Source organism: Macaca mulatta, chromosome 18 (genome assembly GCF_049350105.2).
Source record: "Macaca mulatta isolate MMU2019108-1 chromosome 18, T2T-MMU8v2.0, whole genome shotgun sequence".
Taxonomy (NCBI): domain Eukaryota; kingdom Metazoa; phylum Chordata; class Mammalia; order Primates; family Cercopithecidae; genus Macaca; species Macaca mulatta.
Window position 1 is genome coordinate 762,789 of NC_133423.1, and position 128,497 is coordinate 891,285.

Consider the following 128,497-nt stretch of genomic DNA (forward strand, 5'->3'; position numbering starts at 1 on the left):
CGCAGAGAGGGGCGGGACATCAGTAATCTGAAAAGCTGGGCTCGGGTGCTCTCTGCTTGCAGCCGCGCACTACAGGGCCCTCTTGCTCACGGTGCTGTGCCAGTGCGCCCCCTGCTGTTGACTAGAGCAACTGCAGGGGCCTCTTTCTTACAGTGGTGGCCAGCGCTCCGTGCTGTCGTCGGGGACCTGCAGGGCCCTCTTGCTTGCAGTATAGTGATGGCCCGCCGCCTGCTGGCAGTTGGGGACGTTGCAGGGCTCTCTGGGTCACAGTGTAGTAGCAGCACTCCCGATGCTGGCAGCATAGTAGCAGCAGTCCCGATGCTGGCAGCTGGGGACACTGCCCGGCCCTCTTGCTCCAACTGAAGTGGCGGCTGGCTCCCCAGCTGGCAGCTGGGGACAGTGCCGGGCCCTCTTGCTTGCCTTGTAGTGGGGGCACGCCCCCTTCTGGCCGCTGGGGGCACTACAGGATCCTCTTGCTCACAGTGGAGTGGCAGCACGCCCCCTGCTGCCAGCCAGGACACTGCAGGGTCCTCTTGCTCATGGTGTGGTGCCCGTGCGCCACCTGCTGGCAGCTGAGGACACTGCAGGATCCTCTTGTTCACAGTATACTCGTCGTACGCCCCCTGCTGGCAACAGGGGACACTGCCGGGCCCTCTTGCTGGCAGTGTCGTCGCAGCACAACACCTGCAGGCACACGGGGACTATGCAGGGCCCTCTTGCTCCAGGTGTGATGGCTGGCGCCCCCTACTGGCCACCTTCTGCACCACTTAACGTTGGAGCGCCAGTTATTAAGCGCCATCAGTTCTGGAAATTCAAACTGAAACGGAGCTATTACTGGGGAGAGCTGATGTCTCAGTTCTTGTCTAACTTGGAAGAAGGATTTTCACCAAGAGGCAATACAAAGATGGCAGATAACTTCATTGAAAAAAATACAGTGTGAAGAGCTTATTGTAGAAAAATAGGGAGCAGTAGACTGATTGTGCAGGAAAGCAGCAAGAGTCCTGTGCAGGGAATTTTATTTTGGACTTCTTTACATTCCTGCCTTTGTCTCCAGTCTCTGCCTGTTTTCTTTGATTTTCCTGCTACTGCCTTAGGTCCCCAACTTGCCCCAAGTAGGCTTGTGGGACCTCCTCACTGTTGGTTGAGGCACATGTGTGGTGATCAATCCGAACCCACTCTGGAAACAGGCTCCTTCCCACCATCCCAGGCAGGCTGACAGCGGTCACATTTGTACCTACTGCACCTATCTCTTTTGAATGTCCTTCTCTGCCCTAATCTGTACTTATGGTGCCAGGTTTCTTTTAAGAATGTCCCCTTTGTCCTTATCAGCATGTAACTAGCAGTATTGTGACATTATTACTGCAGAGTGAATGATGACTGGGGCATCTTAAGAGGAGTTCTAGGGTGTTTCTGCATAGCTACCTCTTCTCCCTCCAACCCACAATTGACAAGTGCCCATCCACTCCAGCATTAGAGATGCCACTAATATGTGAATTTTTGGTGGTCCCTCTAGGTGAGTCTTCCTGGACTTTCCCTTTTCCAGGAGCTCCCCCTCCTGTTCATGTCTAGCCATCTATCTGCTCTAACAAAGCCCACTATCCTGTGTCTTTCCCAAAAATAGTGAGGGAACGATTAATGGGAAACCATAGGAAATGATATGCATGTAGATGAAAACTTTACAACTTACACAAATAATCACTCAAAATCATCCTTACACTAAAAATGCAAAACTATACAATTTCTAGAAGAAACTATGGAAGAAAAGCTATGTGACTTTGGGTTTGGTAATGGATTTTAACAAATGACACAAAAGGTTGGTAGACACAGAAGAAATGACAATGTGGATTTCTTAATATTTAAAGTTTATACTCTGGAAAAGACCTTGTTAAGGGAACAAAACGACAAGCCACATATTGAAAAAAAAATTCCAAAATACAGATCTGAGAAAGAATTTGTATTCAAAATACATACAAAATTCTCAAAACTAAACAATAAGTTAAACAGCCCTATTAAAAATGCACACAGATCTGAACAGACATCTCACCAAAGACGATCTACAGATGGCAAGTAAACATACAAAAAGATGCTCAACATAGTAGATAACTGAAAACCACAGTGAGACAGCACAGCTGGTCTGTATCTGTTAGAACTGCTAAACTCTAAAAAAATGACAAATTGCTGGAGGAAAAACAAGAACTCTTTTCATTGCTGGTGAAAGACAGTTTGTAAGACCAGAATATGCCACCCCAAAATATGTCCCTTTTGGCATAAGAATTATTCTGAGCTGATTACTTTGAAAAAACGCTAAAACAGGAAGTTCTGAAAACAGAGTAGAAGTTACCCTTGTGTAAGGAAAATTTACATCTATAAATGAAATCCCCATTTAAAAGATCTCTGTCTCTCTCTCTCTCTCTCTCTCTCTCTCTCTCTCTCTCTCTCTCTCTCTCGACACCAACCAAGAAGAGAAGGATGACTAAATCACTAAAGAGTCTTATCAATGGAGAACGCATGGAGTTAAGTCTGTATAAGAAAACTTACCCTTGTCTACTGTGCTTTTGCTTGTTACCTCCCCACTACTGAGCCTCAAATCTTCTTTCTTTAAGTTGAAGATAGCATTTACACTTGAATTGAAAGCCACCTGTTGGGGATTTACTCATTTTTCCCTGAGTATCTGCCATGTATCCAGAAGGTATACATGTTTTTAAACTTGTCTACTTTTTTCTCATTTTAATCTGTAATTTGTTACAGAGGATCCCATTTAAGAATTCCATAAAGGTAGAGAGAAAATTATTTTTCCTCCCCTATTACAAGTTGGGCACTTTTTCCCAAAGCCAAGCAAGCCTCACCTTACAATCCAAAAATCACATTTGTAAGTATTTTGACAGCTACTTTGATATTATTTCCAAACAAAAGCTACCATGCAATTATGTACAGAAGCCCTATTCAGAATGACCAAAGGAAGAAAATGAATCAGAAAGTCTTACAACAGATGACTGTGTGGGAACCCACTCAGACATCAAGAGTTGTTATAGGGGCCAGGCACAGTGGCTCACTCCTGTAATCCCAGCACTTTGGGAAGCTGAGGCAGGTGGATCACGACGTCAGGAGATCAAGACCATACTGGCTAACACTGTGGAATCCTGTTTCTACTAAAAAAATACCAAAAAAAATTAGCCGCATGTGCTGGCAAGCACCTGTAGCCCCAGTTACTCGGGAGGCTGAGGCAGGAGAATGGCATAAACCTGGGAGGCAGAGCTTGCAGTGAGCCAAGATCGCACCACTGCACTCCAGCCTGGGTGACAGAGAGAGACTACATCTCAAGAAAAAAAAAAAGAAACTTGTTTGTTTTATATTTAATAGTGATAACTCTGCAGACATAGTTGTTTTATTACACAAAAAATATTAAATTTATCTTATTTAACTAAGTTTTACCCAAATCACATTAACCTGAAAAACATTTGGAGTGGTTCCTATATTTCTAGGAGTTTGGGGAATATTTATTTATAATTGATTTTTTTTTTCCAAGCCAAGTTAGAATAGAGCACTTTTAGAGGATTTTATAAATGAATTTTGCAGTGCTATCCAGAGTTAAGAAAAATCAAATATACAGAAAATACATTAATAGACATACAAACACAAATAAGGATCTCATAGCTTTCATCCTGAAATTTTAGCCACGAATCAGGTATAAATATTCTGATGGCTAATTTTAGACATCTGCTTGAATGGATTAAGAGATACTAACATAGCTGGTAAAGCAGTTTCTGGGCATAAGTGTGAGGGTGTTTCTGGAAGACACTGAGATAAGGAAGATCCACTCTGACCCAATGTGGATGGGCACTGATACAGTTTGACTGTGTCCCCACCCAGATCTCATCTTGAATTGTAGTTCCTATGATCCCTACATGTTGTGGGAGGGACCCAGTGGGGGACTATTGAATCATGGTGGTGATTACTGCCATGCTGTTCTCATGATCTGATGGTTTTATAAGGGGCTTTTCCCCTTTGGCTTAGCACTTCTTGCTGCTGCCATGTGAAGAAAGACATCTTTGCTTCCCCTTCCGTCATGATTGTGAGGCCCCTCCAGCCATGTGGAACTGTCAGCCCATTAAACCTCTTTGTTCTTTATAAATTGCTCAGAGTCAGGTACTTCTTCATAGCAGTATAAAAATGGACTAATATAGGCACCATCCAATTGTGTGAGAGCCCAGATAGAACAAAAAGGAAGAGGAAAGGTGAATTATCTTCTTCTGAAACTGAAACATCTTTCTCTTGTCTTTGACATCGGAACTTCAGGGTCTCAGGCCTTTGGCCTCAGAATGAGAGTTACACCATTGGCTTAACTAATTCTGAGTCCTTTGGTCATGGACTGAGCAATGCTACCAGCTTTCCTGGTTCCCCAACTTGGAGACAGCCTATTGTGGACTTCCTCAGCCTCCATAATTATGTGAACCAGTTTCCCCAATGAATCTTCTCTCATCTGTCTATCTACATAAATCCTAAGGATTGTGCCTTTCTGGGGAACCGTGACTAATGTAATTACAATAATACAAAATTCACCAGTTTAAATAGAGGACTTGGTTTTTGTCTTTACCCCATTTTATATTTGTATTATAACTGTGTTTCCAGAAAATGGAAAAAGTTTTTATCTTCTTCATATGAGGGCTAAAGCTTTTTTCTAACCAATATTTTTGGAGATTTTTAAGATTTTCAAGATTTTCTTTTGACCCTAACCCTAACTCCTAACCCTAACCCTAACCCCTACCACTAAACCCTAACCCTAACCCTAATCCTAAACCCTAACCCTAAACCCCAACCCAAACCCTAACTCCAACCCCAACCACAACCACAACCCTAACGCTAACACTAACCCCAACCCCAACTCTAAAACCATAACCCTAAAATCCTAACAACCCTAAATCTAACAACCCTAACCCTAACAACACTAACAAACCTAATGTTAGCAACCCTAAACCTAACAACCCTAAACCTAACAACTATAACCCTGACCCCTGTCCCTAACCCTTTGTATAAATATCAAGTGATCTTGAATAGCCAAAATACTTCTGAAAACCAAAAGCCCACTTAGAGGTTCACATTTCTCATTGTCAAATATTACTGCAAAGGAATAGTAATCAAGACAACATAATACTGGCATAAGGAGACAAATATAAATCAATGGAACTGAATGTCCAGTCCAGAAATAAAACCATACCTCTACGGCCAACTGATTTTTGACATGAGCCAAGACCATTAAATTCAACAAATGCTGCTAGCATCTGACTACCTACAGTCAGAGGTAACAAACTGTGCCATGACTGTACACTTACCTCACAACACAGAAAAAGTAACTCAGGCTGGGCGCGGTGGCTCACGCCTGTAATCCCAGCACTTTGAGAGGCCAAGGCAGGTGGATCACAAGGTCAGGAGATCAAGCCCATGGTGAAACCTCGTCTCTACTAAAAGTACAAAAAAAATTGGCCGGGCGCGGTGGCTCACGCCTGTAATCCCAGCACTTTGGGAGGCCGAGGCGGGCGGATCACAAGGTCAGGAGATCGAGACCACGGTGAAACCCCATCTCTACTAAAAATACAGAAAATTAGCCGGGCGCGGTTGTGGGCTCCTGTAGTCCCAGCTACTCGGGAGGCTGAGGCAGGAGAATGGCATGAACCCGGGAGGCGGAGCTTGCAGTGAGCCGAGATCGCGCCACTGCACTCCAGCCTGGGCGACAGAGCGAGACTCCATCTCAAAAAAAAAAAAAAAATTAGCCCGGCACGGTGGCGGGCACCTGTAGTCTCAGCTACTTGGGAGGCTGAGGCAGGAGAATGGCGTGAACCTGGGAGGCGGAGCTTGCAGTGAGCCGAGATCGCGCCACTGCACTCTAGCCTGGGGGTCAGAGTGAGACTCCGTCTCAAAAAAAAAAAAAAAAAAAAAAAAAAAGTAACTCAAAATGGTTCAAAGCCCTACATATAAGAGTTACAAATAGAAACTCTAGAAGAAAACAGGGATATATCTTCATGACCTTGGATTTGGAAAGGTGTTACAGATCTGAAACCAAAAGCACTAGCCACAAAAGAAATAATTTCCTCAAAATTAAAAACTTTTATGCATCAGAAGACACTATCAAGTAAGTTGGCTGTGCACTGTGGTTCATGCCTGCAATCCCAGCACTTTGGGAGGCAGAGGCAGGAGGATCACTTGAGTCCAGGAGTTCAAGACCAGCCAGGATGACAGAGCAAAACCCCATCTCTACTAATAACACACAAATTAGCCAGGAATGGTTGCACACAGCTGCAGTCCCAGCTACTAGGGAGACTGAGGCGGGAGGACTGCTTGAGCCCAGAACATAGAGGTTGTAGTAAGCTGAGATCGCACCACTACACTTCAACCTGGGCAACAGTGCAAGACCCTGTCTTTAAAAAAAAAATGTGTATGATGGCTCACGCCTATAATCCCAGCAATTTGAGAGACTGAGGCAGACGGAACACTTGAGGTCAGGAGTTGGAGACCAGCCTGGCCAACATGGCAAAACCTTGTCTCTACTAAAAATACAAAAATTAGGGCCGGGAGCGGTGGCTCACGCCTGTAATTCCAGCTCTTCTGGAGGCTGAGGCAGAAGGATTAACTGAGGATGGGAGTTCAAGACCAGCCTGACTAAGAGAAACAAACCCCATCTCGACTAAAAATACAAAATTAGCTGGGCGTAGTGACACATGCCTGTAATCCCAGCTACTCAGGAGGCTGAGGCAGAAGAATCACTTGAACCCAGGAGGCAGAGGCTGTGGTGAGCCAAGAGTGCACCACTGCAGTCCAGCCTGGGGAACAGAGCAGGACTCGGTCTCCAAAAAAAAAAAGAGAAAGTGAAAAGACAACCCACAGAAAACAAGAAAATATCTGCGCATTATATATCCAACAAGTCTGTTGACTACAATATATAAAAAATTTGTATAACTCAACCACAAGAATAACCAAATTACAAATGGAGAAAGAGCTGAACACACACTTCGCCAAAAAGATATGCAAATGAAAAACAAGCACATGAAAAGATGATCAATATCATTATCATTATGGCCATCCAAACTGAAACCACAACCAAATACTCTTTCACACACACTAGAAAGGCTACAATCCAACAAATGTAAAGTAACGAGTGTTGGCAAGGTTGGAGAGAAATCACAACCATTAAATACTGTATGTGGAATATAAAATGGTGCAGCCTATTTGTAACATAGTTGGATATTTCCTCACAAAGTTAAAAACACGATGGGCATGGTGGCTCATGCCTGTAATCCTAGCACTTTGGGAGGCTGAAGCAGGCAGATCACTTGAGTACAGGAGTTCAAGACCAGTCAGAAGGACATAGCAAAACCCTATCTCTACTAAAAATACAAAAATTAGCCAGGCATGGTGCCACACACCTGTAGTCCCAGCTACTAGGGAGGGTGAGGCAGGAGGACCACTTGAGCCCAGAATGTGGAGGTTGCAGTAAGCCGAGACTGCACCACTATACTCCAATACTCCATCCTAGGTGACAGTGCAAGACCATGTCTAAAAAAAAAAAAAAAAAAAAAAAAAAGACCAGGCATGGTAGCTCACGCCTGTAATCCCAGCACCCCAGCACTTTGGGAGGCCGAGGCAGGTAGATCAATTGAGTCCAGGAGTTCAAGACCAGCCAGAAGGACATAGCAAAAGCCCATATCTACTAAAACTACAAAAATTAGTCGGGCACGGTGTCACACACCTGTAGTCCCAGCTACTAGGGAGGATGAGGAAGGAGGACTACTTGAGCACAGAATGTGAAGGGTGCAGCAAGCAGAGATGGCAGCACCGCACTCCAGCCTTGGGCAAGAGTGCAAGACACAGCCTCAAAAATAAATAAATACATAAATAAAAACTGGCCAGGCGTGGTGGCTCACACCTGTAATCCCAGCACTTTGGGAGGTAGAGGCAGGCGTATCACCTGCCGTCAGGAGTTCAACACAGTCTGACCAACATGGAGAAATCCGGTCTCTACTAAAAATACAAAAAATTAGCTGGGCGTGGTGGCCCATGCCTGTAATCCCAGCTACTAGGGAGGCTGAGGCACGAGAATCGCTTGAATCCAGGAGGCAGAGGTTGCGGTGAGCCAAGATCCTGCCACTGCACTCCAGCCTGGGCAACAGAGCAAGACTCCATCTCAAAAAAAAAAAAAAAAAAAAAGAAAGTGAAAAGACAACCCACAGAAAGGAAGAAAATATTCGCTTGCACATTATATAACAACAGTCTGTTAACTACAATATACAAAGAATTTGTATAACTCAACAACAAAAACAACCAAATTACAAATGGAGAAAGATTTGAACACACACTGCCAAAAAACATGCAAATGGAAAATAAGCACATGAGAAGGTGATCAATATCATTATCATTATGGCCATCCAAACTGAAACCACAATCAAATACTCCTTCATACACACTAGAAAGGCTATAATCCAACAAACGTAAAATAACAAGTGTTGGCAAGGTCAGAGAGAAATCACATCCCTTAAATACTGTAAGTGGAAAATAAACAGTGCAGACTATTTGTAACATAGTTTGGTATTTCCTCAAAAAGTTAAAAACACGACGGGCACAGTGGCTCATGCCTGTAATCCTAGCACTTTGGGAGGCAGAGGCAGGTGGATCACTTGAGTCCAGGAGCTCAAGACCAGCAAGAACAACATAGCAAAACCCTGTCTCTACTAAAAATACAAAAATTAGCCGAGCATGGTGCCACACACCTGTAGTCCCAACTACTAAGGAGGCTGAGGCAGGAGGATGGCTTGAGCCCAGAATATGGAGGTTGCAGTAAGCCAAGGTCGTACCACTGCACTCCAGCCTGGCTGACAGCACAAGACCTTGTCTCAAAACAAACAAACAAACAAACAAACAAACAAGACCTGCCATGGTGGCTCAGGCCTATAATCCCATCCAGCACTTTGGGAGGCCGAGGCAGGCGGATCACTTGAGTCCAGGAGTTCAAGAACAGCCAGGACGACATAGCAAAACCACGTCTCTACTAAAAATACAAAAATTAGCCAGGCATGGTGCCACACACCTGTAGTCCCAGCTACTAGGGAGGCTGAGATGGGAGGACTACTTGAGCCCAGAATGTGGAGGTTGCAGTAAGCCGAGATGGCACCACTACTCCAACCTGGGCAACAGCACAAGACCCTGTCTCAAAAATTAAATAAATAAATAAATAAATAAAGGCCGGGCATGGTGGCTCAATCCTGTAATCCCAGCACTTTGGGAGGCAGAGGCAGGCGAATCATCTGAGATCATGAGTTTGAGACCAGTATGACCAACATGGAGAAACCCCATCTCCACCAAAAATACAAAAAATTAGCCAGGCATGGTGTCCCATGCCTGTAATCGCAGCTACTCGCATGAACCCAGGAGGCAGAGGTTGTGATGAGCCAAGAGCACACTACTGCACTCCAGCCTGGGAAACAGAGCAAGACTTAGTCTCCTAAAAAAAAAAAAAAGAGAGAGAGAGAAAGAGAAAAGACAACCCACAGAAAAGAAGAAAATATTTGCGCATTATATATCCAACAACGGTCTGTTAACTACAATATATATAAAATTTGTATAAGTCAACAACAAGAACAACCAAATTACAAATGGACAAAGAGTTGAACACACACTCTGCCAAAAAGACATGCAAATGGCAAACAAGCACATGAAAACATGATCAATATCATTATCATTATGACCATCCAAACTTGAAACCACAACCAGATACTCCTTCACACACACTAGAAAGGCTATAATCCAACAAATGTAAAATAACAAGGGTTGGCAAGGTCGGAGAAAAATCACAACCATTAAATACTGTATGCGGAATATAAAAGGGTGAAGCCTATTTGTAACAGAGTTTGGTATTTCATCAAAAAGTTAAAAATAGGCCGGGCAAGGTAGCTCATACCTGTAATCACACCACTTTGGGAGGCTGAAGCAGGTGGATCACTTGAGTCCAGGAATTCAAGACCAGCCAGGACGACATAGCAAAACCCCACCTCTACTAATACAAAAATTAGCTGGACATGGTGGCACACAGCTGCAGTCCCAGGTACTAGGGAGGCTGAGGTGGGAGGATTGCTTGAGCCCAGAATGTGGAGGTTGCAGTAAGCTGAGATCGCACCACTACACTCCAGCCTGAGCAACAGTGCAAGACCCTGTCTCAAAAAAGAAATAAAAATAAAAAGGGCCAGGTATGATGGCTCATACCTGTAATCCCAGCACTTTGGGTAGCTAAGGCAGAAGGATTACTTGAGGTCAGGAGTTGGAGACCAGCCTGGCCAACATGGCGAAACCTTTTCTCTAGTAAAAATACAAAAATTAGCGCCAGGCTCTGTGGCTCACACCTGTAATCCCAGCACTTTGGGTGGCTGAGGCAGGCAGATCACTTGAGGTTGGGAGTTCGAGAGTAGCCTGACCAACATGGACTAACCCCATCTCTACTAAAAATACAAAATTGGCTGGGCTTGGTGGCGCATGCCTGTAATCTCAGCTACTCGGGAGGCCTAGGCAGGAGAATCGCTTGAACCTGGGAAGCAGAGGTTGCGGTGAGCTGAGATCGCACCATCACACTCTAGCCTTGGCAACAAAAGCAAAATTCTGCCTCCAAAAACAAAATATATATATATACAAAAATTAGCCAGTGTGGTGGCACACACCTGTAATCCCAGCTACTCAGGAGGCTTAGGCAGGAGAATTGCTTGAACCCGGGTGACGGAGGTTGCAGTGAGCCGATATCAGGCCACTTCACTCCAGCCTTGGTGACAGAGCAAGACTCGTCTCAAAAAAAAAAAAAGAAAAGAAAAAGAAAATGCATGGGAGGAAATGGTATATCCTGAAATGAGGACTTTCATTCTGGACTAGGGTTTCCAATGAAGGTGTCAGTTTATCCTTCGGTCTCCACAGGCCAAGAATTTGCCATCCAGCAAGAGGCAACAGAGGAAGCCCCCCAAGTCCCATGCCAGAACTATGACATAATTACATTCCATGTCAATACTTAAATATTAATAATTCATCTGCTTAAATATCTACACTTACTTTACCAATTTTCCATTATATTGATGAAGAGGTTTCCAAATTTCATATAGGTTGTCATGATGTGGATAGGACTTTTTGATAGTTAACTATACCGAATGACTATATAAAATATAAGTGTTAAGGCTGGGCGCGGTGGCTCACGCCTGTAATCCCAGCACTTTGGGAGGCCGAGGTGGGCAGATCATGAGGTCAGGAGATCGAGACCATCCTGGCAAACACAGTGAAACCCTGTCTCTACTAAAAATACAAAAAAATTAGCCGGACGTGGTGGCGGACGCCTGTAGTTCCAGCTTCTTGGGAGGCTGAGGCAGGAGAATGGCGTGAACCAAGGAGGCGGCAGAGCTTGCAGTGAGTGGAAATCGCGCCACTGCACTCCAGCCTGGATGACAGAGTGAGACTCTGTCTCAAAAAAAAAAATGTTTAAACCTAAAATACCTTGCAACTGCTAACACAGGGCTAGAGAATATAGCAAGGTAATAGTCTGTCCAGTAAATTCTTCTGAAATTTCTTTTTTTTTTTTTTTTTGAAAGAGTCTCACTCTGTCACCCAGGCTGGAGTGCAGTGGCACAATCTCGGCTCAATACAACCTCCACCTCCCGGGTTCAAGCGATTCTCCTGCCTCAGCCTCCCAAGTAGCTGGGACTACAGGGGCGTGCCACCAGACCAGGCTAATTTTTGTATTTTTAGTAGAGACAGGATTTCACCATCTTGTCCAGGCTGGTCTCGAACTCCTGACCTCAGGTGATCTGCCTGCCTCAGCCTCCCAAAGTGCTGGGATTACAGGAGTAAGCCACTGCGCCCAGTCTTCTTCTGCAGTTTCAACAATCAACTGCAATTTGCCTTTCCTTCAGCACCGAAATTTTATTTTTCTTTCCTAATTATTTCAAATATGAACTTTGGTTCCAGGGAACTAGTATTTTCTTGATTTATAAATTGAGGGTGGCTGGGCATGGTGGCTCATGCCTGTAATCCCAGCACTTTAGGAGGCCAAGGCAGGCAGATCACTGGAGGTCAGGAGTTCAAGACAAGCCTTGCCAACATGATGAAACCCCGTCTCCACTATAGATGCAAAAATTAGCCAGCCGTGGTGGCGGGTGCGTATAGTCCCAGCTACTAAGGAGACTGAGGCATGAGAATCATTTGAACCCGGGAGGTGGAGGTTGTGGTGAGCCAAGATCATGCCACTGCACTCCAGCCTGGGTAACACAGGGAGACTCCATCTCCAAAAAAAAAAAAAAAAAAAAAAAACAATTGAGGGTCATCTCACAGATGATATAATAAATAATGATTTGTCTTTAGAAATTCACATTATTAACTTTTCTACTTTTAGATATCATGACTGCTGTGACTTGAAGGACTTATCTAAACAAAGCCTTAAAAAACTAGGGTGGGCAGTGAGTGAATGGGTTGGGGGTACCCACATAAAATCCCCAAGACACCTGGGAGCCCATGTCCCCGTGAGTAGGACTGCAGGCAGCTGTAGCAGACTGGATGGGAGAGGACAGCAGGCAGGAGAACTCAGGGTCTGGAGGCCATGGTTCTAAGGCCAGAGGAAATCATCGGCAAACTTAAATCCAGAGCTTGACAGGATGAAATTTGTGATTGTAAATGAATATTTGCCATTACCAAGTGAGATCACCAGTGGTGGTAGGATGGTTAGGTGCTCCTCCAGGTGGGCCGCAGTGAGGACAGCGCAGCATCAGGCCAAGGTGTTCATACCAGGAACGCAGGCTCTGCACCTGTTTAGGAGGAAACACTGGGCAGACCCAGCTTGGAGTCATCTCGCTCTTTACATCTGTCAAGGCTGTGAAAACTGAGAGTCGCCTGGATGCGGTGGTTCACACCTGTAATCCCAGCACTCTGGGATGCTGAGGCGAGTGGATCACCTGAGGTCAGGAGTTAAAGACCAGCCTGGCCAACATGATGAAATCCCATCTCTACTAAAAATACAAAAAATTAGCCAGGCGTGGTGGTAGGTGCCTGTAATTACAGCTACTCCGGAAGCTGAGGCAGGAGAATCTCTTGGAACACGGGAGGCAGAGGTTGCAATGAGCCAAGATGGCACCACTGCACTCCAGCCTGGATGACAGAGCAAGTCTCCGTCTTAAAAAACAAAAACAAAACCAAAAACAAAAAACAGAAAACTGAGTCCCATGAACAGTTCCCGAAAAAGAAATTGGGCCAACATGGAAACAGACATTTTCTCCCAGCTAGCAATGAAGTGAAATTGGTCTGCAGACTGGACTTTCACATGGAAACCATGTATTTACTAATTTAGGGGTTATGTGGGGATCACCTGGAGGACTGTTCCTGCTTTTGGTCAAACACAGGGAGGTATTCTTTGTGAAGCTGCAAACCCAAACCCTAACCCTGACCCGAACCCTAACCCTAAACCCGAACCCTAACCCTAACCCAAACCCTAACCCTAACCCTTAACCCTTAACCCTAACCTTAACCCTTAACCCTTAACCCTTAACCCTAACCCTAACCCACAGTTAGGGTGATTGTGGTGGACAATCAGGTATTTTTTTTTTGGAAACTGTCCCCCATTTTTCCCTGCCCATTATGGGCACTCTGGGATAAATCCTGGGGATCCCTAAGGGCCCTAGCAATGGAAAATGCTCTGCTGAACCATCGGACCTGGGAAGCTTATTAACATCTTCCACCTATGAGCCCTCAGCTCTAAATGAATGCACTAATACCCCATATACTTCAAGGGATTTGTGTGTATGTGTCAGATGAATTTATGCATATGAGAGCACTTTGTAACCTTAAAACTCTTGGAGAAACGGAAGAAGTTACGACTCTAACTCCCCTCCTTTTCTATTCTAGTGGAAAAGGGCTATGTCACAATTCCCTCACCCCAGTCCCACTCCCCTCAGGCACATAAACCCAAATAAACACAATCTAAGCAACTGCAATGTGCTTGCTGCATAAATGCAGTCTTAATACAAATCCCACCTAATTACCACTGAACACCTGTGCTATATAGAACTTGAGTCATTACAGCCTTTGCTGCCCTGAACATTGAAGGTTCTACAACCTCCAGTCTGTTCTCTGTAAATCTTTTCTTTCCAGAGGCATACCCATGGGGAACTTGAGAACACACGTGGCTTCAGTTACTAGTTTTGGATACAGAACAACTAAAATGAAGCAGCTGAAAGCTCCAAACACACTCACTGTCCAGGCTGAAAGAATGCTCCATGGCTGACAGGACCACTCTGCCATCCCTAACCCACAGCTTCCTGCCCAGGGCCAAGGATCCACTGCTTGCCAATCCTAGACCAACAGGCAGTGGCAAGGTGGGGTGGTGGGTAACGGGTAGATCATCATTTCCACTTAGGTTCATTGGCCAGAGCTTGCTTGGGTGGTAACACCTAGCTGTAAGGGAGGCTGTGAAATGGACCTTGCTAAAATTGAGGAAGATGGAGATACTCCATTTCTAAAAAGGGGAAAAATGGGTATCAGTGTAGGGTCCAGTCCCACTGAGTCAGTGGGTTTTTCTCCTTGTGTGCGGAGACGAGAGATTGTAGAAATAAAGACACAAGACAAAGAGATAAAAGAAAAGACAGTTGGGCCTGGGGGACCACTACCATCAAGACACGGAGACTGGCAGTGGCCCCGAATGCCAGGTTGCACTGATATTTATTGGATACCAGACAAAGGGGCAGGGTAAGGAGTGAGAGCCATCTCCAATGATAGGTAAGGTCACATGGGTCACGTGTCCACTGGACAGAGGGCCCTTCCCTGCCTGGCAGCCGAGGCAGAGAGAAAGATAGGAGAGAGAGGGAGACAGCTTACACTATTATTTCTGCATATCACAGACTTTTAGTACTTTCACTAATTTGCTACTGCTATCTAAAAGGCAGAGCCAGGTGTACAGGATGGAACATGAAAGCGGACTAGGAGTGTGGCCGCTGAAGCACAGCATCACAGGGAGACGGTTAGGCCTCCGGATAACTGCAGGTGGGCCTGACCTCCACAAGAGGTGAAGGAGTGGAGTCCTCTCTGAACTCCTCCGGGGAAAGGGAGACTCCCTTTCCCGGTCTGCTAAGTAGCGGGTGACGCTACCGCTAGACCACAGTCCACTTGGCAACGGGCATCTTCCCAGACGCTGGCATTACTGCTAGACCAAGGCGCCCTCTGGTGGCCCTGCCCAGGCATTACAGAAGGCTCGCATTCTTGTCTTCTGGTCACTTCTTACTATGTCCCCTCAGCTCCCGTCTCTGTATGGCCTGGTTTTTCCTAGGTTATAATTGTAGAGCGAGGATTATTATACTATTGGAATAAAGAGTAATTGCTACAAAGTAATGATTAATGATATTCATATATAATCATTTCTATTATCTATATCTATTATAACTATTCTTATTTTATATATTTTATTAGACTGGAATAGCTCGTGCCCTCGATCTCTTGCCTTGACACCTGGGTGGCTTGTCACCCACATATCAGGGGAAAAGCATAGTATCCAACATACCACTCTAATCAGGAAAATTCTATTTGCAGGTGTCTCTGAACACTGCCTCCCTCAAGGTCTTGAGACAGGCCCAGGAGAGCTGGACCCAGATCAATCCCCATCCTGCACCTCACAGTGAGTGGCATAGAGAAGCCTTCGATAGACTTTGTGAATACCTCCTACAGGTAAAGGCCCTTCATCCACAGAGGTCCCCACTACCCACATCTGCCGACCCTATCTCACACGAGGCGCCAGCCAGCCAGAGCAAGTTCCTGCTTTCCTACTCATGTCTCACTAATTTCAAAGGGGGCCAGGTCCGATGCCCACGCCCCACCCTCCACCCCCCTGCTCTGCACTCACATAACCTCCTTCAAAAGACCCTTCAGACCTGGTTACCCCAGACAGTGACCCTATCCTTCCAACAACCTCACATACGTGAAGGTATGCGGGGCAAACATCACCCAGTCATCAAACACACTCACAGAGCCCTCCTGTCCAGGGCACAGCTGGTGCTCTTGCTGCCTGGCGACCCCCATGCCTCTCCCTTCAGCTCCCACTCATGTTCTTCCCTCAGAGCATCACTCTCCTGAGACAGCTCGGTGACCTCACTGTGAGAGACAGTGCTGCCACTTCACAGGATGAGGGCCGAAGGAGGAGACAGGGTTTTAACAGCTGAGTGAGTAGTCAGCCAGCAAGTTTCTCCACACTTTCCTGAGCAGGACAGCAGGACACAACCAATACCTGGGGCAGAGGTTAGACCATGCCCACAGGGAGGCCACACCCACAGAAGACAGACCACGCCCACAGAGAGGCCACATCCACGGCGAGGCCACGCCCATAGACACGCCCCTATCTCCATCCCCACCCCCACCCCACCCCAAGTGGGGCTATCAGTCACATCAAGGAGGGGTGCCTGGGTTCCCCCATTCCTGCTAGTGGGAGTACAGCTTAGAACAATGTTTTTGAAGGCAATTCAGTGGTACTTTCAGAAATCAATGTGCCTTCTTTGTGATCCACTAATGCCACTTATAGGGGTTTATTCTATGGAAACAAAGAGGGATGTCTATAAAGATTCTGAGAAATACAAAAGTAAGAAACCTGGATGAATATCCCTTAAAAAGAAAAATCAGGGATACAGAGATTAAATGCTAAACCTCTGTCCTCAAGTTGCCATCCAGTAGAGAAGACAAAAAGTAAGCCAAGTCCCCCTCCGCAGTGTGAGAATGCAATGGTAGAGGCACACAGAGAGGAGCAGTCCTTGGATGGAAGCCCCAGGCCTGCCAGAGGAGGAGGAGTTAGCTGGGCAGAAAAGGGGACCAGAGGTCCAGCCAAAGTAGCTGCCTGCTCAAAGACGGGCCCTTGAGACGACCACACACAGAAAGGCTCACGGGTCACTGGAAGGATTGGGGCCAGGCTGCAGACAGGAACAGGCAAGTGCAGGGCTTCACAGACCACAGGGGACCAGCAGCCCTGACACATCCCTGGAAGAGAGGGTCCACCCAAGGGACTGGGTGACCACTGGGCTGCCTGAGGTGGGACTGGAGACAGGCAGTCCAGCAGGAAGACCGTCCGGAACGACCTTTCCTGGTGGAGGTGACTGCGCGATGATGTTTATGAAGGTGGAGACAGACGCTTCCCGAGAAGCTTGGGGAGACAGGAGCAAGGTCAGAAGCGATGAGCTCCGTCTGCATTGCACACATTGAGTCTCGGTGACCAGTGACCCAAAGAGTGCTTGAGACCATGTCTGAGAATCTGTGGATATGTGTAGGCAGAAAGGGAAGAAGAGGACCTGGAATTCTAGGACTTTGTCACCCCTGGAGGCCACAGGGATGTTAGTGTTTAGCAGGGAGTGAAAGTCCAGGCAGTTACTCTTGGCAGTAAAGTTGGGAGATCCAAATCAACAACCAGAAGATATCAGAAGGGCATGCAGAGGTGCAGAGACTGGGACATGAACCAGAAGACTGAGAGACTGGATCAAGGTCATCTGAGGGAGCCCAGAGGGTTTCCCAGTTTGTCCTTGGGCCGGGTAGCATTATTTGGGGTTTCTGTGGGATGCTCTAGAACAATTACATTTGGCACGTTTTGAGGACAGAGGAGACTACATATCAAGCTGGGTACTGTCTGAATCCAAACCCTTGTCTTCCTTTGGGGATAAGGATGGCTCCAGAAAGTTGCTTGTTCACTGCCTTCTGTGTGATGCTGTTGGTTTTACAACTTGAGTGATCAAGCAGCAGATTCTGGGACAATTTCCCCACAGATCTAAGAATAAGGAGTTGATGCATATCCTTTTAGAGTGAATGAACTCTTCACGCCTGGCTTCGGGATTCTTGCTTTGGCTAGGACCCCAAGGCTAGAAGACATGAGTACTTCCTTAATGTTTGTATTGCCAGGGCCCAGCACAGGCCAGCACCATGGCAGAATTTGATGAATCAGAGACATTATCTTGGAGATGAACATAAACTGGGCCACCAAGAAACCATGTTGAAATAAACAAGAGGAAAAGCATGCATTTTCTTCTCGTAGGAAATCCAGCAGGGCCTGCAACTACTTCGAACCTCTGAAATTCTTTGGGAGTGTGCACCAGGAGATGAATCATGCTGATGAATGGATGCTGTGTGGCTGAAAACTGACCACGCTTTTCTGCCATAAAATCACATTCTGATATATTCACCAAGTCAGTGAAAAGCTTTATGGATTGACTCTTTTTAAAACAGATCCTGAGACTCTAATCTATGCTTAGTGTAATAGTTGGAACAAAGACTGTGCTTCACGTTCTAGGTGCTTTTATTTGTATTTTGAAAAAGTGTCCCAGAGTTTTAATGCAAAGTCAGAGATAGCTGGGTAAGGTTTCCTGCCTTTTGTCTTCCACTTTGGGATGGACATGCAGGTCACACTGCAAGCTGGTTGAGGAGGGAGCCCTTTGTACCAATCTAGGGGGCGCAACCAGGGTCACTTTGTAGGATGTGGGCAGATGCGAGCAATGACATCCATATGGCTCTGGAATGCAGGGAATTCATTCTGTTCTGCCTCACAGTGCCATCTGCTGAAAGAGCTACTGGAAAGTCAGTTTAGGCATGAAGCTTCCATTGAGAGTCAAGATATTACTTCATCAAAAAGGCAGAAGAGACCAGGCACGGTGGCTCACACCTGTAATCCCAGCACTTTGGGAGGCCGAGGTGAGTGGATCACCTGAGGTCAGGGGTTTGAGATCAGCCTGGACAACATGGTGAAACCCTGTCTCTACTAAAAATACAAAATTAGCCGGGCATGGTGGTGCATGCCTATAGTCCTAGCTATTTGGGAGGCTGAGGCAGGAGAATCGCTTGAACTCGGAAGGCGGAGGTTGCAGTGGGCCAAGATCACACCATTGCACCCCAGCCTGGGCAATAAGAATGAAACTCCATCTCAAAAAATGAAAGAGAAAAAAAGGCAGAAGAGGCCTCTTTGAGCAGGGGAAGAGTAAAGGGTAAAAAGAAGGGATGCCTTTAGATGAGAATCAGGTGATGATGAGGCATAACTACTCTGCCATTTCCTTATTTCAATCAAATATCAGTTCTTCTCCTGCCTCATCCGAAAATATATTAGAATGCATTGCAAATGCAACAGCCTGCTGGTTCAAATGTTACAGTGATGCTTTCCTATTACCCAACAGAATTATCTTAGAGAATGTTTTCTTAGGACATACGTATCAGTAACAAATGTTCAATCATAAAAGAGCCTGCCCTCATTTTTTTCTTCAACAGGGTCTTGCTCTGCTATGCCCTGGGGTGCAGCAGCATAATCACAGTTCACCACACACTCGACCTTCCAGTCTCAAGTAATCCTCCCACCTCGGCCTCCCCAGTCTCCAACTCCTGGGCTCAAACAATCTGCCCCTCTCGGCCTTCCAAAGTGCTAGGATTACAGGCGTGAGCCACTGCACCCGGTCAAGGAGTACATTTTACTGGGTCCACAACATACTTCCTTTTTGCTCCTGATGGCTCAGTTATTAGATGGGTTCTTAGAAGCCGTGATTTGAGGAAGATTTAACCCCCTACCCATTCCTATTTTCTCTCTCATTTTCTGTCCGAAAACAGTCAGCTCCTTAGAGGCTCCCATGACCCCCTGGTTGTGTGAAAAGGCAGGCTATCAGGCCAGGATCTGTGGAGTCTTTTCTCTTTCTCTCTCTCTCTCCTTTTGTTTTCTTTCTCTCTCTTTCTTCTTTTCCTTTTCCTCCCTCCCTTCCTTCTTTTTGTCTAGATGAGGTCTCTCTCTGTCACCCAGGCTGGAGTGCAGTAGCACAATCATAGCCCACTGCAGCCTCAACCTCCTGGGCTCAAGCGATTCTCCCACCTTGGCCAGCTAATTTTTTTATTTTTTGGAGAGACAGAGTTTCACCAGTTGCCTAGGCTAGTCTCAAACTCCTGGCCTCAAGCAATCCTCCAGCCTCAGCCTCCCAATGTGTTGGGTTTACAGGTGTGAGCCACTGTGTCTGGCAGGAGAGGGCTTTTGTTTTTTCCAATCTTGCTGTTGTGTAAAAGCCTTTCCAGCTGAAGGCTCAGATAATTTTTTTTTTTTTCTATACCCGACTCAACTAAGAGCTCAAAGCCCTAGCGAATCCAGTTCAAGTCTCAGCTGGAAACTCAGGCTCCACATGCAACCGCAAGCTTTCCCACCCTTTTCTCCTGCTTTTGCCTGAAGATCGTGCCAATCAAGAACTGTGGAGCAACAGATGATTAAGATAAAGAAGCAGCACCTCTCACACTTCAGTGTGGACATGAATCACCTGGGGATCTTGTTTAAGCGCAGATTCTGATTCAGTGGGTCTGGGGTGGGGTGTTGCTGACAAGTGCCAGGTGTTGCAGATTTTGGGCCTTACACCACACTCTGAGCCAGAGGCATTGACGAAATGATCTCACTGTCATCAACCCGGTCCAGAAGCCAAGTCTAGGGCTGCTTGAAATTCTGTAGCCTTCCAGCCTTTCCTTTAAAAGGTGTCTTCCCACTCCAAAGCCCCGAGCTTGCTGGGCGGACCCCACCCCCACCTTCGTTCCCTATAATGCTGTTCATTTCTCCACACAGTCCTTTGTCCCTCCATTTCTTAAAATGTGTCAGTTGGAGTTTCTCCCTCAGGATATTACTGAGCCTCTTCGAAACACAAAGCACTGAGCCTGTGACTTTTCCCAAGTCCAAAGATTTGCATTCAGTTTAGGAAATTTCCCTTGAAAGAATGTCAGCACCTCTGTCCACAGTCTGCTTGCCAAGTGTGTGTCTCTTGGCATTTTTTCTTTGCTTGCTTATTTGCTGCACACGTGCCTTGTTTTGGAACTCTGTTTACATATCCAGTCCTCTGGTCAGCCTAGCATTTCTCTAAAGGGCAGTAATTATAACTCAGTGCCTTTGTAATGGTTCTCACTGGCACTAAGTCCCAGCATGCAACAGGGTAAAACTTAGCAAAACTAAAGGAAAATCAGATTTCTACGGAAGTAATTTGTATTAAAGGCTTTAGAGGTGTGTACTTTGTGGCCTAGTAGTTCTAATTTTAGAAGTCAATTTAAAACATCAAATATAAGCAAATTTTAAAAACACAGTATGATATAAAAGCCAAACATTGGAAACATCTTAAATACCCAACAATAATGAAATGATTATAAATTATGCCTATATTCATATAAGCACCTTTTAGAAAACATCTTCCCTAAGAACATTTGATAAAACTGTTCTGGCCAAGTGTAGTGACTCACATCTGGGAGGCAGAGGGGGGAGAATTGCTTGAGGCCAGGAGTTTGAGACAAGCCTGGACAACATAGAGACCCCCGTCTTTACAAAAACAAAAATAAAAATAGAATTAGTCTGTGTGGTGGCACAAACCTGTGGTCCCAGCTACGCAAGAGGCTGAGGTGGAAGGGTTGCTTGAGCCAAGGAGTTTGGGGCTGCAGTGAGCTGTGGTTGTGGCATTGCACACTCCAGCATGGGTGACATAGCAAGATCCTGTTTTTAGAGGGAAACAAAGTTCATTATATAGCATAAGGCGAAAGGAGCAAGTTGTAAAACTAGATAAACAGCATAGTTACAATTCTGTAAAATATACAAACATATGTGCAGAAAACTAAGTGAAAATAAAATACACCAAAGGTTAATACAGTTGATTGCTGAGTAGCATGACTACAGGTAATTTTTACAGGTTTTTTCACTTTGCATTCTGCAGGTTTCTTTTGCAATGAATGTACGGTGAGATTTATAATTATATAGCTTATAAATTACAACAATTCATAGTATACTTTACAATGATTTTTTAAAAACTGTCTTGTCTTCTGAACTTCATCACAAATTCCTCAAGGGCAAGGACTGTTTCTTTGGTGTCAGCAAGCCCCTGTTTCAGAGGCCTCTTGATTGGTAAGTATTCATTGATGCCGCTAGTAATTGATTCTTTGTCTTAACAGGTTCTCTTTTTCCAGCTGCCTTAGAAAAAGTCTCCTTTCGTATCAGGCAGGTCTACAGTTGCTTCTGATCCTCTCCCTAGAGATAGGCTATCTGATAAAGCCCTCTAAGCCTTTATTTTTATTTTTTGAGACGGAGTATCGCTCTGTCTCCCAGGCTGGAGTGCAGTGACGCGATCTCGGCTCACTGCAGCCTCCGCCTCCCGAGTTCAAGCGATTCTCCTGTCTCAGCCTCCCCAGTAGCTGGGATTACAGGCACCCACCACCACACCCGGCTAATTTTGTATTTTTAGTAGAGATGGGGTTTCACAGTATTGGCCAGGCTGCTCTAAGCCTATTTGATAAAACCCTTCTCCCAGGCCATCAACAACTTGACAATTAGTAGTGACAGGTGATGCCTTTTGGGATCAGGTCTCTAGCGGTTCTCTTAGCATCCTTCTCTTGACTATCACCCAAAACAACGGCAAAAATCAGCCCCTATCCTAGGTTGCTCCGTGGAGGCCATCAAAACGAGACGCCCTGGCTGGCTGCGACGCTCCTTCCCCCAGGCTCTGGGATTGTGGAGAAGATAGCGCGCACCCACTGGCGATCCGCCGCGGAGCTGCAGCGTGGGGGCGTGGCGTGGCGCGGCCGGTCCTCCGAAGCGCGGGGCGGGGATATGGGCGGGTCCTCCGGGGCTCGGGGGCGGGGCGCGGGGAGGTGGGGCGGCGCGCGCCGGCGTCCCCCGCGCTCCTCCCGCGCGCGGCCCCTGGAGTCCCTGAGGCGCGCGGCCAGCCCAGCTCGGGCCCGCAGCACCGGTAGCAGCCCGGCGGCCAAGCGAGCGCGGGCCGGGGCTGGGGCCGGGGCCTGGGGGCGCCGCCCCCGGGAGTCTTTCTGCGGCCCCTGAGGAGCGAGGGCGACGGCGAGGCTGACCGGGGCCGAAACCATGAACCGGAGTTTTCACAAGTCTCAGACCTTGCGATTCTACGACTGCAGCGCGGTGGAAGTCAAGAGCAAGGTGAGCCCCCCGCCCGCGCCGGCGACCCTGCGCCCAGTCTCCCGGCTAATGAATGGGGCGCCCCGCGGAGGGGGACTGGGGCGGCGTGGAGGCGACAGGCGCCGGCGACAACTTTCGAGTTCGGGCGCCGCGCGCCGCTCCGCGGGACGCGCACTGGGGACCCCGGCCGTCCTTCCCGCCCCCCGCGCGGACACAAAGCCCGGCAGCCGCGGCGCTCAGAGGGCCGAGGGCCATCGGACAGTCCGTGCAGACTCTGGACCCGCTCCGCGGGAGCTGCTCTTTTGTTCCACGAGCGAGAGGCGATCGGGGCGCGCCACACATTGGAGGGGAGGGCGGCCTTTCCAGGGCGAATTGAGGGCCAGGGGCTGCTCGGATTCGGGGCCGTGGAGGGGCTCTGGGGCCCCGGACCGTGGGATGGCCCTGGCCAAGGCGCCTTCCAGGCTGCAAAGGAGGCTTGTTACCGGCCAGGAGGAGACTTGCCGCCGGCTCCGAGCCGGGCGTCCCCCGCCCGCTCGGTACCGAACATCCAGGCACCAGGCGCGCTCCCCGGCGCAGACCCAGAGCACGCACCGGGCTCTCCCCCTGCCCAGACCCAGACCACGCCTCCCCGGGCGCGTCCCCGGGCCAGACACCCCACCCCGCCCCCACCCCAGACTCCCCAAGCTCCGGACGTGCCCCCGCCCCAGACCCAGCCCACTCCCCGGGGCGCGCCCCCGGCTCAGACCCAGACCCCTCCCGAGCGCGCCCCCGGATCAGACCCAGACCCAGACCACCCCCACGGGCGTGCCCGGCCCCTCCCGCAGCCTGCGCCCGGGCGGAGCGTGCCTGAACTTGCGGGTCGCGGTGCGCGTCTGGGTAATTGGCTGATAGGATCTGGCGCTTCTGCCCTTTGCGGGGGCGGTTCCTTCGCCACAGATGCTGTTTGTGAGGGTCTCGTTGGTGGACCCCGCGGACTGAGGAGGAGCTGCAGTGGTTCGGGGTCCTGCGGGAGGGGGTCCCTCGAGTCTTTCGCTGGCTACTCTCTGGGAGTTGAGCGGCCCTTTCGCCCTTTCTTCGCACCCCGGTTTTCAGAGTTGTAGGAAAGGCTCCTAACGGCGGAGTGGAGCCCGCACCCCCAACTCTGTGCCTATCTTGGGCGCAGGGTGGGTGTTCCCTCCCCGGTCTCTGGGGAAGCAAGTCTAACAGCCTTCTCTCCCTGTGCTGCTCTGACGTTTGGTGTAGGATTTCCAGGGTGTCGGCAGAGGATTGAGGGGGTTGTCCCAGCAACAGCGTGGCCGCCTCTCCAGCCTGCTACAGTGATTTGCAGGATCCTTGTCTACTTAGGGGTACACGGTCTTTTAACGAATCCCTCATTTATCATAAGATCCTGTCCTTACCCTTGCCCCATGACCTCGGCCCCACACCCATCTTCTCTGGAGCACAGGAGTGCCCCCAACTCCCCCAAATCAAGTGTGCCAGCTGTGGGTTAGGTGAAGGGAAGAGCCCACAAGCATGGGTGGGAGGTTTCTTTAGCTCAGTGGGAACACGGCTGTCTGGAGCTGCACTATCTAGTACAGTAGCCAGTAAGCACGTGTGGTATGTTATCTTATTTAACTTTTTATTTTGAGGTTATTGTACATTCACAAGTAACTGTGAGAGAGGTCTATATTCTCAGCCTCTCAGCCTTTGCTCAGCCTCCCTGATGGTGACATCTCGTGTGACTAGCACACTGTCCTATCCTAGACCTTATCGGGTGTCAGCAGCGTTACACACTCACTCGTGTATGCCTAGGTCTGTGCGGTTGTGTGACCACCAACTCAATCAAGGTGCAGAACAGTTTCTCCCTTTCATCCTAGGATCCTTCCTATTGCCCTTCACAGCAGCTGTTTAACCAGGGAGGACTGATTGGTTAACATGAACGTTAAAGATTCAGTTCTGTGCTCATTGGCCCTCTGCAGAGGGTGGCTGCCTCCTCACACACACAGCTCCAGAGAATCAGAGGCCTCAACAAGGCCCAAGGTAGGTCTGGAGGACAGGCCCTCACCAGGCCTCATCCTGCAGTCCTGGGCTGCTGGCACTATAGAGGCTGCCTCTGCCTTCCCTGGGATGTCAGCCTGCCTGTCTCTGCTGGCTACACTTGGCAAAGAAGGGGTGCTGCCTCACACCCCAAGCATGGATTCAAGTTCAGATGCAGCAGATGCTTGTCTGGAGGTGAGTGGCAGAGCTAGAGTTTTGGTTGAACTTGGAAGGGCCACACTGACCTGGGCCTTACTGAACTTGCTGTTGTGCCCTCCCCACCATGATGGGGCTGAACTTACTTGTCCAGAGGGTCCCTGTGGCTCTTCCTTCTGTGCACGGCCTCCCACTTACCCACTTTATGGTTAATGTTTGTTACTATGGCATCTATCTCTATAGGGAGACGCTGTTGTCAAAATACAGCAAAGCCTTACGACAGCCTAAATGTAGCACCATAACACCATGGTTTGGTTTGTGGGGAAAATGGCGTCTGGGGAGCTAAGTCCAGCCTCACTTCTGCCACCTACTGCGTTTGTGAGCTTTTGGGCAAGTCATTTACCTTTTCCAAGCATCAGTTATGTCATCTGTAAAATGGGCATGATACCTTTTCTGCTTACTTCTCAAGATGAAATGCATTGAATACAAGAGCACTTTGAGTTAAATACTGCAGGTCAGAATTCTTTGGCATTTTAAGATATTGGGTCGGAAAACTGCCTTAGGTTCTCTCAGAATTTTTGCCATTAACCATTTGCCACAGATGGTCAGTCCCCAGTGCTTAGGGACAGGATCCTGGTGTGTGTGTGCAAGGGGGCATATGATCTTGATTTTGACTTGGTGGCTCTTCCCCATTTTGCAGCCCCTTATACTTCTCCAAACATTTTTACCTTAATTCTAGAGGTTCATCTGTTCCTCACCACACCAGCAGCAGTATGTACTTGCGATTGCCTAGTTCTGTTTGTGGGATCACCTTTTTTCCCACTTAGCTTTGACTTTTGCCTCTCCTTCCACAGGAGCTGCAGTGGGGGAGGGAGGAACTATGCAGATGTTTAGGGTGTTTCAGGTGGGGGAAAGCAAGAGTCCTTGGCCACCTTAGAATGTAGCAGAAAAGCCAGTGCTGGGATTGGAAGGGTTTTACAGGGGGCAGCAAACAGAGATGAATTTTCATATGAGGAGAAGACAGCAAGCACCACGGTGCCACTATGAACTTAGCAACGCCTTTAACTATATTAGTATTTTGTCCATTCCCATGTTGTCTGCGTAAGCTTGAAAAATCCAGAGAAACACAGCTTGTCCCCTCCCAGCAGTGTGCTCAGCCTAGAGCCCTGAGTTCCTTTGGACTCAAGCATAGATGGCCCACTGCTCATGGCCTTGGCCCATGCTTTCTTTGGCCTGCGTATCCCTAGTTTGTGGCTTCCCCTACCTGAAATGCTTTCTCTGAGAATCTGCCCTATCCTGAGGACCTTCTTAGACAGCTCCCTCTTCTGCAAAGTCATTCTGGATGCCTGTGCCCGACCAAGCTTTCTCTGTCCGACCCCTTATTGGTATTTCTGGTCAGCTTATTGGCACTTGTCATGATGCTGGTGCCACAGTTATGTTCGGCACAGATTGTCTGTCGTGTTGATGATCTGAGGGAGACGGTTTTCATCCCATTTGTGCTTTCTTATTAAATGATGTTGGGGCTTATTTGGATTCTAAGCAAACACAGTGCCATCGTGTCACCGTAGGAAATTTAGAGACCACAGCCAAGCACAAAGGAGGACAAACACCACTGGTAGCTCTCCTGTCCAAAGTTGAGCCACTGTTAAATGTTGCCTCTGGCCTTCTGGTCTTTTGTGTGCATGTATGATGCACGCAATTTTGTGTTACAGAATTTGGGTCAAATAGGCATGTCATGGTGTAGCCAGCTTCCGCCTCCAACTTATGTACTGCAAATGTTTTTCACGTCATTAATATTTTTAGAAAACAAAGAAATGACTGCATTGTATTCCGCTCCTGTCTAAACCATGACTAACCAGTATCTTAAGTTAATCCCAAGTTTTTCCATAGTAAACAGTGCTGTAAATAGTATCTTTAAGTCTTTAAATAAAGATTATATATAGAATATACACATATAAAATATGTAAAGGTTATTGATTATATTAAACCACTGCAAAATTCTTACTGATCTTTAGAACAAATTCCTAGAAGTGACATTACTTGGGAAAAGTATGTACTTTTAAAGGCTTTGAGTACGTATTTCTACTTTTCTTCTGGAAAGTTTATTTTACCAATTTATAGATGCTGTTTCATATCTATTCATTCATCTGTCTCTTTCTCCCCATCCCTTTCTTCTTTCCTCCTCCTAGCACTGGACATTTTCTCATTCTTTCCCAATTAGATAAGTGAAATGGTATCCCATTGTTTTAATTTGTATCTCTTAAGTTATTAGTGAGTTAAAAATTTCATATTTATTGGCTATTTGTATATTTATTTTTAACTGCCTGGTTTTGTCCTGAATCCTTTTTCTCTGTTAGTTTTCTTGGGAGTTAATAAATATGGGAGCTTCTTGTTCACAGTGTTTCCAATCCGTGCAGATGGTGCTGAGGGTGACTGGCTCTGAGAGTGCTGTGACCTCGCCCCCAGGCATTAAACTTGGGCCCTCCAGGATGACAAGGGTATGAGGAGCCTGTTGGTGGGCTGGCCGATGCACTGGCTGGCCAGGTTCTGCTGGGGACAGCCAGGCGGGCAGTGTTTTATGTTAGTATATCTCCTCTGGTCCCCAAGATCTTATTGCTGGCTGAGGCCGTTGGCTGCCATGGTGCTGCAGGAACTTGCCCTTCCAGCTGTGTGATGTGCGACAGCCGGTGGGATGGAGCTGAGGCCAGGCCTCCCCATTGGGTGGCTGACACTTGCCTCCTGTGGGCCAGTTGAGAACTGCCTGGACATGGTTTGACTCACCTGTGTGTGTCAGCTACGCCCTTTTAAGACTTTAGTTTTGTTGTATTTGTGCATGTCTGTGCTTAAACAGGTTCGGTGACTTGATTTGGGAAGTCACATCTTGGGGAGACTTACCAGGGACCCAAGTGCGGAGTCAGCTTGGGGGGCACTGATGGCGTCACTGCCCCCGGGGAGGCTGCCCATTTCTTGTAGGTCTGTGGCCTGTGAGAAGCAAAATTCTCTGATGGCCTTCCAGGAGGTAGAGCCCTTTCCTAGGACCCATGGCATTTCAGATAGAAGGCCCTAATTTTAGGGAAGTGAGGCAGTATCAGGGAATGGGAGATGCAGCCATTCAAGGCCTTAGAAGCTCTGGCGTTTGTGAATCATGTCCAGAACTAGTACAAAGAGGAGAGGCATCCTGATCCTTTCCTATAAAGGGGTCTCCATGACCTTTAGAAGCAGCAAGAAGGGAGCCTGGCATGACAGCAGCAGACCCTCCCAGGTGGTTAGACTTGTTCACTTGGCTGCTTACATGTCAAATCCACTTCCTCTGGGCAAATTTCTACTGCACCATGACCCTGGGGAACCATGGGAGGCACATGGTCCTGTGTAGCCCCCAGCCTCTTCCCAGCATGCACCTGCAGGCCTGCTCTGAGGCCCCCAGGCCAGACGTTGCCTGCTGTGCAGAGGTTGTGTTCTGAAGTAGTATTAATAACATTTACTTAATGCCCCTACAATATATGTGTATATATGTGCCAGGGACCGTTCTAAATACATTGCAATTGCAGATAGTTCACTAATGCCCATCACCATCCTGTAACGTGGGTTCCTTTGTCACACCCATTATACAAATGAAGAGGAAACTGACTCACAGGGCGCTTCACTGACCTGCCCAAGGTCATAAAGCTCGTAAGAGGGGTCGGAACCCAGACAGTCTAGCTCCAAAGTCTAGAATGGGAACCACAGTTGTCCATGGCTGCTGGAAGAGGGCTCATGCCCCTCTCAGAATCCAACAAGCTATGAAATCCAAAGTAGGACACGGGTACACACATTCCCAGCTCACCATGCGTAGGATGAGAGACCCCCTCAGCTACCTGAATCTGGAGCTTGCAAGAAACAGCTGGGAGGGTTAGTCTTGTGTTTTGTGGGAAGAAGTCTTATTTTTCTTGCATCACTGTAGAAGGTTCTTGCTGCATGGCCTCAAGGGAAGTCCTCTCTATTCAGTAGCTGTTCTTTCAAAGTCTGATTTCATCCATGCATTTGTCTACTCATTTACGGAGCAACTATTGTGTGTCAGGCATAGGGCTTGTGCTGGGGTAAAACTTACAACATCCCTGCCTTAAAAACACCAGTGAAGGTTCAGTCAGGTAAGTGGGCAGATTTGGGTGGAGTGTCCTTTGTCTTGATAATCAAATATCACCGAATCCACAGCTTCACATCTCCTTGAAATCAGAGGTTTCCGGTACAGCCCAGTCATCCCAGCACCCAGCTCTGATAGTCTCTGCATCGGCAACAGTGATGCCTGTGTGAGGTGGTTTGAGATTCTAGGTCTCGGTAGCTCCTAGAGGCAGGTGGGGTCCAGTCCCCACTTGTCCTTATTTGGGGTTCTTTAATCCTCCCCACATGTTTTTCGAGGCCAGTTCAGAACCCTAGCCACATTTCTCAGTGGCGTGCTGTGTAAGGAAGAGGGGAGCATTGGAGGTGGGAAGAGCAGTGCTTTGTTTGTGGTAGGGACACAATCAGTGTTCCTTGGGTTCAATTCAGATGAAAAACAAGTGGGTTTTCCTGACAGCTACTGGTTCAGAAATGGTCTGTTAAGCAAATTTAGAAAATAACTACTTTTTGAGGAAAGGGACAACTACTTGTACTTTTGAGTTGGTGCTGGAGCAAGTTAGGACTTTTGGGGACTATCGAGAAGGGATGATTAAATTTTGCAGTGTAATAAGGACATGAGATTTGGGGGGACAGGGAGAATGTTATAGCTTGGATATTTGACCATCCAGACCTCATGTTGAAATTTGGTCCCCAATGTTGGAGGTACAGCCTAAATGGAAATATCTGGGTCATGGTGGTGGATCCCTCATGAATGGCTTGGTGCCATCCTCGTGGTAATGAGTGAGTTCTTGCTCTGTGAGTTCTAGCAAGAGCTGGTTGTTAACGAGAGCTTGGCTCCTCCCCCGTTGCCTCCTCTCTTGCCACATGATCTCTGCACAGGCCGGCTCTTCTTCCACCTTCTACTGTGAGTAGAAGCAGCCAGACGCCCTCCCCAGAAGCAGATACTGGCACCACGCTTCTTGTACAGTCTGCAGAACTGTGAGCCAGATAAGCTTTTCTTTAGCAGTTAAAATATATTGATACATTGATTTGCCAGTTGGCTTATTGCCGGGGCATCCCTGAGAGGCGTTGGTGGCCTTGCCCTCTCCATCGCTGTGAAGGTAAGTGGCGCTAGTGCTGTAGGTGGGGGGAGAAGGTGAGGTACTTTGGAAATGAAGAGCCCCCATAGCTATTTCTGTTGCTGTTGGCACCTCCTGAGTTTCTCAGTGCTCAGAGATAGATCAGGAACCTGCTTGTTGCTCCGCAGCTCCTGGGGTGCTTGTGCCCTTTCCTTGTAGACCAGACTTGTCCAATCCGTGGCCTGTGGGCCACATGTGGACCAGGATGGCTTTGAATAATGTGGCCCAACACAAATTCATAAACTTTCCTAAAACTTTATGAGATTTTTTTTTAAGCTCATCACCTGTCATTGGTGCATTTTATGTGTGGCCCAAGATGATTCTTCCGCTTCCATTGTGGCCCCGGGTGCCCCTGTTGTAGACCATCAGCCCTACACGCTTGCGCTTGCAGAGCTGCCTGGGCACACTCAGGTGCTCCAAGGACCAGCCCGCTGGGAATGGGGTGGCTGGACCAGGGCGCTTCTGGTACAGCTGTGTCATCAGGTACCTTTGACCCCCTCTTCTCCCTGCTGCTCCCATGTTCCTAGGGTCTGAGGACGTGCTCTCCTGCATCCTGGCCCCTGCCCAACCTCTCCCTTATTCTCCCTTCACATCAGTCACCCATCCCGTGCTTCATAGACAGCGGCAGAGGAGTCTAAGAGGGTACGTACGGCTCCACTCCCCAGCCCCAGCCAAAGCAGATCTGCTTTGTTTTGAGGTACATGTGTAGCATTTTACTTGGCGGGGGAAGAAGGCTTTCGCTGCTTAAAAAGTTTGAAAACCACCATAGTGCAGGATGCTTTCAGCCTGGGCACCGAGGCCCTCCCATATGGCCCATGTGAAACTACTAGTTTGTCTGTCACCTCCCACCTCCCCCTGCCCCTCCCCCCATTCTGTGACCTCCCAGCAAACTGATCCTGTCCTACTTTGGCCAGTGGAAGTTCAACCTTGCCTCCCTGCCTCAGGGCTCAAATCACTGCCTGTTCAGGAAGCTGTCGCAGACCCCCTTAACCCAACGACAGTGTCTGCTGGGTTCGGTGAGCGTATTACAGTGAAGTACTCTCATCTTAGGTGTACGGCTTGGTGATCCAGATGCGGAACCCTTCATGCCCTCTTCTAGTGGGTACCTACCCCCGAGGTAACCACTATTAGGTCTCGATCACCAGACCAGTTTTTTATCATTAGGTTGAGCACTGTCTGTCTTCTCTAGTTCAGTGTCATATCTGCACGATCCATCTGTGTTTATGTATCAGTAGACCTTATTTTTGATGGAGATTTAGTATTCCATTGTGTGAATGAGCTTAGGTGTGTCCTGCTGATGAGGTGGGGGCTGTTCCCAGCAGATGTTCTAACCCATGTCCTCTAGTGGCCACATGCACATGCTTCTCTTGAGCACATAACATGCTTGCTGTTTTGACTACTCACACGGACACTCGTGCTAATGATCTTTAGCCACTTAGGATGACGGCCTTATTTATGAGATGGGTCTTGTTCTGTTGCCCAAGCTGGAGTGCAGTGAAGCAATCATGGCTCACGGCAGCCTCGACCACCTGGGCTTCAGTGATCCTCCTGTCTCAGCCTCCTGAGTAGCTGGGACTACAGGTGCACACCACCGTGCCCCACTAATACTGGCTTTCAGTGATGCAAGTCTGCCCTCTGGGGGTGATCTCGGTCATTGATCTTACCTATGACTCAGCATTGGGGTTGTTCCTGGTTCTGGTGTACACGGAGACTGTGACCCCTGTGTGGATTTGGGGTGAGGCAATTGTAGGTCCTGTAGGCCTTGAGCCACGACTTATTAGCTATTTGTTGATTAATCAAAATCAGAAAAGATCCTTTATCTTACAGAATTTAAGGTCCCCACTGCTGATGTGTGAAGGGCTTTCACAGCCCTTCTTCTAATTCTGTGGTTTGATTGGCTGCTCTTAAGCATTTCCTGGCTTTTCTTGAGTTCACACCAGCTGACCAATCTCTGGGGCCCCTCTGGTGGGCAGGATGTTGTGGGAGAAGCTGGGACCTGCGATGAGAACAGGCCTGGCACTGTGCCAGAGGTCCCAGGACGTCTCTGTGCCGGGGCTCTCTGTGTACAATGAAAGTTGGACAATCTTTCTTGGAAAACGTGCCTGAGCTTCACGTGTGGAATGAAGACCTCACAGCAGCTTCCCTCGTGGTGGGCTGTGGACACGCGTAGGGCCAAGAGCTTCCACTTCCCCCTTCAGCCTGGGAGGTGTGCCTGGCTGGCAGCTCATCCCTTCTGCACTCACAGGAGGGTGTTCGTGAAGCCTTTGTCTTGAGGGCCGTCAGGGCACTGTGTGAATTTCTCTGCTCCTCCTAAAAGCCCGCCTGCTGAGTGGGTGCATTTATTTTCTGTCTTATCACATCAGTACAAGCGTACTTTTGACAGGTACGCTTGTCAAAAGCTGGATTATAAATCAGTCAGTTCTGTGGTGTCAGATCTCTCTTTTTGCCTTGGCTTCTGAGACAGGATGGACCGTATACCTATGCGTGAGCCCTCAAGAAGCCTCTTTCTGGGGACCTGAGCTCGGGTGTGAGGCCCCTGAGGTGCCTGGTTAAGGCGTGAAAGAGGAGTTTGGGGCTGTTACAGCTGTCATTTTTAGGTGGTCAACTGTTCCAGAGGATTTGGAAACAAAAGCAATGTTAGCACCTGTGTCCCATGGCTCAGGGGCCTCCATGACTGGCTTTCCACCCACAGTCCTGACCTCATGCCTTGCTGGTGTCTGCAATAATACGGGGTGTTTCCTTGGGACAAAATAAACTTCTCTGCCTTCAAAGTGGTCCCTCATGAGGGGGAGGAAGTGGCACTGACCCCCGTGGCCTGCAGTCACCTTGGGCCCATCAGCACCTGTACTGGTGCAGGGATGAGAGGGAGTGCAGGCCCAGCTGTGGGGGCAGGCCTCCTGGGCCCTGTGTGAGCCCCGCCTGTTCTAGTCACCGGGCTGTGCGGTGGTGCATGAGTGATTGGTGCTGAATGTTAAATCCTGTACCTCCTCAGGTGGCTTTGTTTTGTTTACAAACTTTGCATGAATGTTCTCCTTTGTCAGAGGTGGGATAGTTTGCCTGGAAGGTGACACTGTGTGTCTGCATGGACAGGAGCAGCAGACATCAGAGAGATGCAATTGAGATAAATGGTATGTTGACTAAGCCCCACTCCACTCCTCAGGATATGAGCAGCTGGGGTCCCTGCATGCATGGAGGTCTGTCCCTTGAGGGTCTCACTGTTGAGGAGGCCCCACTTCCCTACTCTGGAGATGAGCAGCCCCAGGTCCCTGTGTTCATGGAGGTCTGTCCCTCAGGAGGGTTTCAGCCCCAGGTCCCTGTGTGCATGGAGGTCTGTCCCTCAGGAGGGTTTCCCTGTGAGCCCACACTCACCTGTCCTGCACCGCGAGCTGGTAGCAGTTCCCCAGGGATGTGGCCCGACGGGTTGTAGGAAGGACGCCACTCAGGGATGAGCTGCTTCCTAAATGCCCTCATGCATCCTAGACCCTCTCCTCAGCAGCCTGAGCCTCTGATCCTGCCCATGAATGCTGGTGTGGGCATGTTTGACCCTGTGTCCAGTCTGTCTGGTGGAGACGGGGCAGGTGCAGTGATATAGTTTGGCTGTGTCCTCACCCAAATCTCATCTTGAATTGTACTCTCATAATTCCCACATGTTGTGGGAGGGACCTGGTGGGAGATAATTTGAATCATGGGGGTGGTTCCCCCCACACTGTTCTCATGGTAGTGAATCAGCCTCAGGAGATCTGATGGTTTTATCAGGGGTTTCCACTTTCACATCTTCCTTATTTTCTCTTGCGGTCGCCATGTAAGAAGTGTCTTTCGCCTCCCACCGTGATTCTGAGGCCTCCCCAGCCATGTGGAACTGTAAGTCCAATTAAACCTCTTTTTCTTCCCAGTCTTGGGTATGTCTTTATCAGCCATGTGAAAATGGACTAATACAGTAAATTGGTACCAACATAGTGGGGTGTTGAAAGATACCTGAAAAGATACCTGAAACTGTGGAAGTGACATTGGAACTGGGTAACAGGCAGAGATTGGAACAGTTTGGAGGGCTGAGAAGAAGACAAGAAAATGTGGGGAAGTTTGGAACTTCCTAGAGACTTGTTGAATGGCTTTGACCAAAGCCTGTTAATGATGTACACAATAAGGTCCAGGCTGAGGTGGTCTCCGATGGAGATGAGGAACTTGTTGGAAACTGGAACAAAGGGTTAGGGTTAGGGTTTCGCAAAGAGACTGGTGGCATTCTGCCCCTGCGCTAGAGATTTGTGGAACTTTGAACTTGAGAGGGATGATTTAGGGAATCTGGTGGAAGAAATTTCTAAGCAGCAAAGCATTCAAGAGGTGACTTGGGTGCCATTAAAGGCATTAATTTTTTTTTTTTTTTTTTTGGACAAAGTCTCGCTCTTGTCCCCCAGGCTGGAGTGCAGTGGCGCGATCTTTGTTCACTACAACCTCCGCCTCCTGGGTTCAAGCGATTCTCCTGCCTCAGACTCCCGAGAAGCTGGGATTACAGGTGCCTACCACCATGCCCGGCTAATTTTTGTATTTTTAGTAGAGACGGGGTTTCACCATGTTGGCCAGGCTGGTCTTGAACTCCTGACCTCAGGTGATCTGCCCGCCTTGGCCTTCCAAAGTGCTGGGATTACAGGCGTGAGCCACCGCGCCTGGCCAGGCATTCAGTTTTATAAGGGAAGCACAGCGTTAAAGTTTGGAAAATTTGCAGCTTGACAGTGTTATAGAAAAGAAAAACCCAATTTCTGAGGAAAAATTATTGCCGGCTGCAGAAATTTGCATAAGCAAGGAGGAGCCAAATGTTAATCCCCAAGACATTGGGAAAATGTCTCCAGGGCATGTCAGGGACCTTCATGGCAGCCCCTCCCATCATAGGCCCAGAGGCCTAAGGAAAATGGTGGTGTTGGCCGGGCCCAGGGTCCCTGAGCTGTGTGCTGCCTAGGGACTTGGTGCCCTGCGTCCCAGCTGCCCCAGCCATGGCTGAAAGGCGCCAATGGAGAGCTTGGGCCGTGGCTTCAGAGGGTGCAAGCCCCAAGCCTTGGCAGCTTCCATGTGGTGTTGAGCCTGAGGGTGCAAAGAAGTCAAGACTGGGGGTTTGGGAACCTCTGCCTAGATTTCAGATGTGTGGAAATGCCTGAATGTCCAGTCAGAAGTCTGCTGCAGGGGCTGGATGCTCATGGAGAACCTCTGCTAGGGCAGTGCTGAAGGGAAATGTGGGGTTGGAGCCCCCACACAGAGTTCCTACTGGGGCACTGCCTAGTGGAGCTGTGAGAAGACCCAAAGTCCTCCAGACCCCAGAACGGTGGATCCACCGACAGCTTGCACTGTTCACCTGGAAAAGCTACAGACCCTCAATGCCAGCCTGTGAAAGCAGCTGGGAGGGAGGCTGTACCCTGCAAAACCACAGGGACACGGAGCTGCCCAAGGCTATGGGAACCCACCTGTTACATCAGTGTGACTGGATGTGAGACCTGAAGTCAAAGGAGATCATTTTAGAGCTTTAAAATTTGACTGCCCCGCTGGATTTCGGACTTGCATGGGCCCTGTAACCCCTTTGTTTTGGCCAGTTTCTCCTATTTGGAATGGCTGTACTTACCCAATACCTGTACCCCCATTGTATCTAGGAAGTGACTAGCTTGCTTTTGATTTTACAGGCTAATAAGTGGAAGGGACTTGCCTTGTTTCAGGTGAGACTTTGGACTGTGGACTTTTGGGTTAATGCTGAAATGAATTCAGACTTTGGGGGACTGTTGGGAAGGCATGATTGGTTTTGAAATGTGAGGACATGAGATTTGGAGGGGCTGGGGGAGGAATGATATGGCTTGGCTCTGTGTCCCCACCCAAATCTTATCCTAAATTGTACTCCCATAATTTCCATGTATTGTGGGAGGGACCTGATGGGACATAATTTGAATCATGGGGGCGGTTTCCCCCACACTGCTCTCGTGGCAGTGAATGAGTCTCACAGGATCTGATGGTTTTATCAGGGGTTTCTGCTTTTGCATCTTCCTATTTCTCTTGCCACCACCACGTGGGAAGTGCCTTTCACCTCCCACCATGATTCTGAGGCCTCCCCAGCCATGTGGAAATGTAAGTCCCATTAAACCTCTTTTTCTTCCCAGTCTCAGATATGTCTTTATCAGCAGCATGAAAACAGACTAATCATGCAGGGAGCACAGGCCCAGGACTGCAGGCCTGGCCACCTCGTCTACTTCCGTCAGCAGCCCTGCAGTAGGCTTTCTGCAGTAGAGGTCAGAGGACTCCTCCTAGTGACCCACCCCACCCACCCTCGTCCCTGGTGTGGACATCACCTAGCAGAGGCCCGTTGAATGGTGTGGCTTGGGGGGCAGGGGCAGAACCTACCACTGTTTATCTCCACCCAGAGCTGCGGGCTCTGGTCACACTCAACACAGCTTTTCGCTCATGGAATTATTAAAAGATTATTTCATTTTTTAAAAATGCCCTGAAAAACAGCCACCTGCCAGCAGTGAAGGGACAGGCCTAGGAAAGCAGTGGCTTCTACTCAGAGATGAGGGCTTGTGGTTCAGCTGCGGGAAGGCTGAATCTGCCAGCAGCTCAGGCCCACAGTGTGAGCCCAAAACAGGTTTACTATTCTGCACTATTATAATTCCATACATGCCAGAGGTCTCCCTTTACTGTGCTTGCAACTTTGGGTTTTTGAGAAGGGCTCAGCAGCCATCCCTGTGGATGGCTGTGAGATGCTGAACCCATCTCTAGGCCTGGGGGAGAACAAACAGCTTGGTGAGCAAGTTGAGCGCGTGAATTTCTCCCATTGGCTGGGGTCTTATTCTCTCACCAGGGCCTGTGTTGAGCATAGAACATGTATTCGTATTAGATTCACACCACTACTCTGGGATGAATGTTTTTATCCATTTTACAAAGGGGAAACAGGATCAGAGAAGTTAAATAAATTATCCAAAGTTACACAGCCAATACAGGTGAGGATTGGAGCCCAGGAGTGTCCACTCAGAGCCTGGCTCTTTGCAGCTTTGCTGTGTTTTCTGTCTGTATTTGTACAACTCCAGTGACCCAGTCTGCATCCCCTCAGCCACTGCCAGTGGGCAGCACAGCTCGGATGCAGAACTGCCTAATTCATCCATGTATCATGAGCTAAAATGGGAATGGGACCCCACTTTCTTCCACAGGCTGGAGTTCCAGGCATCTGCCTAAGTGAATTAACCTTTCAGGAAAGTCTTGTGAAGTCAGGGACAGATGAACAGCCTGTGCTCGTGCCTCACACACTTGGGCCCAGGCCAACTCCCTAGCACCCCTCCCCTGGCCCCACTTCTCAGCACTAGAGTCTCCTGAGCCCTCACTTGTTTCTGGAGTGGCCCTGGCCTGTTCATCCTGCTCCCTTGCTGATGGGCCATCCTTGTCCATTCCCTCCGTGAGGGGCATCTCCTCCCACCTGGGGTGTTCCTTCCCACAAAGGGCACCCCTTGTACCTGACCTTCCATTTGGAATTCTCTCTCCCATCATTGTCGCCCTTTAGGTCTTTTCAAAATTGCCTTCTTGAATTCAGCCTCAGCTCCTCATTTACTAGCCTTGTGACTATGGGCAGGTTATTAAACCCCTCTAGGTTTCAGTCTCCTCATTTGTAAAGTGGGAACAATGACACCTCCCTAGGGTGGCCATCAGGATTAGAGACAGCATGCACACAAAGCTTGGCACAGACTCTGTCTTCTCTCCTGTATGATAAATCCCTTCTGGACAGAGACCATGTTCATAGACCTCCGTGTTCTCCACTCCTACCCCTCCCCAACTCCTACATTTAGCAGGGCTGGGTGCGTCGGTGGAGAACACATGCATGAACCAGTGGCAGGCCCTCTGCAGGGACTGCCTCTGCTCAGAGGGGACCACAGGGTACAGTGGGTTTAGCTATCATCCTGGGCAGTCTGACACGATGCTCGTCTGGGCAGTTCTGCGAGTGCCAACGGCTGGGCCATCATCACTCTGGATCTTGGGTGGACAGCACCTGGGCGGGCGCCAGGCTCCACCTCATCTGACTCATAGGTGTGTGGCCCGATTTTAAACCGTCCCAACGTGTCAGCCCAGGAAGTCATTCCGTAGCAAACAATGCCGAGTCCCACGCTCTCGCAGGTTCCTCATTAGGATGTCCGCCTGTATTTCTTTTAAGACCCGTTGCACTCTCTTTTCCTACATGGAGTTCTTTCTGTGTTTCTTAGTTTCCTACAGGACACAGATGTGCACATGTGCTCCCTGGCCTGAGGGTCTGACTTGGCTCATGTTTGCCATGCACACGCGCGAGCTCCTTTACAGCTGGAATGTGCCTGGGCTTGGATGGTAGGCCAGCATCGCCATCCCCTCCCATCAGACCCTGCTCTAGGCCAGGGGCTCTGACAGTCTAAGCGAGTCTCAGCCCCTGCCAGTGAGTGGTTTAGAGCTGCGCGTGTGACCCCACCCTGACAGTGAGACTTGAGGGTCTTCTTCCTCCGATGTGGTGATACTGTGACCCTATGACCCACCTGGATGCGTGGGGAAATGTGGGAGACACCTGAAGGCCCCCAGCACGTCCTGGAGCCAACTCCCGTGTCAGCGTTTCCCTGGAGCATCTCAGACACACACAAGGTCCTGCTTGCCTAGCCGCCCACACTGCCCTTCTTGTTCCTGGGGCTGTCCAGGCTACTTTGGTTGTGCCATGGGGTGAAATGCTCTCTGTCCTCACGCTTCACCCAGTTATTTCCACTCCTTGTACACGCAGTTTAAATTAGGGCCTGTGTTTTACAGTTTTTGTTTGCATATCTCAGAGTTTGCAATTACGTATTTACGTGTGTGATTATTGTCTAACTTCCGGCTCGAGCAAACCATCAGCCACATGAAGATAGGTCAGTTGTGCAACCTTTAATATGCACGTGAGCCCTGACTCTCGTGAGCATGCAGATTTGGACTCCGGGTCTGGTGTAGAGCATCTCCAGCTGGCTCCAGGGAATGCTTCTGGTTGAAGGAACGTCCTGGAGGAGCAGGAGATTGAACTTTCTGAAATGACCTTGCCTGGGCCCAGCCCAGAGGTGCTGATTCCTTGGCCCGAGGGGGCTCCTGGCTCAGACAGGACTCCCAGCCCAGGGGCCTTGCCCATCTGCGCTGTGTTGTGCCAAAGTAATTTCTGACCTAATTGTCCCAGATTTGGCGTTGTGTTCTTATGTGTGTGTTTTTAAATTTACTATATTGTAAAGGCTTCCTTGAGCCCTTAAACCCTTTTAAAATATCACTTCTGGCCAGGCATGGTGGCTCACACCTGTAATTCCAGCACTTTGGGAGGCCGAGGTGGGAAGATCACGAGGTCAGCAGTTTGAGGTCAGGAGTTCAAGACCAGCCTGGCCAACACGGTGAAACCACATCTCTGCTAAAAATACAAAAATTAGCCAGGTGTGGTGGCGTGCACCTGTAATCCCAGCTACTCGGGAGGCTGAGGCAGGAGAATTGCTTGAACCCAGGAGGTGGAGGTTATGGTGAGCAGAGATCACGCCACTGCCCTCTACCCTGGGCGACAGAGTGAGACTGTCTTCAAATAAAATAAAAATAAACCCACTTCTGTTAGCTTCATCGTATCTCGACCTGGAAATGTGCTTTCATGTGTTTGATGCACTTAGTATTTCCATTTGTCACAATTGTAAGTATTTTGATGAGCATTTTCTATGGGAATCTCTTGTCTCTGTTTCTGATCGCCTGCAGTTGTTCACTGTTCTCACCTGTAGGCCTGGGGTGGGGACCTTAGATTCGAGGCAGGCCCCTGGGGGTGTGAGGCAGGTCCTTGGCGGAGAGGGGCCTTAGATGGGAGATGCAGTCTGTGAGCAGGGAATGGGGTCTCAGTGGGCAGGGCCTTAGGTGGGAGGCGCAGTCTGTGGATGGGGGTGGGGCTTCAGGGCTGCATCTTAGGAGGTGCAGTCTGTGGGCTTGGGGCCAAGACCCTGTGGTGTCTGGGACCTTAGATAGAGACAGTCTGCACGCCCGGGGGCAGGCCTGGGGTGGGTGGGCCTTGTTGGGGTGGGGACCCCTCGCTGACAGTGTGAGCTGTAGGGGCACTTGGTGCCTGAGACTCACCCAGCAGCGCTGGTTGAGGAGGCTGGGGGTCCATGTAGATGGGCCTGGGGTGGCCTTGTGCATGTGGCCTGTGTTCCCCAGGACTGTGTGTCCGGGAGCTCCCATTCCTTGGCCTCCCCTCTGCTCACCTCCCCTCCCCTCCACTCACCTCCCCTCACCTCCCCACGGCACCTTCCGCAGTTTTCACTTGGGGTCTCACTGCTTGCTGCCGTCTCCCCGTGGGATGCCGCTTCCTGGGCACCAGGTAGGGCCCTTTTCCTGCTGTGCTCAGAGGCCTTGAAACCGCTCCTCGATGAACAAAGGTGGGGCCTGCCTCATGCCGGTCACCTGTCGTTTAGTAAATGTTTTTAGTGTCTACTGTATACTAAGCTCTCTTGGGGATAAAATGGAGACCACATTTTTCTTTTACTGTACAGCCCAGCACAGGAAAATATGGGTTCAATGAGTAAGTTTCTACCTGGCTCAAAGAAGTGAGTTCAAATAGAGACGTGGCCACTCAAGAGGACACTGCTGTGAACCTCCTGGCCTTTCTGAAGCCCTGGTGGCCTGGTGGTTCCCGGGGTTGCCCTCTCATGAATGGGGTTTCTCAGACGTTCTTCTCTTTCTAGGGTCTGTTCTGCTGAAGGGAAGGATGTGGGATGGGGAGTGGGTGGGAAGTCCTCAGACTCTCAGGAGAATCCACCTGCCTGCAACAGACGCAGCGCCTGCCATGCAGTCACCAGTGTGGAACACCACCCGGTGTGTGTGACCCGGTGGCTCCCACCCAAGTCTGACCAGAAGAAGGGGGGAGCCGGTCAGAGCAATTCAGTGCTTTCTTCTCGAGTCATTTGGAAGCAAAGCCTTTTGCAAGAAAACACAGCCTTGCTTCTTGTCACCGTGTGCAAGTATTCTTTGAAACCTTGCCTCTTTGTTTTTGCTGTTTGAAAACATGTTCACCTGCGTGCTGACATTTGGCTCCAGATGGGGAAGATTATGGCAAATGCAGTGTCCGCAGGACCGGACTGGTGGGACTCATTGCTCTATAAGGGACATGGAACACATTTCATGACTTTGTGCTCAAACCTTGTCCTGTCTTTCTGTTTTGTGACATTGTCAGCCAATGTCAATTTAATACAATTCTAGAGTTTCATTTTAAAACTGGTCAAGCCAGGCCACGCCTGTCATCCCAGTAATTTGGGAGGCTCAGGCAGGAGGATCACTGGACCCTAGGAATTTGAGACCAGCCCTAGCTACAGGGTGAGACTCTGTCTCTACAAATATATATATATATTTATTTTAATTAGCTGGGTGTGGTGGTTGTGAGCTTATAGTTTTATCTACTGGAGAGGCTGAGGTGGGAGGATTGCTGGAGCCTGGGAGGTTGAGACTGCAGGGAGCCACCGCTGCACTGCAGCCTGGGCAACAGAATAAGACCCTGCCTCAAAAAAGCAAATAAGCAAAAAAACTGGTCAACAGGTTTAATTCATTAATTCAGTAGATTCAAGTGCCTGCTGTGTGACTGTAGTCAGTGGTAAGCTGCAGCAGTTTCCTGCCACTTGTAATATGGCAATTAAAAATTTTAAATTTGTGGCTGCTTAGGATCTGGGAGGTGACCTGTTCCTCAGCAAATTTTGACTGATAAATTAATGCCTGGGTCTTCAGCCTAGTTCTTTCCTGGCCAGTGTGACAAGAGTCTGTCACGTCTTTGGGGGCACATTATAATCATGAGACATAATCTTTCTCCAGTTCAGGGGCAGCTGTGAATCAGGGGTACTGCCCCAGTAGAACTATGAACATCCAGCAAAAGACTGTTTTCAAAATATACCAATTAAGTGAAAAAAGCATGAAGTAGACCAGTGTGGGTAGTGTGCTACCATTGTTTAGAAAAGAGGGAAGATAGAGACAATTCACATTTATTTGCCTTCACATGCATAAGATATCTCTGGAAGGGCACATTAAGAGCTGAAATCTCACGCCTGTAATCCCAGCCCTTTGGGAGGCCAAGGCGGGCGGATTACCTGAGGTCGGGAGTTTGAGACCAGCCTGACCAACATGGAGAAACCCCCATCTCTACTAAAAATGCAAAATTAGCTGGGTATGGTGGTGCATGCCTGTAATCCCAGCTACTCAGGAGGCTGAGCCAGAATTGCCTGAACCCAGGAGGCAGAGGTTGTGGTGAGCCAAGATCGTGCTATTGCACTCCAGCCTGGGCAACAAAGAGAGAAACTCCATCTCAAAAAAAAAATGCTGAAGTCATTGGTTACTTGTGGGGAGGGGGCTGGGTAGCTGGAGATTTCACTAAATAGCTTAATGTTGAGCTATGTGGTTATATAGCCCTATTCAAATCATAAAGAAAAATATAACAGTGTGTGATCCTGATTTTTTAAAAACATACGTGTTAAAGAAGCCTGGAAGAATGTCTTCCTACACATTAGAGTGGTTTTCTTTCTGGTGGGGTGATGTGCACAGTTAGATGTCCGTGTGTGGGGCCCTTGTGAGTGGCCCAGAGATGACTAGGTGTGCTCTGATCTTCTTGTCCTCTGGCAGCACCTTGGGTGTCACACTAGACCTGGACTTCCCTCTTTGTATGTCTTGTACATGTGGGAGGGGGCATCTACATTGAAACTTGCTGGTTTCCCCAGGATGGCTACTCTCCCCAGCTTCTCCGACTACTTCAGGCAACACTATCTTGATTTGGGTGCAAAAAAGAAGAAGAATGCTTTTAAAAAACACAAGAGTATTTTGAGGAAATGACAAAGGACAATAGAAATGCAGTGTCAGAAACATTTGCCCTTCAAGTTTAATTTTGCTTTTTTGTGAAAACCAGCCTGAAGGGGGAGGTTAGCTGGGAGGGAACTGAGTCGGGCACTGTGGCAGAGAGTGAGCAGGGTAACTGTGAATGGGGCATTCAGTTGTCTGCCTCTATAAAGGGGACGCTACATCTCCCAAGTGGCTTAAAGATTAAAAATAATATATGTGCATCTCATGCCCCAAGCAGCTATGAGAACTTCAACATGGCATGGGCCTTTGCATGAGTGATGGAAATGGCCAAGAGCTTCCCTCCCTTTGGTTTGTTGAAGAACAGCACATGGGTCCAGCCCCTAAGGGTCCTCCCTAGTATGAAAGGACTAGGTGACAAGAAGACACCGTTAAAATTCTCCTCTTCATTATTTTGGACCTTTTGTAAAGGAAAAGCAGACACGAGTCCAACATGCAGATGATGGCTGCTTCGTGCGTAGACTGAGAAACGGTGCGGCGGTTCCTTGGGGATGGTTCTGAGCCAGAGCTGCACCTTGATCAGCAAAAGCGTGACATCCTAAAGTGTTTAAGTCAGTAGTAGCTGACTTGAGTTTAACATGAAACCAGCAGGGGACTATGTGTTCAGTGGTAAGAAGAATGCATACACAGTTGGAGCACTGGGCCAGAGTCAGGAAATAAGAGTCTCATTTCCAGCTGGAATCAAGTTTATCTGTGGCTTTTGGGCAAGTCTCTCACCCTCTCTGAGCCGTCAGTGCAGGGGCTTGGATGGTCACTTTCTTTTTTTTTGAGGCGGAGTCTTGCTCTGTCGCCCAGGCTGCAGTGCAGTGGTGCGATCTCAGCTCACTGCAAGTTCCACCTCCCGGGTTCACGCCATTCTCCTGCCTCAGCCTCCCGAGTAGCTGGGACTACAGGCGCAAGACTTCATTTAAAAAAAAAAAGAAAAAAGAAAAAATTAAGTCTTCTAATCCATGAGCATGAATGTCTTTTCCATTAATTTAGATCTTCTTTATTTTTTCAACAATATTCTATAGTTTTCAATGTATAAATCTTTCACTTATTTTGCTTATTCCTATTTTATCCTTTGTAATGCTATTGTTAATGGAATTTTCTTAATTTTTAGATTGTTCATCACTACTGTTTAGAAATACAGTTTATTTTTCTGTGTGGGTATTGTATACTAAAACCATGCTGAACTCATTTATTAACTCTAATAAGGTTTTTTTTGATGGATTCCTTAGGATTTTCTATATACAAATGCATATCATCTGTGAATAGAGATATTTTAACTTCTTTCATTCCAATCTAATGTCTTTTATTTTCTTGGCTGTCCTGGGTCGAAACTATAGTACAATGTTAAATAGATGATGTGAAAGTAGACATTCTTGTTTTGTTGTTGATCTCAGGGGAAATCATTGTCTTTTAACCATTAAGTATGATGTTGGCTGTGAGTTTTCATGGATCTTCTCTGTGTAGGATGAAGAAGTCTCTTTCTATTCCTAGTTTGTTGAGTGTTTTTAATCATAAAAAGGTGTTAGATTTTGTCAAATGTTCTTTTTGTATCTATTGACATGATCATATGGCTTTTGTCCTTTTAATATTGTTTATTACATTGACTGATTTTGGAATGTTAAACCAACCTTGCATTCATGTGATAAATCTCACAGGTCATGGTGTGTGGTCCTTTTTATATGTTGCTAGATATGGTTTGCTAGTATTCTCTTGAGGATTTTTCTATCTCTAGTCATAACAGATATTGGACTGTAGTTTTCTTTTCCTGTGATGTCTTTTTCTGGTTTTGATATCAGGTGAAAGCTGACCTCATAGCATAAATTGGCAAGTGTTCCCTCTTATTTTTTGGACGAATTTGTGAAGGTTTGATTTTGATTTTGTGAACACTTTGTATAATTCGCCAGTGAAACCATCTGGGTCTGGACTTTTCTTAGTACAGATTCAGATAATTCAGTCAAACAAGAGATGATTTAATATCTTGTTACAAATTTATTCAGATTTTCTGCTTCTTTTTGAGTCAGTTTTGGTAGTTTGTGTATTTTTCTAGGAATCAGTCCATTTCATCAAGGTTATCTGATTTGTTGGCATGCAGTTACTCATAGTATTCCTCTATGATCCCTTTTTACAATAAAATTTTATTTTCGAAAAGTTTTAGGAAGCTGAGACAGGCAGATCACTGAAGGTCAGGAGTTCAAGACCAGCCTGGACAACATGGTGAAATTCCATCTCTACTAAAAGTACAAAAATTAGCCAGACATGGTGGTGCGCACCTGTAATCCCAGCTATTTGGGAGGTTGAGGCAGGAGAATCACTGGAACCCAGGAGGTGGAGGTCGCAGTGAGCCAAGATTATACCACTACACTCCAGCCTGGGGACAAGAGCAAGACTTCATCTCAAACAAACAAACAAAAAGACCCTATTTTCTGGGGAGAAATTCAAGCCTCCTGCAGAAATTTGCATAAGCAACAAGGAGCTGAATATTATCATCAAGACAATGGGGAAAATGTTTCCAGGGCATGTCAGAAGTCTTCACGGCAGCCCCCTCTCATCACAGGCCTGGAGGCCTAGGAGAGAAAAGTGGTTTCCTAGGCCAGGTCCAGGGCCACCCTGCTGTGTGCAGCCTTGGCACTTGGTGCCCTGTGTCTCAGCCACTCCAGCCGTGGCTAAAGGGGGCCAATGTACAGCTCAGGTGGTTGCTTCAGATGGTGCAGTACCCAAGCCTTGGCAGCTTCCATGTGGTGTTGGGCCTGCGGGTGTGCAGAAGTCAATAATTGAGGTTTGGGAGCCTCCGCCTAGATTTCAGGGGGTGTGTGAAAAGGCTTGGATGTTCAGGCACAAGTCTGCTACAGGGGCACAGGCCTCATGGAGAACCTCTGCTACAGCAGTGCGGAAGGGAAATGTGAGGTCACAGCCCCCATATAGAATCCCTACAGGGGCACTGCCTAGTGGAGCTGTGATAAGACGGCCACTAACCTCCAGACCCTAGAATGGTAGATCCACCAGCAGCTTGCACTGTGTGCCTGGAAAAACCACAGACATTCAATGCCAGCCCATGAAAGCAACCAGGAGGGGAGCTGTACCTGGCAGAGCTGCCCAAGGCCATGGGAGCCTACCTCTTACATCAGTGTGACCTGAATGTGAGACATGGAGTCAAAGGAGATCATTTTGGAACTTTGAGTGTAGTGACTGCCCTGTCATATTTCAGACTTGCATGGAGCCTGTAGCCCTTTTGTTTTGGCCAATTTCTCCCATTTGGAATGGGTGTATTTACCCAATTCCTATACCCCCATTGTATCTAGGATGTAATTAATTTGCTTTTGATTTTACAGGCTCATAGGCAGAAGGGGCTTGGCTTGTCTCAGATGAGAATTTGGGCTTGGACTTTTGAGTTAATGCTGGAATGAGTTGACTTTGGGGGACTGTTGGAAGGGTATGATTGTGTTTAGAAATGTAAGGACGTGAGATTTTGGAGGGACCAGGGTGGAATGATATGGTTTGGCTGTGTCCCCACCCAAAACTCATCTTGAATTGTAGTTCCGGTAATCCCCATGTGTCATGGGAGGGATCTGGTGGGAGGTAATTGAATCGTGGGAGCAGTTACCTCCATGCTGTTCTTGTGTTAGTGAGTGAATTCTCATGAGATTTGATGGTTTTGTAAGGGGCTCTCCCCTGCTTTACTCTGCACTTCTCCTTGCTGCCACCATTTGAAGAAGAAGGATGTGTTTGCTTCCCCTTCCGCCATGATTGTAAGTTTCCTGAGGCCTCCCAGCCCTGCAGAACTGTGAGTCAATTAAACCTCTTTCCTTTTATAAATTACCCAGTCTCAGGTATGTCCTTATAGCAGCATGAGAACAGACTAATACATCTCCTTAGGTGCCTTTTAACTGTGATAATTTCTCAGACTTTTCTTGTTTTTGGTGTTCTTGATAGTTTTGAGGAGTACTCTTCAGACATTTTGTAGAATGTGCCTGAATTGAGATTTCTCTGTTATGTTTCTCATTATTATACTGGGATTATAGGTTTTGGGGAAGAAGACAACAGTGGTAAAGTGGTATCTTGATTACATCGTATCAAGATACATGCTATCAACATTACTTATTACTATGGATGTTGATCTTGGTTACCTGGCTGAGAGTGTTTGCCAGGTTTCTCCACTGTACAGTTACTCTTTCTTCCCCCTTTTTATACTGTAGGTTTTGGAATGAACACATTGTATGTGCCTTACACGTAAGAAGTGGGAAGTTATGCTCTACATCCTTGAGGGTGTTGTATCTACATAAATTGTTTGGTATTCTTCTGAATGGTAGACCAGTCTACTCTCCCCCATTTATTTACTCAGTCATTTACCTCATTGTGGAGTCATGGATTTTATTTATACTTTGAATTATAATCTAATACTACTTGCTCAAATTGTTCCAGCTTTGGTCTTTGTTAGCTTTTTCTGTTGGTTTCTATTTCCCTTTGACATACCCCGATGATTATGGGTTTTGTTTTGTTTTTTGGCACTTCTTTTCTTTCCGGTATTATAAAATACCAAAGGCGCTTCATGTATATTTCCTGTACCAGCCCTTCAATCAGTCATTTCTCCAAGGAGTCTTGGTTCCTTGCATGCTAGGTATGATCATTGCTACTAGAATGCTTATAATCCTTCTTGATTCCTTAAGGCCCATGGTAATGTCCCCTTCACCATTACTGATTTTAGTAGTTTGAATTGTCTCTCATTATTTTCTTGGTTAGTCTACCTAAAGATTTGTCAATATTAATATTTTCAAATAACCAACTTTTAATTTTGTCACTTTCTCTGTTTTTTGAGTCTTCCATTTATTTCCACCCTAATTGCTATTATTTTCTACTTTCTGCTTGCTTTAGATTAAGTTTGCATTTCCTTTTTCATTTCTAATGGTGGAAGTTTACATTATTGAATTGAAATCTCTCTTTTTAAATATAGGTGTTTACAGCTGTACTTTTCATTTCAACACTGCCTTAGCTGCATCCCATAAATTTTGGTATGGTGTATTTTCATTTTCATTAATCTCTACATATTTTCTAATTTCCCCTGTGATTTCTTTTTAATTCCATAGGTTATTTAGGGGTATGTTTAATTAGCACTTATTAGTGAATTTCTCACATTTTCTTCTTTTATTGATTTCTAATTTCATTTTATTGTGGTTGAAAGACATACTTTGTATGATTTCAGTCCTTTTAAACTTATTGAGACGTGTTTTAGGGCCTAAATATGGTCTGTCCTACAGAATGTTTCATGTGTACTTGAAGAATATATATTGTGCAGTTGTTGGGTACAGTATTATACAGATGTCTGCCAGGTCTAGTTGGTTCCATAGTGTTGTTTAAGTCTTCTATTTCTTGTTGATCTTCTGCCTAGTTCTATTCATGATTGAAAATGGGATTTAAAGTCTCCAACATTTATTGTTGAACTGTTTATTTATTGTCAAACTATTTATTTCTCTTTTTAAGTTAGTTTTTGCTTCATTTATTTTGGAGCTCTGTTGTCACATGTATATATGTTTATAATTGTTATGTCTTCCTGATAGATTACCCTTGTATTATAAAATATCTTTGTCTCTAATAATTATTGCATTAAAGTCTATTTTGTCTGCTGTTTATATAGCCACTTCAGCTGTCTTTTAGGTACTGTTTGCATGGTATATTTATTTCCATCCCCTTTCTTTCAACCTGTTTGTTTCCCTGAATGTGAAGCATGTCTCCTCATATAATTGGAGAATGGTTGTTGTTTCTATTTGTGTTTTGTGTTTTAATCCATTTTGCCAATCTCTGCCTTTTTTATTAGAATGTTTAATTCATTTACATTTAATTACTGATATGGTAGGATTTGTGCCTGTCATTTTGCTGTTTATTTTCTGTCTCATTTTGCTCTCCATTGCTTTCTTTTCTGTTAAATAAATATTTTTATGTGCCATTTTATTTATTTGTTGTTTCTTTTACTCTGTTTTCTTAGTGATTGCTTTTCAAATAACATTTAATTTCAGTTAACATCTTAATTTAAAACAATCTAGCTCAGATTAATACCAACTTAATTTCAATTATATACAAAAACTTTGCTCCAATATAGCTCTATTCCCATCCCTCTTATTTGTGGTATTATCATCATGCAAATTACATTTTCATATAACATCATCAAAACATTTTTATAGTCATTGTTTTCTGCAGTTGTCCTTTTAAATCGAAGAATGAATTACAAGCAAACAACAATACATTTATACTATCATTTTTATATACCTATGTAGTTACTTTTAACAGGGCTCTTTATTTCTTCTTGTAGATTCAAGTTATGTGTAATGTTCTTTCATTTCAGCCTGAAAAAGGAGGCCCATTATTATTTCTTATAAGGCAGATTTACTAATAACAGATTATCTCAGTGTTAATTTGTTTATTATTAATTTGGGAATATCTCATTTTTCCTTTACTTTTTTTTTTCTTCTTCATTTTTGGAAGGATAGTTTAGCTGGATATGGAATTATCCCCACTGCCTTCCCCAAACTTGAAGTATGTCATTCCACAGCATTTTGGTCTCCATGGGACTTTTGTTTGTTTGTTTGTTGTTTTTTTTTTAACAAGAAGCCAGCTGTTAATCTTACTGGTGATCTCTTGTATAGGATGAATGGTTTTTCTCTTGCTGCTTTCAGGATTCTCTCTCTTTTTTTGGTAGTTTGAGTATGATGTGTCTAGGTATGGACCTCTTTAACAAACTACAAGTAGGATACACTTAAACTTTAAAAAATATATAGATTAATTTTTCATCAAATGAAAAATTTAATGGAAAATTTTGGCTATTATTTCTCCATATAGCCTTTCTGCCTTTTTTTTTCCTCTTTCTCTCCTCTGGGACCTCTGGATTTGTTTGATGGTATCCCACAGACCTCTGAGGCTCTGTTCATTTTTCCTTATTCTTTTTTTTTTCTGCTCCTCTGATTGGATAATCTCAATGTACCTATCATCAAGTTTGCTGATTCTTTCTTTTGCCATCTCTAATCTGCTGTTGAGTGCCTCTAGTGGATTTTGTATTTCAGTTTTGTAATTTTCAACTCTAGCATTTCTTCTTGGTTCTACATTTATCATTGTTATCTCTTCATTGGTATTCTCTATTTAGTGAGATATCTTTTTTTTTTTAAACATAGCCTCGCTCTGTCGCCGGGTCTGGAGTACAGTGGCCCGATCTCGGCTCACTGCAAGCTTCGCCTCCCGGGTTCACGCCATTCTCCCGCCTCAGCCTCCTGAGTAGCTAGGACTACAGGTGCCCACCACCCACCCAGCTAATTTTTTGTTTTTATATTTTTGGTAGAGACGAGGTTTCACCACGTTGGCCAGGCTGGTCATGAACTCCTGACCCCTCGTGATCCACCGCCTCGGCCTCCCAAAGTGCTGGGATTACAGGCCTGAGCCACCGCGCCTGTCCGGTATCATTCTTACACATTCCTTTAGTTCGTTAGAAACGGTTTCCTTTAAGTCTTTGAACATGTTTATAATAGTTGATTTGAAATCTTTGCCTAGGAAGTACAACATCTGGGCCCCCTCATGGACAGTTTCTACTGACTGCTTTATTTTCCTCTGCATGGGCTTTTTATTTCTGTTTCTTTGTATCTCTTAGTTTTGCTCAAAACTGAACTTTAAAAAAAATTTTTACTTATTTATTTTTTGAGACGGAGTCTCGCTCTGTCGACCAGGCTGGAGTGCAGTGGCGCGATCTCGACTCACTGCAAACTCTGCCTCCCGGATTCAAGCCATTCTCCTGCCTCAGCCTCCCGAGTAGCTGGGACTACAGGCGCCGCCACCACGCGGTAATTTTTTTGTATTTTTAGTAGAGATGGGATTTCACTGTGTTAGCCAGGATAGTCTTGATCTCCTGACCTCGTCATCTGCCCGCCTTGGCCTCCCAAAGTGCTGGGATTACCGGTGTGAGCCACCGCGCCCAGCCAAAACCGAATCTTTTAAAGAATAGGACCCTTCCTTCTCAAGGGTTTTGTTGTTGTTGCTATTGGATTTTTTAGTGACTTTCCTGGATTAATTCTATGAAGTCTGTATTCTTTGTCATGTGTGACTTTCAGTCTTTGCTTTGTGGTCAGCTAATGATTAGATAGAGATTTCCTTAAATGCCTTGAACCTGTAAGTCTTCCAGCCTTTTAGAGTGGCTCTGTATGTGTTGGGACACAGCTTCAACACTCTGGCAGTCCAGGTCTGCTTTAGCCTTCACTTTCTGATTGCACAGAACCCCAGTCAGATGTAAAAGATCACAGCTGCCTCAGGTTTTTCATGGCCATGCACAAAGCCCTGCCCCTGTGTAGCTGTCTACATCTCTGGAATACATCAGAGCTTTTAAAAGCTTTCTTTGAACATCTCACTCCCCAGGATTTCTTTTTTTCATTTTCAAAAATTGTAAAATACACATAAAATTCATCATCTTAACCATTTTTATGTGTACAGTTCAGTAGTATTAAGTCCAGTAAGTCCTCACTTATCATCGATAGGTTCTTGAAAACTGTGACTTTAAGCAAAACCACTGGTAATAAAACCAATTTACCATTGGCTGATTGATACAAACAAGAGTTAAGTTCCTACAACATATTTCTGATCACAAAAACATTACCAAACTTCTAAATAAAGACCCTAAATATTTCTTATATTAAATATTTGAAATAAATGTGAGCTATACATTTAAGATTGATAGAAACAAGATATATATATATATATATATATTTTTTTTTTTTTTTTTTTTTTTTGAGATGGAGTCTCGCTGTGTCACCCAGGCTGGAGTGCAGTGGCATGATCTCGGCTCAGTGCAACCTCTACCTCCTGGATTAAAGTGATTCTCCTGCCTCAGTCTCCTGAATAGCTGGGATTACAGGCTCCCGCCACCACACCTGGCTAATTTTTGTAGTAGGGACAGGGTTTCACCATGTTGGTCAGGCTGGTCTCAATCTCCTGACCTCATGATCCACCCGCCTCAGCCTCCCAAAGTGCTGGGATTACAGGCTTGAGCCACCGCGCCCAGCCAAAACAAGATAATTATTTACCCAATTTTTGGTGAATCAGTGACTGACAGCAGTTGTAGTGGTGGTGGATTAAATCAAGGAATAACTGTTTGCAAAGTGAAAATTGTAATGAGCACCTCCCACCACCATGCAGTTCAAAAACAATAACAAATATGGCAGGCATGTTCATACTGCATCATTTATTGCAGTCATATATTGCCACATATTTGTGTGATTACAAATGTTTATTCTACAATAATTTGTATTTATTCATTTACTCATTTTCGAACCTGTTTATTCCAGTTCATGATTATGAGTGACTAGAGCCTGTCCCAGCAGCTCAGGGAACGAGACAGGAACCAGCCATGGACAGGACACCATTCCATCACAGGTTACACTCACATACACGCCCACGAGGACTCAGACAATTTAGACTCATCAGTTAACCTAATGTGCACATCTTTGGGATGTGAGAGGAAACTGGAGTAACTGGAAAATATGCAAATGTGAGAAGAACATGCAAACTCCACACAGATAGTGGCCCTGGCTGGGAATCGATTTTTTTTTCTTATCAGTATTATAGTGAAATAACATTGAATGAAACATTATTTGAGGACCTGCTGTATATTCATATTGTTATGCAGCCATCACCCATTTCCAGAACTCTTTTCATCTTGCAAAACTGAAACTCTGCATTCAAACTCCTCATTCCTCCTCCCCCAAGCCCCTGGCACCCACCATACTACTTTCTGTCTCTGTGATAAAATTTTGAGTACTCTGCTTACCTCATATAAGTGGAATCATACAGTATTTGTCTTTCTGTGACCAGCTTATTTCACTCAGCATAATGTCCTCAAGGTTTGTTCATGTTGTAGCACGTCAGAATTTCCCTCCTTTTGAAGATGGAATAATATTCCATGGTATGTATATATCACATTTTGCCTATTCATCCATCGATGGACACTTAGGTGTTTACATTCTAGCTATTGTGAATGATGCTGCTGTGGACACGGATATACAAATATCTCTTCCAGATTCTGCCTTCAGTTATTTTAGTTATATACCCAGAGGTAGAATACTGGATCATATGGTAATTCTGTTTGTAATATTTTTAAGGAACTGCCATGTTGTTTTTCACAGCAGCTGCACTGTTTTACGTTATCACCAGTAGTGCACAAGGATTCTAGTTTCTCCACATCCTTGTCAACACTTACTACTTTGCTTTTTCGATAGTAGCCATCCTAATGGGTATGCATCCCAGCATTGTGTTTTAAATGTGTTTGTCCAATTCTTGTTTGTCCCGATGGTAACCATTCCTCAGGCCTTTTTTTTTTTTTTTTTTTTTTTTTTGAGACAGTCTGCCTCTGTCACCAGGCTGGAGTGCAGTGGTGTGATCTGGGCTCACTGCAAGCTCCGCCTCCCGGGTTCATGCCATTCTGCCTCAGCCTACCGAGCACCTGGGACTACAGGCGCCTGCCACCACGCCCGGCTACTTTTTTTGTATTTTTAGTAGAGACGGGGTTTCACCGTGTTAGCCAGGGTGGTCTCGATCTCCTGATCTCATGATCCGCCCGCCTCAGCCTCCCAAAGTGCTGGGATTGCAGGTGTGAGCCACCGTGCTCGGCCCAGGCACTTTCATGGTGATCTCTATCCCATAGTGCAGCAATCTTCAAGTATCACATATCCTCTAAAAGAATTTTAAGAACAAGTGTAAAGGAGATAATGAATTTTTAAATTGGCATCTAATTTTTCTCATAAAAAATATAAATAGCTGCAGAGGGTCTAAAATACAGATGGCTTTTCAAAAAAAAAAACAAAAAAAACTGCTACCGGGTCCCTTTCACAAAGGACCTTACTAATTGACTAAGACATTCAATCAACTGGTTTGAACTAAATGTGAATAGTTTCATTTGTCTGTTCATAGATAATATTTTAACAGAGGCCTACAATGTATTGACTCAAAGGAATGACTAATAACGTGTGTTTGGGGATGGGGGGTGGCGAGGTTTTGCCAGCCATATCACATAAGCAGCTGCTTTGAAAATATCCCCACTTTCCATGGTTTTAGGCAAATTACTCGTTGTAAGGTCATTAAAGCAAATGCTTTGTATCTGGCATGAGATGTAAAATTGGCAGGGAGTATGCAATAATTATTTGTTTATAATTAGTCGTTCCCTTTGTATATAACCTATTTTGGTCCTACTAACAAAATAAATTTGGCCCATGAAAAAAATATTTTTTTAACTTTGATCATATTAGCTTTAAATGTTAAACAGCTGATGCTGATTGTGTTCAACAAATGCCCTGGGGACAAGGCTTTTCCCACTGAGCTTGACCCCAGGAGTGGGGCTTTTCCTGGAGCTGCAAGACAGGTATGACGATGACAGTCCCAAGTGTGGGCTTTGGGGAACTTCCAGACTGGTTCTGCTGCCTCCCAGGCTGTGAGGCTGCTGGATTTCACAGTTGAGGAGAGGTGGATAGGAAGTGAAAGCACCACAAAGCTTGCTGCTCTTACTGAGATTCAGCTGCTTTTCTAGAATAAACACTCCTTGCATTGTTGCAAGCCATTGATTAATTTCTATGGTTCGCTAAAAATTGGTTTTGACAGTTTTTCCCGGTATTCTCGCTTTAATGGATAAGCAGAGTTTTGCAGGTCCTACTCTTTCATTCTGGAAGTGCTTGGAGATGAACTTAAAACAACACTTTCCTGTCATGCTTCCCAGGCTCTTAGCTGTCTTGGGTTTCCATCATCTTTTTATCTCCTTGTTTATTGACCAAGAGCTGTATGGAACATTACTTTTATTGCAACTGGCTCACAGGTATTATTCATTCAAAAAACGCTTCTCAGAGCTCTATCCCTTCTTCTGGAAGAAAAAGGGTCAAAATTATGATAAGAAGTTATAGTTGGGGGAATAGGTAGATATGATTAATAGAGAGAGATTGATATGATATAGGTGGTTAGATGGACATTTCTTACTTTCTGTTTATAGTTTAATCATGTTATCATTGAATATATTTTAAAGAAAATAAAAATTATTTGCATTTAGAAGCTTTTGATACACTTGGTATATCAAAAAAATATAAATAGCTGCAGGGTCTTACTCTGTCATCTAGGCTGGAGTGCAATGGTGCAGTCTCAGTTCACTGCAGCCTCCGTATCCCAGGTTCAAACGATCCTCCTGCCTCTGCCTCCCAAGTAATTGGGACTACAGGCATGTGCCACCATGCCTGGCTAATTTTTGTATTTTTTTGTAGAGACATGGTTTCCCCATGTTGCCCAGGCTGGTATCGAACTCCTAGACTCAAGCAATCCACCCACCTTGGCTTCCCAAAGTCCTGGGATTACAGATTTGAGCCACCACACCTAGCCAGAAGTTGATACACTTTTGCTTATTGATCTTGGTATTTTGTATTTGAGATCATTTTTAATAATTTTAAAAGATGAAATCGGCCGGGCGCGGTGGCTCAAGCCTGTAATCCCAGCACTTTGGGAGGCCGAGACAGGCGGATCACGATGTCAGGAGTTCGAGACCATCCTGGCTAACACGGTGAAACCCCGTCTCTACTAAAAAATACAAAAAACTAGCCGGGCGAGGTGGTGGGCGCCTGTAGTCCCAGCTACTCGGGAGGCTGAGGCAGGAGAATGGCGTAAAAACCCGGGAGGCGGAGCTTGCAATGAGCTGAGATCCGGCCACTGCACTCCAGCCTGGGCGACACAGCAAGACTCCGTCTCAAAAATAAATAAATAAATAAAAGATGAAATCTCCCCCCCACCCGCATTTTTTACTATCCTATTGTAGGAATAATAGTTGAGATCAACTACAAAATAGAATAATCATTATCTAAATAATGCATGAGGGTTCATTTTGCTAGAAGCATTGAAGAATAATAATTTGCACACCTGTGAATTTCCCAACAACAAATAATCTTATTCTTTTAAAAAAAAAAAAAAAAAATGGGATTCATAGGCTTACATATATTTCTTGCCATCTACCTGGAATTAACCATTTTGCCTCAGAACCCTGGGTCCTTTTAAGGGGAAATGATACAGCTCATGGTGTCAGGTACTGGTGAGGGAAAGGTGGTGTTTGTTTGTTTGTTTTCTTTTTTCGAGATGGCGTCTCACTGTCGCCCAAGCTGGAGTGCAGTGGTGCAATCTTGGCTCACTGCAACCTCTGCCTCCTATGTTCAAGCAATTCTCCTGGAGCACCCTCCCAAGTAGCTGGGATTACAAGCGTGTGCCACCACACCTGCCTAAGTTTTTCTGTATTTTTAGTAGAGACAGAGTTTCACTATGTTGGCCAGACTGGTCTCAGACTCCTGACCTTAAGCGATCCACTGGCCTTGGCCTCCCAAAGTGCTGGGATTACAGGCATGAGCCACCGCATCTGGCCAACGTGGACTTTTTGATGTGGTTATCTATTAACTTGCTACTAACCTAGGCCAGGCACAGCAATGCAATCTTTTCTTAGGAAATTTGAATTTTTTTTTTTTTTGACAGAAACAAGGTCTTGCTATGTTGCCCAGGCTGACCTAGAACTCCTGGGCTCCTGCCTCAGCCTCCAAGTAGCTGGGACTACAGGTGTATACCACCATGCCTGGCTTGAGTATTGATCTTTCATTGAAATTGGTCGCTGGTTTGGAGTGAGGAGGTGAACTCCCAGAATAGGATGGCTCCCTTTGAGGCATTTTATGTGCAGGATAGTAGGTGAATGAACAAAGTCCAGCAGATGTTGAAGCAGTCGCCCTGTTGTAAGCCCTGCTATATGAACAAACACCCACATGAAACACAATGAAAATATTAGGGAGTGCCAAGTTTCTTGCTAACCTTTAATGGTGGTTTAGGCATTTTCATAGTGATCCCTGAACTCTAATGTAATGGTCTTCAAATGTCACATGACGCCTAAAAGAATTTTGGAAAACTACCAGTATAAAGGGGGATGATATATTTTTAAGTTGGCACTTGAATTTTTTTGAGTAAATGTAAATAGTTGCAAAGGATATAATTTACAGCATGCCGTAAATATTCCATTTAAAAATAAAGCTTTTGGTGCATGATCTTCTAAATACAACCAATGAAATCTAAATGCTGTAGTGATTTGATCCTACTATCATGCATTTTATGGAATGATTTGGTTCTACTATCATGCATTTTAGAACAGGATAAACAGGCTCTTATTTTTGCCACTTTTCTGACTCTGAAGAGCTCTTTTCTAATCATAAATTTTACATTGTTTTTATCTTTGTTCTTCCCATTACTCCCTCAAGAGATTTTGTCCTAGTATTTTATTCTAATAACTTATGCTTCATTACCCTGTAACTCTTCTCTGCAACAAAAATATGTATATAAATTGAAGTTCAAACATTCTTCTCTTGTGGCCCTGAGGCTCTATTTGTTAAAAATATTTTTAGGTTGTTTACTAGTATAGAGTTCTAGTTTGCAAGATGAAAAGCAATCTAGAGAGTGGGTGCATAACAGTGTCAATGTACACTCCTGACCTGTACACTTAAAAATGGTTAAGATGGTAAATCCACAATTATAAATGAAATAAATTTTTATAGTAAAAAATTTCTAGATTGAGTTATTACAAGTATTATCAAATGGTGATTGGAACATAGTTGTGCAGTTTGATAAATAATCACTAGCCATCCAAAGTAAACATTTGAAAAATCTTTCATTTACTATTAAGTATTTATTGCTAAATGAGGTAGGCTGGCACCAATTGTTTTGCTGTTTTTGTTGTTGGGTGTCAACATTGTGAAGCTTCATTCGCACACTCAGGTGGATGGGAGTGAAGGCCCCTAAGCACAGTTCAGGTCTTTGAACTGTCAACAGGTTGTGTGACAAAAATAATAGAGTGGTCTGTCAAAATTATTTTGATAATTAGCTGACAGTTCAATTAGGACAACTTTATATTTTGTTGAAAGCAAGTAACTGGAAACTACCTGACTGGCAAGGTTTATTGCCTGGTCATTAGAGCCGTTCACTGTTTCAGTTTCTGGTAAGTATACTAAAAGGACTTTACCAAGAAGTATATGACAATGAATTACACCTGCTAATTCCTTCATTTAGAGGATGCTTGTTTGATATGATGGGGAAGTAAAAATATTTAGTACTCAATACTGATACGATTTTTAAATAAAATGCTTTTATCGTGTCACATTTCACATCTCTTTTTGTCAAAACTTTGGAGCTCATTCAACATATGAAGCATGTTTACCATATAACTGGGCTGGCAAAGTCAGCCTCATCATTAAACACAAATCAGCCTTTTCTCTCAGGAAACAGTCTGAATTTTTTTTTCATTTCAAATTAGCATGCTAAGACATATTTTGAGAAAATTATTGAAAGTACGGAGAAATTGAGATGTGTTTTAGGGTTAGTTGCTAAATAAAGTTAAGATTGAAACATTGTAGAACTAGCATTTGGCCTATGCTGTTCTAGGGAGGCCTGGCGTTCCTGAGGTGAAAGTGAGCTGTGTCCCTTTGCGGGGATACTGAAGTGAGAATTACATGTAAAAGTCAAAAACACTCTTACTAGTTGTATTAGACATGATTAAATTATCCTATGTGTTTAGTTTATAGTGATAAAAACAAATTGCTTTGGAAGTTGGTATATGTATTAGTCCATTGTCACATTGCTATAAAGAAATACTGGAGACTGGGTAGTTTATAAAGACAACAGGTTTAATTGGCTCGTGGTTCCACAGGCTGTACGGGAAGCATGGCAGCGTCTGCTTCTGAGGAGGCCTCAGGAAACGTTAAATCATAGCAGAAGGGGAAGGAGTCTTACATGGCAGGACAGGACCAAAAGAGAGTGGGGAGGTGCCCTACACTTTTAAATGAACAGATCTCACGAGACCTCACTCATTATCATCACAAGAATAGCACTGAGGGGATGGTGCTAAACCATTCATGAGAACTCTGCGCCCATGATCCAACAATCACCTCCTACCGGGCCCCTCCTCCAACACTGGGGATTTCAACTTGACATGAGATTTGGATGGGGACACAGATCCAAAGCATATCATTCTGCCCCTGGCCACTCCCAAATCCCATGTGCTTCTCACATTTCAACATACATTCATGCCTTCCCCACAGTCCCCCAGAGTCTTAACTCATTCCAGCATTATCTCAAAAGTTCAGAGTTTCATCTGAGACAAGGCTAGTCCCTTCCACCTATAAGCCTGTAAAATAAAAAACAAGTTAGTTACTTCCAAGATATGATGGGGGCACGGGCCTTGGGTAAATGCTTCTGTCCCAAAATGGAGAAATTAGCCAAAAGGCAGGGGCTACAGGCCCCATGCAAGTCCAAAACCCAGTAGGGCAGTCATTAAATCTTAAAGCTCCAAAATAATTTCCTTTGATTCCATGCCCCACATCCAGGGCACACTGGTTTGTGGGATGGGCTCCCAAGGCCTTGGGCAGCTCTGCCCCTGTAGCTCTGCAGGGTTCAGCCCCCTTGGCTGCACTCAAGGTCTGGTGTTGAGGGCCTGTGGCTTTTTCAGGCACATGGTGCAAACTGTCAGTGGATCTACCATTCTGGGGTCGGGAGGATGTGGTCCTCTTCTCACAGTTCCACTGCACAGTGCCCCAGTGGGGACTCTGTAGCAGGGCTCCAACCCCACATTTCCTCTTTGCGCTGCCCTAGTAGAGGTTCTCCATGAGGGCCCTGCCCCTGCAGCAGACTTCTGCCTGGGCATGCAGGTGTTTCCATACATTCTCTGAAATATAGGCGGAGGCTTCTAAGCCTCAAATCTTGCATTTTGTACACCCACAGGCTTAACACCATGTGGAAGCTGCCAAGGTTTATGGCTTGTGCCCCCTGAAGCAGTGTCCCTCTGTACCTGGGCCCCTTTGAGCCACAGGCCAGGATGCAGGGAGCAATGTCCCAAGGCTGTGCAGGGTAGTGGGGCCCTGGGTCAGCCCAAGAAAGCCATTCAGCCCTCCTAGGCCTCTGGGCCTGTTTTGGGAGGGGCTGCCATCGTGGTCTCTGAAATGCCTTTGAGGTTATCTCCCCATAGTTTTAGCTATCAGCATTTGCCTTCCTTTTAGTTACGGAAATTTCTGCAGCCTGCTTGAATTCCTGCCCTGAAAATGGACTTTTCTTTTCTACCACGTGGCCAGGCTGCAAGTTTTCTGAACTTTTATGCTCTGCTTCCCTTTTAAACACAAATTCCAGCTTTAGGTTATTCCTTGGCTCACACATATGAGCATAGGTTGTTAGAAACAGCCAGGCCACATCTTGAATGCTTTCCCATTTAGAATTTCTTACACCAGATACACACTCTCAACTTCAGAGTTCCACAGATCCCTTAGAGCAGGGGCACAAAATGCAGCCAGGATCTTTGCTGCAGCATAGCAAAAATGACTGTATTAGTATTAGTCCGTGTTCTCTTAAAGGGACAGAACAAATAGGAGATATATATATAAAAATACATTTTTATGTAAAATATTATATTTTATATAATCATATAAAACTATATTAAATATATAAATTATATTAAATATAAAAATTGTATAGAATTTGTATTTTATATAAGATATGTATTTTTTATTTGTATAAATATATATATAAACTCATATATAGGAGAGTGTATATATATATAGAGAGAGAGAGAGAGGAGAGTTTATGATAAAGTATTAACTTTCTTGATCACAAGGTCCAACAATGGGCCGTCTGCAAGCTGAGGAGCAAAGAGCCAGTCCAAGTCCCACAACTAAGGAACTTGGAGTGTGATGTTGTAGGGCAGGAAGCATCCAGCGCGGGAGAAAGATGTAGGCTGGGAGGCGAGGCCCATCTCTCCTTTTCAGGTTTTCCTTCCTGTTTTTTTTTTTTTTTTTTTTTTTTTTTTTTTTTTTTTTGAGACAGAGTCTCACTCTGTTGCCCAGGCTGGAGTGCAGTGGCACCATCTCAGCTCACTGCAGCCTGCACCTCCTGGGTTCACTCCATTCTCCTGCCTCAGCCTCCCGAGCAGCTGGGACTATAGGTGCCCACCACCACACCTGGTTAATTTTTTTGGATTTTTAGTAGAGACGGGGTTTCACAGTGTTAGCCAGGATGGTCTTGATCTCCTGACCTCATGATCTGCCCGCTTCGACCTCCCAAAGTGCTGGGATTACAGGTGTGAGCCACCACGCCTGGCCCTTTTTTCCTGCTTTATATTCGCTGGAAGCTGATTGGATTGTGTCCACCAGATTAAGGATGGATCTGCCTTCCCCAGCCCAGTGGCTCAAATGTTAATCTCTTTTGGCAGTACCCACAAAGGCACACCCAGGATTAATACTTTCTATCCCTCAATCCAATCAAGTTGACACTCAGTATTAACCATCACAGTGACCTTTACTCTGGTTCCCGGTAAGTTCCTCATTTCCATCTGAGACCTCCTCAGCCTGGACTTCATTGTCCATATCACTATCAGCATTTTGGTCACAACCATTCCACAATCTCTAGGGAGTTCCAGATTTTCCCTCATCTTCCCGTCTTCTTCTGAGCCCTCCACACCCAATTCCAAAGTTGCTTCCACGTATTCAGGTATCTTTATAGCAATGCCCAACTCCTTGCTACCAATTTTCTGTATTAGTCCTTCTTGCATTGCTATAAAAACATGCTTGAGACTGGATAATTTATACAGAAAAGAGACTTAATTGACTCATGGTTCCACAGGCTGCACAGGAAGCATAGTGGGAAGCTGCTCCTGGGAAGGCCTCAGGGAGCTTTTACTCACGGCGGAAGGCGAGATGGCAGGAGCAGGACTAAAAGAGGGGGAAGGTGCTGCACATTTTTAAAACAACCAGATCTTGTGATCACTCACTCACTCACTCACCATCAAGAGAACGGCACTGGGAGATGGTGCTTAACCGTTCGTAAGAGCTCCATCCTCATGATCCAGTCACCTCCCACCAGGCCCCTCCTCCAACACTGGGGATTACAATTCAACATGAGATCTGGGTGGGGACACAGATGCAAACCATGTGAGTATATATGAGCTCTATGAGATGGCAAAGACAAGGATTGATGTTTGTGAAATAAATGCTTTGTGATTTTATTGGAAACTGGATCTCACAGATGCTGCATAAAACTTATGTTGTAGGCTTTACATGTGTGTGTTAAAGTTTTGGAGCCCCGGTGTGTGAAAGAATCTGCATTGCCTACGTGCTGTGCCAGCGGCATCCTTGGGTGAACACTGAGCAGAAATGTAACGTGTCCCTTTGAATAATGGGGAGGGATTTCAAGGGTTTGCTCTGCTCTGCACTTCTGACACTAGCAGGAGATAGAGGAGAGCCCTTTCCTCTGCCCCTTCCAGAGTGCAGCTGTGTTCAGAGCATGTACCTGTCCAGACACCGAGTTCTGGGGTCACACTTCTTCCCTTACTGAGTACATAGATAGTAGGTTAGAGGGGTTTTGAGTAGTCATTGGAAGTGGCTTCTCCTGAACCATTATTATTGTTATTATTTTTGAGACCAAGTCTCACTCTTTTGCCCAGGCTGAAGTGCGGTGGCGTGATCTTGGCTCACTGCAACCTCCGTCTCCCAGGTTCAAGTGATTCTCCTGCCTTGGACTCCTGAGATGCTGGGATTACAGGTGTATGCCGCCACACCTGGCTCATTTTTTTGTATTTTTAGTAGAGATGGGTTTTCACCATGTTGGCCAGGCTGATCATGGACTCCTGACCTCAAGTAATCCGCCCTACTTGGCCTCCCAAACTGTTGGGTTTACAGGCGTGAGCCACTGTGCCTGCCCCAGCCAGTATTTTGAACTATCCCATTGTGGTGAGCCCTGGGGATTTTTGTTTTTTTAATTGCCGAGGGCAGTGCACGATGGGTGAGAGGTTTGTTTTGCCTTTGGTAACCTGGGGAAAGTGCTTTTTGAAAGGGAGGTAGAAAAGGAGATTTGTTCTCGAGCAATTCAGTTTCACAAAGAATCTGTGGAGGTTAAGGTCTAGTGGCTGATTCTCATACAACCAGTGGTTCTCTGTGTATGGTCCCCAGATCAATAGCATCAGCTCTTCCAGGAACTTGTTAAAAATGCAGATTCTTGGGCTGTACCTGAGCACAGTCAAATCCAGAATTCTGGGGGGCCTCCAGGTGATCCTGGTGCAAGCACATAGGAGTTTAGATGATTTTCCCTGACTCATTCATACAGTGTCTAGATGATATAATGACTAGTTTTCCATAAACATTAGACACTTTATTTTTGTATATTTTGGAACCAATGTAATTAGTTTTCAGCTGTATTGAAGAACACAGAATATGTACCACCTGATGAATAAAGGTTCCTAATTGCAAGTGAGGAATGACAGGAGCCAGAACCCTTGGGCATGACCCTAACCTCATGTCCCCCTGGGGGTCCTCTCTTGGAGGGTGTCCTGGAGCTCTGTGGGCAGCTCATGGGCTTCTGGGCCAGGGTTAGGGTCTGCTGGAAAAGAGGTTAGTCCCTAGACATTCCCAAACCTGGACCACCTAATAACAGCTCGGAGGGGGGTGTACATGCCGCCTTTGGGAAAGGGACCAGACCATCATCCTGTCTCCCTTGGACTTGTCTGATTTTAACCAGGTTCCTTTATTCTTGCAATTTTACATCTACTTCTGATCCTTTTGAAATGTAACCATTTTGTCTTACTAAAATAGAAATCTCATGAAGACACTTCCTAGCTTAAAATTAAGACCCGTACGGTCTTAATGGTCTTTTGCCTTTGGAAAAAGTTCCGAGGTTTCATTCGGCCTTGCATCCTCTCCTGCCTCTGAGTTTCCTCAGGCCTGCCCGGAGCTGTGCAGATGCCGCCTCAGCAACCTCAGATGAGGCAAGGGACCTTGCTGAGAAAGGATTCTCCTTTCATGCCACCCAAAAAATTTACATTAATTTTGACGTTGCTTTTTCCTACAACATGAGCTACACAGCCTGTCCTATCCTGTCCTCAGGATAGTCATCTGTGTTCATGACTGAGCTGCCCCTCGGTCAGTGTGGACGAGAGGGCCGTCCTGGGTCAGTGTGGATGAGAGAGCTGCTGCCTGAGTCATTACTGCTTTTAATTTTTTAGGGTCCCTCTTCCTGTGTTATAATTTCTTATTTAGTCACTGCGAGCTCTGTGAGAACTGAGCTGTTTGTCACTATCTCCCCAGGACCTTGTGGAGAATTAATAAATGCTTGTCCTTTTTTTTTTAATACAACATTTTAAATTCATCGGCTTCTGCAGAAAACGGTATGAGATATCTCAGAACTGAAAATGGAGTTACCTTGGATCCCGCAGTCTTACTATGCATTTCTACCCAAAGGAAAGTAAATCGTATTAAAAGAATACCTGCATTTGTATCTTCATTCCAGCACGATTCATAATAGCAAAGATGAAATCACTTAAGTGTCTATCAGTGGATGATTGATTAAAGAAAATGTGGAATATAAATGCTTGTTTGTTAAGTACACTAACCACACCCTGTTTCTGGATATTTCTCTGGTGTTTATTAATGCCCCCCCCCCCCGCCCCAACCCCTGTCTCTTGCATTGCAGTTTGGGGCGGAATTCCGAAGGTTCTCTCTGAACCGTCATAAGCCTGGGAAGTTTGAAGATTTCTACAAGCTGGTTGTACACACCCACCATATCTCCAACAGTGATGTAACTATTGGCTACGCAGATGTACACGGAGACCTGCTGCCCATCAACAATGACGACAACTTCTGCAAGGCGGTTTCCAGTGCAAACCCCCTGCTCAGGGTCTTCATCCAGAAACGAGGTACTGAAGTGGTTGAGTGGCTGCCTGGTCTTGTTGAACAATCATTTTTAAAATATAGTTTTCAATTTTTTCTGTCATTACATTTGGTTCTGTTTTCTAACCTGTAGTAGGAGATTAAAGAAATTAAAATGTGTTTGATCAACATTAATTTAATATACTTAAAATACTCACATTGTGTTTTCTACCTTAAATGGTATTGACTTCTGACTTTTAAATACTGAAGAAAGAATAATATTGATACTTCCAGTCGTTTAACTAGAAGTGAAATAACTCAATGATAAGGAGGCTTGAGTCAGTGGCCTCAGAATGAAACTTGGGGTTACTGGCGCGTGCTTTCCATCATCTCGTTGGGAGTAGGGAATATGTTAGCTTTAGATGATAACTGGTTAACTTTTAGCTCTGAGGCCCAGTTTCGCCATAACTAATAATATCATTTTATGTTAAAATAAATTACTAACATAGGTTAATGGCTGAAAGGGAAGGGGGGTGCCCTGCTGCTGACATACTGTGGGACCTCATACTGCGCACATCTCTGAACTGCATTTAGATTTTTTTTCCATCTCCAAACTTCGGAGACCCTTGTTGTTTCAAGATAATATGCTGAAAGAAAGAAGGACCTGCAGGTGAGGCTTGATATTGGGAAAATGGCATTTTTATAACTGACTGCCTCTCCTTCTTTGGGCGGCCCCGCAGTGCACGTGGTGAACACTGACCACCTCAAGGAGCCAAGCAGCCAGTGGTGACACTTGCAAAGTGAAGTTGCCGTGTGCCCTGTCTGCCCTCGTGGATCTGCTGCCAGAGTCTCTGGGACAGCTAGGAGAGGTTTCCCAGAGGAAAGCCTGAGCTGAGACTACAGGAAGCAGCAGCAGGGTGCTGGGCGGGAGGCAGGCTGGGCGAGTTCTCAGACGAGGCCCTCCGCCTCCTTCACCCCAGTGTCCTGCTTTGCAAAACGAGGGTACTCACATAGTAGCCCCCATCCAGTTTCTGTAAGGGTGGTGCTGCGCAGCGTGCCGCCAGCTCCTCACCCCTGCTCTGTAAATACTAGCGATGGCTGTTATTCCCATCTGTGGTGATGAAGGGAACGGCAGGAGACTCATTGACCTCACTTCAGACAGATTCTCTGGCACAAGATCAGAACACTCTGCATCTGCAGTTCTCACTGGGCCTGGGTATCCTGCTGATGGTGCTGAGAAGTCAACACAGCTGTCACTTCCTCACAGTGGCCTGGGGGACGGGCTGAGCTTCAGCTTCCGCATCAGTCCCTCAGGGTTGCTGGGGGACAAGGACCCTCACTGTCTCTGCAGGGTTCTGCACAGCCTCCAGCACGCCACACCTCGGTCCTCTGTATGCTGCCCTCTGCAGTAGCCACCTGCTGCTTTGCTGGTCCTGGAATGGAGGCCTGTGCGCCCTGCCCCCTGACCTGGAACTCTCCACTCCTTCACATTGCCTGGGTATCTGTATCTGTTCACAGGCTGCCTTCTCAGGAAGGCCTGGTCTCAGCTGCTTGATCTGATGAGCCCGTGTTCCCCTCTGCACGTCGTCCTCTGTCCTCTTACTCAGCTTCCTCTGTGCTCTGTCCCTTGCTCACAGAGCTAGTTTGCCGTCCGTCTCCACCCGACCGGGAGCGTTGCGGGGCGTGTGTTCCTGGCTGTACCCCTGCCATCCGAGGTCACAGCATTTGCTCACATGGTGTGGGTTGAGCAATGGTGTGAAGAAGGTGTGGTGTAAACTGCAGATGTGCGCACAGGCTTTGTTGCCCGTTGTGCAAGAAACAAGTCTTTTGGCCCTGTTGACTGTGGAGCTGGGGTGAAGGCCGGCAGAAGGCACCGTGCCCTTTGGCAGTTGGCCCCAGGAGTCTTGGCACCCTCTACTCGGGATGCACCAAAGCTGACGTGGGACCAGAAAGTGGGCTTGTGTGTTGCCAGTGGGGATGTACTAACCTCCAGCAGCGGCTTGGACAGCTCCGCCTCTTTCCAGCTTGCTGGCTGGGCCTGTGTTCAGTCTTCGTCATTTCTTTTTCCTTCTTCCTCTGCCCTCTGAGTAGTAGCCCAGTTTAACTAGCTGGCTTAGGATTTCTATGTCTCGTGGTTGTAGCGTGAGCATGTCGCCAGCAGCCCCTGCCTTTCTCTGTCATGTTACAGCGTGGAGCTAGGGAGACCCGAACTCAGACCCCACCTTCTCCCTGGCTTTGTGACACAGACATGCGCCTTGTCCTGCAGAGCTCTAATGTCCTCACCTGTAGCACAGGTGGCAGTGCCTGCCTCTGGGGTTGTTGTCAGGGCTTAATAGCGAAATCTGCTGATGACAAGCCCTTGGCTGGTCCTGCGTATACATCACTGGCCCCTTGGTCCTGTCCTTGGGAAAATCAGAGCTGCCTCTCACTATCCTCAGTGGATTTGACTGTAAAGATGACGACATTCCAGGTGGCGATTAGGGGCAGTTGTATCCTGTGCACAGTCAGACACCCTCCCTGCATAGGAATCTGTGCGGATGTTTAGTAATCTGTGTGTTTGGGGCAGAGCTGAGGCCCCCTGAGAGGCAACACTCAATCCCACAGCCTTTTTACTGCAGCAGGGGTGTTGCGGGGTCAGTCACGGTCATGCTGTTTTCATGATTCTACTGCAGCCATACCCACTCTGTCATTTACTTAATAACTTTCTGTACACGGACATATTTTATTTAAATATATTTTAAGAGAGAATTTACGATCACAGAGGAAAAGTCAGCATTCTCCTAATACATGTCGAAATAGACCCCAATTATGCTTAAAAAAATTAATCTGTTTCTCAGCTGAGCGCAGTGGCTCACGCCTGTGATCCCAGCACTTTGGGAGGCCAAGGCAGGTGGATCACTTGAGGTCAGGAGTTCGAGACAAGCCTGGCCAGCATGGTGAAACCCTATCTCTACTAAAAAATATAAAAATTAGCCAGATGTAGTGGCACGTGCCTGTAGTCCCAGCTGCTCGCTGGATTGAGGCAGGAGAATTGCTTGAACCCAGGAGGCGGAGGTTGCAGTGAGCCAAGATTGCACCACTGCCCTCCAGCCTAGGTGACAGAGCGAAACTCCGTCTCAGAAAAAAAGAAAAATTAATCTGTTGCTTAAAATAATCTCTTCCTCCAAACCATACAAAGGCACAGTGATAAACTACAGAATAGCATTCCTTTATGAATGTAGATGTAAAAACCCTTCAGCAAAATACTAGCACATGGAAAAATGCACCCACACAAAAAGTACACAAATGTTCATAGCAACATTATTCACAATATCCATAAGGCGGGAACAACCCACGCGTCCATCAGCTGATGAATGGATAAAGTGCGTGCATGCGTGTGTGTGTCTAGTTAACGAAGTGTGTGCGTGCGCGTGTGTCTAGTCAACAAAGTGTGTGCGTGCGCGTGTGTGTCTAGTCAACAAAGTGTGCATGCGCGTGTGTGTCTAGTCAACGAAGTGTGTGCGTGCGCGTGTGTCTAGTCAACAATGTGTGCGTACGCGTGTCTAGTCAACTGCACGCGCACGTGTCTAGTCAAGTGTGTTCATGCGCGTTTGCCTAGTCAACAGTGCGTGCATGTGCGTGTGTGTCTAGTAAAAAAAGTGCATGCATGTGCGTGTGTCTAGTCAACAAAGTGTGCACACGTGTGTCTAGTCAACAGTGCGTGCATATGCGTGTGTCTAGTCAACGAAGTGTGTGCATGCGCATGTGTGTCTAGTCAACAAAGTGTGTGCATGCGTGTGCGTGTCTAGTCATGCAGTGGAATATTATTGAGCCGTAAAAAAATGATGCACTGACACATGCTACAGATGGATGAACCTCAGAAACCTTACGTTTAAAAGAGAGAGAAGCCAGACATAGAAGTTCCTATATTGTATGATGACTTTTGGAGTTGATTCTCATTATTCAAGGATTGTGTATTGATGAGAATGTTGTGACCAGAGGCTCACAGGAACCTAAGCCTGTATTCCCCCGGAAGCAATGGTTCCGTGCTCAGTAATTCAGTGACCGTGTCAATTTTAGAGAACAAACTACCACACGTGACGAGAATCCTCTGTAATGTGAAAAGTCCAGAATGGGCAAATCCATGACTCATGGTTGCCAGGGGCTGAGAGGTAAGGAGAATTGGGAGGGAGGGGGTTTCTTTCTGGGGTGATAGAAATGTTCTAGAACTAGAGATTTGTGTAAATACCAACAACCGTTGAATTCTACACTTTAAATGGGTGAAGTTTATGTGAATTATATTGGAATAAAGCTGTTAAAAATAGAAGGGACTGTCCACCTTACCAGGGCTGATGAGCAGACCCCTGGATCTGAGCCATGGCCCTGGATGAGGTTTTAGGGGTTTATCTCCAGCCTTTATTTCCAAAATTCAGCCATCCTCCATATGTGAATACTTTGACTTTTTAATAAACATATTTGTTCAAAACTTTTTAAAAAAATCCTCTCTTTCCCTGGCAATAGGAAACTTCCTATGCTTCTCTGAGAGGGCTCAAAGCCTGATGAATGCCCCAGGTGGGCACAGGAGTGTGGCATCCTCAGCTGCCTCCCTGTCCTCACTGGGAATGCACACAGCACAGCCCAGTGGGATTAGCTGGGCCTGTCACTTTGTTACCAACAGAAATGACAGATATTTTCATATCCTATGGTAGTTGCATTCCGATATCCTAAATATCATTTATAGTAATCATTATTTAAAAACAATGGTCCATATTGTTCTTTAATGCATGAATAAGAAAAGTAATGTGCCACACATTTGCTTTACTTTTCTGATAATTGTCTTCAAAATAATTTCCTCTATAATCCCCTGTGCTTTATTCTATGCCTTTAAGAACGTTATTTTGAGAAAGGGGTTCCCAAGCATCATCAGATTGCGAAAGGGCTCTTGGCTTATCCCAGGTTCAGAGCCCCGCTTGCAGAGAGGCCGCATTTGGGGCTCAGACAACAGGCCGGAATGACTTCGCTTTCCTTCTCCTGGGATGATCAGATGTTCTCTCGATGACTACATGGCATTTGGGGGCAAAAGGACCCAGCCTTAGGCCTTCAGTGCCTTTCTTCTTTATTTGCTATGCTTCTGCTGCATCTGGCCAGGGACTGTGAAAAGCCAGGGGCTTTTCCTTTGGACAAATAACAGCTGTCTTTGCCCTTCTCTGTATCGCTGTGCGCATTTAAGTAAGAACAACAGCAGTTACCAGAATGGATTGGCCACGATGAGAGGGTCTGGACTTGAGTCTGCCTATTTAGGTTGCAAACACAGTGTGTTAAGTGTTAAGGACGCACTTCTCTGTTTCCCTGCTCCCCAGGGGTGCAGGAATGTTTTGGGAAGCTGGCCCTTGCCAGAGAATGCACAACCAAGTTGATACTTGGAGCGTCTCTTTCTATTTTTAGCAGGATAAACAGGAAGTGCAAACAGTAACTTTTCCCTGCTTATCCATCAAATAAACTCTGCAAATGCTAGCATAGGCTGTAGTGTGGTTACTTACCTCCAGGCACAGCCCAGGACTTGGTAGGGTGTGTCAGTAGTCCTCCTCCGGAATGTGAAGACTTAATTACACTGAAAGATGGTCAGCACAGAGCACTCTGGACTCCTTACTTTTAAAGCTAACATCAGAGTTGCACATTTGCATATACTTGTTAACTGTTCTTGGCATTCTGGGCATTCTTTTGGGTTCCTAGAATGAGGAGAACGCAGCTGTAAACTGTTTGATTTATCAAAAGTTGCACGACGGGGTGTATTTTGCTATGATCGCACTTAAGTGAGTTACTAGAAAAAGCAAGGGGTGTTCTTCAAAGTAAAACATGGAATGATTAAGAATCTCGTTATGGACACTGGCAGAATTTTCAAGTATCAAGCATAGAAATCCTGCTTATAATTGTTTATCTTGGATTCTTAGGTAACTAGCCAGAGGTATGTTTGGTTTTTAAATTGAGGGTTCACTGCTCATCAGGAAGCCCTCAGTTAAGCCGCCAGAATTCAATTTCTGCATTCCACGCCCCATTGTCGTCTCTTTCCTCAGACGCCGCCTAGGGGCTTAGGCTGTGCCTTGGGGGCAGGGAAAGGGTGTGTTTTTGCAAGCCTCACTGTGTCCCTGTGCTTATGGGAACAGACAGAATGTGGGCTACCCCTCTGGGGTAGGAGGTTTTCCGTAAGACACGTTTGCTGCTTTATTTGCCACAGATTCCTGTAAGTTTGTGTGTTTGGAGGATTTTCTTTTTTTTTTTTTAATGAAAGAAAAAAGTCTCCCACTCCACCGTGGGAACGTGGAGAAGATGAAATTCCTGCAGCTGCGTTCACGCTGGAGTAGGAGTGTGTTGAAGGAGGAGAAAATGTGCTGATGTAGCTCATCAAAAAGAAACAGAGCCAGAGGCCCCCCCTCCAGAAGAATCCAGGGTTGTCCTCCAGGGCGCCCACGTGAAGCCAGCTCTGCAGGCGCTGTTGGGAGCAGCCACGGCCGCCCGGCTGTCTGCCTTGAGCCAATGGGAACGGAGAGGGAAACAGATGACTAACTCATATTCTCCAGTAGTCCCAGCAAAACACCTTGTATGTAAACGGTGAGAGTTTATACTGATTGAATTGGAGTCTGTGATTTTCCTACTTTTCTTAACATTTAAACCCATAATGTATTTATAATTTGGATTATCTTTAAAGACCTAACATATCATACCTGTCATTAAATTCTTCATAAAACTTTGTTGTTTTTAAAAAAGCTCTTCTGTTTAAAACATATTTGTAAAGCAAGATTCAGATGACATAGAGGCAATCCCACCGCCCTGAGGCAATGACTTTTGCATTTTGGCAAAATCATTCCAGGCCTCTCGCTATAGATGCGGTTAGTTGGACATAGTTTTACATAAACAGGGTCATGATATACATGGCATAGCAATTATTTTAACCTACCACCATATTTTTTGTCTTTTTGTAGATGTGTATGTAGACATACATCAATGATGGACATATCAGTTACATGACTCTAACAAAGTATAACCAGGTCCTTATTGTTATTTAAATTGTTACAATTTTATTATAAACTGTTGTATATTTTAAAATACTTGTCAGGTTCTGTTTTTAAGGAAAACTAGTAGAAATGTTCTTGCTGGGTTAAAAGGTATGAGTATTTTGAACTAAAATATATATATTGCCAGGGGACCACTCTTTTGTAGGGCTCTAGAGTAACATTTGAATTGGTTGTTACTTTAAAAAAAAAATTTACTTTTTTTTTTTTCCTTGAGACAGAGTCTTGCTCTATTGCCCAGGCTGGAGCGTACTGGTGCCATCTTGGCTCACTGACATGGGTGCCTCCCAGGTTCAAGCGATTCTCCTGCCTCAGACTCCTGAGTAGCTGGGATTACAGGCACGCTCCACCACGCCTGGCTGATTTTGTTGTATTTTTAGTAGAGACGGGGTTTCACCATTTTGGCCAGGCTGGAACTCCTGACCTCTGGTGATCCGTCCACCTTGGCCTCCCAAAGTGCTGAGATTACAGGTGTGAGCCATTGCCCCTGGCCAGAAAAAATATATATATGTGTATATAAATATCTTTGAAGACTCTTACTGTGTGGAACAGGAACTCCTGATCTTTGAATTGCTCCTCTGGAGTGCTGCAGTGAAGGCGGCGGAGGTCTGGCCTGAGGTGCGGGCGGGCGGAGGTCTGGCCTGAGGTGTGGGCGGAGGTCTGGCCTGAGGTGCGGGCGGGCGGAGGTCTGGCCTGAGGTGTGGGCGGAGGTCTGGCCTGAGGTGTGGGCGGAGGTCTGGCCTGAGGTGCGGGCGGGGGGAGGTCTGGCCTGAGGTGCGGGCGGAGGTCTGGCCTGAGGTGCGGGCGGGGGGAGGTCTGGCCTGAGGTGTGGGCGGAGGTCTGGCCTGAGGTGCGGGCGGGCGGAGGTCTGGCCTGAGGTGCGGGCGGGGGGAGGTCTGGCCTGAGGTGCGGGCGGGCGGAGGTCTGGCCTGAGGTGCGGGCGGAGGTCTGGCCTGAGGTGCGGGCGGGCGGAGGTCTGGCCTGAGGTGCGGGTGGGCGGAGGTCTGGCCTGAGGTGTGGGCGGAGGTCTGGCCTGAGGTGCGGGCGGGCGGAGGTCTGGCCTGAGGTGCGGGCGGGGGGAGGTCTGGCCTGAGGTGCGGGCGGGCGGAGGTCTGGCCTGAGGTGTGGGCGGAGGTCTGGCCTGAGGTGCGGGCGGGCGGAGGTCTGGCCTGAGGTGCGGGTGGGCGGAGGTCTGGCCTGAGGTGTGGGCGGAGGTCTGGCCTGAGGTGCGGGTGGGCGGAGGTCTGGCCTGAGGTGCGGGCGGGGGGAGGTCTGGCCTGAGGTGCGGGCGGGGGGAGGTCTGGCCTGAGGTGCGGGCGGGCGGAGGTCTGGCCTGAGGTGCGGGTGGGCGGAGGTCTGGCCTGAGGTGTGGGCGGAGGTCTGGCCTGAGGTGCGGGTGGGCGGAGGTCTGGCCTGAGGTGCGGGCGGAGGTCTGGCCTGAGGTGCGGGTGGGCGGAGGTCTGGCCTGAGGTGCGGGCGGAGGTCTGGCCTGAGGTGGGGCGGGCGGAGGTCTGGCCTGAGGTGCGGGCGGAGGTCTGGCCTGAGGTGCGGGCGGGCGGAGGTCTGGCCTGAGGTGCGGGTGGGCGGAGGTCTGGCCTGAGGTGCGGGCGGGCGGAGGTCTGGCCTGAGGTGCCCGGGGAGGTCTGGCCTGAGGTGCCCGGGGAGGTCTGGCCTGAGGTGCGGGCGGGCGGAGGTCTGGCCTGAGGTGTGGGCGGAGGTCTGGCCTGAGGTGCGGGTGGGCGGAGGTCTGGCCTGAGGTGCGGGTGGGCGGAGGTCTGGCCTGAGGTGCCCGGGGAGGTCTGGCCTGAGGTGCGGGCGGGCGGAGGTCTGGCCTGAGATGCTGGGGGGAGGCTGCTTTCCTGCCAGAATAGCACTGAGGGGGCCAGATGGATGGCTGCCCGCCCTGGGAACGGGGATCCCCACTTCTCCAAGCACCTGGCACTTTGTATTCATGGACGCTCCTCTCAGCCTGGCCTTGGTGGACGAGGAGCTATAGGTCTGCTGAGTTCAAGTTTAGCAAAAAGGATGCTGCCTGTCAGCAGATTGTACCTGTCACTTGGCCAGAGCGTTGTGTGGTAAAAATGGCCATGTCATGGCTTCTGTCATGTCAGAGTGGCTTGTGTGATGATTAACACATTTGTGTGGGTACAGTTTGATGGAAATGAGGCCATACGTGGAGGCACAGGTTGGGGCTTTCTTTTCATACTAGGCCAGTGATCATCTCGAGCCCAAGTGATTCGTGGTCCAGGGTGAGACTCTGGCTGGCAGAGCTGGTTTCCTGCCCCCTCCTCCTCCTGCCGTTTTATTCCCCAGCCACACAGCGAGACCCAACAGCGGGGCTGCTGTTCTCTAGCAGTCGGCCAGGAGGGTCACCTCTAGTCACATCTCTGCTGCAGCACAGCCAGCCCCTCGGAGGGGCTCACTTGAGCCCCTGGTCTCCTCAGGCTGACACCTCACACATGGGTTTCTCTGTTCCCATGGGTATCATTACCCCCCAGTTATGTCCATCTCCCTTCTAGTTAACATCTCTTATTTCCTAAAATTCACCTCTGTTACCGTTTTCACTTCAGGAACCCTTAGAAATAATTTCCCACGTGGCCTAGGTCCTCCTGCACCAGTATTTTGGAGCCAGGATTATGAAGTACGCAAAGTCCAGAGCTCACCCCTACCCCACAGAACTAAGATCTCAGGGGTGAATGTCCATGGCTCATGCACATTGATGTTTATGAACATTTAGAATGTTCTCAGAAACGTTATGTTTTACTGCTAACCAAGGATTTTTAAAATTATCATGTGACTCTCACAATAAACCAAGTTGTGTAAATTTTCTCCTTTTACACATGATGACACTGAGGCTTCAAGAAAGGTCAAACATTGTGAATATAGTTCTCAGCTAAAGTTTGAAATTTAGTTCACTTATCCATGAGCTCGGGCCCATTTGGCACCTTTATTTATGTGGAGGATGCAGGGGTGGTGACAGGCATGCATCTCACACTAGTGCATTCGCATTTCGCTTGCTAGTGCTCAGAACCGAGGGTTGATTCAGTGGCACTGTCACGTTAAGGCCATGTTGCTTTCCCGTGGCCAGGAGAATCCCTATTCAGTAGTGCCTTAATGAAAAGTAGCCCTTGTAGAAATGATATTCCTATATTAGTTTGGAGTCCAGAGACATAAAAATTTCCACTGTGAACTTTTTTCTTTTCCAGAAACGTAAGCAAGATTTGGATTTCCTCTTGCACAGCAGTTTCTTTTCCTGTTTTTGCGCCGTATCTCGTACTTTCCATCCCCTCCTGTTGGAAAATGATTCAGCCTGTAGGTCACCATGTGCAGCACATCCCACCTGTACTCAGGCTCCCAGAAATCCCGACTGTTTTTGTAGCACTTGACCCACACAGGCAGAGTTGGGGGTGAGAGGTGCTGTTGGAGTTGGAGCCGTTTACTCCTCATGGTGGTTTGTGGGGCAGGGATGCTGAGCGTTCCCGCCTTCCTGCCAGCACTTCCTGCCAGCGCTCCTCAGCAGTTCCACTGGGAGCCACAGGCTGGGGTGGAGGAAAGTGTCAACACCAAGACATTAACCAGTACCATAGACCAATGACTTACTTTTTATATAACATAGAATGTACTGTTTTAACAATCTTTAGGTATAAGTTTAGGGGCAGTAAGTACGTTAGGTACATTGTACAAACATCACCATCATCTGTCTCCAGAATGTTTTAATCTTCCCAAACTGAAACTCTGTACCCATTAAAGTGTTTTGTATTTTTGTTGCAATTGAAGTCAAACTCCAAAAAACAGCTCTGTACCTGTAAGTATAAATTTCTACACAATGTCCTTGGGGCATGTTTATAACTGATACATCTGTGGTCTTACTAGAAATTTCAAATCAAAGGGTGAGGAATTATACTTTTTCAAAAAGCATGAAAGAATTTTCCCTTGCTGATGGAGTCGTTGAGTCTCTGGGGAGTTCCTTGACCCTTCCCCAGGCCACGTGTGAGGCCGACCCTCCTTCCCTGGCTGCTCCTCCTAGCACCTGTGCACACCCCAGGCCAGAGGCTCCTAGGACCTGGAGTGGGGAGGACGTCGGGATCAGGAGTGAGCCTTCTGTGAGGCTGGCATCCGTGCTGAGGAGGGGCTGTGCCTCTTGGGCTTCAGGTGGGTCTCCGAGTTAAATTGCCCTGGGAAAGAGTACAGCTCGGAGGCCTTAGCCACCGTCTGTGCGCGGCCTCTCTGAACTAGGAAGCAAGTTCTGTCTCGCGATGTCCGTCCTCTGTGGTGTGTTGACATGTTGGCGGCAGGGACCAGGAGGACGTGGACACGTTGGTGCTTCATCCACCAGAAGCTGCTGCAGAGCAGCTCCCCGCAGACACCTCTCCGCCCTCCACACAGGAGTGAGGGGAGGACTGACGGCCCAGCTCCCATGGCCAGCGAGCCCACGGTGTGGGGACTGTGAGGAGGAGATGATGAGCAGTGGAGATTTGGGATTGGTTGACCAGGTGTGCTTTTCTTTCACTCTCATCCTTCTTCCCTCCTTGTCTTTGGTGTTCTGGACCACTGTGAGGCTCCGAAAGTACAGTGTACCCTTCAATGTGTCATGACAGCCCCACGCAGGTCCCTGGGGCTGCCTTGGCAATTGTGGGACTTCAGGCTCCCAGCACAGCGTCTGCTGTCCCCCGTCACCTGGGCTCACACTGGGCAGTGGCTTCAGTTGGGGTTGGCATTCAGTCGAGGCCTCTCCTAAGGACTCCGAAACAGATCTGCTCCCAAGTGGCAGCTAAACAGCCCCCTGGAGCTGGAGCTGAGGCCAGATGGCCCCTCTGCCTGCACTGCGCCCCACCTCAGGGTCAGACTCAGAGACCACCAAAGGAGAGCGTTCATTGATGCTCTTGCTTCTCAGGAATGAACCAAGGGGCCACCGTCATATCGTGTCTCATAGAGAATGCGCAGTCTCGGTCTTTTGACCCCAGCACCTTCTAGGGTTTTTAGTGACTCCTTAATGATCAAATGGAAACTCTTCTGTGGTTAACGCTGACCTTCTTGTACATTGAAAACATGAAAATACACGTTTTTGATGTTCAGAATCATCAAGGTGAAGTTAGATACCTTTGACCAATTTAAGATTTGGCTTTGGAGGCTGGTTTGTCAGCACTAGGAAATAAATCCCTATCTTGGAACAAGTCTTGTCTAACCTAAACAGTTCTCCAACAAATGATTCTCTCTGGCTACCCTCATTATCACATGTATACATCTAAGCACATTTAGTTAATAAACATTGAGTCTCCTGCTATGGCAAAATCATAGGAATTTGAAATTGAAGTAATTTTAAAGGTCATCCAATCGAGCTTTCTTCTTTACAGGTGAGGAACCAAAAACCCAGCTGGGCCAAGTCCAAGGCTCCCACTTAGGTGGCTGACAAATATATTTAAATAGTGGCATAGGCCCTTGTAGGCTTGGTTTTCTTACAGACCAAAACCTAAATGATTTAAACATTTTTCAAGAAAATTTCTTGTTATCAGATGAAAGAACCAGTAGCAATTCATATGTCTGAGCTGCCTGCGATCTATCATCTGTGGCAGAAAATTTATGTCTCTTCATCTCATTGCCCAGGGACACACATGGGGGCTCCTGGTGGTGAGCTGTGGTTGGCACTCGAGTGTTTTGAGTGATGACTCCATCCAATCTGAGCGGCGTTTTCCTCTAGGTTGGTAAAGCCCAAAGAACCATACAGACAGGAGGAAAGAAAGAAAGATGAGAATTTTACAAAGGCATCGCCTCCTGTAGCTCTGCCAGGCCTGGGCTGTGGCCACACATCTGGGCAGCTCCAGCTGCTCTGACATTTTCTTCTGCAGGTCCTAGGGAGGTGGCCAGTTTGAGGTTAACAGGTGCTCAGCTCTGGATCCTCTAGAGTTACCTGGAATATGCTGATGAAACCCTTAAATAAGCCTTCAGTGACCTTCCTGCCTATTGCCAGGCACTTCTGGAATTAAAATTACTTCTGTTTTACCCTTTGTTACTGTTAAGATACTCATCCCCCTGGTGTTATGGAGCCAGTGAATTCTCACACCCTGAACTGCCACAGTTGTTTTCCTGTTAGATGAGAGGCATATAATGGGGCCTCCAGAATGTCTGACCCCTGGTGGGCCGTTCCCAGGGCTGGAGGTGGAGGGAGATGCAGACACCCTGCACATTTCGTGGAGAATTTGAGTGAATAGGTTCTGGGTCTGTTGTTTCAGGCTGGGATTTAATGAGCTCTGTTTCCTGCTCATGGATGGTGGTTTTGTTTATTGCCTGGAGACCAAGAAAGAGTCCCAAGGGCTGCAGGGCCTCACAGAGGAGTTCAGAGGTGTTCTCTCCATAGGCCTCCTAAGCCCACATTCTACCAATGGCTGCCCACCTGCCCTCCACTCCTCAAACCCATGGTCTCTAATACCTCCTCTCAGAGGTAGGAGTGGCTGCCGTTTTTATATAGGCCAAAACTGAATCCTGGAGAGGCTGCGTGACTTTTCAGAGCCACACGGCCATCAGGTGACAGACCAGGATCCGTGTCTGGGCCTGCTTCCATGCCTCCTCCCCACAGCTGGACTTACAGGTGGAGAAGCAGCTGTGTGCTCAGGCGGTCACGGGTAGAATCATGGGCCTGTGCACATCAGGCCCATTATACACGTCAGAGGCCTAAAGGGACACCTCCTTGGACTGCAGAGCACCCACTGGGAACAGACTCTGGACGAGAGGCAGTGTACACAGTAGCCCTCTCAGGCCTGCCAGAGTTTGCCCATCCAAGGAGGCTCTGCCCTCAGGACCCTCCCTGGCCTCCTGTGGGTTCATTCCCCTGAGCCTGGATTGTTGCCGGTGCACTGGATGGCTTCTTAGAAATGGCCGGAAGGTGGTGTGGGTCGTTTCTTTTTTAAATTCCAGGCTCTTGAAGATACTAAGCAGAAAACGTCGGGCAGGATGGTGTGTGTGATACATGACCCTTACAATGCAAGGAGAGAATAAGAATCTGTGCTCACTTTTGCTTGTAAGTTGCATGAATAGACTCTGGAATAATCTGTGAACCTATTGAAAGTCATATCCTTGGGATGGGGAGTATAATGGGTTTGGGGTTTTTTTTGGGGGGTGAGGAAATGTTCCAGAATTAGGCAGTGGTGGTGGTTGCACAACCCTGAATATACTAAAAAAAACATTGAATTGTACACTTTAAGAGAATAAGCTCTTTGGTAGATAAATCATATCCTACATGATGTCTCAAACCAGCTGTTTAAAAATTCTTCTGACAGCAGTATTTCATTTGCCTTTGAGCCTCTATCTAGGTGTTTAAAAACTGATCGAGATCTGCTTGGTGCTTGACCTTCTTTCTGGAAGGAGAGGTCTGGTCTCATGTGGGAGATGAAAGAACAGCCCCAGTGACGGACGGGGGACTCCTAGGGACGCGCTTGAAGCTGTTTTTGTCCAGAGGGTCTGTGCGCCAGGCAGGGAGGACTGTGGGGCTAGGGTGACCTGCCTGGCCTGGTGGGCCCCTGACGTGGTGTTAGTGGGTAAGAGAAGACATCTGGAGTTAGCAGTCCTCGTGGTACACTCAGAGGAAAAAGGGTGCTTTGCCCATTGGTATTTCATGCTGGTCCCTTGAGGAGTCCCAGGAGCAACGCCTAGTACCCTCTGCTAGAAAGGCTTACCGTTATGTTTGTGTTGGACTCAGCTTAGCATCCAGAGATACAGTCCCACAGCTGGGGTGGGGCAGTGGCCCTTTGTTGAGTTAGGAAGGGACCAGTGACCAGTCCAATGAGGACCATGTTGACATGCCCCAGGCCTCTTTGTTGGGCTTCTGTGATCTCCTTTGAAAAGAAAGAAGAAAACAGTTGGTTTGATGTGTTGGCAAAATTTGGCCTTGAATGCTGGCCATGGGAATTGCTGAAGGAGGTCTGCTCTAAATATGGGCTTTTCTGCCAACGGTTATTTTTGGTTGTTTCAATTACAGTTGTAGTGTTGTATAAATACAGGGTGAATCACAACCAGGCCATGAAGCCAGATCTGGGGTGGAAGTGACACGTGGGCAGCCCCTAGAACTGGGTTCTCTGCCCCAGAGCGTGTCAGGCAGCCCGGGCCGGGCAACGCCTGCCTTGCTGCCTCTGATGGGATGAGCGCTATTCTTCCCATGTCCACACTCACACGCGACGTCACTCTTGTGTTCAGATGCCCCCGCAAGTCCACACCTCCCTCACGAACTTGGGGAAATTGTAGGGATTGCACCCGCCTGACTTCCCCGCAAGCCCATCTCGTGGGCTGGTCTTTCACACGTGCCTGTCACTTGCTCCACCCCGGCCATCCCAGGTCAGGGCAACTGGCTGAGAGCTGCCCATCTTCTGAGATGTAGACCCCTGAGAAGCCGTGTGAACCGTGCCCTGCATCTGTGTAGGAAATTAGGGGCCCATGTTTCCTTTCTTTTTCTTTCATCATAAAAACTCAAGAGCAATAGGTGGGGAAACGGAGAGACCCTTCCTCTGGCAAACTGGGCATCCGAGGAGGGCTGGGATGGTTGTGCTGGCACAGTTGGGTTCAGGCGCCTGTACTGGGAGGGTCCTGCCAGGTTTTGGGCCATCAGAACTTGGGGCAGGGCAACTTCTGCTGCCCCGGACAGGAATTGCAGGTGGAAGTCACCGTGAGGAGGTGCCTAGGCCCTCGGAACTGCATCTGTGCCCTCGAGAAAGTATTCTTGTTGGAAGAGACACCAGCACTGGAATCCAAGTCTCTGTTCCCCAGGACACCCATGTAGGTTCCGTCTTTGAATCTGAGCTGAGTCCCTATCACAGGCAGTGAGATCAGGCCACCTCCAGGGCCTTAGGGAGAGGCCAGGGTGGGGCCAGCCATGGGACCCAAGAAGGGTCACATGATTAAACAAAGTTGTATCTGATTAAACTGCAGCAGAAACTGAGGGGGGATAGAAATACTGTAAAATGAGAGGGATATCACTGTGTCCAAGGCATCTCACTTCTAATATTGAGCACAGTCACGCACCACGTAACATTTCCGTCAGTGGTGAAGCACGTGTGCTGCAGCAGCAGTCCCATACGATGTTATTTTTTCCGCACCTTATGTATGTTTAGAAGTATTTAGATACACAGATACTCACCGTTGTGTCACGGTTGCCTAGTATATTCAGCACAGTAACACGCCGTGTGGGTGTGCTACGAGAGAGCCCGGCCCGGGCGGCCTGACACGTGGAGAGCAGTGGGCTTCTCCACGTGGCCTGGGCGTCCAGTGAGCCGCACCCTGCAGGGTGTGTGAGTGCACTCGAGGATGTTTGCATGACGACCAGTCGCCTAATGATGCGTTTCTCAGAGCTTATGTAGCAATCTCTCAGAACTGGGCCTGACCCTGCAAAGCATCTAACAGGTCAGCAGTGGTCATCCCTGGGCCGGGGTGGAGCCCACAAGGGAAGACAGGTGCCGCTCCCGCAGTAGGTGCTATGGGTACAGCACAGGGGAGCCAGGAGGTGGATGGGGGGCCCGTACACACCAAGAGGGAAGGGGTGAGGGTCTCCTTTGTTCCTCGTGACCCTCCCACAACGCCTGAATTGCGGTGATTCACAACTAAATCTAACTGGAGCAGCCCAGCCACACCGAGGGCTGCTTTGAGGATGCTGCGTGTCCCCCTTGCTGAAGCTCGCGGTGGTTATGCGTGTCCATGGTGGGTAGAACCCTTCTCACACACACGCCTCATGGCTAGCCTGAGGGACACAGCTGTGTCCACTCTGAAGCAAAATGTGAGAAACAGTTAAGCCCAGTGTTCCAAGTACATTTCTCACCAGGAGGGAGTCAGCTGTGGCTGTGCAGAACCTGACGGCACCCACCCGTGGGCGCCATCCCCTCAGCCGGGCAGAGCAGGACGTGGACCTTCTAGGGCCAGAGAACAGGTTGGAGCCGGCAGCCCCACTGGTGTCAGGCCATCAGAGTAACCCTTAGCGGATTCTTCCTTGACTTCTTAAGGTGGTTCTGAAGACCAGAAAAGATGAGAAGATACTGGTTAGCAGGCAGATTTCAGGGGCTGAGGGTAAAATTTTATGTTACTTTTAAAACTGGAGGAATAGCAGCTACAGACGAAATGTTGATTAGCACTTTGCATATCACGTGTGATTGTAGCCCTCAGTTATCACCTCGAGAGCAGCAGCTATGAGTGCACGTGTGCACTTGGGTGTGTGCATAGGCATGTGTGTGTGCACGTGTGAGGGTGCATGTGTGTTGAGGTGTATGCACGTGAGTGTGTGAGGGTGTATGCGTGTGTGAGAGTGCAAGCATGCGTGAGGGCGTATGTGTGAGGGGGGTATGCATGTATGAGGGTACATGCGTGTGTGAGGGTGCATGCGTGTATGTGTGTGTGAAGGTGTGTGTGTGTGAGGGTGTATGCATGTGTGAGGGTGTGTGTGAGCATGTGAGGGTGCATGCGTGTGTGAGGGTGTATGAGTGTGTGAGGGTGTATGCATGTGTGAGGGTGTGCGAACATGTGTGAGGGTGTATGCATGAGGGTGCACGCGTGTGAGGGTGTATGCACGTGTGAGGGTGTGTGCATTGTGAGGGTGTATGCGTGTGTGGGTGTATGTGTGTGTGAGGGTGTATGCGTGTGTGAGGGTATATGCGTGTGTGAGGGTGTGCGAACATGTGTGAGGGTGTATGCGTGTGAAGGTGTACGCGTGTGAGGGTATATGCGTGTGTGAGGGTGTGTGTGTGAGGGTGCGTGTGTGTGACAGTCTGTGTGAGGGTGTGCGAACATGTGTGAGGGTGTAAGCGTGTGAGGGTGTATGCTGCATGTGGGTACATGCGTGTGCGAGGATGTGCGTGATGGTGCATGCATGTGTGAGGGTGTATGCGTCTGTGAGGGTGCATGCATGTGTGTGTGTGGGAGCATGTGCGTGTCCCTTGTGTTCCAGGGCTGCTGGTCATGTGCCTAGAATAATTTCATCTAGGTCGTGTGACATTCAGGTAGTGCTGGCTCCAAATTTAACTAGATAGGAAAGACAACAAAAGTTAATTTCATTAATATTACTTTTAAAATTACTTGTTAATACATTAAAAATTAGGCGAGTGTGGTGGTGCATGCCTGTAGTCCCAGCTACTCAGAAGGCTGAGGCAGGAAGATGGCTTGAGCCCAGGAGTTCACATCTAGCCTGGGCAACAGAGCAAGACTTCGCCTCTTAAAAATACACTAAATCACCTTCTGAGGGTATGTGAGAGACTCGGCGAGTGCGCCACCTGTATGCCCGAGGGAATGACCCACTTCCCAGCAGGGCACATCACACTTACCAGATTCTGCTCTCCCAGGTCAGTGTGCAGTGTTGTGCTGGAAAATACCCAGGCTGAGAACCTGGAGAGTACAAGACGTTTCGGTTAGTTGGAGACTGCATGATTTTCTAACAACATCTCAGAGCAGTTACCCTTGAGTGGCTGGACTATAGCGCAAGGCAAACCCTGGAGGATAAAGGGGTTGCCTAGCACATCCGCAGGCTAAGGCACCGTCTGAGCTCCACCCATCCTCAGTGCTTTGCTGGTTCCTGCTGGGAGCCTCTCACCACAGTCAAGCTGAGGCTCATCTGGGGATGAGCCTGGCAGAGTCATCTGGTTTTATCTTTTCAGCTTTGATGTTCCCACCAGTGGCTTTCACCTCTTTCCGCTGCTCCAGCAGACAGGTTGTCGTCTCATTAGATCTTGGTGTCTCCTTAGATGTTCGGTGGCAGTCGGGGCACGGCTGCTGCCACTTAGATGTGTCTCCATGTGGAAGGAGGCCTCGTGTCCACAGCGATGCAGGACGGGGAGGCAAAGTCGTGTGGTCAGCAGGCTGAGTGGACACTTGGGAGCAGGAACTGGTGGAGGCTCAGGCCTGAAGATGGTGGCTCTCAGAGCTACCAAGGTGACAGAACTTCCCTGAAACTGTGGATTCAGAGGGACCAAAAGACTGACCTTTTTTTACTGATAGTCTGTTCCGGACTTGAGTCGTTCTAACTGTGCTGCCTTCATTTCTCCTGGTTTATTTTCATCTTAGTTTCTATCTGATGAAGGTGCTGTCAGAGTTAATGAAGCACCTTTGGCAAACCACTGAGGGCACCTAGAGGCAAGGGCCCGTGCGATACAGTGTCCTGCAGCTGTGGCGATTCATTGGCTCTTCTTGTCACTCTTCCTTCTGTCTTGCCATGGGCTGAAAATACAGGCAGACATGGGATAGGCAGACATGCTCCGAGTGCTGCTCCAACTCTGCAAGGCCGTAAGGTGCTGCACAGAAACCAGGGCAGAACGGTCTGGGATGACGGAAAACTCCATGTTTGTAAGAAAAATGGAAGCAATCCAAAGTTGTCAGAAGAAAAAAGAACAAAAGTGTCCGGCCGCTCTGTGAAGAAATGCATCACCAGTCAGTTCACTGTGGTGCGTGACACCGTCCCGGTGTCTGCGTGCGGTACAGGCTTCCCCGGCCACGGCTCTCCGGGCGCTGTCCCTGCTGTGGTCCAGACCCGCCGGTGCAGCCGTTGGTTGCCCCCTGGTGGCAACCTGTTCCCTGCGCTGGTGAGGCCGTCATCTTGGGAAATGGGTAAAAGGTGACCCTGTTAAAAAACAATATACGAAGGCACCCAGGATAGAGCAAGGAGCGAGCTGGTCACTCCCCTTAGATTGTATGGGAAAGGTACAGACTTTCAGATTGTAATTCATTCATGTCGATTTTAGTCCAATTTGGTAAAGGAGAGTAGATTAAAAGCAGAGAAAAGGTTAGGCGCTCTCACAAATCTCTCTTTCTTAAAAGGCGTTCAAGGTTGCAGCAACTAGGAGGGCAAGTGTGTGGGACTAGCAGTTAGGTTCCCACAAGCTGGAAGGAGCCACCTTATTTTTTAGCTTTATTGAGACCGAATTCAGCGTCCAGCCATTTAAGTTGTCCAATCCAGTGTCTTTTGGTGTGTTCACAGAGTTGTGCAGCCAATGCCATAGTCAGTTTTAGAACATTTTCATCACCCCTAAAAGAAGTGTCTGTGCTTGTTAAGTAGTCTCTCCCCATTCCCCCAACCCCCAGCCCCTGGAGCCTCTAACCTGCTTTCTGTCTCTCTGGATTTCCCTGTTCTGGAAATGTCACGTGAAAGGAATCGTACAGTGCATGGTCTGGGTGCCTGGCTTCTGTCACTCAGCGTGATGGTGCTTCGGTGGCACGTCCGTGGGGTCATCCGTGGTGTGGCTCATCCGTGTCATGGCCTGTTTCAGCGCCTTGCTCCTGCTGTGGGTTTCAGCGCCTTGCTCCTGCTGTGGCTGAGATCCCACTGTATGGACAGGTCACACTGTGTTCATCGCTCATCAGTTGATGGACATCGGGGTTGTTCCCACCTTTTGGCCACTGTGAATGATGCTCACATGCGAGTTTCTGTGAGACCCGTGGATTCACTGCAGCCGGCAGTTCCTCAGGGGCTTCAACAGAGAGTTGCCGTATGACCATCAGTGGCTACAAGGGTAAGAGCCGACACCCTCATCTTGTCCTGACCTTAGGGGGAGGCGCCCAGTGTGCAGCATGGAATGTGACCTTAGCTGTGGGTTTTCACAAATGCCCCTCATCTGGTTGAAGCCCTAGTGTTTCCTTCTCACATCAGAGGCAAATGCATGGGGGTGGGTTCTCAATTTCCTCTGGTTTGGACAATAAAAAGGACCGGAAAAACAGAGTTCTTTGACCGCTAACATGTGTGTAAAAAGAAAGTTTGTAAAAGCAAGAGTTAAAATGCTTCTCACAGTGTGGTCATCACGGCACACAGGACCCTGGAATTATAGTGTGGAGTTGTCCTTGTGGTTTCCTCGCTTGTCATGTGCTCTCAGCTCAGACAGGGACATCCAATTGACTTCTGACTTGGGGAATTTAAACTTTACACCACAGCTTTATTTAGATGACTTGTTTATTGTATTTTCCATTTGTTTTTATTTAAAAGTTGTATAAAAATTGTTAGGGCTGGTTTTGAGATAGAAAAATCATGATGACTGGTTTTGCTAAGTCCATACACCTTTGTGGTCTGGGGAGCGGTGAGTGCTGAAGCCAAAGGAATATCTGTGGAAACAAGCAAGGGGGTTCTCTCAGCTTCAGAGGCTGCTGAAGCAGGATGAAGTGGGCTCCTGGGCAGAGAGTACTTGGAGAGGGAACGGCTGCACAGTGCTCAAGCTGGGGCTGTGTGTACCACCGGCAGGATCACGTGCTGAGCCATGGGGGACTCAGCTGGGGCCATTAGAAGCTCCGGGGCCTGCTCCACCCATTCTGACTGGCGCTGCCCTCCGGAAACCATCTCTGCCTGAAACCCATCAGGGCCGGGGAGAGTTGTTTGGCTGGAAAGGAAGAAGACAGATGCTGGTGGTTTTTTGTCTTTTGGTTGTTGTTTTAGAGACACTGAGAAGATCAGCGTAATTTTCCACTCTGCCCGTGTGTGGCTTTGCTCTTCTCCATGCCCATCTGTGGCTTGTTTTGCAGAAATCTTCTCTGGCTTTTTCTCTCTCACCCTTTCACATTGCAAGGCCCTCCACTTCTTCACTAATTTTCCTGCAGATGACGGAGGCCTGCAACCAGGAACCTGACTCTTCAGCTCAAATCTTGGTTCGAAAGGGGGGCTTCTCTGTGCCCCCGTTGTCGGCATGCTATGGTAGTGAATGGACGGCCCACCCATTCTCACGGGCCCCTCGTGAGACCCCGGCCATCTCATTCCACGGGAGCCACGTCAAGAGGAAGGAGGGCTGGGAGGGGCGTCTGGCTGCGTGGTGTGGGGCCTGCAGTGTTGTGGCACACACAGCTTCAGCCAAACGTCTAGCCCTGTACCTAGAACTAAGAAATAAAACTTTAATATCAGATTTAAAAGTTCTCCGGGAACATTTGTCCTGCCCAAAATAGTAAGTTGTCATTTTTAGAAGAATAAAACAGCTTTGATAAGCGCCGTGGATGCACCTGACACAAGAGAATTGATGGTGCAGATGGATTTGGGCTCAAGGTGGTTTTCAACACCCAGGTGACGTCTAGGTGATTGGAAAGGGTGTCTGTTGGATTTGCACCTTTTTTCCCTGTGGAAGTTATTTTTATGTAGTTTTATATGTGTTCTCAGAACAAATTGGCCAAAAACATTACCTTAAAATGTGACTTGATTTTCAGTGTACATTTTCAGATGTTATAGGAAATGCGTTCGCAGTTGAGGGGTCAAAGCAGGGGAAGATGGCTTCCTTGGCAATAACAAGCAAAGGCAAACGTGTTTATTTTTGTATCTGTAAAAGCTGGCCGCTCTTTAAGTGTAGTTCCAGCATCTAAAGTGGACACAGAACCTGTTCTTCGGGGCCTGTCACACCCTCACTGTCTATGTGAGAGTTTATCCCTCCTTGTGGATACTGGGGGCAGGAGCTGCCTTCATACACGCAGGCATCAGCTGCCACCCTTCAGGGAGGGCTGGGGGCCAGTGGGCAAGTGGCTGCTGTTCCTCTGAGCATCTCATCAAAGGCAGGCCAGTTGGTCACAGGCATTTTGGGAGTGGGAGACAGACGGTCAAGGTCAAAAACAGGTCGCAGTTGTAGAAGTGGGAGGGGCCCAGAGCACTGTGGGTGAGCAGCTGGGGAGCTTGGGGTGAGACCCTGCTGGGCCCTACCCAGCTGTGTTGCCTCCCTGCTTTCTGCCTCAGTTTCTCGCATAACAAAAGCAGGTGGCAAGATGAGGAGTTGAACATGAGGCGTGCTAGAGCTCTGAACTCTGCAAAGGGCTTCTCCGCTGGAAATGTGTTGTGCGCTGCAGCCCTGGGTCTGACTGAAATGCAGGTTCTATCAGCAGGGCCAGGCTGCTTCCCTCCCAGGGACAGGTCTACTGGGCAGCCTTGGGCAGTGGATTTCTGAGGTGCTTCATCCAGCTGCCTGTCCCCACACATGCTCTGTGCAGGGGGAGAGGACACAAGGAAAGGGGAGCCGACGCCCATCAGGAAGACCAGGAGCTGGAAGCAGCTCCCAGCCAGGAAGGAGGGGAAGGGCCAGGTTCCAGGTTGGCAGCAGAGAGAAGCTCTTCCTTGAGCAGGAGGCAGGGGCACAGTCACTGGTGAGGGAGACTGGGGAGGAGACCCTCCTTGTGGGGAGAGGGGAGGGAGATCTGATCTGCTAAGTTTAGGGGAAGGACGTGCCTGCCGGGCTTTGGAAGCAGAGACGTAGGGTTGCTCCCTCCCTTTGAGACCTGTCTGTCACCAGCTGGCTGCAGCGCTGTGTGGAGATGAGGCCTTCTTGGGGGCTCACAGTGGCATGTCACCATGTCCCTGGTGGCCTGGGTGTTTAATGCACCCAAGCACACTGGGTCCCCCGGCGCCCAGAGCATGATGCCTGCCTTGGCGTGTGTGGCATCAGGACCACAGCTTCCACAGACATCCCAGCTGGGGACATCAGCTAACTTGGCTGAGGGACCAGGAGACAGACACCACCTCTCCTATCCCCCAGGGGCGTGTGACCTGGGGTCACTGGCATGCTTGGGCACACCAGTCTACGTCAGGGTACGCAGGGCTGGTCGGTGGGTGTCGTTGCCACAGAGACTGAGCCTTCAGGGTGGCGCCCCTTCCTGTCTCACCCCTGCAAGGCTGCTTCTCCAGTCGCAGCCCATGTTCTAATGTCGAGATCACATACGAGATTCAGGCCTTCGAACAGCCTCACTGCAGGAGCCGCCTTCCAACCCGCTGGAAACGCGCGTGTGAGGCCAGGGTTCTTACCCTCAGCACTGCTGACGTTCTGGGCTGGACATTTCTTTGCTGTGGGGCATCTGCACATGGACAGCTATCGGTGCCCCTGGCCTCTGCCATCTGGATACCAGGAGCGTCCCCCGCACTTGTGCTAACTAGAACGTCTCCTGACATCACTACATGTCTGCTGGGGGCAGAACCATGGGGCTAAGTTGTGACTGTCCCCTGTGGTGGACTCTGTTGTGATGAGGAAGGGCTGGGCCTGCAGGTGGACGTCTGCCGCCCGACAAAGCTTGTATGAGGGGGACCCAAGAGCATGTGGTGCCTATGCCAAGCTCACTGGCGGGAACGGGGGGTCAGGCTCACTTCCTCCAGGGAGTGGCGAGCAGCCCTGCCATTCGCGGTGCCATAGAGACAGTTAAGCTTGAGAATGTGATTGCCGTTCTGGGTGTGAAAACACCCAGAGGCCACCGTGTGCCCCAGCCCGCAGAAAACAAGGACCCCTGACACTGTCTGGGTTGGTCCTGGGAGGGCCCCCGTGATGCCTGGGGGGTGCACACCATGGAGCGGAGCCTCCTCCATGTAGCCTGGGAGCCTCAGTGAGGCCACAGCCCCAGGAAGAGCACAGTGCTGCATTCCCAGGTACGCCCCTCCCAGCTACGTGTCCTCACCTGCCGGCCCCAGCTGTGGCTGCCCACGCCCCGCCTGGCTCTCCTGCCAGGAACTTCCCAAGCAGAGGCCTCGGGTAGCAGGCACTCCTTGCCCCCTCTGCCACCTGGGCTGCTGAGGGGTATCACCAGGAGTCAGCTCAGGACCTGGACACCCAGGCCCAGGTGAGCAGCTGACGCACCAGTGGCCATTCCCTTCCCAGGTTCACCCAGCCAGGCCTCTGTGCCACTTTTCCACAGGACATTCAGCTTCCCCTTTCCTCTCCTCTCTGCAGACCACTGAACTTTCGTTCTGAGGCACAATGGGGCATTCCCGTCAGGCTCTGCCTCCCTAGACAGAGGCGAGACCAGCTGCAACGTAGCTCCCAGCAGCCGGGTGCCCCTCTGAGATGGGCCAGGCAGCACGCTCACGGCGCCTTCGTGTGGCTTCAGGTCTTTGACCATCGCATTCCTAACCAAAATATAAACTGCAGGATCATTCTGGATTTTGCATTACCCAAACCATTTGCTTTTGATAGTAATAGTGTCTTGGCAGAGTTCTTGCTCTTGGACATCGTATGGTGATGGTGACCACCATGCATGGAACCCATGGCATGGGCATCCGCCACTGTGCTTGTTACCAGAGGAGGAGGTGAAGTCGCTGCCTGGAAGGCCCAGGCAGCGGCCAGTGGTGGCAGCGAGACCACACCGTTGAGAAACCAGTGCTCCTAACAGCTTGCCTGCACCTCCCCTCTTGGCTCTGCAAGTCTTTGCATGGAACAGCTGATGTAACGTGGGCCCAGGGCAGCAGGGGACCCTAAAGCAAGCCTCCTGAGCGGGGGGGCAGTGGCATGTCACGGGGGACTCCCCTGTCCTGTTGGCCTTCTCTGGTGGATTTGGGGACCAATGGCCCGCTGGAGGCAGGACTCGCCCTGGCAAGGGAGCGGGCGTGGGTGGAAGGGCATGTTGCTGCAGTCTGGGGCATGTGAGCCCGGCTTCCAGGGATGAGCTCATCCTCCCCGGACCCTGAAGAAGTCTGAGGCTTCATCACCGAGGCTCACCTGAGTGATTTCAGTGCCAGGGGTTTACCAAGGAAAAATGGTCCCCTCCAGTTTGAAAACAACAAAAAAAAATGACTGCAGCCAACCCTCAGGCCCTTCCCGTGAAGGCGCTGTGGTCCACACCATGTGGGCTTGGCTGTGGGCACTGGGCTGGCTTCTGGTGCTCACCAGCCGATGCGTCGGGAAGTCTGGGGGGCAGTGAGTTCCCACTGGTGCTTTGTGACAGGCTCCTCCTCTTCATGGCCCCAGAAAAAATGTATGAAACGGGAAAGTGTCAGTGGTGGTTAGTGCTCTCTGTGGGCTCTGGCGTGGTGTTCTCTGTCTCCCTGCAGGACACCACCTGCCCAGTGAGTTCTTCTGCCTGCCTCCTGCTCCTCCTTCCTCACTCCCTCCCCAGGAGAGGAGCCACTGGCTTGAAACCTTCATGCTGTTTTGGGTGGACCTGCTCCTACACACGTTAGGAAGTGATGGGGCAGGGCAAAGAGAGGGGACCTTGCCATGCTGTCGGCATGTGTCCATCTGCCCAGATTTGTGGACATCTGTTTTCTGCCTCGTGTGCTCTGTAAAGATGCTTGTGCCGTGTGAAGGTGGCACTCCTTCAGACTCTGTGAGCTCCACCCTCCCATCCTGGCAGGAACCATCTGGGGTGAGAGCCGACATTGCTAGGGAGACTGGGGGCTAGGACATGGTTTTACCAAAGTGCTGTGGTCGGAGGCATTCCTAAAGCAAAAATGACCAAAAAGCCAGGTTGGACACTGGAAATGGGCTTGAGGGAGGATGGCTGCAAGCTGGGATTCTCCAGGGATGCTCCTCTTTATGGGTTCTCAGCATTTAGGCACCGAAGGCTGAAGGATTCTCCCTTTCTTGAGAGGAGACACTGTTGCAAGGGCAGGTGCAGCCAGGAGCAGGCGTCGGCGGTGAAGGAGTGGGGCTCCCCTCTAAGCCCAGCAACAGCGGACACTGAGCTCGGAGGAGTCTGGCTGGAAGGCCCAGGTTTACAAAGCCTGGACCCGGAGGCATCTCCTTGAGGAGTCAGACCCGTTCTCTTCCTAGAGTGCAGCGCTGACCCTACCGGGAGCGGGTGGTTGAGATTTTTATAGAGATCGCTGCAGTTTTTCCAGTGATATCTCCACTGGGACAGACACGCGGATGCAATCCAGGTCTCCCCATCTCACATGTGCTGGGTTGGTCTTAGGAGCAAACCACAGCTGTATCTGGAAGAATCAAGCACAGAAAAAGTTTCTTGTCTAAGGCAATATGTGATCTTGCTGGACCACGATTATCCCATGCCTGTGTGTGTGTGTGTGTGTGTGTGTGTGTGTGTGAGCTTCCCATTTGGACTGCGATTTATTTCATGCATGTGTGTTGGGTGAGTGTGCACGTGTGTGCTTCCCATTTGGACTGCGATTTTTTGTGTGTGTGTGTGCATGCACGCTTCCCATTTGGACTATGATTTATCCTGTGTGTGTGTTTGTGTGTGTGTGCGCTTCCCATTTGGGCATTGATTTATCTCGTGCATGTGTGTGCTTCCCATTTGGACTGTAATTTATCCTGTGCCTGTGCGTGTGCGTGTGTGTGTGTTTGCATGCATATGTGTGTATGCTTCCCATTTGGGGTATTTATCCTGTGTGTGCATGTGTGTGTGCTTACCATTTATACTGCAGTTCATCCCATGCATGTGTGTGTGCACGTTCATGTCCATGATGTGTGTATGCGTGCTTCCCAGCTGGACTGTGACTTATCCCGTGCGTGTGTGTGTGTCCTGTTTGTTTTCCAAGGATCATGAAGGGCTGTTTACATAGACCATGTTTTGCCTGTGGCCGCCGCGGCACCAGGGAGGAGCTTTTTTCCACTTTGGTGAGCTGTTCGCCCTGTTAGGAGCTCAGCCTTCTCCACAGCAGGCGACGAGAGGGGAGGCTTTCTTCAAGGCTGACTTGTACTTTTATTCTTTCCCGTATTTCCCTTCCAGTCCCCCACAGAAATGTGTGCCTGCACCCCCTTCCATAGCAAGCTGCGACCCTTCTCCCCACCCTGGCCAACACTGACTGTCGCCTGCCTTTCTCTTGAGGTTGAGACCTGAGTGGATGAGACTCAGGACCAGCTGCTGTGAGGTGGTTCCGGGGCCTTTGTTCTGTTTTTCGTGTTGAAGGGAGTAGGAAGTATACCTTGTAAGTGGGCACTTACTTGGGCATTAGGTCTGGAGTTGAAATAAAGAGGTACTGGTTTTGAAATATAGGTATGTATTCTGAGTGTAAAGTAAATGTGGGATGCGTCCATCAGTCTTTTCATAGTGGGTTGAGTTATTTCAGGTAGAGACACAAGGAAAAACTTGATTAAAAGCACATGTGCATACTTTAAACCTGATCAAGTTACCTGCTCCAGTTCCTACTTTATAATGTTATGCCTTCCTCTTTAATGTGCTTCTCTATACCACTGGTACTTCTCAGGAAAAAATGTGAATTTCTGTTTCAAGATGTATCAGTTGCCCCCCACCCCCGCCTTTCTCTCTTCATCCTGGCTCTAGGAGCTCTCTCCTCCACCACCTCTGGGTCACCTCCCACAGACCCTCAGGGTACAGCCAGCCTCTTCTCCCGTTTGGAAGTCACTTCCTCCAGGAAGCCCCTCAGAACTTGCCACGCTCTTCCCAGCATGACATCCCAGCAGGCACTCACCTCCAATGTGACTGGAGCTGGTGGACAGTTGGAGTTTTGGGATTTAGAGGTATGACCTGCAGAGTCTCAGAGAAACAAGCCTGAGAGTGTCTCTCAGAAAACACTAACATAAAATACAGCAGTCGTGCATCTGCATCTAGGAAGTGACCACCCTAGATGCTCAGCGGCAGGTCTGTGTGGTTGTTCACTGTGGTGTTTTTTGTGATGGTGAACATTTGGCAAAAGCGCGAACACCTAACGTCCCTGCAGTGGTGGAATGAGGATGTGCCCTGGCAGAGAACGTGACTCAGATACACTCAGCAAGAGAACAGTTATAAAACAGTGTGCGTAGTGCACTGAATTGACCACGTCACCCCAGGTTCTTATGTCGAAGTCCTAGCCCTCAGTGTGACTGTATCTGGAGACAGGGTCTTTAGGGGGGTGATGAAGGTTACATAAGATCGTAAGGATGAAGCCCTGACCAATCAGATTGTGTCATAAGCAGAGGAGGAGGCACCAGAGATCTTGGTCTCCCTGCCACGTGGGGATACAGGAAGAAGGCAGCTGTCTGTCAGCCGGGAAGAGAGCCCTCCCCAGAAACTGACAAGCCGGACCTTGATATGGGACTTTCCAGCCTCCAGAAGTGTGAGAAATAAATGTGCATAGTTTAAGCTGTGCCATCTGTGGTATTTTGTTATGGCAGCTGGAGCTAAGACACACATTATGTTCACACTTCTGCAATAAAACGATTATTAAAGTGTTATGTGTTTCCTATCTAGAATGTGTTAGCTGCACTAAATAGTCTGGGGAAGTGTGTACTAGACTGTTAGGAAGAAGGATTATGGGGCATTTATTTCTGCTTTGTTTAATCCATTTTCTCCAGTCTGTTTAGTCTTCTGATCCCAGCATGTGGGAGAAAGCCTGGCCTGTGTTGGGTGCTGTCCCTGAGCATTGGTTAGGAATGAACAGACAAATGCATGAGAGATCATGTTTTTTTACAACGAACATTTTTTTACTTGGGCAAAGGGGTCTGTGTTTTGGGAGGTTGTCCTCCTGCATCACCCAGTGCTGGAGTCAGAGCACCTGGGTCCTGCTGTTACCCCTGAGTGTGAACTAAATGTGGGCTGCATCCGTCAGTCTTTTCTCAGTGCACTGAGTTCTTCCAAGTGGACATAGTGGAAACCGTGATTAAAAGCACTTGTGGGCAGGCGCGGTGGTTCATGCCTGTAATCCCAGCACTTTGGGAGGCCGAGGTGAGAGGATTGCTTGAACCCAGGAGTTGTCTGTCACCCTGCTGTCACCTAGCAGCCTCCAGCCTCAGTTCCCCTCTCTGTCAAAGGAAGTTGTCATTGGCCTCAAGGTCTGGGAATACCAAGGAGGAAATAGGTGGGAAGGTTTTATGGAGCCTCTGGGACTTTCCTGAGGAGGTGGGAGTCCAGCCTCCACGTCAGCGGAGGAGGTGGGAGTCCAGCCTCCACGTCAGCGGAGGAGGTGGGAGTCCAGCCTCCACGTCAGCGGAGGAGGTGGGAGTCCAGCCTCCACGTCAGCGGAGGAGGTGGGAGTCCAGCCTCCACGTCAGCGGAGGAGGTGGGAGTCCAGCCTCCACGTCAGCGGAGGAGGTGGGAGTCCAGCCTCCACGTCAGCGGAGGAGGTGGGAGTCCAGCCTCCACGTCAGCGGAGGAGGTGGGAGTCCAGCCTCCACGTCAGCGGACACAGGACCTGGAAAGAACAGGCTTGGCTATGAACTTGCTGCAGCACAAAAGGTGAGGGCCGTGGGCCCTGCCTTGGGGTTTTATAGGAGCCCTGTGGGAGGGAGGGTGGCACATCCCATTTTACACGTGTTAACACTGGGCTCAGAACTGGTCCAGGCAGTGGATGGTGGCTCTGGGATTGGGCAGAGCTTCCCTAACTCTACAGACTGACTGCCTTTCCCTGTATCCTGAAGCCACAAAGCCAAGGAAATTCGGGCATTCGTGACCTGTCGTGACCTGGAAACTGCCCCAGGACTCACAACGCAGCGGCTTCTGTGAGGCAGTAGCCACACGCTTCGAAGGAGGCTTAGCACACTTGCTGGGGAGCAGTTCCGGGGCCACCTCCAGCTGAGGAACCATTTCCTCGTGGCAGAGAAAAGTGTGTCTGAGTTTGCTTTATTTTTACTTTGAGGGTTTTTAGGAAAAAGCCATTGTTTGAAGAAATTCATTTAACAGAAAAAAATCAACATCAGTGTTTGCTTCTTCCCCCTTCCCAGGTGATGTCTCCCCAGGGTTCGCCCCTTTTCTTAGACGAAGTCTCGCTCTGTCACCCAGATTGGAGTGCAGTGGCACAATCGCGGCTCACTGCAACCTCTGCCTCCTGGCTTCAAGTGATTCTCCTCCCTCAGCCTCCCAAGTAGCTGGGATTACAGGCGCGTGCCACCACGCCTGGCTACTTTTTGCATTTTTAGTAGAGATGAGGTCTCACCATGTTGGCCAAGCTGCTCTCAAACTTCTGACCTCAAATGATCCACTCACTTCGGCCTCCCAAAGTGCTGGGATTATAGGTGTGAGCCACTGCGCACGGCTGCGTTTGCAAACCCTTTCCAAGCAGGTTGGGTTGGTGTCCGGCCATGACCCCTGCCCTGGTAGTTGAGTCGTGTCTTTCTCCTCCATGACAAACTTTTTCTGTAGCCCCAAGCAACATGCTTCCTAGTGTGCATCACACGCTCATGATGTTGGGAACCTAGTGGCTGAACATGATGGTACTTAATTTCTTAAATAAGGACTTTCTACATTGGGTAGTTGGTTTGTTCTTTTTTTTTTTTTTTTTTTTTTTGAGATGGAGTCTCGCTCTGTCGCCCAGGCTGGAGTGCAGTGGCGCGATCTCGGCTCCGCCTCCCGGGTTCACGGCATTCTCCTGCCTCAGCCTCCCCAGCAGCTGGGACTACAGGTGTCTGCCACCACGCCCGGCTAATGTTTTTTATTTTTAGTAGAGACGGGGTTTCACCGTGTTAGCCAGGATGGTCTCAATCGCCTGACTTTGTGATCTGCCCACTTCGGCCTCCGGTTTGTTCATTTTTATATCCTGCTGGTTCCAGACAACTTCTAATAATGCCTGATATTCAGGGCTCACTTCTCCAAAGCCGATGGAAATGTTCTCATAAGCCTGGCCCCAAGCATATGGTGACATTTCTGTTTCTGGTTTTTTGTGCTTGTTTCTACCAGAGCAACAGATAATGTGATTTGCTACTTTACTTAGAATGGCACAGGGATGTGACTTTGTTTTTTGTTTTTTTGGTTTTTTTGTTTTTTTGTTTTGAGATGGAGTCTCACTCTGTCGCCCAGGCTGGAGTGCAGTGGCGCGATCTCGGCTCACTGCAAGCTCCGCCTCCCGGGTTCACGCCATTCTCCTGCCTCAGCCTCCCGAGTAGCTGGGACTACAGGCGCCCACAACCACGCCCGGCTAATTTTTTGTATTTTTAGTAGAGACGGGGTTTTACCGTGGTCTCGATCTCCTGACCTTGTGATCCGCCCGCCTCGGCCTCCCAAAGCGCTGGGATTACAGGCGTGAGCCACCGCGCCCGGCAGGGATGTGACTTTGAATTAGGCAATGATTTCTTAAATATAACAACAAAAGCACAAGCAAAAAGGAAAAATTAGATAAATTGAACTTCTTCAAATTAAAACCTGTTGTATGTCAATGGACACTATTGAGGAAACAGAACCCCCTCACAAAATGGACGAAAGCATTTGTAAGTTATGTTTCTTATAAGAGACACTTACTCGGAATATGTAAAGAATACTCGTGTCAATAGAAAAGACAACCCGGCCGGGTATAGTGGTGCATGCCTGTAATCCCAGCACTTCAGGAGAACGAGGCAGGCAGATCACTTGAGGTCAGGTTGGCAAAACCATCTCTGCTAAAGATGCAAAAATTAGCCAGGCATGGTGGTGGGCACCTGTAATCCCAGCTACTTGGGAGGTTGAGGCACTCAGCCTCAGAAATGGCCTGAGCCTGGGAGGCAGAGGTTGCAGTGAGCTGAAATCACCTCACTGCTTTCCAGCTTGGGCAACGGACTGAGACTCTGTCTCAAAACAACGAAAGACATACAACCCAGCCCAACTGAAAATGGGCAAAGGATCTGAAGAGACCTCTCTCCAAAAAAGATATACAAGTGGCCAGTAAGCACAGGAATAGATGCTCAACATCATCAGTCATCAGGGAAATGCAAACCCAGACTACAGTGAGACACCACTTCACACCCACTGTGATGGCTGATAATGACAGACAGAAACAAGTATTGTCAAGAATGTGAAGAAATCATAACCCTCAGAACTGCTGGTGGGAATAGAAAATGTTTCAACCACTGTAGAAAACAGTCTGGCAGTTCCTCAAAAAGTTCAACATAGAGTTACCATATGACCCAGCAATTCTACCCCCAGGTGTATATCTGGCAGAAAGGAAAACATATGTCCACACAAAAACTTGGTTCTGCTTCTCTGGAAAGCCCAGACTAAACATCCAAACCAAAAGAGCAACACGCTATCATTCTTCCCCCTTTATCAAATGTACATTTGATATAACATTTGTTAAGTGTACATAAATGTTCACAACAACATTATTCACAATAGCTCAAAACTAGAAACAACCCAAATTAAATTAATGGATGAATAAACGTGGTGTCTCAACACAGTGGAACACGGACCTCCTTATACAGTGTGGATGAACATTTAACTCATGATGCTACGTGAAAGAAAGCCAGACACAGGCCACGTGTTGTAAGATTCCATTTATATGAAGTGTCCAGGGCAGGAAAATCCATAGAGACAGAAAGTAATGAATGGTTGTCGGGCTGAGGAGAGGAAGGCATTGGGAGGTACGGACTTTTTTTTTAGGGTGATAGAAGTGTTCTGTAATTGCTGGTAATGGTTCCACTATGTGGTGAATATGCTAAAGCTACTGAGTTGTACACTTTAAAATGGTTAAAATGGTTAATTTTATGTTATGTAAATTTTCTCTGAAAATTTTTAAGCAAAATGCACAGGGAATGAGCATGGGCCAGTAATGTCGGCAACCAGGTGCCTGTTGCTGGACTGCTGTGGCGCCCCCTGCTGGCTCCACGGGAACTGGGGGAGGGATGGGGCCTGGGTGCTCCTGTGTCTCCTGCTTTCTGTTCCAGAGACTTCCCAGGAGGGTGGAAACCCCCACCCAGAGTGACCTGTCAAAAGGCAGCGCGGCCTGACCAGGGACGCTGCAGGCGGAGGGCTTGGGGGGAGGGCAGTGGGCATGGCAGAGTCGGCCTTCCTGAGGTGACCCCAGCTTGTTGGACGAGACATAGCAAATGCTGACTACAGTAACCTAGGAGTGAGTTAGGGCTTCAGGGATTTTTCAATTATTATTTTTACTTCCAGTTTTTCTCTAGTGAGTACAGATTACTTGGGGTGGTTTTTTGTTTTTTGTTTTCCGAGGTGGAGTCTCGCTCTGTTGCCCAGGCTGGAGTGAGTGGCGTGATCTCGGCTCACTGCAAGCTCCGCCTCCTGGGCCCACACAATTCTCCTGCCTCAGCCTCCCAAGTAGCTGGAATTACAGGCATGAGCACTGCGCACGGCTCTGTTTGCCCCTTTCCAAGCAGGTTGAGTTGGTGTCCCATCACTGCGCCCGGCTAATGTTTTGTATTTTTAGTAGAGATGGGGTTTCACCGTGTTAGCCAGGATGGTCTTAATCTTCTGACCTCATGATTCGCCCGCCTCGGCCTCCCAAAGCGCTGGGACTACAGGCGTGAGCCACCGCGCCCGGCCTTCGGGTGGTATTTTTAATAGAGAGAAATTATTAATAGAGAACCAGGACCAACATGAGATGTTTCTTAAATACTTCCAATGAAAATTTAAACTCAAGTCTGCTCATTCCTTACCCGTCTCTCCTCCTGGGTCAGGGCCGGGAATGGCCTCCTCTCCTTGCCCGCAGCCTTTTGCTGGGGGAAGGGTGTTGGCAGAACATTCCAGAGGCAAGTGCAGAGATTGGACCTGGCTACACTTGAGTCCACTGAGTCCAGAAACAGGACCCTAAAGTAAGATAAGAATTATGCACCATAGGGTTCCTTTTCCCCCATATTTGTGGAAATAAAACATTGCTTAAAGTTCCAGAAAACACTTCTTAGATGGAAACTAGGACTTTGTGTGTGTGGTGTTTTCGTTGGTTGACGCTGTCCCTTACTGCAAGGGTGCAGGGCCCACCTGGGCAGCACTGTGTGTGTTGCTCAGGCCCTGGCCTCTGGCACATGCCCTGCAGGCTGCCTGTTGCAGTACATACGGGTCCTGGGGCAGGCACCGTCACCTCCCTCATCAGAACATGCTGGTCGCCTCCAACCATGGTGTGTCCTTGGTGACTGAGAGCCGACAGTCCTGGTCTTGGTGGAAAATAGATTTGCTCCGGCAGGTGGGGGTAGACGGTGTTCTTGAGCTGTTCGGTGCTGGGGATCATGGCCAGGTGAGCCCGGAAGAATCCCCTGAGAATGCATGCTGCAGACCAGGCCTGCGGAGATGCCCCAAGGAGACAGGTCTTGGCGTTTGAAGACAGTTTTGTGGAAAAGATAAAACTGCCGATGAGTTCTGAGACTAGTACACAACCCGCTTTGTTTTCACCTAATGTGGCACACTTTTAAAATGTTGACATTTATGTTGTCTTTAAAAGTGAAATATTGTTCTGGCCTGTGTTTTGACCCAGTGGTGTAGTTCTTCTGTGGTATTTTTTGTATGTGTCTACATGCTGTTTAATTATGGGGAGGGAATTTGGTCTTAACTACCCTTGGACAAGCTGGGACTGGACAAGGCCCTAACAGGCCGTGCTGATCTGGCAGCTGAGGTCTCCGGCAGGGCGCGTCCTGATGGCGTCATTGAGAGACTGAGACGTGCTCTCCCCTCCGGCTTCCTCCTTCCTTCCTTCCTTTCTTTATTGATTTCTTACCATTGAAGCTGGCAGCTGCTTTGCCCGTGAGCAGGCAAGGCCATGGCGTTTGGCCTGGGCAATTCACCAGGTGACCATGGTCCTCACAGTCGCTCGTCTCCTGAAATCAAGTGTGGCAGATGCGTGAGCTCTGACTGCTCCTCTCCATGGTGACTTAAAACCAAGTCATTGATCCTGAGAGGGAAAGAAAGAGGTTGTATCTCTCACTTTAGGTGACGAAAAGTTGAATCAGAAGCAGTGAAGTGAGTAGTTTGAGAACGAGGAACAGCGGGAGCCAGGAGACTCGGGAAGATCAGGAATTGGGGCGGGTGTGGCTGTGAAGTGGACCACACGCTCTGGTGCCCGAGGTACCATCTCCCATCCAGGCCCGATGTATCGGATTCTAAAGAACATGCAGAGGAACCGCTGAGGAGGGGTGTGTCCTGGTGGGGCGCCTTGAGGCAGAGGGTTCCCCGCCGTCCTTCTGCAGCCCTGTGCTGCCAAGGGAGGCAAAGCAGTGCTGCTGTGCCTAAATTTTGGCATCTGTCTGGTGCTTCCCTTGTTGAGCACTCGCAGGAATCAAGTGCAACATTGAGCACGGGCCTGGTGCGTTCTCCAAATGCCCATGAGTTGTTACCTCTGCAGCTGCCACCATGAAGACGATTGGGCACCCCATGCGTCTGGCCAGGCTAGCAGGGAGGCGTGGGCAGAGGGCGTGTCTCGGGACCACGGTTACCTCCTCCCGGGCGCAAGCCCTCAGGCACGCGCAGCCACCTTCCTGAGCGACTGACCTGAGCGTGAAGGCGACGCCTTCCTGTTTCTCTCCCTTCCCCAGAGTGCAGTTGGACAGGCTCCGTCCCGGAGAAGGACCCTGGAAGCTTCACCAGTTTCCACCCTTCCCTGCCAGAGAGTCAGGATAGTTTTAATTCAGGTCAAACCCTTATGTGACAGAAGGGGTTGTTTGTAAGAAAATATTTATTAGAAAATCTTTAGTTTGAAAACTTGGAACCATGAGAGCTTCATAAGACCAGATTCCAATTCCCCCTCTTGTTACAGATACTTCAAAATAGAAATGGAAGAAGAAAATATAATTTAATTTGACAGCTGGGTGTGGTGATTCACGTCTGTAATCCTAGCTACTCAGGAGGTTGAAGCATGAGAATTGCTTGAACCCGGGAGGTGGAGGCTGCAGTGAGCCGAGATTGTGCCACTGCACTCCAGCCTGGGTGACAGAGTCTCCAAAAAAAAATTTACACACACACACACACACACATACACACACACAAATGTAATTTGAAAACAGGATATGGGGAGAGAGGGTGGTTAGACAGTTGCCTAAAAAATGTGACTCCTTGAATTGTTTACTTTGTGGAAAATACCAGATTTAACATACTGTTTGAAAAAGAAGCAGTGACAATTTTTTTCTTGTAAAAAGGTATTTTAGAAATCAAAGTTGGAATTTTAGAAATGGGGTATTCTTTAAAACAAATTTTATTTCTAAGAAAGTCTGGAATTTTTCACTAATGAAGTCCATACACAGTGGTTCATATTGAAAGAGATGGAGAAATGGATTGTTGTCTGAAATTCAGTCACCTCGTCCCCATGCCAGGGTGAGTGGTCAGCTGCAGTGTGAGCAGCCGCATGTGGGCAGTTCCTTCCTGCACCTCCCACTGCAGGCAGGCAGGTTGTGTGTTTTCTCACCCCAGCCACAGCTCACTGGAAGCAGGCAGGGTGGCTGGAACCAAACGCACCCTGGGCCCTTGGATGCTGGGAAGGGGGTTGGGGTGCAGACCATGGCCGGCCCATCCCGTCAAGAGTTCAGGAAGAACCAGAGTCGCATGCACTTGCTGGCCCTCCTCCAAGAAGGGTGTCGGCCTGTTTCCTCCACTGAGCCGCTTGCTTTTTTGCCCCCTGCCTATGAACGTGTTCATCTTTCAGCTTACACAGCCATTTGACAGTGACAGACGTTACTTAGCTCATCAACCTCCTGTTACTCAGAATTAGTTTATGAACCCATGACATCGACCTCACCTGAGTGCCCTCGAGCTGCACCCCAGGCCCAAGGGTTCAGAACCTGCCTTTGCACAGGGTGGTCTGTGTGCCTGCTCCTGAGAGGTGCTGCACCATGAGGGGACCCATTCCCTGCTGCTCAGAAATCCCCTGCACGTTCATCATGGGCCGTGTTCCTGTGGTTGTCCTCATCTCCCTACGTGGCTCAGAGCACCAGAGACACTGGGGGAGGAAGTGAGGACAGGCCTGGGCACATCTCATGGCCCCAGCTCCACCCTCTGCAGTGCCTCCTTCCAGGACCCCAAGTCTGTCTGGAAACATGGTGGTGTTGCTGCTGCCTTGCCTGTCATGGGGGTTACACACAAGACCTTCCCCATCCAGGCCATTCCAGGCCCCTGAACCCCTGAGCCTGTGTCCCCAGGAGTACCTGCTCCAAGCTTGCTGCCCTGAGTGAGCTGCTGCATGAAGAGCCGTGCCCTGTCCTCAGCACTGCCCATGTGTTATCCTGCACACACATCCACATGTAACATGATGCTCTCAGGCAGGAACCACAACAGAGGACCCACAGCGGGGGTGTGGCCCATGAGGCCCAGTGGATGTCACTTGTAATTGTTAACCTTCATTGTTTTGATTGACCAGTGTCTTGCACTGAGAAGTGGTAGTTATTCCATATGGTGACACCCTGGGCCCTGCACCTTTCGATACGCTGAAACTCCCTTGGAGCACAGGGCCAAGGCCAGAGGGGTAGGCATGGGATGTTAGGGTCTGGCCAGCACGACCAAGATCTAAGCGGTCTCCAGCCTGTTGGGTCCTCAAGTGTTTGCAGTTGTGGGGCCCCAAAAGAAAGAAGGGGCTGTAGTGTGGAGAAGGGCCCCTAAAGGGACTTCTGTGAGAATGGTGGGGGGAGGACCAGACCTTCCTGGTCTGCAGGGAGGGCCAGTGCACTCCCCTGAAGTTCCCTGGGAAGGTGGAAATGTGGAGTACCCTGTGGGCTGTCTCGTGCTCTGAGGATGTCAGGAGCCAGGACAGGATGAAAGAGGCACACGCCTCCCCTGCTTGTCTGACGTTCTCTACGGAGGACATTTACCAGAAAATTGAAAATACTATTCTAAAAAGGCTGCCACAGAGCCGTTGTGTTTCATATGGGGCTACTAGATCTGACCATTGAGGAGGCTGTAATCGGTCACTTTCAATGAACTTAAGGTGTCCTGATGCCCCCCGACTGAGGGTCACGCCAGCAGTGTCTGCCATGGCACACGTGCCCCAGACTGAGTTGCCTGCTTGGCAGAATCCACTGGGGCCTTCCAGCACCCAGGTGGGGCTGCCAGGAGAGACGCTCACAGCCCTGCGTCTGGGCCTTTGTTCTGCTTGGGGTGCGGTGGAGAGGAGGAACACACTAATGACTGGGGTGGTGTGCTGTGTCGGTGCCGACCTGACCATGCCACTGACATGCCTGCCTTCCTCTCAGAAGGAAAAATACAAGGGAACAGTCACATTTGTTTACAGGTCCAGATGGTGACAAAGTGGTAGTTTTGTTAGGAAATCAGTGGAAATATTTTCTGTTTGTTTGAGATGGAGTTTTGCACTTGTTGCCCAAGCTGGAGTACAATGGCACAATCTCAGCTCACTGCAACCCCCACCTTCCAGATTCAAGCAATTATCTTGCCTCAGTCTCCCTACTAGCTGGGATTACAGGCGGATGCCATGACGCCCAGCTAATTTTTGTATTTTTAGTAGAGACGGGGTTTCACCATGTTGGTCAGGCTGGTTTCGAACTCCTGACCTCAGGTGATCCGCCCACCTTGGCCTCCCAAAGTGCTGGGATTACAGGTGCGAGCCACCACACCCAGTGGAAATGATAAATTATAATGTTTTCTGGCAACTTCCTGGAGGTTTAACAATTCAACACCACGTTTTTTAAAAACAAACCTTTACCAAGTTTTAGACACAAAGACATACCTGTTGCGGGAAGTCAGGGACCCCAAATGGAGGGACCAGCTGGAGCCATGGCAGAGGAACATAAATTGTGACGATTTCATGGACATTTATCAGTTCCCAAATAATACTTTCATAATTTCTTATGGCTGTCTTTAATCTCTTAATCCTGTTATCTTTGAAAACTGAGGATATACGTCACCTCAGGACCACTGTGATAATCGTGTTAACTGTACAAATTGATTTTTTAAATTGTGTTAACTGTACAAATTGTAAAAGTCTGTTTGAACAATATGAAATCAGTGCACCTTGAAAAAGAACAAAATAACAGCAATTTTTAGGGAACGGGAAGACAACCATAAGATCTGACTGCCTGCGGGGTCAGGCAAAAAGAGCCATATTTTTCTTCTTGCAGAGCCTGTAAATGGATGTGTAAGTAGGGAAGATATCGCTAAATTCTTTTCCTAGCAAGGAATATTAATATTAATACCCTGGGAAAGGCATGTGTTCCTGGGGGGAGGCGTATAAACGGCTGCTCTGGTAACGTCTGTCTTGTGCAGTTGAGATAAGGACTGAGATACGCCCTGGTCTCCTGCAGTACGCTCAGGCTTACTAGGGTGGGGAAAAACTCTGCCCTGGTAAATTTGTGGTTAGACCAGTTCTCTGCTCTCAAACCATTTTCGGGTTGTTTAAGATGTTTATCAAGATAGTATGTGCACCGCTGAACACAGACCCTTATCAGTAGTTCTGCTTTTGCCCTTTGCCTTGTTTTTGTTGGACCCTTATCAGTAGTTCTGCTTTTTCCCTTTGTCCTGTTCCCTCAGAAGCATGTGATCTTTGTTAGACCCTTATTGGTAGTTCTGCTTTTTGCCTTTTGAAGCATGTGATCTTTGTACCTACTCCCTGTTCTACACCCCCTCCCCTTTTGAAACCCTTAAAAAAAACTTGCTGGTTGAGGCTCAGGTGGGCATCACAGGCCTACCGATATGTGATGTCATCCCCGGTGGCTCAGCTGTAAAATTCCTCTCTTTGTACTCTTTCTCTTTATTTCTCAGCCGGCCGACACTTATGGCAAATAGAAAGAACTTATGTGGAAATATTGGGGGTGGGTTCCCCCGATACATATCTTCAAAAGGTTTAATTTGAGGTTGGCTAGGATTATATTTTACATTATTGTTAGGTGGGTAAACAAGGCTCCCCCCTGCTCAAGTCCTTGAAGGCCCAGGACCCAACAGTTTCATCCTCTTACTATGGGCATGACATTCGTGATGTGACGTGAAGAGCAGTGTGGACCCGGTGGAGACACCCAACCATGAAAGTTAAAAGGTGGAGCCCTTTAGACACATGGAGAGCACATCACAGAGGCAACGCCCCTCAAGGTTTGGAGGGTTTGGAGTGCAGGGAAGGGATTTGCAGTAGTTGGGACTTGGCCGGGAGGAGGGGCTGTTAGGATGGCCCCTGAGTGTTTTGAGGGAGGAGAGGCCCCCTCAGGACTGTGGGGTCCATGGAGAAAAGACCAAAGGCGAGGTCCTCACTCCTGCTTAGTCTCTCTAGCACCAGAGCCAGGGGCTGTTGGGCACCCATTCTAGCCTTGAGGAGGTGAGGCTCCAGGCTCCGTGAGTGGGATGCGGCAGGTGGGGCAGTTATTGTCCACACGTGTTCCATCCTTTCAGGCTGCCTCTTTCTGATCTTCGTACAGACAGAGCAGACGTTTGTTGGGGCTTTTTGGTCTATGACTGTTGGTGCATCCAGGTTGCTGATGCCTTCAGCTCCAAGTCTGAGATGACGAGGCTAAAAGAAAACCCAAGGAGCTGCTGCCATGTTGCTTCTCGGGTCCTGAGGCCCCAGCTAGTGTGACTTCTCTCCTGCATCATCTTATGTTTTGTATGTAACATCCAGGGTTTTTGTTGAACTTAGCAGGAGGGATGGGAAGGACTACATGACTCCCGGGAAGCAGAGGTCCACACACTTGCTTTTATTGGTGCAGGGAACCCTGGTCTACCTGTGATTTATAAGCCCCTTACGAGAAGGGGGCTGGCCCGTTGTGCCCTTCTCTGTATCCCACAGTTCTGGGCTTAAGCCTTAATCCGGTCCACCGTGCACTGCGGCCAGAGCACCTGCTGCCCTGTGGGGATGGCTGAGATGCTGTCGCCTGGCCCTTGTGACGCAGACAGGTTTGTGGTTTTGGTGGAAGGGAATGCACTATGCGGAACAGGGGTGGGGCTCCCAGGATGGGTGGCTGTGAACTGGGACTTGAAGACAAGTGGCTCCCGGAGGGAGGTGAAACTGAATCTGAAACTCTGAGTCAGTGGTAGAGAGAAAGAGGATGCTTGGAACAGGAGGTGTCACCTCTCCCAGGCCAGGCCTCACTGTACTCTGCCCGTGTGTGGGACAGCCAGCCAGGCTGTTTCACACATGGACACGCACCATTTCTTACTCCCCTACCCTCAGCATCACAGTCAGGCCTCACCTGCCCTGCATAAAACCTCAGTCTCTTCTCCTGGGCCCTGCTGCTCACAGCCCTGAGCACAGGGCCTGTCCCCGGGGAGGAGCATGTGGATGGCCACATGCACGACAGTGTTCTTGCAGGCATGAGTTTGCCAGAAGGGCTGCCCTCTTGAAAGTGCATAGATTTGTCATCCAAGGAGACCCCTTGGGAAGAGCCCATATCATGGAAAACAGGCAGAGCACTGTGCCTCAGATGCTGCCACACCTCCATCTGTGGCCCCGTGGATCCACATTCCCTCCCACTTAGAATGAGCACACCATGAGGCAGATGCCTTTGTTCAGGTTTAGCTTTTAGTCCAGGGAGAGCCCACTCTGTCCCAGGCCCTTGGTTAATCCAAACCTGCGGCGGCAGCCAGACCAGACGAACGCTAAAGGCTCAGCCTCTCCTCATCACGGGAAGAGTCTGCGCCCCTCACCCTCCGGCGTCTTCTCTTCAACTCTGTTGTGGATCCACACCCCCCGGGCAGCGTCACTGCCACCTCCCCAGATGCCCCTGCACTGTTCCCATCGTATCCTGTGCACATCGTGTCTCACGGTGCTCTCCGTGTGGCTGTATGGAAAATTCAGTCTGTATCTCTTGCTCCCACTTGCTTCATGGCTACTTCAGGGCAGGGACTTTATCCACTCATCTGTATCCCTGAAGTCACCCAGTAAGCATTTGCAGAGTCTGTGAGGTGCAGAGAGGCCGGGTGCTGGCCAGAAACTGAGATCCTGTTTCTATAAAACAAGCACAGACAACCATATCCATGTGTACGTGTGAGTGTGCAGGAAAGGTGGTCACAGCTGGAAAGGAGTATTACAAGTGTAATTTTAATTTATTTTTCTATTTTTGTGGGTACATATTAGGTATATATATTTATGGGTTACATGAGATTTTGATACAGGCATACAATGCCTAACAATCACATCAGGGTAAACAGGGTTTACAGGTGTAGTTTTTAAAAGTCATCTTATTTCTAAAGCCCTTTCAGACCTTACTGTGTCCGTGGGTAATAAATGATGCTGATAAGGGATGATGGATGGCTTCCGTCACTGAGCAGCTGTGTGGAGTGCTGGCCGGGATGCAGCTCCCAGGAAGACAGTTCTCATGCTGAGGCATCCCAGCTCCAGGGTGCACTAACCCTGCTGCCTGCAGCATGTTCCAGAGCCTGTGCTAGGGCCTTCTCGTTGTCTAGGCAGCCATGGGCTCTGCTGGGTTGAGAGAGGTGATGCCTGAGCATTGGCCTCCCCTCCAGGCTGCCTGAATGTTGCCTCCATGGTGAAAGTAATTTGCCTTCGAGTCCTTTCCAGAACTGTCACCCAGCATTCCCCATCTCCAAAGCAGGTCATAATGGGCCCTGCCTGCTCACTGAAAGGCAGAAGCCAGACTGACGCCTGGAGTCTGGAGGTCTCTGCTCTGAGGAGCGCCTGTTTATGGCATTGCTTCTGCCTGGGCTCCCAGCCCTCCTGGCTTTCACTGGCAAAGCAAAGATGTGAGCCTCCCCAGCCCAAAGAGCAGGCTGCTGTGGATGCCGCCAACTCCACAGGACCAAGCCTCGCAGAGCAAGCCCTTCCCTCTGCTCCCCAAGACACCTGTTTTACAGACCCTTGTGTGTCAAAAACAAAAGAGGCTTCCTATAAAAATTAAATAAAACAAGATTTTTTTTTCTGACTCAAGGAAAATGCCTTATTCAGAGTTTCCAAATGCCACCAGTGTCTTCACTTAAAATTTTTACTTTACACTAAGTTCCTTACAACGTTTCTGCTTGATTAATTCAGTGGACTTTTATTTTGCAGTAGCCCGACTCTAGGGTAAAGTTTCCACACTGCCACAAATGTGTCATGCCACAGGCTGGCAGGTGTGGCCAGGCGGGTCCCACAGCGTCCCTGAGGAAGGGAGCCGTGCAGCCTTCAGGCTTCACCTACCTACAGATACCACTGACAGTGTGTGGGGCCACACAGAAGGGAAGCAGCCGTCCTCTGCTCCCACTCCTTCGTCCACTTGTCTCCCCTCATCAGCTGCTAACCCAAAATGCAGGGAAATGCTCACACGCCCGACTGAGCGACACCTTCAGGGGCCTTGAATGCTGACTAGCAGACACCGTGGTGGGGCTTGCACATAGAAAGGAAAGAAGCAGCAGGAAAGGTCTCTCTTAGTTGTAATTAACCTTAGAAAAAAAGAGACGAGCCTCCATCTTACAGTTTAGAGAAGGAAATACGGGAGAATGGGCAAAGCTTAAGAAGTCCCCAGTCCAGCCTGCTGCCTCCCAGAAGGCTGAGGCACTCGCCAGTCCGCCGGGCCCCAAACCCTCCTCTGCCATTGATTCTCTCTGCTGCAGGTGCCTGCTAGCACCTTTTAGTCGGTAAGTCCTTTGGTTTGGTGCCTGTGGAGCAGCAAGGAGAGCGCTAGCGAGTTAATTTTAGGGGACGGCACTGGAGCTTGCCTGATTTCCGCCCAGCCTGCAGGTCTGGGACGCTCCTGTGCACCTGGGTGCTTCGGCGTCACGCAGATGGAACAGCAGTGCCAGGTGGCGGCCGAGGGCCCAGGCGGGGCTCGGTGTGTGTCCCTCTAACTGTCCCCTCTCCCGCAGAGGAGGCCGAGCGTGGCAGCCTCGGCGCGGGCTCGCTGTGCAGGCGGAGGCGGGCGCTGGGCGCGCTGCGTGACGAAGGACCCCGGCGGCGCGCACACCTGGACATCGGCCTCCCGCGCGACTTCCGCCCCGTGTCGTCCATCATCGATGTGGACCTGGTCCCCGAGACGCACCGGCGAGTGCGGCTGCACCGGCACGGCTGCGAGAAGCCGCTGGGCTTCTACATCCGCGACGGCGCCAGCGTGCGCGTGACCCCGCACGGGCTGGAGAAGGTGCCCGGCATCTTCATCTCGCGCATGGTCCCCGGGGGCCTGGCGGAGAGCACCGGGCTGCTGGCTGTGAACGACGAGGTCCTGGAAGTGAACGGCATTGAGGTGGCCGGGAAGACGCTGGACCAGGTCACGGACATGATGATCGCCAACAGCCACAACCTCATCGTCACCGTCAAGCCCGCCAACCAGCGCAACAACGTGGTGCGCGGCGGCCGCGCGCTGGGCAGCTCGGGACCCCCCTCGGACGGCACCGCGGGCCTCCTGGGTCCCCCCGCCCCGCGCGTCCTGCAGAACTTCCACCCCGACGAGGCGGAGAGCGACGAGGACAACGACGTGGTCATCGAGGGCACGCTGGAGCCCGCACGCCCCCCCCAGGCCCCGGGCGCCCCCGCGGGCAGCCTCTCCCGGGTCAACGGCGCGGGCCTGGCGCAGCGGCTGCAGCGGGACCTGGCCCTGGACGGCGGCCTCCAGCGGCTGCTCAGCTCCCTGCGGGCCGACCCACGTCACAGCCTGGCCCTGCCACCGGGCGGCGTGGAGGAGCACGGGCCCGCGGTCACGCTCTAGACTGAGAGGCCCCCAAGTCCTGGCTCCAGTTCCCGGGTAAGGACAGGGACAGGACCTGCAGACTGCATCCCCTCCTTTGTTGTTGTTTTTCTGACCACAAAAACAACTCAGCTCTTTGTTTCAACTTCTGGATATAGAAACACAAATATTGCCTATTTTTATCGAATTTCGCCACGAACTTAAAATGAATGCCTGAAGACAACTCTGTGCCAGGCCTGAGTGCAGCTCTTCGCGCCTTTGCCAGAGAAAAGATCTGACCAAGTGTAAACAAACGCTTTAAAAATTTTTTACGAATACTTTGTTTTTAAAATGAAGCTTTAAAATTACTTTTTAAAAATAGTCAAATTCATGTTTTTAACTTGGCCCATGCAAAATATGTCTCAGCATTCTTGCTGTGCTTTCTGCTGACTTGCAGGCGAGGCCGGCTGTGCTGATGTATGTGACAGGCTGGTTTTTAAAAACGAATGCAGCCGCGCGAGGTGGCTCACGCCTGTAATCCCAGCACTTTGGGAGGCCGAGGCGGGCGGATCACGAGGTCAGGAGGTCGAGACCATCCTGGCTAACACGGTGAAACCCCTCTACTAAAAATACAAAAAATTAGCCGGGCGCGGTGGCGGCGCCTGTAGTCCCAGCTACTCGGGAGGCTGAGGCGGGAGAATGGCGTAAACCCAGGAGGCGGAGCTTGCAGTGAGCTGAGATCCGGCCACTGCACTCCAGCCTGGGCCACAGAGCAAGAGACTCCGTCTTGGGGGGGAGAAAAACAACGAAGAAGAAATACACCCAAACCTGTCATAGGTACAACCACGGAGATGAAATCCAGATTTTCACACTGCTCATAGTCATAATTCGGCTGGGGCAGGAGAGCTCCACCAGCACATTTCTGGCATCCGCAGCTGTGGAATTGTTCCGGGGCTGTTTTTTGTTTTGAGACCGAGTCTTGCTCTGTCATCCAGGCTGGAGTGATCGCAGCTCACTGCAACCTCTGCCTCCTGGGTTCAAGCGATTCTGCCCCAGCCTCCCAAGGAGCTGGGACTACAGGCGCGTGCCACCATACCCGGCTAATTTTTGTATTTTTAGTAGAGATCGGGTTTCACCACGTTGGTTAGGCTGGGCTTGAACTCCTGACCTCAGGTGATCCGTCCCTCAGCCTCCCAAAATGCTAGGATTATAGGTGTGAGCCACTGCACCGGACCAGGGACTATTTTTGTGACCCACAGAGATGGCCCATTCAGCCTCGAGGGGGAATCCAGGGTGGGCTCTGCTGCAGCTCTGCTGGACTGGGCTCAGCAGTCCCATTTGGGATCTAAGCCCTTTTCCCGTGGGTTGACAGACTCCGAGGGCAATTTCTGAAATGTTTTCAGCAGAAATGAAGGATAAGCATCGCACACGGCCAGCAAGGGCTTTGAGAAAGCAGTCATTTGCATGTGAGTTCTCATCTTTGCTTTTTGAAACAGACGTTTCTTTTTGTAAGTCACAGTACATGCTAATCTTCATTTCTAGAATGGTCCCTGGCAGCTCTCATTTTCAACTATAAGAAGTCATGTGGAACTTAGTGGTTTTTAACAAATACTAAATTCATCCTCACTTTATGTTGAGCTTCCAGCAACATTTATATATTTAGTAATTTTAAAAATTCCTATTTGATAGAATTAAATTTTATATAATATGTTTTGCTTGAATACAATGTTGGGAATAAAATGTTACATTGATACTTTGAGAACTTTGACCAAATCTTTCATACAGATACAGGTAAAAAAATATTTTTCTAGGTTGTCGCAGCCGCGCACCTCCTGCTGCTTCTCCTTGTGGTCCAGCACCACCTGCTGGTCAGTGGCGGAACTGTCCTGACTTCGTGAACATGGGACTGCTAAGAGGGAAAACTGCATCTCAGCATTTTCATTTTTTCTGAATATTAAGTGAAAAGTAAGTTCTATTTGTAAGAAATAGATTTTGCTGAGGAGTCGTGAATTCCTGCCTCTGTGTTTGATGTTACTTGTATGCAATGGATTGCTGGTCCTTTGTTCCTAAGCACAGAGAAGACCAAAGATGCTTCCCCGTGACCTCTCCTGTGAGGATCCGCATCTCCCCAGACTTGCTGTCTGATGAAGGGCATGTCGTTCGGTGCCCCAGCAGTCAGAAGCGGTTTCTGTGGAACTAAAACTAATACTGTTACTCTCACAAAGGAGATGTTCTTTTACTAAGTTATTGCTGATTCTTGAATGTCTGTTATATAACTGGGTCTGCTATCGAGAAGGAAGGTTATATTTCTTATCACTTTAAGTTGTTAAGCAAATGTTTTTTTTTTAAGAAATGAGACTTTCAGTGAGATGTGTGCTATTCATAATTTTAGGAATTACTGCTTGGGACAGCTGCTTGAGTGTATTTTTCTACACAGGTCTGTACTTCTGCCACTTTTTCCTTTTAAAAAAAACAAAACTATGTCATATGTATTAAAGTTTTCTTGGTTTTATATATCAGATAATAAAAACTTTTTTGACTTTTGAGTAAACAAAACGTATGAATATTTTTGCTGTGTACTAAGTGGAAGAGAATACCAGAGATAAAGTAATCCCTCAAAAAGAGAATGACAGATTTATCATGTGCCTATCATGGGCCATCTTTTTTCACTGAATCTGCACACATTCTGAGGAAAGTAGATGGGGAAATGGACCTAAGCTCAGATACACAGATTACAGTCCAGAACCCTCTTTCAAAGTCTTTTTGAAAAAGCTTTTCTGAATAATTTATACAGCATGCAGCCCTTCCCAAGTATGCCCTGGTTGGCACAGTTTTCATTCACACTATTGTTCTGGCAGCCACCAAGATTCAAATTACAATTACAAATTCAATTCCTCAGCAAATTACAGATGTGATCACACTGAGAACCAGCACCCCACTAGGAGCTTCACAAGTACTCGCCACCTGCTGAGTCCACACAGCAACTTGGGACTGTGGGCAGCTGGACAGTGGACCCCCCCCCAGTCTGATGAGGCAGGGTCAAGTGCCAACACTGGCTACACTCTCCAAAACTAATGTCTGGTTTCAGAAACACATGGCACAGGATGAGATACGAGGCTTAAGTGTGAGCAGAGGCCACATGTACACCTGGCTGCCAGCCAGGTGTGGCCTCAGGCTTGGGTTTCCCTGACCTGATAATCCAGATCATAAACCCCAGAGCATGCAGTGATATTGTGAATTTATTCACAATTCTGTGAGGGTATTTAATATTTGATGGTTTCACATAAAATGATTGCGAGTGGGAGTTTTGTGGCAAGGTGCAAAGGTATCTAGAAAATGCCATGATTGTTATGAAATCCATTTTAGCGAAAATCTAAATTTTCCAACAGAAGGACATGTAAGTTACCTGCACCTCTGTGGAATGTTTTTAAAGGATGCAAGTATGAACCAAGTGTGATAGGGTCAACTTTTGATCCTTGCATTTTAAGAGTTGGCACCAGTATGAAGTTTTTTATGGCAGCACTAAAACTCACATGGCCTGAATAGTTTATTAAAATGCTGGAAGGCTGAACTAATGACCACCCAAATGCACTAAGATACTTACTGTGTACCATCCCTACTGAAAGGATGAACCTACTTAGCTGATGTCCAGCTTGCCCTTTTCTGGAAAGGTAAGCTGCTCAGCGTGAGCTCAAGGACCTCCTGTTTCAAACAGACTGGAGGGTGAACCCTAGACCCCTCGAACAGCTTGTTTAAAGAGTACCTGCTGGCCAGGCACAGTGGCGCATGCCTGTATTCCCAGCACTTTGGGAGGCCAAGGCGGGCAGATTGCCTGAAGTCAGGAGTTCGAGACCAGCCTGGCCAAGATGGGGAAACGCCAGCTCTACTAAAAATACAAAAAACTAGCTGGGTGCGGTGGTGTGCACCTGCACTCCCAGCTACTCTGAAGACTGGGACTGGAGAATCACTTGAACCTGGGAGGCTGAGGTTGCAGTTAGCCAAGATCACACCACTGCACTCCAGCCTGGGCAGCAGAGCGAGCTCCGTCTCAAAAAACAAAACAAAACAAATAGAGTACCTGGATTACCCCACAGGCTCTGACTTAAGGAACTTGGGTGGGGTTTGAGAATTTTCTTTTTTTTTTTTTTGAGACGGAGTCTCGCTCTGTGGCCCAGGCTGGAGTGCAGTGGCGCAATCTTGGCTCACTGCAACCTCCGCCTCCCAGGTTCATGCCATTCTCCCGCCTCAGCCTCCCAAGTAGCTGGGACTACAGGCGCCTGCCACCAGGCCTAGCTAACTTTTTTGTATTTTAGTAGAGACTGTGTTCCACTGTGTTAGCCAGGATGGTCTCAATCTCCTGAACTTATGATCCGCCTGCCTCGGCCTCCCAAAGTGCTGCGATTACAGGCATGAGCCACCGAGCCCGACCGAGAATTTTCATTTCTAACAAGTTCCCAGTAGATGCTGATGCTGCTGGTACAGGAATCACATTTGAGAACCACTGGCTAATCCCCAAAGCTTTTAGGACTTGCCTATAAACTTGGACTTGATGATCAAGACCCTATCCAACAAGCACACAGGATTTCCCTCTAGGATGTTGTGCTGGTATCAGTATTGTAATTTCACATCAGGTAACCTGTAAAAGTATTTCCTAAGTGCACAAATGCTATTTTTTGAATTATCTCCCACCACCACCATTCTGGTGCCACATCTATACACCTAGTCTTCTTAACGTTCTCCTTTCTGCCTTGAACATCTCCTATTTATTCCTGAAGACACTCCAAATCAATATACAAATTCTTTTTTCCCTCTTACTTTCCCTCAATTATCTTGTGTTTTATTCTCCTTTATCCTCATAGGGGAAAAAAAAAGCAACTTGAGGGTATTGAGAATGTTTTCAATACTGAGCCATATTCCCAAGGAGAGACATAAACTCTAACAGTAATAAGCAGCAAACAACGTGATTCATCATTGGTCTTGCAACCCAGAAAATGAGTTCCATTTTCCAAATTTGCTTTCACAGTGAGCTTTGAAGATAAACACATTATTTCTTGACTTGAGTCCCCTTGCTCTCAAGAAAAAGTGCCGGGCAAGCGCTCTTTTACAAGAATTGGACTTCCAGTAGACTGTCATGTGAGCTATTAAGCAACATGGCCGTGATGACAGAGGAGTCTGTCTTACCTCTTCAGAGCCAAATTACACACCCTATGTGAAACCCACCTGAGGCCACACTGCAGAGACCCAAATGTACAGATGAAAGGATCAGAGTGTGGAACCTCCTTTCTCGTAAGACTGCAGCGTAAGAAGGGCACAGTGCCAAACATACCTCATACGAGGGGACGGCAGAATGCCAAATGTATGACAGGATCACAATCCAAAATCGACTTCCACAAAGCCAGACCACTGGGAGCACCACACACGAATGAGGAGAATATCCAAAATCAACTTCCAATTAATTAGACTCCAAAGACCAGCACACACCGATGAGAGAAGCAGAGATGGAAAACCACCTCCACAGAACTGGACCACAGAGACTACCAGTCATAAAAAGAGAACTGCACAGAACCAGACTGCAGAGGGCACCACACACGTGGATGACAGGATCTGAGCCCCAAATCTACGTTCAGTAACTGGGCTGCATATCCAGAACCGGGCCGCAGAGGGCACCACACAAGCTAGTAAGAGTACCTGAGTCCCAAATCTACTTCCGCATAACGGGTGGTAACAGGCAACAGGGAAAAACACTGAAACCCCGACTTCATGTCCTCCACTTGCCACGACGGTTTTGCATTTGTTTCCCATGCCAGCATAAGCTCTTTGTTCAGAGGCTGTCGTGTTCTCTCTGATGTTCAGTTACTGACGATCCTACTTAGTGTGGATGAGTAAACCAATGTTTCCTTGCAGCTCATGCTGCAGAAACAGGCAACAAACAAAAGGTAACACATAATTCATTTATCAATAAATGACAAGAAAAACAGAGCCAGAAAGAGGATACTGTGAATTATCATTTACCATTACTTTTCAGATGAGAAAATGAAGGCACATTAATATTTCTAATATCACACAAATACTTCTCAGAGCCGTAATTCACACCTGTATGTTCTGGCTTCAGTGTTTTTCTCACCCCATCTATCAGTTTTCAGAAATGCAGGCTGAGTGTGGTGGTTCACGCCTGTAATCCTATCACTTTGGGAGGCCAAGGTGGATCTCTTGAGCTCAGGGGTTCAAGACCAACCTGGGCAACACAGACCTTGTCTCTACAAAAAAAAAAAAAAAGTTTTTGTAATTAGCCAAGTACATATTCTCTTCGCCTAAAATTTAAAAAGTAGTCCCAGCTACTCAGGTGGCTGAGGTGGGAAGATCACTTGATCCTAGGAGGTCAAGGCTGCAGTGAGCTATGACTGCACCACTGCACTCCAGCCTGGGCGACAGAGTGAGAATCGGTCTCAAAAAAAATAAATAAATAAAAATGCAATGTTTATCCACACAGTCTGGGTAAGGAAAGACACCATCCACCACCTTTTATTTATTCTGGGATGCACCTTCACTGTCTATTCTAGCCAGCAATAGGACTCTGTCATCCAGTGTAAGTGACTTCACTCCTCAGTCAAAAACTGGAATTAGGCCGGGTGCGGTGGCTCACATCTGTAATCCCAGCACTTTGGGAGGCCGAGGCAGATGGATCACCTGAGGTTGGAAGTTCGAGACCAGCCTGACCAACATGGAGAAACCCTGTCTCTACTAAAAATACAAAACTAGCCAGGCGTGGTGGCACATGCCTGTAATCCCAGCACTTTGGGAGGCCAAGGCGGGCAGATCACAAGATCTGGAGATTGAGACCATCCTGGCTAACACAGTGAAACCCCATCTCTACTACAAATACAAAAAATTAGCCAGGCATGGTGGCGTGCGCCTGAAGTCCCAGCTACTTGGGAGGCTGAGGCAGGAGAATGGCGTGAACCTGGGAGGCAGAGCTTGCAGTGAGCCGAGATCACACCACTGCACTCCAGCCTGGGCGACAGAGCCAGACTCCGTCTCAAAAAAACAAACACACAAACAAAAATTTGGAATTAAAAGTCTTATATGTAAAGGGTCACTCAAGTTGCTGTTGAAAATATTGAAGGGAATATTCCCTGCTAAGCGCCACTGACCCATAGAAAGACAATCAGTGAGAAACAGGCAATCCTTTCTCTGAGCATCCTGTGTCTTCACTTTCTTGGAATCATGATTTTTGTATTTGAAAGTATTTTGGACAAAGAATGTCTTAGATGAATGCTACTACAGTAGTAATCTAAGCAGAAATCTTAGTCATCCTTACTAGTAACCATTTTTTTATTTGTATAAATCTGTGGGGTACAAGTATCGTTTTGGATACCCTATTCAGCATGCACACACTAACGACAGCTGATGATCTTTAAAAAAAAAAAAAAGTCCGTGCATAATTGGATATATGCATACAAAGTGTGCCAGTCAAGTCAGGGCTTTTGTAGTATCGTCACCCAAATAACATACACTGTACCCCTTAAGTTCTCATCACCCACCTACCTCCTGCCCTCTCACCCTTCCAAGTCTCCAATGTCTGTCATTCCACTCTACATCCATGTGCACACATTTTTTAGCTACCACTTGTGAGTGAGAACACATGATATTTGTCTTTTGGGGTCTGACATGTTTAAGATACCGGCCTCTAATCTATCCATGTTGTCACTAAAGACATTATTTTATTCTTTGTTATGACTGGATAGTATTCCACTGTGTGTGTATATGTGTGTGTGTGTATGTGTATATATATATATACACACCACATTTTCTTTATCCAGTCATCCACTGATGGACACTCGAGCTAGTTTCTATATCTTTGCTATTGTGAATAGTACTGTGATAAACATATGAGTGCATGTATCTTTTTGATATGTGGATTTCTTTTCCTTTAGGTAGATACACAGTAGGAAGATTGCTGGACCAAATGGTAGTTCTATCTTTAATTCTTTGAGAAATCTCCAGTTTTCCATAGAGGTTGTACCAATTTACATTCCCACAGTGTATAAGAGTTTCCTCTCTGCATCCTCGCCAACATCTGTTTTTGGACTTTTTAAATAACAGCCCTTCTGACTAGGGTAGGATGAGATATCTTGTTGTGGTTTTAATTTGCATTTCTCTGATGATTAGTGATGTTGAGCATTTTTACATATACCTGTTGGCCATATGTATGTCTTCTTTTGAAAAATGTCTACTCATGTCCTTTGCCCACTTTTTAATAAGATTATCATGAAAATTATGCATGGACTTTTTTTTTTTTTTTTTTTTTTAGCTCATCAGCTATTATTAGTGTATTTTACGTGTGGCCCAAGACAATTCTTCCACTGTGGTCCACAGAAGCCAAAAAAGTTGAACACTGTAGCATGAGTGTTTCGCACACTTAGAAACGTGCATCACCTGCACCCTTTTGTCCGGACAATTTCTGGACAATTCATACAAATGATGTGACTTACAATGAACCCCCGATTTTCTTCCAGGGTTCTGTAGCCTCCTGTGTGTCTATGGGACCAATTCCCCAAACCACACACAGGACTCAGGCTCAGGCCAGCATCCTGACAGACAACACCTCACACATCATCGCAGCTCACTGCGGCGCAGTCAGGAGCATCCTGCATGACTGCCCTAGGAGAGGAAGTTCACAACTCACACAGGCTTCCTGCAGCCTTTGCCTTGTGCCTTTCCCTCTTACAGTGTCCCCTGAGTAGATGACTTCTGAGGCCTGTGAGTTCTTTCTGAACCTCACTAAACCTGAGGGTGGTCTTGGGGATGATCTTTCTCTTTCTCACATACAGACACACACGTGCACACACACATTTACCTCTCTATTGATTCTTCCTTTCCTTATTTGTAAGAAACCTGCTCCCATTATCTTTAATATACTTACATGCTGATCAGTCCCCTGAATGTAACCACCAACCTTCCGTCACCACCACCACCCTCTTCCCCACACAGGTGCCCTCTCCCGTCTCCAGGCCCGATGCCCCTTCACAGCTACCTCTCAACCTCCCAGCCCCACTCGCACTGACAGGGGCCATTCTCACCTTCCCCAGGGGAACTTTCCTCACCACCCTGTTTGGCTCCACAGCCGACTCCAAGCACCACCTGTCAGTCCTTCCCCTGCCAGTTGGAGCCCTCTTCACTCTGCCTCAATTTAGGGCTGAGAGGGAAGGAAGAGGATGAGAGGAGAAAGAGGAAGGCTTCTGAAGCTTTTGCACCTGTACTGCTGCACTGTCTTACCACATCTATTTACCAGAATTATTTCAAGAACCTTTAAACTTATCAGACTCTGATCCCAGATCCTGAACTTAACCCTGAAGTCCAATACTGTGCCCCTAAACTCTTCAATGCTCCTCAAACAGCTGTGCCTCTCACACGTCTACATCTCAAAGGTATCTTGTGCTGTTGCTCCACCTGAAAGGGACCGCTCTGCACTTCCCCCACAGCTTCCCTTCACACTTGGGGTCAGCTGTGCTGCCTCCCTCTGTGAAGCCTTCTCTGCTCCTCCCAGAACATCTGCCTTCCCCTTGCTCCTGTGTGTTGATGGAGCACAGGGTCATGGCTTTAGAGCTGGGAGCTCTTTGAGGGGTAACTCCATTTCATTCATGTTTTATCCCCAGCATTGGGGAGGATCTGATGGACACACGGAGACTAAGCCACTGATGGTATCACGAAAGAGGAAGGAGAAATGATGGCTCACCATCCCATCTCTGCAGGCATAATGGCGGTCACTGGTCAGCCATGGGACCAAGGTAATCAGAGAGCTCTATTCAAACTTGCTACGTGTGGTGTGAAGACTTTTTTCTTCAACAATTATTAAATATGATTCCACATACAGGAAAAATACTTGCTTGCTGTCTCCTGGCCCGTTGCCTGCCCCAATGCCGTCTCCTCACCTCAGGGTGCGGGGCCAGGGCAGCATCACTTGCATGAACCACTCCTGTGGAGCACACACCTCACTTTCTGCTCAGCAAACGCAAGCAGCAGGGAAGACAAAGCAAACTTCAAGAACATCGGTATGAGGCCAGGGCGGAGGAGCTGTCCCTGCCCTGCACACTTTTTGTTAATTCCTTGCACTTATGTTTCAAAAGTAACAAAAACATTAATTGCCTAGAACTTTGCTGTTGGAGTGATCAACAACCAATCTGATGACCCACTTTTTTTTCTTCTTGAACTTCAAGCTTTGATACTTGCACAATCTGGCAACACCTAATTTCAACAATGACAGCAACAGCTTTATATACAATAAATTAATGGATAAATGACGTTAATCACTTTTTCCAACTGGTAGCACTGTTAAATGGGACATTACTTATATTTTTAGAGGACTAAACGCACATTCAGTTAAGAAAATTTTTAAAATATAAAAAAACACAAAGAACAAAATCACTCCTAGTCTCACCACCCACATAAATACTTCATAGTTGGGTCCTCCTGGTACCCCATGCATTCCAAATATTAATTAAAAGCAAATCAGTACTCACTTCTGGATGTAAGCACTCTAGAAATATATTTTGGGCTCTTAGTTGACCTGTTTACCGAGATTGCTGGGCACAATCATTCTTTTGCACACACACACACAGTCCTGTTTACCTATGATTTGAAAACGCCGTATGACCAGAATATGCGGAACAATAAATCACTTCGGAGGTCTGTGTTTGAATGGACCTTAACAGATTGCACGGTTTGATACTGTCTGCTAACCACAGCCAGGGAGCATTAATTTCTCACCATGAATGAGGCTGGTTCTCAGTTGAAAACAGAAATGACTAGAGTGTTCCAATGGAAGGGAGAGGGCTGCAAGGTCTGAGTGACAAGCAAGAGTGGATATGAAATTTAATATCCAAAAGAAAAGCACAGAATAAAAAGTCCCAAACACAAGGCAACAAGCCTTTCCAGGTAAGATGGGACCTCAGAAGGGATTGGAGAACACGACTGACTGCGCCTGGAGACAGACGGAGCTGGTGGAGCGGAGCGGAAGTCTGGCTCTCACCTGGCACCTCAGCAGAGGCACAGCAGCCATCACGGGGTCCCGGCACCCCTGAGCTAGGAGGGGCTGTCTCTTCTCCTGTCCTCTGTCCTGGGGGCCCAGAGGCCTTGAGCTGGGGGAGGGAGAGGTTCGCGCTGCCATGGCTTGGAGGGGCTTAGAGATGTAAACGTGGGGTGAGTCTGAAATAATGTAGTGTGAACGCAGGCGTAGCTGAAGGCCGCCTGCTCCAGAACCGCTGGCGTCCTCTTACCCGAAATTCAGTCCCCACCCTTTCTGACCTTTCAGCAGCAGTTCCCCATTCCGGGGCCCCCGTGCGGTTCTGCAATCACACCTGCAGCAGCTTTCAAACTGCAGCTTGTAATTCATTTGGGCTTCAAGGCTGCATCCACTTTGAAATGATCTCATGTTTTAACTCTCCTTACCTTTGACTTCAATTTTCTACCCTTCCCAGATTGAAGAACACTGTTGGACAATGTGAAAGTCAAATACGAGTTGAATCACTGCCTGGTTTCTGTCACCTGTGGAAATCTCAGCCACGTTTCACCCCGGGGGTGAGGGCAGCGCCAGCGCAGCTCAGCTTCTCCCATCTGGGATCGCTGGGGAGTCCTGTGGGGAGCAGCGATTCTCCTCAGAAGCATCCCCTTTCCTTTCTCAGGAGAGTTGTTATCACACGGTTACACATTTTATAGCATTTTCGTCTCTGTCCTGAGGTAGCAGATGCTAGGAACGGAGTCCAGATCCCCAGCCTAATCTGCCTCTCCCAGCAATGGCCCCGTGTCCTAAGCCCGTTTGAGGCCACAGGTGCTCACCCTGAGGAGATGCAGCCTGATCTGCCTCTGGGACAGGCTGGAATGATGCAAGGCAGGTGAGCCTCCAAACTGGGGCTTAGCCTCGGAGGGGTCATGGCTTTGCCCAGAAAGGTTTCTTCCCCGCTGCTTCTGGGCGGCAGCTTCTAGTCCCACTGAAGCTCAGGAGCAACCACAGTGACCCCAAAGGCAGAGGGCCCAGGACAGCAGCTGGGGACACGACAGGGCTGCACGCACATTTATACCCACTATTATATGCAAATTAAGTGACAGATTATGCAGAGATTTCTAGAATAAGGGTGTTGCCGTGGAAAGGGGGCGGCAACTTCTGGGTGTTGCCATGGCAATGGTAAACTGACAGGGCAAGGGTGTGCGGCTCTTAGGGAAAGCTGCTTCCTCCTCTCCCGCCTCTACCTCAATAGCGGAGTCAAAAGATGAGCGCCCCACCCAGTGCCAAACATGCAAAATACATCATCTTAGAAACAATGTTCTGTTGCAACATCAAAAGCATCACACATTTCTCACTGAAACTCGCCTTGTTGAAAGAAGCCTCACCCGCCGTCCGGCCACAGCGCAGTCCCGGCCGCTCTGCTCCCTCGGCCGCCTCGTACCAGGAAGGCGGAGACAGGCCGGACGTCCAGGGGGCCCGGGCCGGGCTGCGGCCGTGAGCTCGGGGTGGCCAAGGCCGCGTGGCTGCCATTATAGACGTTTCCAACACGCTTTAAAACGCACGCACACAGGCACCACAGCGCGGGGCTCCACTCTTCCTGCCGGGCTTCACAAATGACAGAACGAAACACAAAACCCAGCAGGTTTATCGAATTGAATTAATGGTTACTGCTAATTAGCAACTTACACCAACTAGCATTCCACAGGCGAATACTCAAGTTTTGCTACTGAAATTACCAAGCGGGCCGGGCGCAGTGCCTCACGCGTGTAGTCCCAGCACTTTGAAAGGCCAAGGCGGGAGGAGCACCTGAGCCCCAGAGAGGGAGGCTACACTGAGCCGAGATCACACACACCACTGCACTCCAGCCTGGGCGACAGACCAACACCCTGTCTCAGAAAAAAAAAAAGTAATGAAATTATCAATAACCAATGCTATTCTTTGCAGAGTTCTTAAAAACAAAGATTCTATTCACAAATGCACAAACTTAATTAATCCTATTTATTACAAATCAAAGCTTTAGACAGGAGTCTTGAAGACTTTCTAACTAGAATTAGAAATGACGAGTTTTGGGGGATGTTAGATAAGGTATGTTTGGTTTATATCTCTAATACTGCTGTAATTTAAATACCAAGATGTAGCAATGAAGTTGCCAAGATGCTTGGATTTTTAATTGGGTCTATTCCAATATCCAGATGCCAACTGAATTCACAGCAGAAAAAAAGCTATTTGATATACTATATTTTCATTTTGGGTTATGATTTTGCCCATTAGCACCTGGCAAGTAAATATTAGAATTTAAATCTCTAGGGCAGTTCATGCTTTTGGCCAACAGCAATGTAACACCAACTCACATAGGGGCTGTAGCGAAAATGGACAAAATCAACAGAAAGGGCTTGGAAGCAATCTAAACAGACTCAAGCCAGCCATACCCCCAGGAGCCCACAGTGATGACAGATGAATCCACCTCAACTCTTCTGGTTCAGCATTAATGACTGATTTCAACAAATTTTAGAAACCTATATATATGAAAGTAGTAATGAAGATCACATTTTACCCAAAATGATGTAGATTCAGAGTAACATGCTTTAATCTCACCCTTTATTCTTAGGTTTAGATTTGTGGTACTCCTCCTAAGGCTACTGAAATAAAGCAGACACACAGGGGCCAACTTGGAAAGATTCAAATGAACTCAATACAAATAAAATCACGAAGGACATAACCAGCTCAGCATTTACTTCAGTGTGTTCAACAGTTGAAGCACCTCATCGTGTAATTTTATTGGGCCGCAAGTTGCCCTTTATATTTCATTAGCATCTTTCTACTACTGGAAATATTATCTAAAGTCAATGCAAACTTTAATAGGAGATAAATGCATGTGGTAATATAACCAGGGAAATCTGGTCCAAGATACTTTACTGCTTTAGGAAAAAAGGTCTGCAGTATTAGCCCTATGGTAAAATATTTATACTACTGCTGATAGAGTATGTATACTCTATAATCTTAAATTATATGTGCAAATGTTTTAACAGTGAGAAAACAGAAGCATATAACACTGCCAAATGTAGGTGGCAGCTTAACCTCTAAGTTAACGGATGGTAGATTTTAAATAAAAGCAATCATTCTGGCACGATCTTCCTGGTGGTCCCTTCTGCACATCACTTCTCCCGAGGGCTACCACAGGCAGAAAGACCTTGTCACAGAGATGCAAAGAGAGCAAACTTATCAAGACAGTTACGCTAATCTCCAAAGCCTGAGTTCTTATGATCTGGACTTTATATTAGAAAGCAAAAAGACATCCAGTCTCGCTCAGGAATATGCTGTTTTCTGAATTCTGAATCTGCCTGTCCAGTCTTTGCCTGCAGCCACCATGGCAATCCTTCAGGAGAGCAGGGTGTGGCATCAATGAATTTGCAGACCACTGCAGGTAAGCAGCTTGCTAATTAACTGTTCAGGAAATGGCAAAGATCCAGCCTCCACATCTAGCACATGGAAAATAAACATGATTATTCCGAAAACATCTTCCTACTGCTCCCACCCCCACCTTTTTGTAAACGGAGAAGCAGACACAAGGGAGCAAGAACTTGGCGTGGGTTCTCAGATGCAGAAGCAGCTTATGTAGTCACAGAACTTCTTTAGTGTTGAGAAATTAGATTGAGGATATTGTTACATTATACCAAGTCCTTCAAACATTATGGATAAGTATTTTGACCCTGAAAACTAGAAGTTTCATTTAGACAAAACCATGTGCATTCTAAAAATGTTTTTAAGGATTTCTAAGTAGGACTCAGATAAGAACTGACAGACATGGTGATGTCCCTAGACAGTCTAACTTTATTACTAAACAGATTTCATACTGAACTTTTTCAAAAGATACTGAACTGAAACCATGTTTAGCATCTTAGTAGTAACACATCTATTTTTAGTATCTCAACTTTTACCCTAATTTATCAAACCAGTTAAACATGGAATATTATATCAAAGCAAAAAACAAAACAAAACCCCGATGCTATAAATAGCTAGGAAATGGCTAGAAAATGTACAGCACTGTGTGTTGACATATATGTATTCTGCTCACTTCTCAATCAGGAGCTTATTAGACAAAGATGATCACTACTACCACCTATGAATAAAAAATGAAGTCAGAAGTGAAGTCGTTTGAGACCAGGAAGTGGGGGTATAGAGAAGCACTGTAAATGCAATGTGTAGAGAGAAGCACTGTAAATGCAATGTGCAGTTCTGGATGAGGTTATCAATTTTCTAACAACATGTGAGACATAACCAGAAGAGTGCCAGCCTTAGAACCAACACAATTAGACACCCAAGCTGCTTCATCCCAAAGGGGTCGTGGGGCTGGAATAGGAACAGGGGACAGAGCAGGGCTGTATTTGGGATTCCCAAGTGCATTCCAAAAACCCTTGCCCTCCCCTTCAATTCTGTCCTCTCCTTTCACGTAGTCCTATTGATCTATTTAATCATTTGAAAGCACATACAAAACCTGGAAAAATGTTTGAATAGCCAAAAATGACCTTCCCTAAAAAATCCCTAATCTCTTTAAAATGACCTCTTATAAATTCCCAGTTATTTCCTGAAGTTGTTTTCCACAATATAATAACAAACGGTGGATGAATCTCCCATCCTTTTTAGGACCAAAGATCACTTTCCTTATTGTAATGAGACCTCCAATCTGGGCCTACACAGGGACTCTTTCAAGCATTTGTAGCTTATGAGAGTCCAAATTTGGGATCCTAAATATGTATATGTGATGTTTGGAGTGTGAATTGTTTTTATTTTCAACAAACTGTCTTGTGTGGTTTTCATACATTCAGTCTTCCCATTCTAAACAAGCTGCTTGGTAGGAGGCCAGGAAGTGCAACGAATGAATCTATCTGTGACTCTCACAGGATGTTTTTATGAATTTTATGACTCTTTCAAGATATACATACATCTAACAGAGAAAGATTACCGTCAGAAAATCCACTGAACCACTAAAGCCTTATGATTCATTGCTTATGTTCTATTTTTCTAGTGTACTTTTAGGTGAATGGCAAATTATTTAACATTAAACTTTCCATATCATGGGTTCAAAACTGTAGGAAACTACACAATCTCTGGAAAAATAAATACACTGATTCACTGCAATTAATTCTGAATTTGTATTTGAAAGTATGACCTCACAATCTTAGTCTGCACACAGCAAACATGTCTACGTGGCTGCCAAACTTTAGTTTATACTTTAAATATCTTCCACAGGCTCTGGCATTTAATCTACTTTATACGGTGGCCCTCCTGGACAGCAGTCCCCATATTAATAAGCATAGGTCTTTGAGGTTGGTAGTGTAAGTACATTCTTATTTTAACTCTCTATTATGAAAAAATCTGATAATATTCTAGACTTTAACATTTTTCCAACCTTCTAGGTCACATATTTACACTTTTTAGCCAAGGAAGTTCATGGATCATAAATTAAGAAACTCCTAAGTTTAGGATCTGAAGAAAGTGAAGTGCTGGGTACTGTTCTAAGTAGTGTATTCTTAGACATATTCACAAAACATGAAAATAGCTTCCCTACATAACCTCTATATTGCTAAAATGATATTTAAACTTGTAGTTAATATTAAAGACTTAGTAATTAGGACAAACGATCAAAAATCAGAATTCTAAAGCTGTGATGTGGTATCTGCACAACAGAAAGTCGAAACTGCAGAAGCCTAACTTAGCAGGTGTGCTACAAAGTAAACCCTTATAATCAGAAACATTTAACATTTACTTTCACCTCCTATGAAAAGAAATTAGCTTGAAGAAATTGGACACATAATAACCATAAGAGAAATTTCCAGCAGTACTTTATAGATGGCAATTTTGTTCCTTAGTTCATGAAAATTCAGCAGAGAGAGAATCTAAACAGCAAAACTGTATGCATTTTTTATTGTTTTCACTAACTCAGGACTATCATTCTTCGTCACTAATATATTGTCACTATCAAATTTAATATCAAATTTAACATGCAAAATGTTTAGAATGGCACCTGGCACATAGGAACTGCTCTGGTAACCATCTCTATTATTGTTATTGTTGACAGCACTGCCAGAAAAAGGATGTCTAGGATCAGGATGCCCTATTCACCCTGATACCCAAAGGGCAATATACAGGTCTAACAATAATATTGCACCACTGCTAAGCAACATGTCTTCCTGGGCAAACTGAAATTGAGTGGAGGGACGAGCTTGTCCCTCTGCCTAAGAGGTTCCTTTTTAGCACTAAAGTCCAGAGAAATCACACAAGTTGTTAGCAAACTGGGACAGCTAGCCAACTCTGCCTCTGAGCTCCCGTTTCTTCCTCTGTAAAATACAGACAACTTAATACCTATAGGGTTACTGTGAGATTTAAATGGGATAATACATGTTAGAAGCCACTCAGCTATCACTATGGCACTGTCCACCCTCACAGGCCTCCACCTCAGGCAAGTCATCTACTTCCATGCCTCAATTTCCTCAGGTGTGACAGGGGTGACTACCACCCACTCTGTGGGACTAAATGTGAGAACACATGCCGATGGCCATGCCACAGGCACAGCAGGCAGCAAGGATGACTGTCATCAGGTATGCAGCCCCCTTCCTAGCAATATCAAGCAGTTAGTGCATGTGTGCTATTTTCTAAAAAGACCTTGAAAACTAGGACAGTTCTGGGGCTAAGTTTTCTTAATTAGTGTTTAATTAACTGCTGCTTTCTTTAATGAATCTAAGAAACTGCACACAACAGTCATCAGACTAAAATAGCTGCTAAAAAAGGGTAACAGAAGCCCAGGCTGGTGGCTCATGCCTGTAATCCCAGCACTTTGGGAGGCTGGGAGGTGGCAGCATGGCTTGAGGCCAAGAGTTCAAGTCCAGCCTGGGCAACACAGCAAAGCCCCATCACTACAAAAACTGTTTAAAATAATCTGGGCATGGTGGGTAGGCACCTCAGCTACTTAGGAAGCTGAGGCAAGTGGACAGCTTGAGCCCAGGAGTTCGAGACTGCAGGGAGCTCTGATCACACCACTGTATCCCAGCACAGGCACCAGTGCAAGATTCTGTCTACAATAAACAATTTTAGGCCAGGCGTGGTGGCTCACGCCTATAATCCCCACACTTTGGGAGGCTTGGGAGGCCTAGGCAGGCATATCATGAGGTCAGGAGTTAATGACCAGCCTGGCCAACATGGTGAAACCCCGTCTCTACAAAAATACAAAAATTAGCCGGGCGTGGTGGCGGCGCCTGTAATCCTAGCTACTCGGGAGGCTGAGGGGGAAGAGTCGCTTGAACCCAGGAGGCAGAGGCTGCAGTGAGCCGAGATCGTGCCATTGCACTCCAGCCTGGGCAAAAAAGCGAGACTCTGTCTCAAAAAAAAAAAAAAAAAAAAAAAAAAAGTATGAAAAGAGCAACAAAATTCAGAGAAGCTAAAATAGTATGCTATATTTAAATGTGTTTTACCTGAATAGATTTCAAGTGTGTAGTATTTTTAAAGCTGCTGCTACATAGGTAGATTAAATATTTTAAAGTACACAACTTTTTGTATTGAAAAAACTCCTTCCTTCTAAATTTAATAAGTTTAAACTTTGTTCACAACTATTAATCTGTTATTTTTCATTTTTAAACAAATTTCTTACATTTGCAAGAACTCCCACATATGCTTTTTGAAGCTCAGCTTCTATCAAATTTTAATCTCTAATCCTAAAAAATTAGTAACCAGTAACTAGCATAACATTAAAGACTCAGCATGAACAGTTCTACCACAGCTAACTGCACCAAGAAATCAGAGCTCTTTTACCAGGATTCTGACAAGGAG

General features: G+C 47.7%; 1 protein-coding gene and 1 long non-coding RNA gene across 3 annotated transcripts; one reads left to right on the plus strand and one right to left on the minus strand.

Annotated features, from left to right (window-relative positions):
* Window positions 1–14,692: 14,692 nt before the first annotated feature.
* On the minus strand, window positions 14,693–21,572 carry LOC114673730 (uncharacterized). Its single transcript, XR_003724538.2, has 2 exons — window positions 21,386–21,572; window positions 14,693–15,321 (listed from the first exon to the last, which is right to left on the minus strand). It is a non-coding gene; the product is annotated as an uncharacterized LOC114673730 (long non-coding RNA).
* A 1,114-nt stretch (window positions 21,573–22,686) lies between these two features.
* PARD6G (par-6 family cell polarity regulator gamma) lies at window positions 22,687–112,227 on the plus strand. Of its 2 annotated transcripts, XM_077974875.1 has the most exons (4): window positions 22,687–22,951; window positions 64,672–64,894; window positions 108,878–109,749; window positions 111,483–112,227. In XM_077974875.1, exons 1-3 carry the CDS (start codon window positions 22,880–22,882, stop codon window positions 109,711–109,713), a joined length of 1,131 nt encoding a protein of 376 aa, XP_077831001.1. In that variant the 5' UTR covers window positions 22,687–22,879; the 3' UTR covers window positions 109,714–109,749; window positions 111,483–112,227. The 2 variants fall into 2 exon arrangements, with proteins under 2 accessions (XP_077831001.1, XP_001090088.3); XM_001090088.5 differs by having other exon boundaries at window positions 108,878–112,227.
* The last annotated feature ends 16,270 nt before the right edge of the window (window positions 112,228–128,497 follow it).

Coding starts and splice junctions, on each gene's coding strand:
- PARD6G (XM_001090088.5), top strand. CDS start 22,880: ATGAACCGGAGTTTTCACAAGTCTCAGACCTTGCGATTCTACGACTGC. Junction 22,952..64,671: donor CGGTGGAAGTCAAGAGCAAG/GTGAGCCCCCCG, acceptor CTTGCATTGCAG/TTTGGGGCGGAATTCCGAAG. Junction 64,895..108,877: donor GGTCTTCATCCAGAAACGAG/GTACTGAAGTGG, acceptor CCTCTCCCGCAG/AGGAGGCCGAGCGTGGCAGC.